At 47.9% G+C, this 123,877-nt stretch overlaps 2 protein-coding genes across 5 annotated transcripts; both read left to right on the top strand.

Annotated features, from left to right (window-relative positions):
- Nucleotides 1-9,509: 9,509 nt before the first annotated feature.
- On the top strand, nt 9,510-44,512 carry TFE3 (transcription factor binding to IGHM enhancer 3). Of its 3 annotated transcripts, none has more exons than XM_082205481.1 (10): nt 9,510-9,827; nt 24,221-24,334; nt 32,492-32,705; nt 33,529-33,804; nt 33,922-34,011; nt 34,515-34,632; nt 34,764-34,820; nt 39,713-39,788; nt 41,855-42,002; nt 42,116-44,512. In XM_082205481.1, exons 1-10 carry the CDS (start codon nt 9,718-9,720, stop codon nt 42,422-42,424), a joined length of 1,512 nt encoding a protein of 503 aa, XP_082061607.1. In that variant the 5' UTR covers nt 9,510-9,717; the 3' UTR covers nt 42,425-44,512. The 3 variants fall into 3 exon arrangements, with proteins under 3 accessions (XP_082061607.1, XP_082061606.1, XP_082061608.1); XM_082205480.1 differs by having other exon boundaries at nt 34,761-34,820; XM_082205482.1 differs by lacking the exon at nt 9,510-9,827 and adding an exon at nt 14,695-15,041 and having other exon boundaries at nt 34,761-34,820.
- A 6,449-nt stretch (nt 44,513-50,961) lies between these two features.
- GRIPAP1 (GRIP1 associated protein 1) lies at nt 50,962-120,491 on the top strand. 2 transcript variants are annotated; one of them, XM_082205411.1, is made up of 26 exons: nt 50,962-51,240; nt 55,909-55,975; nt 57,435-57,496; nt 57,665-57,691; nt 59,464-59,571; nt 60,498-60,651; nt 61,644-61,867; nt 63,583-63,630; nt 63,771-63,802; nt 64,322-64,369; nt 65,456-65,555; nt 67,416-67,493; nt 77,710-77,802; nt 78,272-78,406; nt 79,322-79,417; nt 81,046-81,258; nt 83,016-83,129; nt 83,281-83,358; nt 84,831-84,926; nt 86,264-86,320; nt 88,015-88,114; nt 97,903-98,030; nt 100,192-100,320; nt 101,861-101,954; nt 112,873-113,027; nt 119,405-120,491. In XM_082205411.1, exons 1-26 carry the CDS (start codon nt 51,199-51,201, stop codon nt 119,495-119,497), a joined length of 2,571 nt encoding a protein of 856 aa, XP_082061537.1. In that variant the 5' UTR covers nt 50,962-51,198; the 3' UTR covers nt 119,498-120,491. The 2 variants fall into 2 exon arrangements, with proteins under 2 accessions (XP_082061537.1, XP_082061538.1); XM_082205412.1 differs by lacking the exon at nt 77,710-77,802.
- Nucleotides 120,492-123,877: the final 3,386 nt, after the last annotated feature.

Below are 123,877 nucleotides of genomic sequence, written 5' to 3'. Positions count from 1 at the left end.
GATTACCAGGTGAGGAGGGGAAAGAAAGGGGTCTCTGCATATGCATATGTTTTGACTTCGCTGGCCACTGGCATTTAAAACAAAGGTCAAGATCCAGCCGATATCAAGTACTCCTTCATCCCGATCCTACACAATTTTTTTAGCTGCAAGTAAATCATTGATTTACTGATTGTTCCGTAGATCTGGGAGACCACCCGCTTTCCAAATCTCTCTCAGTGGATTGATGTCACTCAATCCCGCCTTTCTCCATTCGAAAAAATGGGAATGGAATAAGAAGTTATACTAAACAGTGTAGTTCAACTTGAACCCCAGAAGCTGCTTTGAATACTGGACGGGGGAGAAAAGAGGTTAAAATGACAATCGTGTATCTGAACACGTGCAGAATGCTTAGGGATCCGTTGATAAATCGGGGCTTCTGAATCGAAAGTTATTTGCTTGCAGGCAGGGTTGAAGAAGCTCGTCTTTTTAAAAAGAAAAGAAATGAAAATGAAACCACCACTGTTTGTTGTGAGAATGAAAGTGACCTTGCACTTTCAATGTGATAATGAGGAACAGTCAGGCAAGGGTGAATGACAAAGACACATTTGCACACAGCACAAAGATTAAGTCAAATATACAGCCACACGACTGTGAAAGCTGAGAACTACTGACTTATTGGTACAATTATGCACACACTACGGAAATGAATTTTGGCCTGGTTCACAAACATGCAGGGGGATCACTCGATGTACGAAATCCAAAGACTATCTGCATGTGTGAATGGTCCGTCACAAATATAACACCAGAGACTGTTTCATGTTATCTCACTACACATGCAATAGTGTTAGTTATGTCAGTTCATGCACTCAGTTGCCAGTCACCAAAGTCTGATTCCCACATGTGTGTGCACATCATTAAAGGTAAAGGGACCCTGGCCATTAGGTCCAGTCGTGACTGACTGGGGTTGCAGCGCTCATCTCGCTTTATTGGCCGAGGGAACCAGCGTACAGCTTCCGGGTCATGTGGCCAGCATGACTAAGCCGCTTCTGGCAAACCAGAGCAGCGCATGGAAACGCCGTTTACCTTCCCGCCAGAGCGGTACCTATTTATCTACTTGCACTTTGACGTGCTTTCGAACTGCTAGCTTGGCAGGAGCAGGGACCGTGCAACGGGAGCTCACCCCATCGCGGGGATTCGAACCGCCAACCTTCTGATCGGCAAGTCCTAGGCCCTGTGGTTTAACCCACAGCGCCACCCATGTCCCGTGCACATCATTAGATCTACTTTAATGCTGTAGAAACCTGCTAATGCTGTCCTGACTCCACAGAACTGTATGTGAAGCGCTCGAAGCGCACAGTATGCCTAGGCTTACTGCTCAGAAGTAAGTGTTATTTAGTTTACTGAAATTCGTGTGGGTATGAGACTGATGCTAAAGTAGTAGAATGACAGGCATTATAGGTTCAAATGAGAAAGATGCAGGTGTGCCTTCTACCTGATCCACCAAACGCTCACTCTGCACCATAATAAAGGCAGAATTGATCTCAGTGTGGGAAGAATAAGGCAGGGAAGGGTGCAAGGGCATGACTGAGAGCTGGAACATGATGCGCAGTGGGCATGGCAGACTGGAAGAGGTGTGGCAGGCCCTCTAGAAAGCCCTGGGAGGCAGGATTAGGCCCGGGCACCAGATGTTCCACCCTGCTACTATAGAAACCGAGAGGAATGGGTAGATAATAGGAAGACAGAAGGATAACTGACAGGTGGAATCCATAGTTGCAAAGCAGAAGTAGAGAAGAGAGTAATGAAGAGATAGTGAGTATATAGAATCATAGAATCATAGAGTTGGAAGAGACCACAAGGGCCATCGAGTCCAACCCCCTGCCAAGCAGGAAACACCATCAGAGCACTCCTGACATATGGTTGTCAAGCCTCTGCTTAAAGACCTCCAAAAGAGGAGACTCCACCACACTCCTTGGCAGCAAATTCCACTGTCAAACAGCTCTTACTGTCAGGAAGTTCTTCCTAATGTTTAGGTGGAATCTACTTTCTTGTAGTTTGGATCCATTGCTCCGTGTCCGCTTCTCGGGAGCAGCAGAAAACAACCTTTCTCCCTCCTCTATGTGACATCCTTTTATATATTTGAACATGGCTATCATATCACCCCTTAACCTCCTCTTCTCCAGGCTAAACATGCCCAGCTCCCTTAGCCGTTCCTCATAAGGCATCGTTTCCACGCCTTTGACCATTTTGGTTGCCCTCCTCTGGACACGTTCCAGTTTGTCAGTGTCCTTCTTGAACTGTGGTGCCCAGAACTGGACACAGTACTCCAGGTGAGGTCTGACCAGAGCAGAATACAGTGGCACTATTACTTCCCTTGATCTAGATGCTATACTCCTATTGATGCAGCCCAGAATTGCAATGGCTTTTTTAGCTGCCGCGTCACACTGTTGGCATATATGTATATATATGTATATCCTTAAGTGGATATGATCTCATTTTATTTTCACAGCAGCCTTGCAAGGTAGACTTGGGCTGCATTACACTATACCATGCATAGGCAAACTAAGGCCCAGAGGTTGGATCTGGCCCAATCGCCTTTTAAATCCAGCCAATGGATTGTCCAGGAATCAGTGTGTTTTTACATGAGTAGAATGTGCACTTTTATTTAAAATGCATCTCTGGGTTATTTGTGGGGCATAGGAATTCGTTCATTATTTTTTTCTTCAAAATATAGTCTGGCCCTGCACAAGGTCTGAGGGACAGTGGACCGCCCCCTGCTGAAAAAGTTGCTGACCTGCCTATACCTTTAAAGCACATTCTTTTTCCTCAAAGAATTCTGGGTGTTGTAGTTTGTTAAAGGTTTGCTGGGAATTGTAACTCTGTGAGGGGTAAACTGCTGGGTTGTGGGGTGGGGTGGGGAATATGCTTCTAACACCTGCTTTAAAGTGACATATCCTTGCCTATTCATTTTACATCGGGGATTCGAAGCCAGGTCTGTTCTTTGCACCACCCTGCAGGCAGAAACGTAGGCATGCAGGACTCCAGAGCAGTGCAGGCAGCGAGAGAGAGGAGGGAAGCACCGAGAGAGTGTGTTAATCCCTGCAAAGCCTGGCACTGAGCAGCCAGCAGTTCGCACAGCTTTGTATACCAGGCATATGCGCGCCCCAAACAGACACAGTCTGTTCCTCGCCAGCTCCGTCAGTTCCCGGGAAGACACCGCTCCTCTGCTGGAGGGAGGAAAGAGAGCTTTGCAGACCCAGTCCTGGAATGACACCGGCGGCTGCTGGGGATGGTGATGTTAGCAATGCAGGAAGGGGTACCATTTGCCCATCCGCGAGCATCGCCAAGGGGTCGCCGCGCAGCGCTGCTGGCTCCATCAGCTGAGCTGCAACAGAGGCCCGGGCAGCTGCAAATCGCCCCATCATTTCCTCGCCTGCATCTTAGGTGGCTGGAGAGAGCAGGAATCCGGCAGCTTGGAAACCGCAGGTCGCGGCGACAGCGCCCCCTTCTGACTCTGCTTGCAGCCGCAGGCGCGTTCCCTGCGCCCACTTTCAGCAGGGGAAAAAAAAAAGCTTTTGATGAAATTTGACTGATGAAACTTAGAGGCAACCAGCCGCAGAGCTTGCCTTGGGGACCGCGGTCATCGGGAGAGTGGGAAAATATTTTGCTAATTTTTCATTGTGCCGCCTTTACTTTTAAAAAGTTATTTTTTTTTCCATGTTGGCAGCTTTGAGCAGCTATAGAGGAAAGATGGGGATGGTGGCATATGAAGGGTTAAATAAATCAAATAAATCAACTAGAAAGAGGCTGGATGTGAACCTCAGTGGTCTTGATTTTGATGTTCACTCCATATATGCCTGGGGCATTTATTCAAACAGCACTTTTAAAATATTAAAAGTGACCCGTTTGTATTCCTCTCGCAAAAGGCCGCTACTCCCATGAGTCTGTTACATTAAAAGAAATGAGAGTGGAAATAAGTGAAGGGGGATCTTGTGGCACGACAAAGACCCACAAATTTGTTATGGTATAAACGTTCTTCAACCATTGCCTGCTTTTTCAGCTGTAAGGCTTCAGCATTAACCTTAATGCAATGTTAGATAGTTCAGTGCTATTATCATACCCATACTGCAGATGAGGGAGACTGAGGTTGAAGGAGAATGCAGTGTTTATAGATTAATTTTAGACTCTAGGCAATAGTCATATGGAAATCCTCTCTTTAGATAGTAATGTGCATTTGCTTCGACATATGGCAAGCCATTTGGGAGCCTTCCTGCTCATGGGGTTGTGTTTTGTTTTTTACCAGCTGCGCAAATTCGCCACCAGATACCCCACACTAAAAGAAAAAGCCTAATAAACACAAAGCATGCTTTGTTCCTTGCCTGCACCGCGTATCGCTGGCAGTTTCTCCAAAGGAGCCCGTGGCTCTTATGTACCATACAGTGACAATTCATTTGTGCATCTGCCTCAGCTCATTAACAGGCACAAAGAGAGAGAACTTTTCTTAAAGCTCATATTAATGATTTTGTGGGACACAGATCACAGAATTGTAACTTTTGCCCAACATGGGGCTCAAACCCACAACCCTTGGATTAAGAGTCCCATGCTCTCCCATCTGAGCTACCCAGGAGTGTCACATAGCTCAGACATCCTAGTGCTTTCCTTATATTTACAAGGGTGCAAGGAAGCATTACCTGCCTTGAGATGAAGGCGCAGAAGAGGAGGTTCCGGCCCAAAAGAAGGTGTTTTAAATTGCTTTGGGCGGTTTCAGTTTTCAGCACATTCTATCCTTTTGTAATTTGTGTACGTGCTGTTCCTGACATGCTGCTTAATAAAGACATATGCCTAACGTGTCTGATTGCCGTTCCTTTTTGAAAAAATTGTGCATTATCAGCTTTCCAACAACACTACTTCCTGCCCCCACTTTGTGGCTTCCCTAAAGCCATCAAGTGAGTTTGTGGTAGAGAGAGATGAGATCTGAACCAGGGATTCTCTGCTTCACAGCTCATACAGTGGTACCTCGGGTTAAGAACTTAATTCGTTCTGGAGGTCCGTTCTTAACTTGAAACTGTTCTTAACCTGAGGTACCACTTTAGCTAATGGGGCCTCCTGCTGCTGCCGCGCCGTCAGAGCACAATTTCTGTTCTCATCCTGAAGCAAAGTTCTTAACCTGAAGCACTATTTCTGGGTTAGCAGAGTCTGTAACCTGAAGCGTATGTAACCTGAAGCATATGTAACCTGAGGTACCACTGTACTTGTAACTGCTGTTCTCCCACCTCTCGATAATACTTCTATAGCCTACGGGAGTGACAGGAATCTTTCACATTAAAAGGTAAAGGTAAAGGACCCCTGACAATTAAGTCCAGTTGCAAACAACTCTCGGGTTGTGGCGTTTATCTCGCTTTACTGGCCGAGGGAGCCGGCGTTTGTCCGCAGACAGTTTTTCTGGGTCATGTGACCAGCACAACTAAGCCGCTTCTGGCGTAACCAGAGCAGCACACGGAAACGTCGTTTACCTTCCCGCCGGAGTGGTACCTATTTATCTACTTGCACTTTGACGTGCTTTTGAACTGCTAGGTTGGCAGGAGCAGGGACCGAGCAACGGGAGCTCACCCCTGTCGCGGGGATTCGAACCACCAACCTTCTGATGGCAAGCCCTAGGCTCTGTTGTTTAGACCACAGCGTACAGCGACATTAAAAAGAAAGAAAAGCATCCCCAGACTCCAGTTCTGAAGTGGTACACCCCACTAGGGCACCTCAGGATCCAGCCCTTTATTCTATTGCAGGTGTAGGCAATGCTTATGAGTGTGCGCGCTAGTCTAGCACTGGTTTGCCAGTTCTTTTGCAAATGCAATTCGAGGTCCTCACATTAGTGCTTAAAGCCCTACAGCAGAGCTTTCCAAACTTTCCTTGCTGGTGACACATTTGTAGACATGCATCATTTCACGACACAATACAGTGGTACCTCGGGTTACACACGCTTCAGGTTACATATGCTTCAGGTTACAGACTCCGCTAACCCAGAAATAGTACCTTGGGTTAAGTACTTTGCTTCAGGATGAGAACAGAAATCGTGCTTTGGCGGCGCGGCAGCAGCGGGAGGCCCCATTAGCTAAAGTGGCGCTTCAGGTTAAGAAGAGTTTCAGGTTAAGAACGGACTTCCGGAACGAATTAAGTTCTTAACCCGAGGTACCACTGTAATTCAGTTTTACTAGCAAACCGGAGGTTAAACTAAGCCCTTTCCATTCCCCTTCTCCGTCAATGCTCTTTATTGGTTTCATTCGATATTACATCTATTCCATTCATCATCAAAAATATCATAGAGTACAAAAAAGAAAAAGTCATGAAAAAACACCCAAAATTAATTTAAAGTCAATACCTCCATAACTTTCAATCGTAAATAAATAATCTTCTATTTTTCCAGTGACTTCCATATGCCTCACTGCGGATTCTTTCTTCCTTTTTTAACTGCGTCCTTTTTCACCTTATCAATTATCAGCATTATATACACTATATTATCCATCGGTCATGCAATTTGTGAAAATTAATCAAAGCACACTAAAGATTTTATTTGGGAGCAATGTTTTTTTAAGTACCCTCCATAGCATCCCCACTCTTTTATAAAATTTTTGGCTTGTTTGATTCCTGATTATTTCTGTCATTTTTGCAAGTTCCAGATATTCAGAAAGTTTTATCTGCCATTCTTCTCTTGTTGGAATTTTCTCTCCCTTCCAATTCTTCGCAATCAACATTCTCACTGCTGTTGTTGCGTATAGGAATCCCCTTCTTTTATCACTTGGGATATCTGTTGTCAAAATGCCTAGAATAAAGGCTTCCGGGTTTTGGGGGGGCAAATGTTTTTTTAAACTTTTTTTAAATTCCTCATAAATGATATTCCTTTTTCATTTTATTTTTGTACACCCCCACCACCAATCCCTTTCCAACCCTGGGAGCGTTCGCACAACACACCTACAGACTCCAGTCGACACACTAACGTGTCGTGACACACAGTTTGGAGAGCTCTGCCCTACAACAGCTTAGACCCCAAATATCCAAGGAATGTCTCCATCCCTACTGACCAAGCTTCTTGTGTGTAAGATCTTGGTAGGTGAGACTCCCTTGAGGTCAGGTGAAGCTTTCTTCCCCATCTTCCCTTGCAGGGAAGCGGCAGAATTTGGTGGTTTGCCTCAGTTGCCCAAATGTCTCGGACCAGCCCTTCGTGGCTGCCTCAGTCGCTAGCAGAGTCCGTCAGTGGGCGTTTCTTAAACCTTTTCCAACATAAAAGTTGTTTGACGCCCAGTCTCCTCCTACTCTCTCTGCGCAGAAGTCTTCTGCGCAGGGTGGGCGTGGGTAGCGGAGGACCCGTGCTCTCCCCGCTGGTGTCCGGTGAAGAGTCCTGGAGCCCTCTCGCTGATTCCCCCATCAGCCCCTCTATATCCCTGGTGTAGCGCTGATTTGCTTCCCCATCTGCTGAGCTGCCTCTCTCCCTGCTGGGCCCTTCTCCAGCATCATTTGAGAGCCTTCCCTCCGCCTCTAGCTCCGATGTCAGTTCCCTGACAATAGTGAAGGCATAGTTCCACTTGGAATGGCTTTACATGTTTTTACAATTGCAACCATTTTATCTGCTTTTATAATTCTATATTCTACTGTTGTAAACTGCCCTGCCCAGAGACCATATGGCAGGCATGTCCAAAGTCCGTTTCAGGGGCCTAATCCGGTTTAACCCTGTGGCAGTTTATTTTCTGGGGTAAAATCCTAAAAAAACCCTCAACAACTTCTTTTTAAAAAAATCATTTTTATTGATTTTCCAATAAAAAAACATCCAATTAATATATCCAATCATAATACTTTATTATTTCAATTGAAGCATTAAAACTTCAACAACTTCAATCCTAAAAAAAGAAAAAGGTCAACAATTTTGGTTGGCCCTTTTGTCTGCCCCCACGGCCCTTCACTACATCAAAACTGCCATATGGTGAAAGGCTGCTAAGAAATCTTACGAGGGAAAAGAAGTAAGTCTATAATATGCCCCACAATTCCTAATGGTAGAAAATGTGACATCCAGTAGCTCATGGTGATATGCCTAAAAGTGATAAAACAATCATTTAGTGCAATCATACTGGTGGAATTATAAGATGGTAGTAAGGTTGTGCCTGAATCCATTATGTATCATGTTCCATGTCTCTCATATACAAGAATACGAGTAGGCACAGCTGACGAAGCCCGGTTGGGCGAAACAAGGAATTATCCCGGAATCCTTGTCTTATTTTCTGCATGTGCCATTCTTCCAAGTTCTTCGTCTGAAACCTGCATACAAGGAACGTTAGAATTCTTGAAAGCATCTTCATGTGGAATACTACAAGACTGATATTAGAATTCCACACCGTGGATATTGCTAATATAAGAACTGAATAGATTGTATTTCCTGATCAATCTGCTGGACTTTAACTTCTCATAATATGTTTTGTTTATATGATAAGTTGGTCTATAGAACCATATATCTTGATATGATATGTTGAATCACATTTGATTTTTTTCTATACAGTTACATACAGCCTGTTATGTTTGTGTTGTTGGTAGTTAAGGTACTAGCAACTTGTTTGGAAATCAGGAGGTGGGAAGGAATCGGGTATGATTCACCACTAAACTCACATGTGATTATTGTGGGAAATGCCAATTAACATGTCTCGGACTGCAGTATAAGGAAGATTTGGAAGATAATGACAACAAATAATATCTATTTTGCTGGTATTTATGAGATTCCGTAGATTCTTTCCTTATACGTATGGCAGCTTTATATTGATTGCTGGCGAAGGGACAAGACAGAAGATAATGTGAAACAGCAACTGTTACCTGTGGTAATGAAACCCATTGATTTATAGAATCTTAGACTCTTAAGAGAAGGGAGCCAAAGGTCATCTAGTCCAACCCGCTGCAATGTGGGAATCGATGGCTCGATTCTCTGATGGCAATATTGTCATATTTGTCTGTATAACAAATCTCTTCAATAATTTAGGTGCTCTTGCGAAGGAATGAATAAAATATGATAACCGTGAGTAACACAAGCAAGGTTGGAACAGGGTCTTAGCTGATAGTCGAATTAATACAGGATGGGAAGAGTATTGCAAGTTCCTTTGGGAGAGCACCAGATCAGATCCGGACCCTGGGATCTATTTAGCTCGATGCTTCTCTCACAGATCCCAGCTACTGGTTGCCTTAGGGAGACCTAACCTTCCCCCCCAGTTGGCAACGTCATGCAGGTGGCCCATCCGTCTGAAAATGTGAGGTTCAAGGGCGCAAGTTGACATCCTAATTCGGACCTGCAATCTCAGTCATCCGCGGCGGCGATCATTCTGCACATGCTCAGAGGCACGCTTGCTAGCGATCCCAGCTGAGCGCCGACCAATTTTAAGACCCCGTCGCTTCGCCTCGGCGAAGAGATCGCATCCGATCCCAGCTCCACCCGGGGGGAGGATCCCAGTCTGATGTCATTTCCCGTGGAGATCTCCCCCCCGCTTGCTCCCTCTCCAGCCGGAAAATGAAGCAACACTCCGGCTGGATGTTTTTCTCCCGCGCTGGGAGGAGACGGGTCTCTTGAACCCGCCGCCCACCCGCAGCTCTTGCGCCTGAATCGCTTCTGCGCCATTCTCCCCAACTTGGATCCGGAGCGCCTCTCCCCGCATTAACCGCCGGGAGCCCCAGATTATCTACCGGGGGGGGGCTCCAGTCGGGGGGGGCGGGGGAATGATGTCCCATGACACGAGCGAGAGGCCCCCCAACCCGGAGCCGCCCCCCGCCACGGTCTACGTCCTCGTGGAAGACCCGCGATCCACGGACGCGCTCCAGCTGCTCAGGTGAGAAGGCGCCCGCTGCGCGCTTAGGATCGGGAAGAGGATCGGGCGGGGCATCTTCGGCAGGCGTCCCTGGGGAGTCCGAGTCGCCTCCCGGATCACTTATCCGTGCAACGGCACTTGTGAATCCCCGTGCAAGAAAGGCCGGCTGCGTTTCCCGCTAGGCTAGCGTTCCAAGGCGCGCGGACGGGACGACTCGTGGGGAGAGGCCCGACGCGTGTTCGCTGTCGCGGTCCAATTGGTCCCCGACGTGTGAACGGAGCGGCGGGAAAAAAAAGAGAACTCTGCTCTTGTGCACAGGGTCAGAAGTGACTCCTGGAGCACTGGCGTTATTGGGAATCGGGGTCCGTGATTTTTTTCTTCTCTCTCTCTCTCTCTCTCCCCCCCCCCCAATTATGGAAGGGGAAGTGTTGTTTATTGGTTAGGGCTTTTGCAAATATCTTGGAGGCAGTGTTAGAAACTGAGATATGAAAGCTAGGAGCTAAATGGCACGTTAAACTTTCTAGGTTGTGGGCGCAACAACAGAATGTCTAGGTGCGCTTTTTTATAACGAGAATACCAAGCTGAAAATGAATGAACTGCAGCTAAAATATTATGTTCATTTTTCATATGATCTAGTCCTTCCCCTGCCTGCCCACCCCTATATATTCTTAAGAGGGTCTCGTTTCCAGTCTTCAGAGAGTAGCTGGAAGTGGGGAGGCAGAAAAAGGTACAGTGGTACCTCGGGTTGCAGACGCTTCAGGTTACAGACTCCGCTAACCCAGAAATAGTACCTTGGGGTAAGAACTTTGCTTCAGGATGAGAACAGAAATCGGGCTCCGGCGGCGCGGCGGCAGCTGGAGGCCCCATTAGCTAAAGTGGTGCTTCAGGTTAAGAACAGTTTCAGGTTAAGAATGGACCTCCAGAACGAATTAAGTACTTAACCCGAGGTACCTCTGTACTCCTTTCCTTCCACTATGCAGTTTTAATCTGAAATCTTAGGCGCAGTACTGTGGCCAGAGCTCAGAAACTCCTTGCACTAATGAAATTCCCTGTCGCAAAATGCGCCTAGAAAAATGGGAGTTTCGAACCCTGCTTGGAGGCCTATATGCAGTCGATAATACTTTCCTGCTTTCAGTTTAAGACACTTTAGCTGTAGACCTGCTGGGTTTAGGAACTGTGCTACCCTTATTTTATTTCCCTCCTTGCGGTGCATGGCATGTAAAACTGCTTTTCATCCGAATGTGGGCTCACCTGGGTTAAGCACAGAGAGCTGGTTCTAATATCAGAAGCCTGGCCCTTAGGAAGAAGAGCGGAAAGGAAGTGTCTCTGAGCATGTGCCAAAAGCATGTCTCTTACCACCTCTCACCCAGTTGAGGCTGGACTTCCATGACCTAGGGTTAACTACATAACCCCAATTAAAATGAAAACAGAAGACCTAGAACAAACCCCTTAAGGGAATAGGAATTCCCCTGCAAAATCCAGGCCTCTCGGGTTTGGAACAGGGACACAAAAGCTCTGTGTCCTGCCGGCTCCTGGTGTTTTCCCAGCCCCGTGGTTTGAATTTGCAGAAAACCACAAAATTATCTGTGTGTTCGTGGTGTGTGTCTGGGGGGCGGGAGGAGAGAGAAGTAGCTCAGTCAGTGACTCATTTTCCTCCTGTTTTGCTGACAGCAGTGCCTCTCTGGGTGCAGTTAGCTCCCAATTCTTCCCTTTTCTGCAAAAACTTTCTGCTGATCTCAACTTTTACCTGCAAACCGATCAGTGCCAGCCTTGGGCTCTCTTGTTGACTGTCGTTCAAATTCCCATTTCTCCTCCGTTCTCCCTGCCCCCAACCCCCCAGGCCACCTGCCTCAGACTCAAGAGCTGGACTTTTGCTGAGATGTGCACTCTTGGCTCACTGGGCTTTGGAAAAACAACAAATGTAGATGATGGACCTTTGAGACGCAAGTCTGACAATGATGTGGGAACGGGATAGTGGTCTCTGTTGATCAGGGCAGGGATGGGGAAACCTGCGGTTGTCAAGAACATAAGAATGCCAAAGCCCTGCTGGATCAGGCGAAGGTCCAATCTAGGCCAGCAGCACTTACAATGGGGAAGAAGCTCAGAAACAGGATTTGAGTGCAACTGCATTTTCCCTCCCTCCAGTAGAGCTAGAATCATAGCTGTCAACCTCCCCTTTTTTTGCGGGAAATTCCCTTATTCCAGCGCCGTTTCCCGCTGCTATCTCGGATTGTTAGATATCCCATAGACTGTTCCCGGGACAGGTGAGGCTGCTGATTCCTTATTTTTGAGGCTGCTGGTCCCTTATTTTCAAATCTGAAAGTTGACAGCTATGGCTAGAATATAGCCATCAAGGTTAAAAGACACTTGTATTGCTCGACTACAGCTTCCATTGACTACATCCCAGACCATTGGCCAGGTGGGAAGACAAATTCTGGGGCTACCTTTGGATAAACCCAAGTAGTTTACCCACATTATGTCTGAAATATGTCTGGGGAGGTGATTGGGGAAACTGTGGACTTAAGAGTAGATACATTTGTGGCTTGTAAGGTATGGGCAGTTGGATGTTGACTTGTGAGACTTGGGTTCAGGTCTTACCTTTCTCATAGACTTTGGTTGCAATCCTAACTAACCCCATTCATTTGGAATAAAGCCCCATTTGATTCAGTAGGATTTGCTTCTGAGTAGACAAGGATGCGGGTGGTGCTGTGGATTAAACCACAGAGCCTAGGACTTGCCGATCAGAAGGTCAGCGGTTCAAATCCCTGCAACAGGGTGAGCTCCCGTTGTTCGGTCCCTGCTCCTGCCAACCTAGCAGTTCAAAAGCATGTCAAAGTGCAAGTAGATAAATTGGTACTGTTCTGGAGGGAAGGTAAACGGCATTTCCGTGCGCTGCTCTGGTTCGCCAGAAGCAGCTTAGTCATGCTGGCCACATGACCCAGAAGCTGTACACCGGCTCCCTTGGCCAGTAAAGCGAGATGAGCGCCACAACCCCAGAGTCAGTCACGACTGGACCTAATGGTCAGGAGTCCCTTTACCTTTACCTTTACCTAGACATGTTTATGGTTGGGCAGGGGTGAAACTAGGCTTTATTTCACCTGGGTCAAAGACCCAGATTGGCATCTGTGTATGCACACACATAGGCTGGGAGCCTCAACAGTGCCCCTCTGGACAAAGAAAGCTCCCCCCCCCATAGATACAGCTCTGGAATGGGCTTAGTGAGTCATTCTCTCTGATCCAGTTTGTCCCATCTGCAAAACAGGGATAATGCTATATTATTTTTATGTAATGTCATGCCTTCTAATAGGCACTCAGCCACTAAGTTCACTATCAACTGGAAGTGAAACAGAACAACACAAAAGAAGCTAGTAGCTTCTAAGTACTCCCTAGGTGAGATGTGGGGAACTTTTGCCCCTTCAGATGTTGCTGAACTACAACTCTCATCAGCCCCAAACAGTATGGCTGATGACCAGGGATGTTGGGAGTTGTAGTTCAGCAATATCTAGTGGCTCAGAGGTTCCCTACACCTGCCCTAGGTATACAAAAGTATATAAATTTGTAAATTTAAACCATAACATCCCTCAAAATGGCCTGACAAGGACTTGTGAGTTTCCAGGATGAAATGTTGAGGTACCGGTTGTGGAGATGAGGGAAAGATTGGATCTTGGGACGGGAGACAAAAAGGGGAATTAACTCACATCCCTTAAAGTAAGCTTCAGAAGTGGGAATCAGGGTTGTGGGGTGATGTGAAATTTAAACTCCTTGCCTGTATTATAGAGTGATATTACAGGAGGAAGGATTGGGTGGGAGAGAGGGAATTCTTTCCCACTCCCCAAAACACCTCCCCTATATAACTACAAAATGCTGAGGTTGGAACTATAGGAAGCTTCCTTAAGCTGAGTCAGACCATTGATCTATCTGTCCCAGTCTTGACAGGGGTCTTTTCCATCCATACCTGGAGATGCTGGCAAAAGCACCTGGGGTCTTCCGCTGAGGGTAGCTATGTAGTACAGCAGGAGAAGGCTTGTGGGGTGGTCAAGCAAAGGTATCTGCTTCCCCCCTCCCCATGGGGCTTCTGTACCTTCCAGGCTGGCTGGAGTCCTCCCCTTAGTAGAGGAAGACACACTGCAACATTTTGTTGCAGGCCCCCCTTGTCTTATTTCAGCCACATGATGCACTGGGTGATGATCTTTCTCAAATGCAAAATAAAATGTTTCAGCACACAAATCATTTGGAAGAATCCTGCGAATTGTGATGTTAAAAATTAAGTGTCTTAAAAGTTTCAATTTCAGGCGCATCAAAACCTCACTTTTTGTGCCTTCTGCTTTGCAAGTTCTGTCGCTGATTCCTTCTGGTCCAGCGCTGGTGCCTGGAAATGTTGAGCTGATATAGTTGCCAAGCCAACTAGCCTCTTTTGCAACATCGTTGAGCGAATGTGTTTTTTTTATTATCAGTTTGAGCTTTGAGAAACCGTGCTCAAAATACAAAAGTAAAATATTATGATAAATTTACAAGACATAACAGAGACTAATCTGTTTAAAATCTTGCCTCCGGTACCTTCCCTCCCATGCCTGCAACTCGTTTCTCTGCTCAGGGCGCGGCGACAACGCAGCAAACGAAGAAGACCTATAGTAACCATATTGAAGAATCCAGGCGCGGCCCCTTTAAGCAGTCCCCCCCCCCCCGCTGGAGGAAAGGGCGGGGGCCCCTTGGGGGATTGGAATGAAGCCTCCCTGCCGCCCCCTGGCGGCCAGCGGGGCGCACTGCCGAGCCGCTTGCGCTCCCGGGCTCGCTATTAATAGCTTCCAAACAAGGGCGCGTTTGCGGATGCGCAACACGGATTGCGTTTGCTCGTGTGGATTGGGGGGGGAGGAGGAGGAGAGATAAGGGGAGATCGCGGGTGGGAAAGTGGCCCCCTTCGCGGGAAAGCAGCTGGGGCTCCTGGTGGAGAAGGCGCTGCGCGTGGGCGTGCAAGACACACACACACATCCAGGGCGGGCTCTGCTTTGGCGCTCCCCTCCTCCCCACGCAGCCAGGGATGCCGGGTTAAAATGCTTCTCCAAAATGGCCCGCACCAGGAAATGCAGCCGCCGCCGCCAGCCCTGGGCAGAGGCCTAAAGTGGGGCAGGGAAGCGAAGGATCGCGGCGCCCGCGGGGAGCTGGTGGAGGAGCAGCCCGAGCAGCCCGCGGCCACCTGGGGAAAAGACGCCGGCAAGGGAGGAGGAGGAGGAGGAGGTGAGCGAGATCCGGGCCCGATCCTAGTTCTCACGGGCTTAGGAAACTCCCAGCAACGCCCCCCTCCCCAACATGGTCTGACCTGGTTGGGGGGTGTTTTTTGGGGGTGTGGGGTGTGGAAGAGAAGAGGTGGAGTTGTGGGCTGGGGTATCTTTTCCAGAAAAGCGCTTTTACGCAAAGCCAGCCAGCAGAACCATCTCCTTTCGCTGCTTCTTATAACACCGCCCTCTCGCGCATCAATGGACACAAATAACGACAGGTCGAAGCAAAGCAAAGCAAAATACATAACGTGGCATTTGAGATTCAGATAGTATTTTTTAAAAATGTGCGCCCCCAACAATCCCAAGTTCGAAATGAATCCCATCTCCTTCAGCGAGCTTGGCGTCCAGCCAAGGATTGCAGGAAGTTTTTGCCACTCCCCGTCCCTGCCCCGGTTGGTGTCAAGAGAGTGAGAGAGTTGGCTTTTTTGTCGGAAGTTACTAGTCCACTTGAGGGAGGTTGGTGGGGAGGTTTCGTAACTCCTCTGCAGAGAGCTGTGCAGCGCAGTTTCTCAGAAGAGGAGCTGCTGGGACGTCCACACTTCAAATCTCATCTTTGCTCCTGAGAAGTCATTCAGTGCAGAGATGAGGGACCTTGTGACCCGCCGTGGTAGCAGGAGTCCCATCAGCCATGGCCCAAAACTTCCGCAGGGCCACCGGTTCTCAATCCCTTCACTAAGTGGCCTTCTGGTGCAATCCTATGGCTTTTACTGAGAAGTAATGCCCGCTGTGGTCAGTGGGGCTTATTTACACGTTAGCTCTCAAACTTAATCTCAAACTAATCAAGTTACAGGGAAGCAGGCAGAGGGCCTTCTCGGTAGTGGCACCCTCCCACCAGATGTCAAAGAGAACAACTACTACCAGACATTTAGAAGACATCTGAAGGCAGACCTGTTTAGGGAAGCTTTTAATGTTTGATGCATTATTGTATTTTAATATTTTGTCGGAAGCCGCCCCGAGTGGCTGGGGAAGCCCAGGCAGATGGGCGGGGTATAAATAATAATACATTATTATCCGTTCCGGGAGTCCGTTTGACTCCCGAAACCGTTCGAAAACGAAGGCGAGGCTTCCGATTGGCTGCAGGAGCTTCCTGCACTCAAGCGGAAGCAGCATCGGACATTCAGCTTCCGAAAAACGTTCACAAACCGGAACACTTACTTCTGGGTTTGTGGCGTTCAGGGGCTGATCTGTTCGACAACTAAGCCGTTTGAGAACCAAGGCGCCACTGTATAGGATTGCAGCTTTGCAGCACCTAACACAATCTGAAAGTGCCATTAAACTCACTGGGACTTACCTCTGAGTAGATATTTATAGAATTGGTGTGTTTGTCTCCCGTCTGCCATATGGCGCTAATAATACTGACCTTTGCAGGAGTGCACAGAAATAATGTTGATCAGTGTTTCGCAAACTTAGGTCGCCAGCGGTTTTTGGACTGCAATTCCCATCATCCCTGACCACTGGTCTTGTAGGCAGGGGAAGATGGGAGTTGTCCAAAAACAGCTGGAGTTTGGAGTTTCCAAGTTTGGGAAACGCAGATTTAGATGAATTGTTTAGGCTGCTGAAACGTGCTATATAAATGCTGTCAGCTGATTAAAGAATTTTAGTTGATTAATTACTGGCTTTTTAACAAGTTGTTTGGTTGGTAAGTTTGATGTACATCAGACATAGGCAAACTCTAGCCCTCCAGAGGTTTGGGACTATAATTCCCATCATCCCTAGCTAACAGGACCACTGGTCAGGGATGATGGGAATTGTAGTCCCAAACATCTGGAGGGCCGGATTTTGCCTATGCCTGATGTACATATTACCAACCTCATTATAGATGGTGTTTTTTGTGGCAGTGGTGGGAATATATATTGGAGGAAGTCTGAAGTGGACATACAATAGCCTTTCTCAGCCCAATGATCGCCAGATGTAGGCTTACAACTCCCATATTCCTTGACTATTGGCTGTGCTGACTGGGGCTGATGGGAGTTGGAGTCCAACATCTGTAGGGCATCAGGTTCAGGAAGGCTGCTCTTGTTACAACTTTAGCTGAAAAAAACAACCACCACCATTCACTGTGAGCACAAGCTGCCTTCTATTCTATTTACCCCCCCATTCTTTGGTAACAGCAGTGTTTATTGCTGTGAAAATAAACACTGCAACAGCTGTAGTTGATGAATCTTCTACTGACAGCTTGCATCCCTAATTGCTGATATTGGCTAAAGCCAGTTGTGAATATCTTTGCCCAAAAGTTGCATGACTGATCCATCCACACACTTAATCAAAAGTAAAGTTCTAATTGAAATGGAGGGGGTAATCCCAGGTTGCAAGTTTTAAAATCAGGTTAAGTGTTTTGTTGCTGTTGGATTGTCTAGTGTGCTCATAAATTGATTACAGCCCAACATTTGCGGTGCGGATAACCCTGAGGATTTCCTTTATGTTGCTGTTCAAATGCTTTCGCACCTGCCCCAAAGATCTCGAATGTACGCCATAGATAGAAGAGCAGCAACTTGAGCTATGTCTTGTGTGAGTGGTGCGCAAGGGGAATTGTGGAAAGGTGGTTTTGGAAGGCCATGGTAGCGACTGTGGATAGATAATAATAATAATAATAATAATAATAATAATAATAATAATAATAATAATAATATTTATACCCCGCCCTCCTCAGCCAAGGCCGGGCTCAGGGCAGCTAACAAGCAATAATAAAAACAAGTTGAATGAATACAATTTAAAAACAAGATTAAAATACAACTTTAAAACATTGAAACATTAAAATGCAGCCTCATCACAGGAGGAGATAAGACTAGTGTTGTCTGGAGTAATGGCTTCTATGTTGGTTTGGAATGTGGTATCAATGCTTCAGGGGTGCAATCCTATAGGCACTTTCTGGGGAGTAAATCCCCCAGCCGCAGTGGGACATTCTTCCATGTAAACATTTATATGATTATGCCGCTAAGTCTAGAATTTTAAATAGAAAATCAATTCCCTTTAAAAAAAATTTAAAACCCTGCTCTTCTTTAGGGGCCATGTTTTTTAATCAGAGTACTTCTAACTGATTGATCAAGCTGATTAGCTAATTAAGCATTTCAGCTCTAATAATAGCTGATATTTATTTACACTGTACAGCAATTTCAGGTGCAGAGAGTGCCTCACATACTCAGTGCTCTGATGGTGCTGCATATATTGAAAAATCAAAGGCCTGGAAACGATGCCTTATGAGGAACGGCTAAGGGAGCTGGGCATGTTTAGCCTGGAGAAGAGGAGGTTAAGGGGTGATATGATAGCCATGTTCAAATATATAAAAGGATGTCACATAGAGGAGGGAGAAAAGTTGCTTTCTGCTGCTCCAGAAGCGGACACGGAGCAATGGCTCCAAACTACAAGAAAGAAGATTCCACCTAAACATTAGGAAGAACTTCCTGACAGTAAGAGCTGTTTGACAGTGGAATTTGCTGCCAAGGAGTGTGGTGGAGTCTCCTCCTTTGGAGGTCTTTAAGCAGAGGCTTGACAACCATATGTCAGGAGTGCTCTGATGGTGTTTCCTGCTTGGCAGGGGGTTGGACTCGATGGCCCTTGTGGTCTCTTCCAACTCTATGATTCTTTGATCTTTATTGCTGGAAGCAACAATCCTATGGGATGAGACAGTGTTATTCCTTCAGTGCTGCAGACAGGGACCTGTGGTTGAAAGTACTGATTAGCTGAAGGCCTGGTGCTTTCATGGCTGAGCTCAGATCTTGAACTGGAGAAGCCCATCTCCCAGTTCATGGGCTTCTCAACCACTACACTAGGAAGGCCCGGTCTGTGGTGTTGGACTACACCCCCCCACTGTCTCTGACCATTGGCCATGTTGGCTGGGTCTAAAGAGAGAACAGCATTGTTTTTGAAAACCCCCAGGCACATTTTGTGACTGGTGCAGGTCCAGTGGTGACTGACATCTCCATCTGGCTTCCCCCTCCAACTTTCTTAAGCAGGAGAGCTTATCTGTTGCATATATACCCCACCTTTTTCTCCATGGAGTACATGGTTCACTCCCCTCCTCAGTTAATCCCCCAAACAACACTGTGAGGGAGGTTGAGAGACTGACTGGCCCACGGTCATCTACTGAGCTTCATGTCTGAGTGGGGATTTGAACCCTGATCTCCCAGGTCCTACTCCGACACTCTAACCCAGCCTTTCTCAACCTGTGGGTTCCCAGATGTTGTTGGCCTACAACTCCCATCACCCCTAGCTAGCAAGGCCAGAGCTCAGGGATGATGGGAGTTGTAGGCCAACAACATCTGGGAGCCACCCTGGCTTCCTAGAGTACTACTGCTTTGGGACAGTGCTATAAAATAAAGTAGGTAAATAAATATGGGGAAAGCCAAACATCCCTTAGAGAAGGATCTGAAATGTTTTCCTTGAAGCTTGAATTTGTTTTATTCTGTATTGTTTTATTTGATATTTTAACGTCACTTTGATATTTTTTCTTAAATATACAACAAAATAGAAATTAAAAGAATAATAATAATAATAAATCTCACCCCCCTCCAAAAAAGCACCTAGATATTCTATTATGGTGACTGTAACCTAGGTTTAAAATGCCATTTGGTGATTAGTTTATATATCTGAGTTTCTAACACTGGTACAACAGCACCTGAAGGTTCCTCTTCCCCAGATTTTATGCTATACTGTACCAGTTCTCTCTCTCCGCCAATCCAAGTGGGATGAACTTTTGAGGTTACTTACACAGACCAGGTACAGATCGTTTTATTCCAGGAGTGCAGACACTTTTGACATTGTGCTAGAGGTGCATATATGTTGATGGGAGGTGTGAAAAGAAAAAGTGTTCTTGTCACAAGTGGGTAAGATGAAACGTGGGAAGGAGATAATGCTGTGGGTCATTTGCCTATTGGTCCAGAAGGTTGACAGGGTGTGTTCATAGGAACCGCTGCATGGCCTGTGGTTCTCTGTGTTGATGCAGGTTGCATGTGTTGAAATTATTTGTGTAGTTGAGGCAGTTCATTCCTTGTAATTGGTCTGTGACCAGCAATTTTACAAGTAGTACATGACTAATAAGAATACTTCAATGTTTATATAGTGCTTTCAGGAGTGACATTATAGACCAAACAATCCAGACTTTTAATCTACTGCTGCAGTTTGTTGTTTTATTGTATTTGGCAGTCTACATTGTGAGCAGCTCTGAGAGCCAAGGCTGAAGGCCAGCTAATGAATGATAAAAAGACTGATACATGCATTGCAATGTGGGCCCGCATCCTTATTAGAGCATCAGATGGATGGATTCATGGATCCATTCAGCTCAGTATTGTCTTTGCTGGCACCAGATCTTCAAGGTATCAGGCAGCGGGGATTGAATTAGGCACTTTGCAAACCGAGGCACTGCAAGGCACATCAACATCATACATTGAAAGCCCATTCAATGCACCTTCAAAGCCCTTGGCTTATCCCACAGAGTTCCGGGAACTGTAGTTTTCCACACAAGCTACAATTCCCAGCACCCTTAACAAACTACAGTGTTTGATGTGCTTTATGGGTCTGCTCACAGTCCCTGTGCTATCAGATGCATGTTGGACAACAATGGTAGTGTTGTAATAGGAATGTATACACTGAGGGGGAACCTAGGAAGCAAGCCAACTCCATATCTGTGCCAAGCTTGGTGTACATTGAATGGAGTTACCAAACTCCTCTAGATTACTCTTTTGAAGTACAGTGGTACCTTGAGTTACAAACACCTTGGGTTACAAACACTTTCGATTACAGACTCCGCTAACCCAGAAGTAGTACCTCAGGTTAAGAACTTGACCTCAGGATGAGAACAGAAATTGTGCAGCAACAGCAGGAGGCCCCATTAGCTAAAGTGGTATTTCAGGTTAAGAACTGTTTCAGGTTAAGAACAGACCTCCGGAATGGGTACCACTGTAAATATGAACAGGTTGAGATTTGGTTGGTAGGCTTATGGCCTCTGAGGCAATTTCAATATGTAGGTACCATCATGTGGGAACAGGTGGTCATTCAGGTACCCTTGTCCCAAACGCTTTAGGGCTTTTGTAGGTGGGAACCAGCACTTCTGATTGAACCGAGAAACTGACCGATAGCCCAGAGTAACTGTTTCAAAACTGGCATGATATATTATACTCCATACTGCTGGCCCCAGTCAAGCAACGGGCTGCTACATTTTGCGCTACCTGTGAATTTGTCAGTCTTAAAAGGTGACATAGGATTCCTGTTGTTACCACTATAGGTGTAACGGTCTGCCACACATCTTGGTTACTGCAGTGTTCAGCCGTGTACATTCATCCCACAAGGAGTAGGAACCTAGAGGCCGAGGGATGACAAGGCAGAACCAAGAAGTCCCTGGTTGAAATCTTGCCCTTTGCCAGAAACTCCAAAGCTTTAAGCTATAAGCTTTACAGTTCTGTAACTGTAAAGTTACTCTACTGAACAGAACTCTACAGTTCTGTGGTTCTATGAAGGAGAATGCTATCAATGGCTATTAGCCATGAATAATGGCTATGTTCCGTCTCTGAATACCAGCTGCCAGGAATAATAAATGTTGTTGAGCTCAGGTCCTGCTTACAGCCTTCTCAGGGGCGTCTGGGTGACATTTGTGAGAACAAGATGCTGGCTTGAGGCAGACAGCTCCACCTCCAGGTCACCACTCAAGTGTAGGGATGGTTGTTGTTGTTTAGTCATTTAGTCGTGTCCGCCTCTTTGTGACCCCATGGACCAGAGCACGCCAGGCACTCCTGTCTTCCACTGCCTCCCGCAGTTTCGTCAAACTCATGCTGGTAGCTTCGAGAACACTATCCAGCCATCTCATCCTCTGTCGTCCCCTTCTCCTTGTGCCCTCCATCTTTCCCAGCATCAGGGTCTTTTCCAGGGAGTCTTCTCTTCTCATGAGGTGGCCAAAGTATTGGAGCCTCAGCTTCAGGATCTGTCCTTCCAGTGAGCACTCAGGGCTCATTTCCTTCAGAATGGAGAGGTTTGATCTTCTTGCAGTCCATGGGACTCTCAAGAGTCTCCTCCAGCACCATAATTCAAAAGCATCAATTCTTTGGCGATCAGCCTTCTTTATGGTCTTTACTACTGACCAACACTGTAGGGTTGTTGCAAGGATTCAGGTACTGTACATGGATGTTCTTTTGAACACCTGAAATGTCCTTTATTAAAAGGCCAAAGGTTATTGCTGGAAACACTGTGGATGATTTTTAATGTTAAAATACACCATTGGTATTTTTTAGGGGAGCTGTTACCCTGCTAGAGTAGAAGAAAAGCAGACCTGTTAGGAAGATGGGACAAGGTGGTTGGGAGAGGCCAGGTCTAAGCCTATATCTGGGTTTGCAAACACAACAACCCCATGTGGGTGGGATTCTCACTCCTTTCCCCCAAGTTCAGCCACAATACTGCTACTTTCTTTTTATTATGACATTCTGTGCAGTCCGTAGTTGTGAAAGTCTCTTTCGCTTCCTGATATTTGGCACACCAAAGCCTTTCTGTTTTGGTGAGCTTCACAGCCGAGTGGGAATTTGAACCTGGGTCTGCCAAGTCCTCGTTCAGCATTCTAATCCCCACAGCACCCGGAGGGGCCTGGGTGGTGGGGCAAAGCTTGTGGAGATACCTTCCCAGCGCCAACGTGACTGGGCAGGGCAGGTAGCCGTGGGGCTGTGGCCGTATGAACACACTGACACAGCCATTCCACTCTTTCTGTTATGCCCACACAGCCCTGGCATCGCTGCTCCCCTGTCTGCTCCGGCCTCATCTTGATAAATTGCAACGAAGTCGGTTTTGGGAGGTGATCTCTGTGCCACTGTCCCATTGTGGCTGCTGTCGTATGCCACGCAGACTTAGGTGTGGGCATTCCACATTCCCATTGGTTCAGCCTTGCTGTGTGAAACAGGACTAAGCTGTACTCTACAGAGATTTAAGGAAGGAAAAGGAGGAACCTGAGCTTACGCTGCCGACTGTGGTGGGCGACATGCAGTAAAAGATGGCATCAAGGAAGTTGAGAGAAACTGCAAGTGTTGGTATACCTACAATAGCCTTTTCCCCAACCCCTAGTGCATTCCATTTGTTTTGGACTACAACTCCCATCAGCCCCAGCAGGCAAGGCCAAGGATCAGGGATGATGGGAGTGGTAGTCCAGAACATCTTTGGTGCACCAGTTTGGGAGAACACCCGTCTGCTACATGAACAGTTGTTGCTACAAGAATTCTGGCTTTCTTCCTCAGAAGATCTACATTTGCTCCCAAGACTGAAGATGAACAATTTGAACAACAGTTCTCAAAACAAACAGCGAGAGTGCAGCAAATCAAAAGGCACAATCCATCAAAATAATAAATGCAGCAGGCAGACATAGGTCCATTGCAGCAGCAGTAGAGAGGTCTCTAAAAAGCCATGTTTGCCAGGGCATCTAAAAACACTCTCCGTCTGAAGCCACAACTGAAAAGACCCTGCATTGCTGGGGGTTGGACTAGATGACCCCTGGTCCCTTCCAACTCTGTAATTCTATGATACTATGACTCTGCGCCCCTCCTCTTTCTGGGTATCTTCTGTACTTCCATCAGTGAGAAACACAGAGAACAAAGAAACACAGGGTGGTCTACAACAGAAATCTGAGTGCGTTGTTTACCTCCTGTCTGGCAGGTTACCTGTTAATGCTTACTTGATTGGATACTCTGGGGAGCCTGACACAAGGTGGGTGTGAGTGGGATGAGCATATTAAGAGAAGTCCATCCCTAATGTACTTTTAAGATGCAGCTTTCCAGGTACAAACAGTGTCCTAACTTAAACCTGGAAATGAATAGTCAATCAGTGCAAGATTGGACAAGACTGGAATAATATGCTCTGACCGACCTGGTCCAGTGGTGGCATTTCTGCACCTGTTGAATGTTAGGAATGTTTCTTCACATCAGTCCCGTGTAGAGCATGTTTCAGGAGTCCACTGTGAAGATTGTGAACGGCCCTGGACAAGTCAGATGTCTCCAGAAAAGGGCACAGCTTGCCTCCTCAGCAAAGCTGGTTAAATGCATGTTTTCTGCTCCTATGGAGAGAGGCTGAGTTGGGTCTGTGTCTCAGCCTGTTGTCTGAGATAACGGCCCTTGCAGCTCAAAGAGAACTCGCCTTTCTGACCCCGTGTCCTTTGTATTTTTCTTCCAACAGCTTCAACTCCCTCCTTCCAGAGTCTGGGATTGTGGCTGACATTGACCTGGAGAATATCCTCTCGCTGAGCAGCGACAACTTCTACGAACTGAAGAGCCAGCCCATTGGAGTCAGGTAAGGAGCCAGAGGGCCGCCATCGTTGAACCGCCTTGTAAGCTTGAGGGTAGGCCCTCTGGGCTGCGGTGGGGAGAGAAGGGGAAGGCTTTCCGAATACCCCAAGATCACCTTGAGGTCCGTCTGGATGATTTGCTTGATCTGCTGCTGTTGCGCAAGTGAATAAGGGAAACAAAGACGGACCGTCCTTTCCTAGGTTTCCTCACGTTTGGATCCTTGCGGTGCTTCTGCTACCCCTCCCTGGGGCAAAAGGATATGTAGGTGCCTCCATTATTTTTGCATTGATGATCCTTAGAGCAGCATGGTGGCTCCTTTAAGGATTTCAGCCTCCTAGGGGAGGAAAAGAGGCAAGATGACGTCAGGTCAGGCTAAGCTATGGTTTCTTGCCCACGTCTCCGGACAGAATTGCTGCCCTTGTTGAAGATTCTAATATGGTGGTGCCTTGGTTCTCAAACTTAATCCGTTCCAAAACCAAAGCGTTCCAGAACCAAGGCGCACTTTCCCATAGAAAGTAATGCAAAACAGATTAATCCGCTCCAGACTTTAAAAACAACAATCCCTAAAACAGCAATTTAACTTGAATTTTACTATTTAACCAGACCATTGATCCATAAAATGAAAGCAGTAATCAATGTACTGTACTATAAAATAAATAAGGTGGTATTGTAGATGATAAAAAATAATTCCCCCCCCCTTACCTGCACTGATGATAGTCATTGTTTCGATAGGGGGCTTTTATCCATTTCCACAGCCACAAAATCAATCCATCAGTAGTTGGACTGGGTTCCACACAGTCACAAAAACAAATTAACCAAAAAAGCCACAAAAGCTCAAATATCAAAAACAAAAGCTCCAAGCTTAATCCATTCTGGAAGTCTGTTTGACTTCCAAAATGTTCGAAAACCAAGGCACAGCTTCTGATTGGTGCAGGTGCCCTGGAAACAATAGCTGACAGCCGCATTTGGCTTCCAAAAAATGGTTGAAAACTGGAACACTTACTTCCAGGTTTTTGGTGTTTGAGAACCAAGGCGTTTGAGAACCAAGGTGCCACTGTATAGGGGCATGCACATGTTTAGGAAATGGCCGAGACTTCTGCCGACACAGCTATATTTTTTTTTGTCCTTGCTCAGGAGACCTAGAAGGAAGCTTCCTTATTTGAAACAGAAGTTAAATTCAGACTGCTTGGGCATTTTCTCCAGTGTAGCGTGGTAAACACTGGATTTTCATAAAGGACCCAAATGGTTCTTGGGAACAGTTGTGAGGGATTTGTAACCCGGATGTTTCCTTGCACACATGAGGGATCCCTTTTCCCTTGTGGCCTGGCATTATGGACTTATACTTTGTCCCTTAGGTTCCTATTCTGCCCCCATGTCCTCTGTTCCTTTATGAGTCTCTCTGTACAAACGTCTCACTGAGCATGGTGTACAGGCAGCGACCATTCTATTATTCTTATTCTTATTACTACTACTACTACTACTACAGTATTATTATTTATTTTCTTTTTTATACATTTCAATAATTTTACAGTCATTTTACCATTTCAAAACTCGACTTCCTTCCCCCTCTCCCTCCAGTTCTTTAAATTTATTTTTTATATTTTCTGCATATTCCAAATTAACTTAATTTACTCATTTAGTCATCTCCTTTAAATATATACTCTTATAAAATTGCAGGTTGTTGCAACAATCCTGCCAATGTTCTTATCTGTTTACAGTTTATTTGTAAATATAAATATTTCCATTCTTTTATAAAAAGTTTATCTTGATTTCTTATTTTTCCAGTAAGTTTTGCCATTTCTGCGTATTCCATAAGTTTTTGTATCCATTCTTCTTGCACTAGGACTTCCTTCTTTCCATTTTTTGGGCAAGTAGCATTCTTGCCGCTGTAGTCGCATACATGAATATATTTCTGTACAGTTTGGGTAGTTCTGTCCCTATAATTCCCAAAGGAAGGCTTCTGGGTTTTTTTAAAGGCGGTGACCATTTTGCAAGGAGTTTCCCATGTGTGCATCAGCAAAAGTCGGGGATTGCCTGTCAATTGGACTGGGTTTGGTAGGCACTGACTGTTGGAGCTGGCTGTTGTTCTCTGACCCATGTTCACCTTTGGACTTAGTGAGCCAGGCAGCCGTCTGATGCAATGCAAACAGTGGGGAGGGAAGCAAACAAGACGGGGGAAATTACCCTTCTCTGCCAACCCTTTGCTGTCTCCTGCAGCCAATTCCTCAGAGCACAAGATCTGCAACTGGCTCAGAGGTAGAGCATCAGTTTTGCATGCGGAATTTCCCACATCAGTCCCTGGCATCTCCAGGTGGAGCTAGGAGTAGGTAGAGTCATGTCTGAAACCCTCAAAAGCTGTTTGCAGTCAGTGCAGACAACAGTGAGCTAGGTGGACCAACAGTCTAGCTTCCTAGTGTAATAAACGAAAATCTGCCCTTATTCCCTTATGGGGGACACAAGAGCCCATATGGAGTCCTTAAGTGGGTTCCCTATCGGTCGGAGAAAAGGACAGAGGCCAACCAGAGAATATTGTGAAGCAAAGCAGCTAGTAAGCCTGATCTTTATTAAAGCTGTTGCAACAGGGGACTCCCCTCACACGCAGAAGGAGGAGGACCCTGAACCAAGGTGTGCCCGCCCTTATATAGACATTTTAATTTGCCAGCCCTGGAGTCCAAGACCACCCCCAGAAACATCATACGTACATCACAGAAGAGGTGTAGCTCAAGACCACCCCGCAGACACATCATACCTACATCCCAGAAAGGGCGGTCTACAACAGAAATCTGAGTGCGCTGTTTACCTCCTGTCTGGCAGGTTACCTGTTAATGCTTACTTGATTGGATACTCTGGGGAGCCTGGCCAGTCTTTTGTAATGACCTTGCAAGAGAAATCTTCAGGATGAGAACAGAAATTGTGCGGTGGCGGTGCAGCGGCCCCATTAGCTAAAGTGGTGCGTCATGTTAAGAACAGTTTCAGGTTAAGAACAGACCTCCGGAAAGAATTAAGTTCTTTACCCATATTAAATGTTCATAAATGTACCAAGCAAACACGTACATAAAATAAATATAAACCACATATCTGAAGCAGCACAGGAAGACAGTCCTGAAACCATTTTGACTCCCAAGCTGACCAAATGTTTCTCTGCAAGGAGGGAGGAGGTAAAAAAAAAACCTTCCTTGTTACAGGAATTTAGTAATCACCATTTCAAAGGGTGACAGACTACCAGGAAAATACTACCAGGAAAGGCAATCAGGTAAGGCATTATCAGATAACCAGGGAGACAAGAAAAACAGCAACATTCAAATTTCTGTTGTAGACCACCTTTTCTGTGTTGTAGGTATGATGTTTGTGGGGGGTGGTCTCGGGTTACAGCCCTTCTGTGATGTCTGTATGATGTATGGAGGGGTGGTCTTGAGCTCCAGGAAAAGGAATTTAAAATGTCTATATAAGGGCAGACTCACCTTTGTTCAGGGTCCTCCTCCTTTCCTGCGTGTGAGGGGAACACCCTGTTGCAACAGATCAATAAAGATCAGGCTTACTAGCTGCTTTGCTTCTCAATATTCTCTGGTTGGCCTCTGTTATTTTCTCCTACCGATAGGGAACCCATGTAAGGACTCTATACGGGCTCTTGGATTCCCCATAAGGGGAAAAGGGCATATTTTGTTTACAACAAGGGTGAGGGTATGCCGCAGTTTTTCAACTGGCATAGTGGTTTTTGTGTGTGTGTGTTTTTACCAGTAGACCATTTTTTTACAACCTCTTCCTTGCAGGATCTGGGCAGGGGCTGCCTAAAGAGAGAGAGAGATTCAGAGTTATTGGTTGCAGAGCAGGGAAGGAGAACAATGCAGGGAGATTAGGTGTGTTGGAGGAGAAGGGTTGGGGGCTGCAGTTAAAGGACTATGACCGGTGAGTGGAAATAGGCCCTTAATCACAGGGATCTGCCGTTCTTGTGGCTAATTATTAAGCAGAAATTGACCACATATCTTTGAGTTTCTTCCTCTCATCCAAGGGGGCCTGAAAATGTTCCTCCCTCTCTCCCCCAGCCCCTTTTCCTCTTTCTTGAAGCTCTGATTTTAAGGATCCCACGGCAGCAACCTTATCCTGCATTTCTGGGTGTTTCAGTCTGATGATCTGCAGATCAGCTGCAGTTATGTTGTACTCTGCTCATGTTACGGATTAGGACATACTCGCAGCACAATGATCAAAGTAGCCAAACTTCTTCATTTATTTTGTTACTGTATGGATAGTTAATGGAATTTCCCATCCTTTAATGGCACTCACAATTACTTGTTTAATTTACATATGCAAAGGTGGCCTGCTTATTCATAATAATATACAGTCATACCTCAGGTTACAGCTGCTTCAGGTTGTGTTTTTTCGGGTTGCGGACTGCCGAAACCTGGAAGTACCGAAATAGGTTACTTCCTGGTTTCAGCAGTCACACATGCGCAGAAGCGCTGAATCGCGCTTTGCGCAGATGCGGGTTGCAAATGCTGCAGGTTGCGAATGTGCATCCTGCACGGATCACGTTCATAACCCGAGCGTCCACTGTAATAATAATTCAGAATAATTTATTTATATCCTGCCCCCCTGGCTGGGGTCCCCCAGCCACTCTGGGTGGCTCCTAACCGAATATTAAAATACAACGTTAAACATTAAAAACTTCCCTAAGCAGGGCTGCCTTCGGATGTCTTCTAAAAGTCAGATAGTTGTTTATTCCCTTGACATCTGCTGGGAGGTTGTTCCACAGGGCAGGCGCCACCACCGAGAAGGCCCTCTGCCTGGTTCCCTATAACCTCACTTCTCGCAGTGAGGGAACTGCCAGAAGGCCCTCGGAGCTGGACCTCAGTGTCTGGGCTGAACGGACCTCATCAACCTCTGTGCTCAGGGCCGTCTCTGTTGCAGCACTCTGGATGTGGAACTCTTTCCCACTGGACGTACGGTGGCCCCCCATGTCAGTAGGTCACCATCAAGTCAAGATGTACTTTTTCGTTCAGGTCTGTGGAGGTGACTGATTTATAGTCCCTTCTGCTGGGTTGTGGGTTTATGACAAGTTTTACAAGTTTCTATGTTTTGTTTGATTTGTTGCTTTTGTAATGAAAATGTTGTCAGCTGCCTTGGGAACTTCTGGGTTCAAGGGCAGGTAATAAGTCCAATAAATAAATAAAATCAATAACACAAAGCCCATTCTTATAAATTGTCTGTGTAGTTTTTAAAGCTAGAATGAAACTCCTGGCATTTGTTCAGTCTCCACTCACATAACTTACTTAACACCTCCTCTTTTTAAAAAACAAAAATGAAGACAGGCCTTGGTATTTTGTAGGCTGGAAAGAAATTAGACTTTGTGATCTTTATTTTATTTTATTTTTTTGTAAAGTGTTTTATTATTTCATTTTATAATGTGCATGATAGAGAACATTTATAACAACAGGCAAATTAAAAGATGAAAAACAAAAATATAAAATAGGCATTTAGAATGAGTAGTTGTACACGAGTTAAAATAACGAAGTTCAAGTAAAGATTATCAACTTTATCAGATCATCAAGTCTTGTTCCAAATCTAGCACGCTTGTGACGAGGGTTGTCTTCAAATGATGGTTTTGATACACAGGTCATAAAGGAATGCCAGAGCATATAAAAAGTATCTGGAGGTTCTAGCCTTTGTTGAAATCTGAAATTATAATAATAAAAAATAATAATTTTATTGTTTATGTGCCACCCATCTGATTTGGGTTGCCCCAGCCATTCTGGGCGGCTCCCAACAAAATATTAAAAACACAATAAATGTCGAACAGTGAAACCTTCCCAATACAGGTCTCTGGAAAGTCAAATAGTTGTGTATTTCCTTGACGTTTACTGGAAGAGTAGCTCTACAGGAGCAAGCCATAAGGAACAGAGCTGAGTTGGAATCAGCCTTTTTTATTTTTTAAAAAATTGGTTTTACAAATTCATTCACACAAATAATATCCTTGCAAATATTACAATTTTACATAAGATTCTTTATCTAAAGAATTTTATGTAATTATTTAAAACCTGCCAAAGAGTGGAATCAGTGTTGATTGATAATGTGGAATTCAACACTGTCCTCCTCCAGTCCTTCCATCTGTGCAAGCAGAAGAAGGGGAGAGCCCCTTTAAACTGAGAGCTGAGTTCAGCCCATGACATCAGTGCTAGAGTACAGGTTTCAAGGCTACCTGCAAGCAATTAACAACAACACAGAGAGAGAGGATTTGCAAGGTGTGACAGATTGTTGGGAGAACGATTTCCATGGTGACGCTGTAGGGAACAATCTTTGGGAAACGGCACTGCCCAGGTCAGAGAAGCAATGCTTCACATGGTTTTTAAATGGCATTGCACACTGGAGAAATGGGACGTGGGTGGCGCTGTGGGTTAAACCACTGTGCCGCTTGGGCTTGCCGATTGGAAGGTCGGCGGTTCGAATCCCCGCGACATTGTTTGGTCCCAGCTCCTGCCAACCTAGCAGTTCGAAAGCACACAGTACAAGTAGATAAATAGGTACTGCTCTGGCGGGAAGGTAAACGGTGTTTCCGTGCGCTGCTCTGGTTTCGCCAGAAGCGGCTTAGTCATGCTGGCCACATGACCTGGAAAAACTGTCTGCGGAAGCAGACAAATGCCAGCTCCCTGGGCCTGTAAAGCGAGATGAGCGCTGCAACCCAGAGTCGTTCACGACTGGACTTAATTGTCAGGGGTCCCTTTACCCTTTACACACTGGAGAAACTCTCCTCCATATCCAAAACAGTCTCCCGCTCCTGCTGGAAGAGTAGGTCCAGCAAAGGAACATATTGCCAGCTATGGTGGGAATGTTCTGCAGTGGCATGCTTTGGGGATAATGTTTTTGAAGAACTTGATAGTTTATTACAGGCCTGAATCTCTTGCTTATACCCTCCGTGTTCCTCGTGAAAAAGATCATGAGCAGATGTGGGGAACTTGTGACCCTCCAAAAGTTGCTGGACTACAACTCCCATCAACCCTGGCCATTTGCCATGATTTATAGAGCTGATGGGAGTTTCAGTTCAGCCAAATCTGGTGGGCCACAGGTTCCCCATGCCTGAACTTGAAGGGAAAATGTATTTTTGTTCCATATTACAAAAAAGGAAAGCTTGCATAATTTAACGTTTATCCAAATGAAATTCAGTAACATCAGCTTCCCCCTACCTGTGGCCTCCATTTATGTTTTTCAACTTCTTAGAGACACAGGATGGCGATAGGGACAAATATTTAACCCTTAACCGAACCCAGTGCAGAACTCTGAATGTAGAAAACAAATTTTTCTTTTAAAAGAACTTTACCAACTCATGGAACAGTTGTCTGACAAAGATGTACGCTCAAATGGATTAGAATCTCAGCATTAAGTATTCTATTGACATTCAACATTAAATTCTCCTGTTCGGTAGGTTTTTATTTCTATTCTATCTCTGAGGCTGACCTCCCAGTTTTATATATTTTTTAAAAATAGTAGTAACATAGCTTTTGACTGCCTGTTGTGTTCTGTATCCAGGTTGTGTCTAGGGCAGGGAATCTTGTCACTACAGTGGTACCTCTGGTTGCGAACAGGATCCGTTCCGGAGGCCCATTTGCAACATGAAAAGAGTGCAACCCGCAGTGGAGCGTTTGCGCATGCATGGGTTGCGACTCGCTGCTTCTGCGCATGCGCATGATGTCATTTTGTGCTTCTGCACATGTGTGAGCGACGAAACCCGGAAGTAACCCTTTCCGGTACTTCCGGGTCGCTGCGGGATGTAACCTGAAAGAACGTAACATGAAGCAAACGTAGCGTGAGGTATGACTGTAGTTTCATTACAGGACTGTGCAGAACCCTGGTACAGTGGTACCTTGGGATGCGAACGGGATCTGTTCTGGAGCCCCATTCTCATCCAGAAGCAAACACAACTAGCGACGGCATGTCTGTGTACACACGCATCGCTTTTTGCCGCTTCTGCGCATGCCCGTGACGTCATTTTGAGTGTCTGTGCATGCTCAAGCGCGAAACCCGGAAGTAATGCGCTCCGTTACTTCCGGGTTGCCGCGGAGCACAATTCGAACGTGCTCAACACGAAGCATATTCACCCTGAGGTATGAGTGTGGTGAGATTTCCTTGATGGCTGCTGAATCTTCTCTCTCTCCTTCCTCTGTTCCGGCAGCCCTCCGAGTGCCCCAGCTCAGGGTCCCGCCATGTCGTCCCGCGTGCTTCTCCGGCAGCAGCTGATGCGGGCGCAGACGCAAGAACAGGAGCGCCGGGAGCAGCAGCAGGCGGCACAGTTCACTCCAGCGCCCCCGGCGCCTTCCACGCCTGCCATTTCCATGAGCCCCCTCGCCCGCCCTGCCCCTGCCCAGGTTCCTGTGGAGGTACTGAAGGTGAGTCGGAAGGAGAGAGGAAGTCCAGGAGGGGTGGCAGTTGGCTCTCATCTTGCCCGGAGGGACTGTGTGGCAGGAGGAGGGCTGGGTGGCCTAGTGGTGGGGGCATTTCCTTCTTTGGGGGGTGGGATGCTACAGCACTGTAACAGGGAAAAGTGCAAGATGGCCATGAAATGGTTGATGGCTCTAAACACAGCTTGAGCTGGCTGGCATAAGTCACCATTGAAGCATCTTTCTGCTGCGTGCTTGTGGTACCATTGAGGTTAGCGCTCCCTGCTCCTGCCAACCTAGCAGTTCGAAAGCACGTCAAAGTACAAGTAGATAAATAGGTACCACTCCAGCGGGAAGGTAAATGGCGTTTCCGTGCACTGCTCTGCTTTGCCAGAAGTGGCTTAGTCATGCTGGCCACATGACCCGGAAGCTGTACGCCGGCTCCCTCGGCCAATAAAGTGAGATGAGCGCCGCAACCCCAGAGTCGGTCACAACTGGACCTAAGGGTCCCTTTACCCTTGACCTTTACATTATCAACATGGTGCACCTCGCAATGCTTTGGGCTATAACTCTCCTCGTCGCTTTGAGCTCAGCCTGGCTCAAGGGATGGGCAGAAGGATCCCATGGAAGAGTCGGCAGCATGCTCTAAGGCAGGGATAGTCCAAAACATCTGGCAAGCACATAGGCTGCCCCTGCAGTTGCTCCTTATTCTTTGAAATGAACCCTTCTCCCTCGTAAGTGCAGAGGTTGGGCTTCAGTCGCTTGAGTTCTGGCTGGCTGGCGTTCTTTTTCCTGTGGCTAATGGCCCTTCTCTTCTCACCTCTGAGCTCAGGTCCAGACCCACCTGGAGAACCCCACCAAGTATCACATCCAACAGGCACAGAGGCAGCAGGTGAAGCAGTATCTCTCCACTGCCATGGGGAGCAAGATGGCGACGCAGGCTGTAGCTGGGACCAGTCCGGGGGCCTCCACCTGCTCCCCACAGGCTGCCTCTGCCCCTGAGCCCCAACATGGTTTGGCCAAGCAGCCGGGAGTGGCAGGGGGCCCTGGCAGTGCCCCCAATAGCCCCATGGCTATGCTGAACATTGGCTCCAGCTCTGAGAAAGAGGTGAGTTAAACTCTTATCTCAATTACCTTTTGTTTGTCCTTCCCTCCTTGCTTTTCTTAAAGACTTCTGATTAAGGTCTCTTATCTCAGGTTTAACTGCTTCCCTTTTAAAAATTAGATTGATGATGTAATTGACGAGATCATCAGCCTGGAATCCAGCTACAATGATGAAATCCTTAACTACGGAGGCCTACAGATGCCCAGCACTGTGAGTAGCCTTTTTTGTGGGTTCTCGGCAGAGGCGTGATTGTGGGGGGAAGTGGGATTTAAAATGGATCAGAACTTCCAGCCATAGCTAGCACAACTTACAGGGCTGTCAACTGATTATTATTATTATTTTAAAAAAACAGTTCATTGATTTAATCTCCTCTGTTGCATTAATGGGTGGAAGTTAATAAATCTTACTTATGCAGAGAAACTTTTCAGCTTCTGCTTTCGTCAGCAGCTCTGATAAAAACAAGGGGACGCTGTTGCTGAATAAATTTCTCTTTTGTTAATCGCAGTAGCATATATCTTGTTTTAACCAAATCCCCAAAGGGAACTGGAGCCAGCTTGTGTGCAGCGCTGCTGGGTGAATTGTAATACACTGAAGAGCAGAGAGCTGGCAAGGTGGTGCCAGAGCCCTGTGTCCTGGAGACCTTGACCACTTCTCACTTGGGCCAGTCTTATCCATGTGAAAGTAAGTTGAACTCTTCCTATGATTATGTGCAGCTGCCAGTCTCTGGAAACCTCCTGGACGTGTACAACAACCCAGGAATGATGGAGCCAGCTGTGACAGTTAGCAACTCCTGCCCGGCTGACCTGCCCAATATCAAGAGAGAGATGTCAGGTACTGGGGGTTCTTGCATTCCAAACCTTCAGGGCTCAGCAGAAGTAAGAGGCTGTACAGCTGGGAAGGGGTAGCGACTTCAGAGTCATCCCTGACCATCATTTTTGTGGCTTGTGTGTCTTCCTTAGCAGAAAATGAAGCCAAAGCATTCCTGAAGGAAAGGCAGAAGAAAGACAACCATAATCTGAGTGAGTACACTTTACTGGTGAAAACACCATCTAAAAAATGTTTAAAGTGATATTGCGTTGTGTCCCACTTAGGTGCTGCTGAAATTAATGGACCCAAAGTTGTTCATGTCTGCAAATTTCAGTGGGCCTGCTCTGAGGATAAGGAATGCTGGATATCTTGATGACGGCAGGAGAGTATTTAGTTATCTATTTGTTATTTCGAAACCTAAGCATTGCATAGGGATGCGGGTGGCGCTGTGGGTTAAACCACAGACCCTAGGACTTGCTGATCAGAAGGTCGGCAGTTCGAATTCCCGCGGCGGGGTGAGCTCCTGTTGCTCGGTCCCTGCTCCTGCCAACCTAGCAGTTCGAAAGCACATCAAAGTGCAAGTAGATAAATAGGTACCACTCCGGCGGGAGGGTAAACGGCGTTTCCATGCGCTGCTCTGGTTCGCCAGAAGCGGCTTAGGCATGCTGGCCACATGACCCAGAAGCTGTATGCCAGCTCCCTCGGCCAATAAAGCGAGATGAGCGCCGCAACCCCAGAGTCGGCCATGACTGGACTTAATGGTTGGGGTCCCTTTACATTTAAGCATTGCATACATGGGTGGAGAAGCTTGTAGGTACATAGAAAGGGGCCTTATACAGTGGTACCCCGCAAGACGAACGCCTCGCGAGACGAAAAACTCGCAAAACGAAAGGTTTTTTCGTTTTCGAGTTGCCTCGCAAGACGAATTTCCCTATGGGCTTGCTTCGCAAAACGAAGCTTGCCCCGGGGACAGCGGGTCTTCTCTTTTGAAGCAAGGGGCTGCGGGGAGATAGCGATCTCCCTGCAGCCCCTTGCTGCAAAAGACGTCCGGGGGAAGCGGGGAAGAAGCGCTTCGCTTCCCGCTTCCCCCGGACGTCTTTTGCAGGGTTGCCGGCATGCCGAAGCCTGCGCGCGCTGACATCAGAGCCGCGAAGCCTGGGAGCGCTGATGTCAGCGCGCGCAGGCTTCGGCATGCCGGCAACCCTCCGCCAGCAGCGGCAGCGCTGCCGCTGCTGGCGGAGAGGTCCGCGAAGCCTTGGCCGGACAGCTTTTGAAGGCAGGCGGGGGGAGCAAAGACTTTCGCCCCCGCCAGCCTTCAGAAGAGGAAGGCTGGCGGGGGGCAAAAGTCTTTGTCCCCCCTGCCTGCCTTCCCAGGGGCTTTTAAATCGCCCCGGACAGCGGAGAAGTCCTCCGCTGCCCCTGGGCGATTTTAAAATGCCGCCCGCCAGCATTTTAAGATCGCCCGGGACAGCGGAGAAGTCCCCCGCTGTCCCGGGGTTTTTTAAAATGCTGGGGGTGGGAAGAAAAGCCCTTGTCCCCCCCCCCCAGCCTTCAGAAGAGGTCCGGGGACAGACTATCCCCGGACCTGGTCTGAAGGCGGTTTCCCTAGGAACGCATTAATTGATTTTCAATGCATTCCTATGGGAAACCGTGCATCGCAAGACGAAAAAACCGCAAGACGAAGAGAATTGCGGAACGAATTAATTTCGTCTTGCGAGGCACCACTGTACTGACTCAAGACAGTTTCCATTGTCTGCTTTGATTGACAGCAGCTCCCCCAGGGTCCCTGTCTCATCACCAGCCAGCATGGCCAATGTTCAGGGATGAGGGGAGTTGCCATAGAATCATAGAACTGTAGAGTTGGAAGGGACCAAAAGGTACATTAGCTCAACCCCTGCAATGCAGGGATCTTTTTGGGGTTTTTTTTATAATGATATTTATTAATGTTTCACAAACAATGAAAACAAATTCCAACATTTAAACTACAAAAACAAAACAAATAAAAAATACACAGTAGAAAAACAGCTAATAAAAGAAAGAAGAAGAAAATAGAGAATAAAGAATAAGAACAAAGAGAAAAGCCAAAAATCAAAACTAAAAATAGATTAATATTTTCAAATCTTATATTTTCTTCACTAGTTTCTTGACCTCCTCACACCTCCCATTTTGTATTCCAGTTCAAATATTAAATTCAGCAAATCCTTACCCTCTAACGTTCATCCTTACCCCTATTATTATAGATATCCATTTCCAGTTATCAATCCCTATTTACATTTTCTTAAGCATCTCTTAACCAGTACCACTTATTTTCAATCAAACGTCATTTCAACATTCCTTATTTTTACAGTGCTTCTGCAGGTAATCTTTAAACTTCTTCCAATCTTCCTGAGATTAAGAGACTCCTGCTCTATCAACTGAGCTATCCTAGGAGCGTAGAATTTTGGGGCTAAGCTAGAGTTGATACAGTACACCATGGGTAGCCAAACTAAGGCCCGGGGGCCGAATCTGGCCCAATCGCCTTCTCAATCCGGCCCGCGGATGGTGTGGGAATCAGCGTGGTTTTCCACGAGTAGAATGTGCCCTTTTATTTAAAATGCATCTCTGGGTTATTTGTGGGGCACAGGAATTTGTTCATTATTTTTTTTCAAAATATAGTCCGGCCCCCTACAAGGCCCATGGACCGGCCCCCTGCTGAAAAAGTTTGCTGACCCCTGCAGTACACTCTACCGTTTGGGGGTGTTAGTTACATGAATGCCTTTGGTCCACTGATGCATTTTAACCTACCAAACTTGAATGCATATTTTAAATTTTGTGCTCCCTATTATTGTTTTAAAGCAAAGGGCAAGAGGAAATTTGTGGTGGTGTTAACCAAGGTTTATGTTTGGAGGTTTCGATGCTAAACTGGTTGGTCCTGTTGGATTGATCCAAAATAGGGGCGGGGAATGAGGGATGGTTGGTTGACACCACTCAAACCAGAGTTGGGAGTGGAAGTAGAAGTGCAAGGCTGCTAGGCTTGTGGACCTGATCAGGCAGGAGTGTGCAAACTGGCTGAGCCAGTTAACAGAGTATGCCCTGGGCTAATCTGATGGGTTAAGAACAAGATTGGCTGACGCAACTTGTTTGGTAGCGGCCAATGTAACTTCGCTATCTCACCCCCCCCCCCCCGCATTTCCCCAAACATTTTGTGTGATGTACCAACACAGCAGAGACGTGGGTGGCGCTGTGAGTTAAACCACAGAGCCTAGGACTTGCCGATCAGAAGGGATCAGAAGGTCGGCGGTTTGAATCCCTGCGACGGGGTGAGCTCCCGTTGCTCAGTCTGTGCTCCTGCCCACCTAGCAGTTCAAAAGCAAGAAGTGCAAGTAGATAAATAGGTACCGGTCCAATGAGAAGGTAAACGGTGTTTCCGTGCGCTGCTCTGGTTCGCCAGAAGCGGCTTAGTCATGCTGGCCACATGACCGGAAGCTGTACGCTGGCTCCCTCAGCCAATAAAGCGAGATGAGCGCCGCAACCCCAGAGTCAGTCACGACTGGACCTAATGGTTAGGGGTCCCTTTACCTTTACCAACACACCATTTGGGGCCTGTATCTGAGCTGCATTTGTGACCATGTATAAGCCTAGATTTTGCACAGGCACTGAGAAAAAAAGCACCCTGTGTGGTACTGGAACAGGCTGTGGCACAACAATAGGAGCAAATCCTGCACCAAGATGCCCCAGCTTCTGTGGCAAAAAGGCGCTGGATTCTTGCAGCCTTTATAAATTATGGAAGTTAAGCCTGTTCGGGCAGCTTCTCCTTCACATGTTGATGGTGGTGGGGAGGAACAAGGAGCTACTCAGGTCACTGAATTCCTGACTACAGTGGTGCCTCGCAAGACGAAAAGAATCCGTTCTGTGATTCTCTTCGTCTAGCGGTTTTTTCATCTTGCGAAGCAAGCCCATTGAAGGATTAGCGGATTAGCACTATTAGCGGCTTTTAGCAGCTTTTAGCGGCTTATCTGCTGATTGGATCAGCTGATAAGCGGATTAGCGGCTTAGGAAAAGGGGGGGGGAGGGGAAAAAACCAGCAGGAACTCGCAAGACATTGTTGTCTTGCGAAGCAAGCCCATAGGAAATTTGTTTTGCGAAGCACCTCCAAAACGGAAAACTCTTTCGTCTAGCGAGTTTTCCGTCTTGCAAGGCATCCGTCTTGCGGGGCACCACTGTACTGGAAATATTATTGAGCAGTCTGCCTGGCACCTGAGACTTCACCAGCGGTGCTGCCTACATGCCAGGGCTGGATTTAGGTTTGATGAGGCCCTAAGCTACTGAAGGTAATGGGGCCCTTTATATGTCCAGCTGTCCTTCGTCAACAACAAATTGTGGCTGTTTTTTGTGTTGAATATATACTATATGGTAATTTATGGACCTAACAGGTATCTGAAGCCATTTGCACATAACAGAACCAGTGATATTTTAGGGAGCAGGCGGGGCCCATTACCTACACCATAGGAGCCTACACAACACAAAACGCTGTTGCTGCATGTAGGTTTTATTTTATTTGTTTTTTATCATATATTTTGGAAATGTACATCCAGGTTTTTTTCCTTTAATTTTTTTGGGGGCCCCCAAGAGAGTGGGGCCCTAAGCTATAGCTTCTTTGGCTTATACGTAAATCCAGCACTGCTACATGTTTACAAGCCTATCTTTACAACCATAAGGGCTGGACGCCTGGGTTCTCTCTCTAAAGAAAGCTGAGATCCTTGGGAAGGTGAATCTGGTGCCCAGTTCCACTTGGTTCTCTGCTTGTGTGGCATTTCATCATACCCCCACCCCCAGCCCTCAATCCAGGGCTCATGCCAGGAAGGTATAGTTTGAGGTTTGGAGGTGTACCAGGCAGAGAGAAATACCTGGCTGACTTTGGGCAAGGCACTGCATTCTCTGCCTAGCCTACCATATAGGGCTGTTGTGGGGTTAAATGAGTTGATCGAATGGCAAAATGCTTTGCTTTCTGGAAAGTGCTGTGGAAACGAGGTTGTTTGTTATTTTCTTAAACTAATAAAGATAAGACGAGTAGCTGTCCTTTAATGATATCTAGTGCCACTTACGTTTCTCTCCCTCTTGGCAGTTGAGCGGCGGCGGCGGTTCAATATCAACGACCGTATCAAAGAGCTGGGGACTCTCATCCCCAAATCGAATGATCCGTAAGTGTAGTAGATGAATGACAATTGCTCAGCACCGTGACATAAAGGCCTGTTGGGTGGGTGGGGGGTGTGCGTGGAGGAAGGCTGTGAGTTCCCCTCCCTTGAGAAACCTGAAAGTGTATGCCACCCTCTGCCAACCTGGCACCCTCTGGAAGTATGGGGCTACAGCTCCCATGAGCTGTGTTCACTGGGGCAGATGGGAGTTGTAATCCAAAATATCAGGGCAGTGCATTCACGCATCTTCTAACTGCTGTTGCATTCTAAATGTGTCTTCAGTACTGATAGTTTGCCTGTTTGGGTGGCAGCATTTTTTTGTTCTTTGAGCTGTATCTTACCAGTGTACAGTGGTACCTCGGGTTAAGTAATTAATTCATTCTGGAGGTCCGTTCTTAACCTGAAACTGTTCTTAACCTGAAGACCACTTTAGCTAATGGGGCCTCCTGCTGCCGTCGCGCTGCCCAATTTCTGTTCTCATCCTGAAGCAAAGTTCTTAACCCAGGGTACTATTTCTGGGTTAGCGGAGTGTGTAACCTAAAGCGTATGTAACCCGAGGTATATAGTGCTGAGTAGAATATATTGTATATATGTCTGTATACTCATGAAGGATTCATTCTCTGAATGCCTCTCCATATGTAGCCAGAGTGATACCGTCTGTGTAGAAGTGGGGAGGTGTCAGCAGACTTGGTGCAACCCCAAAGTTGGAGGAGCTCCAAAATCTTTAGGATAAAATCTCTTGGGTGGCCGGGAAAGGAAAAACTCAGAAAACAACGCGATGAGGACTTGGCATGCCCAGTGGTCATGGAAACTGACTGACTGGCAGGGGGAGAGAAGGAAGGAAGGAATGGAGTATCCTGGCAGTGGGTAGGGAGCCTGCCAGCCAGCCATGTACACACAGCAACATTTTACATTACTTAGTCCACCAGCCATGATAACTAGGGCTGCAGATTCTAGGGCTGCCATCCTTTTGGTGCCCAGGGGCATCTGACTTTCGTGCTGTTGGAAACAGGATGCTGGACTCAACCGGACCTTGTTCCGGTAATTCTTCTTTGTGTGTGTGTGTGTGTGTGTGTATGTATGTATTGGAACGCACAGACCTTAATTTTTGATGAGTTAAAAAACATGTTTGGAAACATTTCTAAAAAGACCAGAAGCATTTCTGTTAAGTATTGTTGGCAGGGACACCCCAAATGCCTTTAGGGAGGTATTTTTATATGCAATGGCTGCAGCTCAGACTTTGGTGGCAAAGGGGTGGAAGAAGAAGCCCCAACAATAACAGATTGGCATAACAAGCTACAAGAATTTGTTGAAATGGCGCAGTTGACAAATAGCCTGAGAGACAATTCAAAACAAAAAATTATGAAAAAGTGGGATAGATATAAGATGTATGTTCAAAAATACAGTAAAGGTTCGCTATCTGTGCTAGCATTCGTTTGACGTTGGAGAGACTGAGTTGAGAAATAAGACCAAGGGTACATATTGATATAGGAATGTATTAGATAAAATGTAAAGAAATATACAATAATAAGAGTACATTCATTTGTAAAAAAGGGATATGTAACAGGATAGACAGGAAGTCCAAAGTGTTGGTGTATATATGATTCTGGAATAGTTTTTTGCCCTTGTTTTTTCTTTCTCCCCCCCCCCTTTCAATATATAAACTTTGTAGAGTCATACCTCGGGTTGAAGTAGCTTCAAGTTAAGTATTTTCGGGTTGTTCTCCACGGTGACCCGGAAGTAACGGAGCGCATTACTTCCGGGTTTCGCCGCTCGCGCATGCACACTCAAAAATGACATCATGTGCAGAAGCGGCAAAATGCGACCCACGCACACAGAGACGCGCAGTCGCGTCTTACGTTTATTTCAGGATGCGAACGGGGCTCCAGAACGGATCCCGTTCGTATTCAGAGGTACCACTGTATACATGTTGAAAATTATAGTATAATAAGCCTTGCGATGTAATATGATAATGTTTACCGATGTAACGTAAGAACTTTAATAAAAAAATAAAAGGAATGCACGGACCTTGCTTGCCCAGGTGACGAGCTCCTCTTCCCCCTCCTCCCTAGGGAGATGCGCTGGAACAAAGGAACCATCCTCAAAGCCTCGGTGGATTACATCCGGAAGCTGCAGAAAGAGCAGCAGCACTCGAAAGAGATGGAACTCCGGCAGCGCAAGTTGGAACAGGCCAACCGCAGCCTGCAGCTCCGAGTGCAGGTAGAAGAAGCGGGTGCCGTGCTCAGGAGGGGGTAGGGGTGGGGCGGGATGCAGAAGGTGTAGTTCAGGCACGCTGCTGGGTCTCACTCTCCCGTCTCTGGTCTCTTCCCCAGGAGCTGGAACTGCAGGTGCAGATGCACGGCCTGCCCTTGACTTCAGCACAGGGGCTTCTGACTCAGCCCTTGGGAGGAGACCCGGTTCCTTCCTTTGCAGAGTCCCTGGACCTGCCCTTCACAGCAGAGGAACTGGGGCTGGGCCTTGCTCTGGGCTCCGACGGGGGAGCCCTGCAGGATGTTCTCATGGACGATGGGACCGCTCTGTCCCCGCTGGGTGCCTCTGATCCGCTCCTCTCCTCCGTCTCGCCTGGCGCCTCTAAGGGCAGCAGCCGCCGCTCCAGTTTCAGCATGGAAGATGATTCGTGATGGCAGCGCTTGGGACTTTTCGGCAGTGGAAGAGGAGCCGGAGAAGGCTCCCACCCTTACTCACCGTGCCCTGCTCCTGCTCTTGACTGTTCCTCTCCCTCAAATCTTGGAGGCTTCTTCCCCTCTGCTGCTATAGGCTGTGCCCCTTCCTTTCCCCGACATTCCATATTTTGGGAGAGCTTGAGTTACTGCCTCTTTAGCAAGAGGGCCATGGGAAAGAGGGCTTGCAGAGCCATATAGTACCAGTCCTCCCCTGGAGCAAGAGAAATAGGGTGTCCCATCACAAAGTGAGGGGCCCTAAGCCTTCTGGACCCAAGCTTCAGAAACTCTGGGAATAGTGGATTTTTGCGTTTCCCTAAACCTGCCATTTTAAACGTTAGTAGGGCGTTTCTTTAACACTGTGTGAGGAGCGTATAGCCACAAACCTCAGTTCATCCACTCCAACCTTCAGTTTGCATTCTTGCGCCTTTGCTGTATATAATTTGGGGAAATTAAGGTGGGAGAGGAGGAGAAAGTGGCCTCCTTGCTTTTGCGTAATTTAGAGGCACTCTCCCCTTTAAAAGAAGTTAGGTTTATTTTATATAGTTATCGGACGTTTTTTATTCGTAACTCTCACCCTTTCTTGTTTAAGTCGGCAAATTCAATGTTTTATCAAAACTACCGCTTTTAATTTTTAATTTTTTTTTCTTCGTCTCTTTCCTTTAGTTCTGACCTGACCGCAGAAAAACTTGATTTTTGTCCCTTGTGACTTCTTTGTGGGCAAAGAAAGGGAGTGGGGTGCAGAGGCAGAAAAATCCGTGAAATAATGTTCTTGCTCATGTGGTTGCATTTAAGGGTACATTACTGCCACACAGCATTTAATTGTCACCCCTGTTTGTTTTAATATAAATGAAGCTATAATCAAGTTTTTTTTATATACTCAAAAACTTTTTGCATACCAAATGGACATTAGGAGAAACAGAGAGCAAATGAGACTGTACTGTTTATTGAATCCACTAGTTTTTTAAAATACTGGAAGCGGGCTTCTGTATGACCCAACTCTTTGCTGGGTGTAAAAGTGTGGCCGCAATTGCTGCAGAGACAATCATTTGGGCTCCAGTATTAGCCTCACCACTGTGTGAATGTGTGTGAACAACCTTCGAAACAGAAGTGGTCACCCAGGAGTAGCTGTCTCAAAATATTATCTAAAAGCACTAAGCTTTTATGGCTTTTTAGGGTAACTTGTGCCCCTCTAAGAAGTTATTAGATTCTACCTGCCGTCATCCCCTGATCATTGGCCATCCTGGCTGCGGCTGATGGCAGTTTAAATCCAACAGCTTCTAGAGGGCCTTGCGTCTCTCCCGCACTTTAGAATCACAGCATAGTCTGAAGTCTGTGCTGGAAAATGGAATACCAGACGTCTGTCCTTTAGGAAGTGTAATTTTGGGTGGGATTCAACTAATGAGGCCTGTCCACAGAAGCCCAGTGCCTGAACCTCCATTTCTAGTGTGGAGCTTCTCTTCATCTCATCCGCACGTCCCATGAAATTGGCTCTGGGGAGGTTGGGAGAACTTCTGGAACAGTGGGCGGGGGATTGCTCCATCTGGCAAGCCAAAAAGGAACAATCACCTTAGCATGATGTTGAATTTCACCCTTTGAAACTGAGAAGAGCTGCCTTACTGGAGGTTGTCACGGGGTAGGAGGAAATATGGGTAGTTTCTAGGCTGGGACCTTTTTGAGCTGGAAATGAGGGTAACAGGAGTGTTCAGTGTAAACCAGACGCTGTAGTGGTATTCCAGTGTGTGTTGTTTGTAACAAGCAAGAGGACCGAGCGCAGAGGAAGTTGCAAAAATGAGATTAGGGCAAGTGGTTGTAGATCTTAAAAGGAGTAGAACTGGGTTCCACTAACAAAAGTTGAGTCTGATTAAGGGGATGAAAGGGATAGAATTTCGGGCTGAGGGAAGGGGCTGGTTTTCCTGTTGTGGATTCTACACCCTCAGTGATGACCCAGATTGCACCTTCTGTCCTTTTACTTTGTACGTTTAAACATTCCCACTACCAGTACTAGAGGCTTCTAAACAAATAAACCAGCAATGACCATTTTCTATAGCTACTGTAGTACCTGTTTCCTCATTGTGTCGTGTGGAGAATTCAGTTATGAGTGTATGTAAAGAGTTTTTCTCTCTGTTTTTAAAGCCACACTAAGATGGTGGGACTTTGGTGGTGCGATTCACCTAACCAGACCCTGTCAGCGGAAGTGTTGTGCTAAGACTTCTGCTTGCTCTATAGGGCTTTCCTCCTTTCTCTTCCTCCACCCCCGCTGGCCTCCATGGAAGAGAAGCCCCCTTTGGCTCAGGGTGCTGGTCAAAATATCCTCCAGAGCAGAGCATGGGGGAAGGGTTCTTTTTGGTGTGTGTGTGTGGGGGGGTCATTCTGTCCTGCAAACTGAAATGCTTGCACAGATGGAATAAGAGGAAGAGAGTGATGCTGAATTCCACCCCTGGTGCTGAATAAGGAGACTGCTGCACAGTTCAAAATACGCTGTTAAGGCTGGCAGAAACCAGCAACCATGAAGTTTGTAAAGGTAAAGGTAAAGGTACCCCTGCCCGAACGGGCCAGTCTTGACAGACTCTGGGGTTTGTGCGCCCATCTCACATCTATTGGCCGGGGGCCAGCGCTGTCCGAAGACACTTCCGGGTCACGTGGCCAGCGTGGCAACGCTGCTCTGGCGAGCCAGAGCCGCACACGGAACGCCGTTTACCTTCCCGCTGGTAAGCGGTACCTATTTATCTACTTGCCCCCGGGGGTGCTTTCGAACTGCTAGGTTGGCAGGCGCTGGGACCGAGCAGCGGGAGCGCACCCCGCCGCGGGGATTCGAACCGCCGACCTTTCGATCGGCAAGCCCTAGGCGCTGAGGCTTTAACCCACAGCGCCACCCGCGTCCCTTGAAGTTTGTACATATACCTTATTTTAGGCCAGGGATGGCCAGCTTTTGAATTTGCAGGAGTCACTTGGTTACTCAAGGCAGCATTTCCCCACGCATTGATTAAAATTTTGGTATAGCTGAGGGTGGGGGCCTTCCAATTTAGTCACTAATCCACAGTATACTTTTGCACTTGAGAGTCCAATTCTGAGACCATACTGCTAAATACGCATATGGTCAGGAAAGGTGTGCATCAGTACGACTTGTCACTACTTCTTTCACTTGTCACTCTCAGACAGGGATGTGGTAATTTCTCTTGCCACTTGTGAATATTTTATGGGGGAATGCTGCCAATCATACAGGTGTCTACCCTTCGTAAGTAGCAGATAACTGTGGTACAAGAACCTGAGGGCAAGTACTTTAAATCTCTTGTTGAGGCTGAATGAAAGAACTACAGTCAGCATTGAAACAATGTCTGTACTCTAGGAGACTTCAAGAGGCTTAATGTTTTTTTGTATATGGCAGCCATACTGTGAAATACTGCAGCTAATGCCAAACCATAGATACATACACATATATGTTTGTACACGTGTATTTTCAGTGGCATAAATCTTTCCTGAGAGACAAAACAGATAGGTGAAGTCAAACTACTGCATTTGCAGCACCAAAGTGACCTCCCTGGGGCACAAGCTTGTATGGAAGTCCAGGGCTGCCCAGATGACAACACCCTCCTCTGCCTCGCTGATGTGGACCAAACGAAAGCAGAGTAATACATTAGGCATCAGCTTGGCTGCAAGGGTTTCTGGAAGGAGGTGTACAAAGCGCCATCCAACCACCTTTGTGTAGGGCTTACTCCTTAACCTTTTCTCCTCCCGAATATATCCTGCAAGGCAGCAGAGGTTTAGGATCAGTTTTCCAGGTCGGAAAGCCCCATTTGCTCCCCACTTCCCTCTACAGCATGTGCAGAACCCCCCCTCTTGACCGTCGGACCCATGATGGCTCTCGTCCATCTGCCAGAGCCTGTCTTCACATGTAGGGGAAGCCCCAAGGGTTTGAGACCCATTGGCTCCCTTCACCTGGTTTAGCCAGCCAGTCAAAGCTGCTTCCTGGGATGTAGCTGCTAGTGCATGCTGACAGCTTCTAGGAGCTACAGGTAAGAGCCGAGTGCAGGGTGGAGACCAAAGGTGGACAAAATGACCCAGAAGGAGCAGGAAGTGTCACCCACCAGAGGTACTACCCCTCCCCTAACACCCCTCCCAACCCGTTTATGTATGTGTATATAATATATATATATGCTTTCGTAGATTTTTATATTTGTTTTCGTAGATTTTCACGGGTACAGGAATGCAGGTTTTGGTGTCTTCGGGTGTCTTCCCGTGTAAGAGTCGGGGTGTCTGTGCGACGTTTCGACGAGGTCTCACTCGTCATCTTCAGGCTGGTGCTTTCGGCTTCTTGTTACTGGAACAGTAACAAGAAGCCGAATATATATATATATATATATATATATATATATATATATATATATATATATGCTTTCGTAGATTTTCACGGGTACAGGAATGCAGGTTTTGGTGTCTTCGGGTGTCTTCCCGTGTAAGAGTCGGGGTGTCTGTGCGACGTTTCGACGAGGTCTCACTCGTCATCTTCAGGCTGGTGCTTTCGGCTTCTTGTTACTGGAACAGAGCAGAGTCTGGTGTTTGAGTTCCTATAAATACTGTTGAGGGGTGTGGTGTATAGCCTCCAACGTTCTGGGCAGAGAGGAAGTTCCTAGATTAGTGTGCCTTTTCTTCTTTTGTTCCTTAATTACTTGAGGGATATCTTGGGTGATTTCATGAGTGATATTCTGAATACCACTGGGTGGGTCATTAAGTGTAGATTAGTTGCTAAAGCTTTCGTGTCTTGACCTCTTGAGCTTGTGAAGAGTTTTTCTGAGAAGATGGCTGTGCTGCATTTAGTTGTGCTCTGGCTTGGCTTCGTGTATAGGGGCGAGCTGTGGTTTTGTGCCTTGTGCCAGCCAGATCTGTGTAGGGATTGCAGGGGGGTGCAGCATCCGGAGGTGCCACTATAGTTTGGCTACTGGATGGAGTCTGTAATATGTCTGTGGAGAGGGTCTGGGTTTGGGTCTGGTGTGGTTGATTGGTGACGGCGTTCTGTGTGCCTCTGGTTCTGCCCAGCCACGTACATTGGACAAACAAACAGACGAATAAATGCACGTATCGCAGAACACAAGAATGCCGTCAAAAAAGAAGAAAAAACTTCCTCTCTTTTCCAACACATGAAAGAAACAGGACACGAAATTAATTTTGCAGATTCCAAATTGCTCTTTAACATGGAACATCACCACAAGAGAATAATCATGGAAGCCATCGAGATAGAGAAACACCCTCACAACATGAACAAGCGTGACGACACGTCCCGCCTGCCAGACATCTGGAAATTAGCCCTCCCCACAAAAACCGACACCAGAACCAGAGGCACACAGAACGCCGTCACCAATCAACCACACCAGACCCAAACCCAGACCCTCTCCACAGACATATTACAGACTCCATCCAGTAGCCAAACTATAGTGGCACCTCCGGATGCTGCACCCCCCTGCAATCCCTACACAGATCTGGCTGGCACAAGGCACAAAACCACAGCTCGCCCCTATACACGAAGCCAAGCCAGAGCACAACTAAATGCAGCACAGCCATCTTCTCAGAAAAACTCTTCACAAGCTCAAGAGGTCAAGACACGAAAGCTTTAGCAACTAATCTACACTTAATGACCCACCCAGTGGTATTCAGAATATCACTCATGAAATCACCCAAGATATCCCTCAAGTAATTAAGGAACAAAAGAAGAAAAGGCACACTAATCTAGGAACTTCCTCTCTGCCCAGAACGTTGGAGGCTATACACCACACCCCTCAACAGTATTTATAGGAACTCAAACACCAGACTCTGCTCTGTTCCAGTAACAAGAAGCCGAAAGCACCAGCCTGAAGATGACGAGTGAGACCTCGTCGAAACGTCGCACAGACACCCCGACTCTTACACGGGAAGACACCCGAAGACACCAAAACCTGCATATATATATATATATATATATATACACACACACACACACACACACCCATGGCCTCACTCTGCTGCACGGCAGCTTCTAGTGCTTCTGCAAGAATAACCCGGCAACGGCAGCTATAATCATATCTTAAACCAGGCTTCCTCAAACTCAGCCATCCAGATGTTTTTGACCTACAATTCCCATGATCCCTAGCCAGCAGGACTAGTGGTCAGGGATGATGGGACCTGTAGTCTCAAAACATCTGGAGGGCTGAGTTTGAGGAAGCCTGTCTTAAACTCTCCTGTCCAAGGGCAATCAACTTCCACTGACTGAAAGCCGCTCTAGGAGGGAAATGTGCCTGATCTCCATGGAGCCCACTTCCGCTTTGTGGGAACGTAACTTTCTCTCCCTGACTACACTGTAAATGGTTGCTGTTTTCCTTAATTATTTGGGGGGGGGGGAGGAAAGCGGAAACAAGGAGGACATCTAAATCTCCCCCTCCTGCGGTAAGAGTCTAGTAGTTTTCCTAATCTCCGAGAATTCTTCTTGCAATAGTTCTACGACGCTCGCTTCCTAAAAAATGTCCGCTAAGAGAAAGAAAAAGAAATTGGGAGAAAAGCAATGACAAACCTAGACAGCATCTTAAAAAGCAGAGACATCACCTTGCCGACCAAGGTCCGTATAGTTAAAGCTATGGTTTTCCCAGTAGTGATGTATGGAAGTGAGAGCTGGACCATAAAGAAGGCTGATCACCGAAGAATGGATGCTTTTGAATTATGGTGCTGGAGGAGACTCTTGAGAGTCCCATGGACTGCAAGAAGATCAAACCTCTCCATTCTTATGGAAATCAGCCCTGAGTGCTCACTGGAAGGACAGATCCTGAAGCTAAGACTCTAATACAGTGGTACCCCGCAAGACGAATGCCTCGCAAGATGGAAAACCCGCAAGACGAAAGGGTTTTCTGTTTTGGAGGCGCTTCGCAAGACGAATTTCCCTATGGGCTTGCATCGCAAGACGAAAGCCCATAGGGAAATGCTGGCGGTCGGGAGCAAAGACTTTCGCCCACAGCCGGCCTTCAGAAGAGGACCTCTTCTGAAGGCCGGCGGGGGGCAAAAGTCTTTGCTCCCCCCGCCTGCCTTCCCCCCCGCCTGCCCCGGGCGATCTTAAAATGCTGGCGGGCGGGAGCGAAGCGTTCGCTGCCGACCCCCAGCATTTTAAAATCTCCAAGGGACAGCAGAGAAGTCTCTGTCCCGGGGAGATTTTAAAATGCTGGGGGTCGGGAGCGAAGCGTTAGCTGCCGACCCCCAGCATTTTAAAACGCTGTTCCGAAGGGGGGGCGGGGACGCCTGCCCCAGCCGCCCCACATCGGAAAGCTGTTTCGAAGTGGGGAGGGGGGCGGGGACGCCTGCCCCCGCCGCCCCACTTCGGAAAGCTGCTCCGAAGTGGGGCGGGGGGCGGGAACACCTGCCCCAGCCGCCCCACTTCGGAAAGCTGTTCCGAAGTGGGGCGGGGGGCGGGAACACCTTCTGAAGGCGGGCAGGGGGCGAAAGTCTTTGTCCCCCCTGCCTGCCTTCCCAGGGGCTTTTAAATCGCCCCGGACAGCGGAGAAGTCCTCCGCTGTCCCGGGGTTTTTTAAAATGCTGGGGGTGGGAAGAAAAGCCCTTGTCCCCCCCCCCCAGTCTTCAGAAGAAGGTGGTCTGAAGGTGGTTTCCCTAGGAACGCATTAATTGATTTTTAATGCATTCCTATGGGAAACCGTGCATCGCAAGACGAAAAACCCGCAAGACGAAAAACCCGCAAGACGAAGAGACTTGCGGAACGAATTAATTTCGTCTTGCGAGGCACCACTGTACTTTGGTCACCTCATGAGAAGAGAAGACTCCCTGGAAAAGACCCTGATGTTGGGGAAGATGGAGGGCGCAAGGAGAAGGGGACGGCAGAGGACGAGATGGTGGGACAGCGTTCTCTCAGCTACCAGCATGAGTTTGACCAAACTGCGGGAGGCAGTGGAAGACAGGAGTGCCTGGCGTGCTCTGGTCCAGGGGGTCACGAAGAGGCGGACACGACTAAACAAGAGAGAGAGATATATTAAAAGGATGGAGCTTGACGACCCTCCCCTGCTTCCAGTCAGGCCAGGAGGGCTGCGGTGCCCCCTCCGCCGAAAGGGGGGCTGTGGAAAGCGCCAAAATCTATCCAAGAGCGCGGGCCTCTGCGGGCTCCGCTGCGGCCTCTTTCCACCTCCGCCCCGTCATCCGGCTCCGCGTCTTAAGGCGCAGGGAAAGGAGCGCGCAGCTTCCCCGCTGAGCCAACGGCCTCCGCACTTTCTCTTTCCCCCGTTCCATCCCATATTACTGGCGGGGAAGGGAAGAGGAGAAGCGCGAAGAGTTAAGCTGCCTCCTGGCCTCTTGGTCATCTTCGCTCGTCGCGCTTCTCCTCCTCCTCCTCCGCGCTTCCGGTCTTCGGCACCTCTATGCTCCCTTACTTCCGGTCTTCGGCACCTCTATGCTCCCTTACTTCCGGTCTCCGGCCCGTCTACCCTTCCCACTTCCGGCCTCCAGGCGCCTTTCCCTCTTCCCCCCGCCTTCGCTCATGCCGCTCTGCTTCCGGTGGGAGTGGGAAGGGAGGAGAGAGCGAGAGCGAGAGCGACTGAAACCCCCCATTCAGCTGGTTCCTCTTCCCGGCTTCCTCTCTATGATCTCCTCTTAAAGCCATCCCGGGCCGGGCGGGGGCGGGGCTTCTCCCCCTCCTTCTCCCCCGCCTTCCCTCCTCCTCTCGTGGGTCGAACCAAGCAGGATCCGAACCGGGGGCCGGAGGGGGAGGGAAGATGGCGCAGGCCTTGTCTGAGGAGGAGTTCGAGCGCATGCAGGTGCGTATGGCCGGGCGGCCCGGTGGGTGGGTGGGGAGAGGAGTGGGGCGGGGCGTTGGGAGGAACAGCACCCAGTGGGTGTCATGAGCGGGGGGTGGGGGTAGGTGTCGTTGAAAGTATTCAGGGCAGGTGGGGGTCCAGCTGCCATTATGATTTTTTTTTTTGGGGGGGCAGGGTAGAGATGCAGAGAGTGATGATTCCTGAAGATTTGAGGCTGGGGGCCAGAACTGGGTGGGTGCTGTTATTATTTGTTTATTAAATCTGTATAGCACCTTTCACCCCAAGATCATCCATAAAAAGAACCTAAATACATGATGATAAAACCCCAATAACAAACCAACAACATAACAACATATACATATTTAAAAGGCTGTAGACTGTTTAATCAAAGGGACGTGAGTGGCATTGTGGGTTAAACCACAGAGCCTAGGACTTGCTGATCAGAAGGTCAGCAGTTCGAATCCCCACGACAGTGTGAGCTCCCGTTGCTCAGTCCCTGCTCCTGCCAACCTAGCATTTCAAAAGCACGTCAAAGTGCAAGTAGATAAATAGGTACTGCTCCAGCAGGAAGGTAAATGTGCGCTGCTCTGGTTTGCCAGAAGCGGCTTAGTCATGCTGGCCACATGACCCAGAAGCTAATGGTCACCGACTCTGGGGTTGCGGCCCTCATCTCGCTTTATTGGCCGAGGGAGCCGGTGTGCAGCTTCCAGGTCATTCTGCTAATGGTCAGGGGTCCCTTTACCTAGATTGTTTAATCAGTTGTGTGATATATGTGTGTGTGTGTATGTGCGCGCGCGCGTTTGCTGCATTTGTTCTTTCGGCTTCATGGTTAAAAACTCATTAGGTCAGGGCTGAGGAGCCTGTGGCCCTCTAGATGAGCCTTTCCCAAGCTTAGGTCCCCAGGTGTTGTTCGACTACAACTCTCATCATCCCTAGCCAGCAGAAAGAGTGGTCAGGGATGATGGGAGTTGTGGTCCAACAACATCTGGGAACTGTCCTCATCTTGCCCGCCAGGTTGAGAACGGCTGCTCTAGATGTTTCTGGATTGTAGCTCCCATTTTCCCTGACCACTGAGTGTTCCAGCTGGGGCTGGAATTCAACAAGATCTGGAGGGCCACAGGTTCCCCACTTGTGCCTTAAGTGCATCCCTAAAATTTTAACGTGCGTAAGCCAGTCCTTGGCCTGTGGGAATTATCAAACACAGTACTTTTGAATTGGCAGCCTCTGCTGATGTTTGCTTTAAACCTTTCGGTCTGCTTTCTGTTGCCTCCCCCAAAATTATCATTGGCAAATTCTCATATGAACTGAAAATAAATTTATTTATTTTAATTTATATACTGCCTTTCAGCAAAAGATCTCAGGATGGTTCACAGATTTTTAAAAATAAAAAAAACCCATCCTTTTCGTGGCCTCCTGTCTGTGGAAGTGTCACCTCCTCTAAACTAAGCTGAGCACCAACACTGACGTCGTTAAAAACCCTTGTTCAAAACCCACTTATTTTCTCTGGCCTTCACTGGTCGTTACTGCCAGCATTGTGCATTCTTTTTTATGATCTTGTCATTTCAGATGAAAGGCGGTATCTAAATATATTAAAGAAATAAAGTAGAATAAACATGCTTCCCCCAACCCAACCTACCATGCTCTAACTCTACTTTTGCCTCCCCACTTCTTGCAGGACTTGCTGGCCCTCTGTATACTAAGAGACAAAGAGAACGAAGAATGGAGTTCCTTTGCCCTTTAAATCATATGGGCAATCTTTGTTCCTCCAGATGGTCCTGAATTACAACTCCATCAACCTCAGCAAGTATGGCCAATGGCCAGGGATAATGGAAGTTGTAGTCCAGCAACACCTGGAGGGCCAAAGCTTCTTCACATCTGTTTTAAATAGTTGTAGAAGAAGGGGTTCTAGCAGTATGCTTTTCTCTCCTGCCACCATTTCCTCTTCTATCTAACCATTCATGGAGCCCTGTTCTCATTTGCTATTTGGTCCTCCTAGCATACATAAATATATGCCAAGGCATCTTTGCTGATTTCCATCATCTTGCGCCTTGCTGTGCCCCAGAATCTTTGGGGGCTCAGTTCATCCCTGCAGGGGAAGCAGTGTCACGTCCTCCTTTGCTTTCTTCTCTTGCTGCTGCTTTCCTCAGTTGTTTCCCCTCTGGCTGCCCTGGAACCCAAGAGGATCAGGCCCAAGGCCCATGTAGTCCAGCGCTCAGAGTGGCCAAGCAGATGTCAGTGGGAAGTCTGCAAGCAGGACCTGAGACCTGCCCCCTTGTGATTCCTAGCAACTGCTATTCAGAGACGTAATACTTGCAACCTTGGAGGTAGAACATAGTCAGTAGCCCTTCCTGATTCACTGCTGAGAGTTTCAGCCACGCTGCTTTACTTTTGAAGCGTGAAAAAATGGTGAATGAAGTTCCCATTCTCCAGTTGCTTTTATAAAAGAAGAGATCAAACAATAAAACTGTTAGCACATTTGGAAACCTAAGCAGGGTCTGGCATGGCTTCAAATTGGATGAGATTCCTGCATCGTAGCGCGTTGGACTAGAAGATCCTTGGGGTCCTTTCCAACTCTACAATTCTGTGATGATATATCCCATTCCTTGATCTCTTATTCCCACTCCCCAGCCACCTTTAGTCCAATAACCAGATCACAGGTTGCTTTTCCAGAGTGCATAAGGGCCCATTGGTCCTTGATTAATCACATGCACAGTGGAGAATTTTACCTGTGAAGGGGCATGTTAATTTCACTCTAAGGGTGCTGCCTGTTTTTGCAAGTAGGTTTTTGATGTATACGAGGGAACCTGTAGCCCTACAGATGATCTTCTACTCCAACTCCAATCAGCCCCAGCCACCAGAGCCAGTGGTCAGGGATGATGGGAACTGTAGTCCAACATCAAGGTTCCCCGTTCCTGATGAATATAACACAGTAAGAAACTTGGTCCACTTCATTTCGTTTTAGGACCTTGAGGGAGTCAGTTCAGTGTCAGGAGAAACCAGCTAGCAATGAAAGGAGCCATGGAGGGGGTTTGTCATGTGATAAACACAAGGACTCTTTCTGCCCTTTTCCAGACTTGGTTATGTTTACTTTCTGATACCTGCAGCAACTCTTTCCAGCACTCAAACAATGTATGCTTTTTACTTTGCTACTGAAACACAACTATCTCTTGTGGGGAAGAAGGCAGCTGATACAATGATTTCTTTCACAGATCAAAAACATATGCAAGTTGTGGGGTGTGCTGTTGTGAGGGAACAGAGTTAAGACTATAAAGCAGGAGTGGGAAAACCTGTGACCATCCAGTGTTCCTGGGCTACAACTCCCATTAGCCCTGACCATTGGCTCTGCTGGCCAGACTTGGTGGGTGTTGTTTGAGTACAGCCTCTGGAGTTCCCCAGAAAGTCCCCAGCTCTGAACTCCTGAGTGAAATATGGCTGACCGCGTGGTGTTTGGCACCTCGTCCCACAATCCCAGAGTCACTTATTGGTGGCCAGAAAAACTAGTTGCTATCAAGGCTTTCGATGCCAAAACACCCTTCCCCAAGCTGGTGCCCTCCCCTCCGGGTGTTTTGGAGTGTCGGTTTTAATGTGGGGAAGGGGTTGTCTGTCTCTTTGGTAGTAAGTCACTTTGGGTTGCCCTGGGCAAGATAAAGCGACTTAACAAATTTAATAATAATAGCTCCCATCAGCCCTAGCCCAGGGGTTAAGGACGATGGGAGCTTTGGCCACAAGTTGGGAAAGGCTGCATTCAAAAATAACAAATGGGGGAAACTGATGCAGACATATGGAAGGCTGATGGCAGTCTTTCCATTTCTTCCAGATTGCTGCTTCCATATTCCCCATATCAAACACCAGGGTAGACATGTATATTACACTTATCCCGAAACAGGAAATGGACCTATTATCTGTTAAAAATTATAGGCCAATCTCTTAATGGATTATAAACTGTTTGCAATTATATTAGCACACCGCATGAAAGTGGTATTAAAGGATATAATTCACCAAGACAAGACCAAATTTCTTCCAGGCCATCAGTTGAAAGACAATATAAGGAATACAACTAAAATAATAGAATATCTGGAGGTGAGAAATGAAAAGTAAGGGGCATTGATGTTTATAGATGCATAGAAGGCCTTTGATAATATTTCATGGACCTTTATGAATAAGTCTATAGAGATGATGAACTTTGGAGAGTCATTTCTTAAATGGGTGGTTACTGAGATCGGGTCAAGTCCTATCTCTGATCACCTTGAACTGTTAATACTACTACTACTTTATTATGATGATGATGATGATGATGATGATGAGACTCTTCTTCTCAGGGTTGTGGGTTTGAGCCCCATGCTGTGCAAAATATTCCTACATTGCAAGGGGTTGGACCAGATGACCCTTTTGGTCCCTTCCAACGCTATGATTCTATGATTTCTGGGCCTCACATCTGCAAAATGAGAGTAATGCAGGCTTATTTCCTAAAGGTTGAGGACAGATGAAATAAGATTTGGATTACATTGTCCACAATTCAAAAAGTGTCCCACGCATTGTTTCCCAAGGAACTCATGTTCCCGGCTTGATCAGTGGAAAAAGCCCTGGGCTCTTGGCCACAAACCTGGCCAGAGTTCTGCATTGACTGGCCCTGCCAGCTTCTTCATTCTTTACTGTTTCTCTTGCTAGGCTCAGCTACTGGAACTTCGGACTCAGAATTACCAGCTTTCTGATGAACTCCGCAAAAATACTGCTGGTAAGAAGCAGACCTTTCTCTGCCAGCCCCTTGAGACTGCCAGTATCTCTGGTTACTGGGTACAGCATGTTACATTCTGTGTTCTGCAACTGAGATTAAAGCAGCGGTTCTCAACCTGTGGGTCCCCAGATGTTGTTGGACTACAACTCCCATCATCCGTGAGCTCTGGCCTTGCTAGCTAGGGGTGATGGGAGTTGTAGTTCAACAACATCTGGGGACCCACAGGTTGAGAAAGGCTGGATTAAAGTATCACAATCACCTTGACTCCTATTTATTTATGTTAATAGTTGCACGCATGTAACATGTGCTCTGTTCTGTGTTTCACAACGGAACTGTTGTAGAGTCTGGAATTTTAAGGAAAATAATGGTTGCAGGAGGAAAACATTAAGTAGGAGTGGTATTTTCTGTACACACCAGGCTACCTGTGTGCTGTGGTTTTGTTGGAGTGCAAAACAACAACAACAAGAAGAAGGGAGGGGGGGGATGGGATCTGGTGTTGACCAGAGAATTCAGCTTTCATTAAAAACCACCAGTAGTCCATATGATTGCAAAGGCATGCTTGAAAGTGTACAGGCAATGCCTGGTGAAATTGTAAAATTGAAGCAAATTGCCCCATCACCTTTCCTGTGGTTAGAGGGTTGAGTGTTGGTGGCCTAACCACAGCCTCTTACCTTCCTATAAGTAGCAGAAGCAGAATAAACTATGCTGAAGTTCCAGGGGCTTGCCAGTCCCCCCGCATCCTTGGACAAGGGATGAAGAGGTTGCCAAACAGACAACTTCCCTCTCCAGATTGAAGCTCTCTAGCCTTGCCATCAGATAGGAAGTGGGGTTCCACCTCAACCAATCGCTACTGGCATCCTCTTTCGTCCTTTGTCCTTCTTTTGGCTGCTTTTGCCTTCCTTAAGATGACTGGCTGACTGCTCTCTGTGCACTGTTGGAAGGCCTAACATCTTTCTATGCCTTCTTACCTCTTGTGAAACTTTCCCCTGACACTCCCGTTTGGCTGCCGTGCTCCCTGAGCCTGTGGTCTCTCTGTCGTTTCCAAAGACCAGGAAAAACATCTCACTGCAGCAGAAACATACACACACTCTGCTTCTGAAATGCAGTTACAAGAGAGGACACAAAATTTGCTCTTTTATACGCATGTATTTAAAATGTTGAGATTTGTGTTCTGTGTCAGATACCAGAGTTCATGTCGTGTTCTACAAGTACAGAATCATAGAAAACCAGCGGCCCTCTCTCTAAAGTACCGTATTTTTCGCTCTATAACACGCACCCGACCATAACACGCATGTAGTTTTTAGAGGAGGAAAATCCGTAGGCATGCCACCCGTAGGCATTTCCTCCATAACACGCACAGACATTTCCCCTTACTTTCTAGGCGGGGAAAAAGTGAGTGTTATGGTGCAAAAAATACGGTACTTCTTCAATTCTGATCTCTTTCCTTTGATATTTTTAGAATTAAACGGTCTTCGGCAACGGGTGACCTATTTGGATAAGGAATTTACCAAAGCTCAGAAGGTAAAGTTCTTCACTGCAGTGGCTGTGTGGGAGGGAGTGGGGGAACCCCATGGGAAGAAGTGGGTACACCCTGCCATAGAAATAATTGACTCTGACTCTGGGGTGTAATGATAACTGTTTTCCCACCTTCCTATTGATGTATTATTAACCAATTTCTCTCTTTCCCAGGCTCTGAATAAGAGCAAGAAGGCTCAGGTAAGGCTTCTTGCATGTGTTGCTTGCTGTGGGTGCTCCCAATTATCTTTTTTTAAATATATATATATATATATTTATTGAAGTTTCAGAAAAAAGAATTGCATAAAAACAAAAAATACAAGATTAAAATACAAGAATAAAAAAACAAAAATAAAAATACAAGAAAAATACAAAATAAGTACACAGATAAAAAAAAATAAAAATAAAAGATCAACCTTTCCATATTTTACATTCATATCCTTGTTTCCCTGACCTCCTCATGCCTCCCTTTTTTGTATTCCAATTCAATTAATTAATTCAGCAATTTCTTTCCCTCCTTATTATCCTAATCTTTGATCTTAATATATTATAACATTAAATTTTTACCTATTTAAAAACCCAATTTTCCATATTCTTTTATATCATTACAGCTAGAAACCGCTTAACTTCATTCAAACATCATTCTAACATTCATTAATTTTGCAATACTTCTGTAAATAGTCTTTAAATTTCTTCCAATCTTCTTCCACCAACTCTTCTCCCTGGTCTCGGATTCTACCAGTCATTTCCGGGTGCTCCCAATTATCATCCTGCCAAGGTCAACTCCATCTCTCCCACCAACATCTGTCATTTGATCATCAATGGTTTGGGGAGCACCTCCAGCTCGTGGGCCTTTCTGAGCCCACCAGGTCCCCCCATTTAGTCCACCTGTTTTCGCCAGACCACACACCTACCTGCCACACTAGCAGGCGTCTGGGTAGGGTGACCGACCCTTTCCACCTGTCAAACTTGGCCTAGAGGTGAGGTGGCGGGAGATCCAGTTCATGTGCCCCTGCTCTGCAAGGCCTCCTTTCCCCTGATGAAAGTCCGCCTCTCCATACGTAGGACGTATCAATAACCTAAACTGAGGTGGAAGTAGCCCTACCCCGCAGAAAAAAAACCAATTTCCCTACCCAGCCCGTCTACACCCCAGATCTTGAAAAAGTTCTAGCATTCTGGGAAGATGGGTCATTTGAAGATTCAGGATATAGTGACACAGCTACTTTTTGTGTGATTATATCTGGCTCCAAGTGTCAAGTAGGGACGCAGGTGGTGCTGTGGGTTGAACCACAGAGCCTAGGACTTGCCGATCAGAAGGTCGGCGGTTCGAATCCCCGCGATGGGGTGAGCTCCTGATGCTCGGTCCCTGCTCCTGCCAACCTAGCAGTTCGAAAGCACGGCAAAAACCTCGCCAGAAGCGGCTTAGTCATGCTGGCCACATGACCTGGAAGCTGTACGCCTGCTCCCTCGGCCAATAAAGCGAGATGAGCGCCGCAACCCCAGAGTCGGTCATGACCGAACCTAATGGTCAGGGGTCCCTTTACCTTTACCTTTAAGTGTCAAGTAGGGAGAAGATCTGGGAACTAGCAGTGGACACTTGAGTAGGAATAATGCCTTCCAAATATCTTCCACTAAAATGTAGAAGGGGGGTCGGGTTTTCCTCCCCCTTCCCTCCCTTCCAGTTTCACCCTTGTCCAATCAAGTACCTCTGCTGCCCATCCTATAGGTTGCGGCACTCTGCCTATGGGTAAGTACCACTTGCCTAGGCTGAGTGGCTCTGTATGTTACTGGGAGAAAGGCAGGAAGCTAACAGGAAGATAGTAAGTAGGGGCATTTCCTCTTGCGGTTGGGAAACAAGCAAACAAATCTTCTGCTTGTGGATTAGGGGCTGGCCCCTAGTGGAGGGACGATGAGCACCACAGGGCTTGCGTCTGTCTTTGAGTTATCATTGAATTCTCTCTTTCCCCCCACAGGAGGTGGATGCCTTGCTTAGTGAAAATGAAATGCTTCAGGGAAAACTGCACAGCCAGGAGGATGACTTCAGGCTGCAAAACAGCACTCTCATGCAGGAACTCTCCAAGGTACTGACTGCTGAAGTTGCTTCTGCAGTAGCGCTAGGGGCCTGCCAGAGGGCGCTGCTGTGAGGCACAACATGGCATTGAGAGTCGCTGATGAGCCACCCAGAATTCTGGCATGGACGTTCACAGGAGCACAAGAATCACATTGTTGTCAGAACACAGTAGGCTAACTGTGTATATGATGCGGTATTTTTAGTCTTCCATCCACAGCTGTGGTCACAAGGAGATACTTCCTCCTCCAAGATCTGGTGTCCCCCTACACTGGGGGGGGTGTATAAATAAAATTTATTATTATTATTACACCCTTTTTCATGGGGACCACAGCTTAACAAAATAGCGTACCAGACCGAGAGCATGGTAGATGTGCCAAAGGACCAGCTGTCAAGAGCTGTCTCCCTGATTGCTTGGCTTCCTTTGGGTTTATGAAATAATATATTTTACTCCTGTGCCTCAGCTGGGCAGTCAGACTGGTAGGTGGCACCAGTACAGGGTTTCACCTCCCCTCCTCCCTCCCCATAGCGTGTTGCTTGAGTCATAGAGACCGAGTTACTGAATGCTTTCCTGTGTGGGCGGCACCTTGTTACTGTAATTTGGATAGTGTGGGTTAATTAATGTGGGCAGGAGTTTTTGATACGATCATGGGTTTATTTCCAGACCTGTGAAGTTGGAGCTGTTGCAGCCCTTACCTGCACCCTTCCAAAGAACAGTCAGAGGAGCAAAAGAGCTGTGCAGTCGTCATGCTGGAACAGGGCTGGCTCCAACGACTGTTCTTCGGAAGGGGGCAGGTAGCCGCTGCTTCCTCTGGGAAAGAAGATCCTGGTGTAGCAGTGTGCCTGTTTCTGCCCAGATGGATCAGCTGCAAATGCCTCCCCGTTTCCCTGAAGACTGTGCTGTTGCCTGCAGTTAACCCTCTGGTCTCTCTAACCCAGCTGTGCGCCCAGATCGAGCAGTTGGAGAAGGAGAACAAGAGTCTCCGGGAAGGGGGGCCAGCAGCCCCTGAAGGGCCCCCCCCAGCAAGTCCTGCGGATGGGGAGCTGCTGAGGCTCCAGGCAGAGAATGCTGCACTGCAGAAGAACATGGCAGGTACCGCTCTGCATTGGGCTGAGCTTGCTCAGGATCAACACAAGAAAGTCCGGGATATGGGGTTGGTTGGATGCAGCGGAAGACCAACAAAGTGGTGCACCAAAGAGCTAGGAGTGAACATCTGGTGGCCTCTCGATATTGTTGGGTTGTAACTTCCATCAGCCTCAGCCAGTGAGTGGTCAAGGGTGATGGGAGTTGGAGTCCAGCAACATCTGGAGGGCTATAGCTTCTCCATCCCTGACCATGTATCTGTTATATAACCCTGTGCATGCTGAACTATCCTCCCAGTCCTGTATTTGTCAAGATCAGGGGTCAACAACCTAAGGCCCATGGGCCACAAGCGACCCATGGGGGTGGTTTAACCAGCCCAAGAGCCACTCACGAACTGAGCCACCCGCTTGGCGAGTCCCCGCACTAAACCGGCACGGTGTGGTGCGGCGACTCGCTTCCGCGGTGCCAGAAATCATGTCTGCACAGACACAGATGTTGGAAATCACAGGCGCGTGCGTGATCCAGCCCACAAAGGGATCTCTGCTGTAGTGAACCGGCCCAGGCGAGGTAAACCTTGCCGACCCCTGATCTAGAGAGAGTTCCTTGCCTGCAGCAGAACACACGAACCTGTGGTCCTCCAGATATTGTTGGACTATAACTCCCATCATCCCTGATCATCGGCCGTGCTTTCTGGGGCTGCTTGGAGCTGGAGCCCAGCAACGCTTGGAGGCCATAGGTTCCCTAGCTTCCTGCTGCTGGGATGTTGGAGCCTCCAGAGTTCAGATCCTGTCTCAGATCTGAAATTGGGTGGTCTTGACTCTTGCCAGTCTTTCTCAGGCCCACGACTGTAGCGATGGCAAAGCGCTTGGCACCATTTTCAAAAGGCTGGTTTCCAATAATAATTTTGCAGGGCAAAGGGGCACTGGTTGAGATGGGGATGGGGCTTTGGAGGCAATCTGGGTTGAATCTGGGGACCCACAGCGGTGGCTCTTGTTCCTCAGCTTTGCAGGAGCGCTATGAGAAGGAAGTGGCCCGGCAGGGAGAAGACCGAGGTGGCGGGGAGGGCGACGCCTCCGTGGAGTCTCCTCCTGCCGGCCAGGCGGGTCCGGAGCCGCAGGCGGCTGACAGCAGCACCTCCCAGCAGCTCCTGTCCGAGGTGGAACTGAAGTGGCAGACAGAGCGGGAGGAGAAACGGCTCCTGAAGGAGCAGCTGCTGAGCCTCGAGGTGCGTGGCCATGTGGAGGAGGCACCATTGGGTGCTGCTGCCATCCTCCTGCCAGCCTTTGGCTTCTAGCCAGGAGCGGCAGCTTGAGCTGGTCAACAGCAGCCTGCAAGGAATCATAGAATCCTAGAGTTGGAAGAGACCACAAGGGCCATCGAGTCCAACCCCCTGCCAAGCAGGAAACACCATCAGAGCACTCCTGACATCTGGTTGTCAAGCCTCTGCTTAAAGACCTCCAAAGTAGGAGACTCCACCACACTCCTTGGCAGCAAATTCCACTGTCAAACAGCTCTTACTGTCAGGAAGTTCTTCCTAATGTTTAGGTGGAATCTTCTTTCTTGTAGTTTGGATCCATTGCTCCGTGTCCGCTTCTCTGGAGCAGCAGAAAACAACCTTTCTCCCTCCTCTATGTGACATCCTTTTATATATTTGAACATGGCTATCATATCACCCCTTAACCTCCTCTTCTCCAGGCTAAACATGCCCAGCTCCCTTAGCCGTTCCTCATCCGCTGCTTCTTTTGCACCCCACTCGGGAATTCAGATGCTCAGCAAATTAAACCTAGTTCTGGTCTCCCCTCCAAAAACCCTTGCTGGAGAGCCCAGCAAGACATGGCAGGGAGCTTGGGTTTCTGGGCCGAGGGCTACTGTTCAAGCCTTGTGCTGACCAAGGGGAAAGATGAAGCATTCTCCAGTTTTCTGCCATCTACTCCCTGGCTAAGCATCCCTGTGCCAACTGGGCTCCAGGGGAACTGGCCCTGATCTGGGTGCTGCAAATCATTCAGTGTTTCTTCCTGGCTGTTGCGCACTTCCTCCTGCGCCCTGTTCTCGCAGGGGCCAACCAGAGGTCTATGGAAAGTGGGACCTTTCTCTCGGCTTGTGATTGCCAGCAGCTGGTGTTCAGAGACCAAGAAGCCGCTAACAGTGGAGGCAGAGCTTAGCCATCGTGGCGAGAAGCCGCTGATAGCCCACTCTTCTATGAATTTGTCTATATTGGGGGCTGAGTCACCCTAGTTTCTTTTTTTTCTTCAATTTTTTTATTTTATACCACAACTTAACAACACAAACAGAAAAACAGACAATACAAACTAATTCTTGTCTTATTCTTATTTTTTCTAAACATTGTTAGTTGAGCTTCCCCAAGTTCCCCATCTGATTTTCATTTTACCTCATCTTTAGCAGTTTACATATTCTATATTTTCAAATATTCTTTAAATTTCTTCCAATCTTCTTCCACCATCTCTTCTCTCTGGTCCCGGAGTCTCCCAGTCAGTTCTGCAAGTTCCATATTGTCCATCATCTTCCATTCTTCGATAGTCGGTAAATCCTGTTTCTTCCAGTTCTTCGCTAATAAAATTCTTGCAGCTGTTGTGGCATACAGAAAAAAAGTAACACCCTTTTTGGGGATTTCACCCCCGAGTCAGCCCTAGTTTTTTGGTGGTGGAAATGAAGAGCGAAAGTCTTGCCCCTCTCTTGCTGCTGCACTAAGCCCGCTGTTCCCTTATGGACCAGGCTTTGCCAACCAGGTGTGCTCCAAACATTGTGGATTACAGCTTCCCTTAGCCCCAACCAGCACAGCTTGATTGTGAAGGCTGTTGCAGACTTGGCAGGGGTGTTGGAATGGTTTTCTGAGAGAGAGAGAGAGAGAGAGAGAGAGAGAGAGGGAGGAGAAGCACTCTGAACCCTGGAGAAATGTGTGCTTTTCTTTGCCTCCTGTAGGCTTGCAAGACGACAGAGATGTCTCGGTTGCAGCAAGAACTCAGCAAGGTAAGGAGGAGATGTATACACCTGTTTGCTTTCCACTTCTTGAGGGCAGGGAAAGTGGAATGGGTGGGCAGCATGGATGTTTTTGAGGGGCCATCGTGGTTGCCATTGGGAACTCACAGCCCATTCTCTCCCCTGTACAGCTGGCTGAGAAGCTCAAGAAGAAACAGGAGAGGTAAGTTTCTTTCTTATTAGCAGTCAGGACTTTCTGCCACACCCAGCTAATAAGCGTATTTCCTGTCATTGGGCATTGACACGCAGGAGTGTTACAGGCAGGGCTGAGTCTGTTTTGCATCTTTGTAGAATCTGGAATCTGACATTCTGCAACTGGTTTGATTTGGGTTTATATATATGCATATTTTTATTGTATATTCTCATATAACACTTCAACAGCATAAAATACAGTGGTACCTCGGGTTACAGATGCTTCAGGTTACAGACTCCGCTAACCCAGAAATAGTACCTCAGGTTAAGAACTGCTTCAGGATGAAGCCCCATTAGCTAAAGTGGTGCTTCAGGGTAAGAACAGTTTCAGGTTAAGAACAGACCTCCAGAACGAATTAAGTTCTTAATCCGAGGTACCACTGTACTGTGGGGGGAGTTCTTGCTGTGTTTAGGACAGCGTGTCCTTTTGGGAAACCTACCCTGATGCATGTGTTTAACATTTCCCTCTGTTTTGCCTCCCCCTTCTTAGCTTTCTGCGGCTTCAGACCGAAAAGGAAGCTCTCTACAATGACAGCAGGTATGGAGCGAGTTTCCTAGAGCAGGGTTTTCCAAACGTAGGTCTCTGGCTGTTTTTGGACCCTAGCTAGTGGTTCCCACATACACACAGTGATTGGAAACCCAGTCAGATGGGCGGGGAATAAATAATAAATTATTATTATTGGTTCACAGTTTGGACAAGGCCATAGGAGAAAGTCCCCTGGGTGGAGGAAAGACTCCTGGAGGGGCAAAGTGAGCAGTAGGCAATGGTGGAAGTCACTGCTGGTGGCTGCAGCCTTGATCAGCAGAAGACCACAAAAGGCTGGTGGCATTACTTGTAGCCTGGCAGGCTGGGACCAGGAAGATGAGCTTGCAAGGGCCAGTGAATGGGTGGAATGAGCTGCGTCGCATGCCTGGTTGGGCTGGAGCAAAGGCACATGGGCACACACCCAGGAAGCCCAGGAACGTTCCTGTATTGCACTGTGCCAGGAAATGTTGCGTTCTTCCCAGCCTCCACCCATATTTTATTGTGCTTTATTTACCCATTTTAGACCTTGACTTTCCACTCTGAGAAGAGTGCTTATGGCAGCTTCACAACATGTTGCAAGCAATGCAAAGAGCACAGGACACTCGTAGTGATGCAGCACGATATCGAACCGCAACCGGGCAACATGCTGTAGTCAGAGAGGTTAAGGCTGCAACGCTAACCTCGCTGAATTTGGGAGTAAGCCCTAGCGAGTTCAGTGGGACAACTTCTGAATAGACATGGTTAGGATTGTGCAGGAACAGAACTGAGCAGAAAGTAAGCTGAAGGCTCACCTGAACAAGGAAGGTTTTCAAAGTGAGATGGGGCGCGAGGCAAGGGGTTTGTGCAGTCTGGGTGGCTGCTGCGGAGAACTCCTGTTCTCTTGTAGCTGAAGGTGGCTTGACCAGTTTGTGGTAGCGCCTGCTGGTTGCTGGCATAAGAGGTCTTGGATCCTGGTCCAGGAAAAAGAAGGCATAACTTCTTGTGTCCTCATGAAAATGAGATTGAAATGGCTGTGAGAATTACCAGTAAGAGGGGAAATGGGTGCATTTTGGTGAACCCCCTTCCCCCTGTTAGTAAGCCCTCTTGCCCGCCTTTCAGGACCAAAATTGAGGAGATCCAACAGAGGAAGGAGGATGAACTCAAATCCCTGCAGGTTCGCAACCAGAAGCTGCAGCAGGAGCTCCAGACAGCAAACCAGGTAAGAGTTGCCTTCCCCTTCCTTTGGAAAGGATGAGCTCCAGATTTAGCTCTGCTCAGGGCACAAGTTCATTGGTTGCCCCTCATGGTTCAGAAATAGAGTTCTGGGCCTTTATTTCTTCAGCTGGAAAACCTGTTGATAGAAGTGTTTCAAAGCTCTGGGTTCAAAGCTCAGCCTAGCTCCTCACCTCTGTATCTGTTTCTCTCCACCCACCCCATCCTCAGTTCTGAAATCTACATTTGGCATAATTGTGGCCTAGCATGGATAAAGGTGTATCTTTATTGCTATGATGAACTGCCGCAGGAATCCTAGAAATTGTGGTTCTATGAGGAAGCTGACTGGATGCTGGTGGCGCTGTGGGTTAAACCACAGAGCCTAGGACTTGCTGATCCGCGATGGGGTGAGCTCCCGTTGTTCGGTCCCAGCTCCTGCCAACCTAGCAGTTCGAAAGCAAAAAGTGCAAGTAGATAAATAGGTACCGCTCTGGCGGGAAGGTAAACGGCGTTTCCGTGTGCTGCTCTGGTTCGCCAGAAGTGGCTTAGTCATGCTGGCCACATGACCCGGAAGCTGTATGCCGGCTCCCTCGGCCAGTAAAGCGAGATGAGCGCCGCAACCCCAGAGTCGGTCATGACTGGACGTAATGGTCAGGGGTCTCTTTACCTTTATGAGGAAGCTGAGGATCTCCACCAGAACATTCCTAGCATCTCACTAAATTACAGTTCACAGAATTCCTTGGTTTGGGGAGAGCTATGACTGACGTAGGGGAGGCGGGTGGCGCTGTGGTCTAAACCACTGAGCCTAGGGTTTGCCAATTGGAAGGTCGGCGGTTCAAATCCCCACAACGGGGTGAGCTCCCATCGCTCGGTCCCTGCTCCTGCCAACCTAGCAGTTTGAAAGCACACCAAAAAGTGCAAGTAGATAAATAGGTAATGCTCTGGTGGGAAGGTAAATGGTGTTTCCGTGCGCTGCTCTGGTTTCACCAGAAGCGGCTTAGTCATGCTGGCCACATGACCCGGAAAAACTGTCTGCGGACAATCGTTGGCTCCCTCGGCCAGTAAAACAAGATGAGCATCGCAACCCCAGAGTCGTTCGCGACTGGACTTAACTGTCAGGGGTCCTTTACCCTTTTTTTATGACTGACGTGCCATAAATAAGCCCAGATAGAACAGTCTTAAAAACAACAACATTAAAATGGGAAAGGCTAGAATATATCATCTCTACCTCTTGTCTGTTTTGCTGTGAGCCAGATTCCTACTTATCTACATAGTCCTTATGGGTGAACCACCTGTATATTGGTGACTGGTATGTCGGTTAAATCTTCCATATAAGACCGGTCTTGAAAGACCTACATTGGCTCCCAGTACGTTTCCGAGCACAATTCAAAGTGTTGGTGCTGACCTTTAAAGCCCTAAACGGCCTCGGTCCAGTATACCTGAAGGAGCGTCTCCACCCCCATCATTCTGCCCGGACGCTGAGGTCCAGCGCCGAGGGCCTTCTGGCGGTTCCCTCATTGCGAGAAGCAAAGCTACAGGGAACCAGGCAGAGGGCCTTCTCGGTAGTGGCGCCCGCCCTGTGGAATGCCCTCCCAGCAGATATTAAAGAGATAAACGACTACCTGACATTAGAAGACATCTGAAGGCAGCCCTGTTCAGGGAAGTTTTTAACGTGTGATATTTTACTGTATTTTTGGTTTCTATGGAAGCCGCCCAGAGTGGCTGGGGAGGCCCAGCCAGATGGGCGGGGTATAAATAATAAATTATTATTATTATTATTATTATTATTATTATTATTATTATTATTATTATTTTATTATATTTCCCTGAATCTCACTGCCTGATCAGATTGTTCTTCCCTTCACAGGGCTGCTCAGATTTAAAGGACCAACTGCAGAGCCATCGGAAAGAGCATGAGGTGGCCCTGCAGGCTCTCCAGGAGCAAGTGAGTTCCCTCTGCCACACACTCCCTTTGTTGAGAAACTCTGGTCTGTATCAAACTTTATTGGCAAGGCATAAATCCCTTTTATTGTGGGTCTGTTCCAGGGGTCAGCAAACTTTTACAGCAGGGGGCTGGTCCACTGTCCCTCAGACCTTGTTGGGGGACTGGACTATATTTTTTGGGGGGAAATGAATGAATTCCTATGCCCCACAAATAATCCAGAGATGCCTTTTAAATAAAAGGACACATTCTACTCATGTAAAAAAACCACCTGATTCCCGAACCATCCGTGGGCCAGATTTAGAAGGCGATTGGGGCGCATATTTTGCCTACCCATGTTCTATACAGAGTAAATAATCTCTCCATTTGAACATGTATCTTTGTCTTATGGTAAGAAATGATTTTATTTTTTTGCTGGGATGGGTAGGGCAGAACTACTTGACATCAAGGTTTGCCATCAAGAAAATGGAATTCTGTGTCCTGTATTTTGCATAATTTTGCTTCTGGTCCCAAAATTTGTTGGGAGCCGCCCAGAGTGGCTGTGGCAACCCGGTCAGATGGGTGGCATATAAATAATAAAAATATTATGGCTACTATTATTTAAAAAGTCTCAAACCCCTGGTGAGTTAGGAACTTGCCCTGCATGTGAAGACAGGCTTTGGAAAGAAGGAGGGAGTCCCGGCCAAAGAAGAATGTATACAAAAACTTATGGAATATGCAGGAATGGTGAAACTTACATGGAAAATAAGAAATCAAGATAACGAACTTTTTATAAAAGAATGGAAATGGTTTATTGAATATTTACAAATAAATTGTAAACAGATAAGTACATTGGTGGGATTATTGTAGTAACCTGCAGTTTTATAAGAGTATATATTTAAAGTAGATGAATAAATGAGTAAATTAAGTTAATTTGGATATGGAGAAAATATAAAAAATAAATTTAAGGAACCGCAGAAAGAGGGGGAAGGAAGTCAAGTTCTGAAATGTTAAAATGAATATAAAATTATTGAAATGTAAAAAAAAAGAAAGACAGTCTCTGGCGGATGGAGCAGACAAGAACAATAGTGGTTCCAATAGTCATAGAATCATAGAATCATAGAATTGGAAGAGACCACAAGCTCTTACTGTCAGGAAGTTCTTCCTAATGTTTAGGTGGAATCTTCTTTCTTGTAGTTTGGATCCATTGCTCCGTGTCCGCTTCTCCGGAGCAGCAGAAAACAACCTTTCTCCCTCCTCTATGTGACATCCTTTTATATATTTGAACATGGCTATCATATCACCCCTTAACCTCCTCTTCTCCAGGCTAAACATGCCCAGCTCCCTTAGCCGTTCCTCATAAGGCATCGTTTCCAGGCCTTTGACCATTTTGGTTGCCCTCCTCTGGACACGTTCCAGTTTGTCAGTGTCCTTCTTGAATTGTGGTGCCCAGAACTGGACACAGTACTCCAGGTGTGGTCTGACCAGAGCAGAATACAGTGGCACTATTACTTCCCTTGATCTAGATGCTATACTCCTATTGATGCAGCCCAGAATTGCATTGGCTTTTTTAGCTGCCGCGTCACACTGTTGGCTCATGTCAAGTTTGTGGTCAACCAAGACTCCTAGATCCTTTTCACATGTACTGCTCTCAAGCCAGGTGTCACCCATCTTGTATTTGTGCCTCTCATTTTTTTTGCCCAAGTGCAATACTTTACATTTCTCCCTGTTAAAATTCATTTTGTTTATTTTTGCCCAGTTCTCTAATCTGTCAAGGTCGTTTTGAAGTGTGATCCTGTCCTCTGGGGTGTTAGCCACCCCTCCCAGTTTGGTGTCATCTGCAAATTTGATCAGGATGCCCTTGAGTCCATCATCCAAGTCGTTGATAAAGATGTTGAATAAGACCGGGCCCAAGACAGAACCCTGTGGCACCCCACTAGTCACTCTTCTCCAGGATGAAGAGGAACCATTGATGAGCACCCTTTGGGTTCGGTCAGTCAGCCAGTTACAAATCCACTGAGTGGTAGCATAGTCAAGACCGCATTTTACCAGCTTCTTTACAAGAATATCATGGGGCACCTTGTCAAATGCCTTGCTGAAATCAAGGTAGGCTACATCCACTGCGTTCCCTTCATCTACCAGGCTTGTAATTCTGTCAAAAAACGAGATCAGGTTAGTCTGACATGACTTATTTTTCAGAAATCCATGCTGACTATTGGTGATCACAGCATTCCTTTCTAGGTGCTCACAGACTGTTTGCTTAATGATCTGCTCCAGAATCTTCCCTGCTATTGATGTCAGACTGACTGGGCGGTAATTATTTGGGTCCTCTCTTTTCCCCTTTTTGAAAATAGGGACAACATTTGCCCTCCTCCAGTCTGCCGGGACTTCGCCTGTTCTCCAGGAATTCTCAAAGATGACTGCCAGTGGTTCTGAGATCACATCTGCCAGTTCTTTTAATACTCTTGGATGCAGTTCATCTGGCCCTGGAGACTTGAATACATCTAAACTAGCAAAATATTCTTGTACTATCTCCTTAGTTATTCTGGGCTGTGTTTCCTTTGCTGAATCATTTGCTCCAAATTCTTCAGGTCGGGCATTGTTTTCTTTATCGGAGAAGACTGAGGCAAAGAAGGCATTGAGTAGTTCAGCCCTTTCTGTGTCCCCTGTTTGCATTTCACCATCTTCTCCTCTGAGTGACCCCATTGTTTCTTTGTTCTTCCTTTTGCTATGAACATACCCATAAAAGCCTTTTTTGTTGCTTTTAACCTCTCTAGCAAGCCTGAGTTCATTCTGTGCTTTAGCTTTTCTGACTTTGTGTCTACACGTGCTGGCTATTTGTTTGAATTCCTCTTTGGTGGTTTCCCCCCTTTTCCATTTTTTGTACACATCCTTTTTTAATCTTAATTCAGTTAAAAGTTCTTTAGATAGCCACCCTGGCTTCTTTAGGCACCTTCCATGTTTCCGTCTCATTGGTATTGCCTGACGTTGTGCTTTTAGTATCTCCCTCTTAACAAACTCCCAGCCATCATGAACTCCCTTTCCTTTTAGTATTGTTGTCCATGGGATCTCACCCAGCACTTCCCTAAGTTTTATGAAGTCGGCTTTCTTAAAGTCAAGAAATTGAGTCCTAGTATGCTTGGCTGCTCCTTTCCGCTGTATAGTAAACTTCAGAAGAGCATGATCACTCGCGCCTAATGATCCTTCCACTTCTACCCCACTAACCAGGTCATCAACATTGGTTAGGACCAGATCTAAAATGGCTGTTCCTCTTGTTGCTTCTCCCACTTTCTGGACAATGAAGTTGTCTGCAAGGCCAGTGAGGAATCTGTTTGACCTTATGCTCTTGGCTGAGTTTGACGTCCAACAAATATCCGGGTAATTGAAGTCCCCCATTACTACTATCTCCCTTCCTTTTGCATGCTTGGCCATCTGTTCCAGGAAGGCATCATCTATGTCCTCCGTTTGGCTTGGGGATCTATAGTAAACTCCCACAATGAGGTCTCTGTTATTCTTCTCTCCCTTAATTTTGACCCAAATGCTCTCACTTTGGCTTTGAGGATCTAAATCTTGGATCTCTTCACAGGTATACACATCCCTGACATATAACGCCACTCCTCCTCCTTTCTTGTCTGGTCTGTTTCTCTGAAATAGATTGTATCCCCCCATTATTACATTCCAATCGTGGGACTTATCCCACCAGGTTTCAGTGATGCCTATTATGTCATATTTAGTTTGCTGTACCAAGAGCTCAAGCTCATCTTGTTTATTTCCCATGCTTTGCGCATTACTGTACAGACATTGAAGTCCATTAATCATTCCCCCGTGTCTCTTATTTAAGGATTTTTTCCTCCCACCACTAGGTCCGCGTGCTGTTTGCTCCATTTGGTCTATGACATTTGGATGATCATCTTCATTAATTGATAGACTCCTACCTTCAGGAGCACTGTCTCCCTCCCCCACATTAGTCAGTTTAAAGCCCTCCTGATGAGGTTTCTGAGATTTTTGGCAAAAACATTTCTCCCAACCGTTGTGAGGTGCAGCCCATCACTTGCCAGAAGTCCATCTTCAAGAAACTGCAGTCCGTGATCTAAGAATCCAAACCGTTCCTGTTTACACCATTTGCGAAGCCAGCTGTTCACTTCCACTATTTTCCCCTCTCTCCCTGGGCCACGTCGTTCAACTGGAAGGACAGATGAGATGACAATTTGTGCATTTAGTTGCTTCAATTTCCTGCCGAGAGCCTCGTAGTCTCTTTTGATCTTCTGGAGGCTATTGCTTGCAGTGTCATTGGTTCCCACATGAACCAAGAGGAAGGGGTATTTGTCGGTGGGTTTTATGATTCCTTGCAGTCGTTCAGTTACATCTTGGATCTTAGCCCCGGGGAGACAGCACACTTCCCGAGACATCTTGTCAGGCCCACAGATCTCTGCTTCTGTTCCCCTCAGTAGGGAATCCCCTATCACCACTACACGCCTCCTCTTGGGTTTGGTCGGGGTTCTTCCGTGAGCTGTCCGTTCCAAGGTCGCCTGCACATTCCCTGAGGACTGACTTTGCTGCTCGTCTTCATATACCTGATCGACTGTAATGAGGGAGATATCCTCAAATGGAGTCTGCTCTTCGTCTTCCATGCTAGGGGAGAGGACCTCAAAGCGATTGTGTATTTCTAAGCAATCAGAGTGAACCCTGGGCCTCCTACTTCTTTGAGTCACGTTTCTCCATATATCTGGCTCCTGTGTTGGTGAACTAGACTCCTTCTCAGGGGAGTCCCCTGTCTCCTCCTTGATGGAGACGGTGTGCTCTGTTGCTTCCAAGAAGAGCTCCAGCTCTCTAATTCTTTGGAGCGTAGCTACACGTTCCTCCAGTTGCTGGACTTTGTCTTTTAAGAGGGCAATCAACATGCAATTGCTGCAGGTAAAGCTGCCTGCAACCTTTGGCAAGATGGCAAACATTGCGCAGGAATCGCAGGCGACTGCAGCTGTTCCCTCCCCTTCCATCTTGAGATCGTGTCGTTGGGGTTGGCTACAGAGGTCCTCCATCATAAAAAGCTTAAAGACAGGACAAATAACTTCCCCCACACAAAAAAACACCTAGATCTCCCCCAACAAACGTTTGAGACTAGCTCCCCTAAATCTAAAAGATAGATCTAACTGCGCGCGCCACTAGGCGCGCGCCGCTGCCCTGCAAACTCTGATAAGCTCCTCCCACAGCTAATCCCCTGCCTCAACAGAAACCCTGCCCCCTCTGACCTTTACACAGGGAAAACAGCTAATGAGCCACAAAGAAACACACACACACAAGAAAACCCTTTTTGCTCCTTCTTCAACTGCTGCCCTGCAAACTCTGATAAGCTCCTCCCACAGCTAATCCCCTGCCTCAACAGAAACCCTGCCCCCTCTGACCTTTACACAGGGAAAACAGCTAATCAGCCACAAAGAAAGAAACACACACACACAAGAAAACCCTTTTTGCTCCTTCTTCAACTGCTGCCCTGCAAACTCTGATAAGCTCCTCCCACAGCTAATCCCCTGCCTCAACAGAAACCCTGCCCCCTCTGACCTTTACACAGGGAAAACAGCTAATCAGCCACAAAGAAAGAAACACACACACACAAGAAAACCCTTTTTGCTCCTTCTTCAACTGCTGCCCTGCAAACTCTGATAAGCTCCTCCCACAGCTAATCCCCTGCCTCAACAGAAACCCTGCCCCCTCTGACCTTTACACAGGGAAAACAGCTAATCAGCCACAAAGAAACACACACACACAAGAAAACCCTTTTTGCTCCTTCTTCAACTGCTGCCCTGCAAACTCTGATAAGCTCCTCCCACAGCTAATCCCCTGCCTCAACAGAAACCCTGCCCCCTCTGACCTTTACACAGGGAAAACAGCTAATCAGCCACAAAGAAAGAAACACACACACACAAGAAAACCCTTTTTGCTCCTTCTTCAACTGCTGCCCTGCAAACTCTGATAAGCTCCTCCCACAGCTAATCCCCTGCCTCAACAGAAACCCTGCCCCCTCTGACCTTTACACAGGGAAAACAGCTAATCAGCCACAAAGAAAGAAACACACACACACAAGAAAACCCTTTTTGCTCCTTCAACTGCTGCCCTGCAAACTCTGATAAGCTCCTCCCACAGCTAATCCCCTGCCTCAACAGAAACCCTGCCCCCTCTGACCTTTACACAGGGAAAACAGCTAATCAGCCACAAAGAAAGAAACACACACACACACACAAGAAAACCCTTTTTGCTCCTTCTTCAACTGCTGCCCTGCAAACTCTGATAAGCTCCTCCCACAGCTAATCCCCTGCCTCAACAGAAACCCTGCCCCCTCTGACCTTTACACAGGGAAAACAGCTAATCAGCCACAAAGAAACACACACACACACAAGAAAACCCTTTTTGCTCCTTCTTCAACTGATGCCCTGCAAACTCTCAAGAAGGCAGTTTCTGCACATGCTGTAGAGAGACGTGATGGGGCTCTTCAACCTGAGAAGAAAGCCCATCTAGGAGAAGGAAAACTCTGATCCTAAACCTCCGCTACCATCCGGGATATCTTTGAGAGGCAATCTGCTATCTGGGCTACCTGACTGATTGTGAATTGTGTTGGAGAGAGGATTCCCCCCTAAAGGATTGTGCTTTACTTTTAGTTACTGTTTTCTGAACTGTAATGCCCACAGGGGATTTCTTGTGTTAAATGTTGAATTTCACTTCCTCCCTCCTCCATCTTGAGCTCCTTCAAAGGATGTTTCACATCTACCTTAAATATCCCATTGCTTGTTTGTGTTCATGGTGCATTCTACATTTCTCATGTTCTAAAATCGGAGCAGGAAATGTAAAAATGTGTAAAAGCTATAGAGCAGGGCAAGTTCTGGAGCAAAGAACTATATTATGAGTTTATAACATTGAGAATATATGTAGGGTTAATCTAGTGCCCCCATGGTTCCTTCCCTGCTAAAAAATGTTGACGTGTGAACATTACAAATTGTGTGCTAGAAAGGTACAACTCAGATTCTGTACCGGGAAAACTGGATTTTTGTAGCTTGCATAGAATGTGCCAATTTGTATAGTGGCCCACCTCAAATCTGGTGTTAGCGTTTGGTTGCAGTGAATGATGGGGACGCTTTCCTGGTGTGTGGACTCAGTGTATGTCCCACCATGCAAGTTCCTTGCACTGGGCTTATCATACACTAACCACTGGAAATCCATCTCCAGCTTTTGAGATTTCACCAGTCATTGCTCATATACAGTGGTGCCTCGCAAGACGAAAAGAATCTGTTCTGTGATTCTCTTCGTCTAGCGGTTTTTTCGTCTTGCGAAGCAAGCCCATTGACGGATTAGCGGATTAGCGCTAATAGCGGCTTTTAGCTGCTTTTAGCGGCTTATCTGCTGATCAGATCAGCTGATAAGCGGCTTAGCGGCTTAGAAAAAGGGGGGAAAGGAGAAAAAAACAGCAGGAACTCACAAGACATTGTCGTCTTGCGAAGCAAGCCCATAGGAGATTCGTTTTGCGATGCACCTCCAAAACGGAAAACTCTTTGGTCTAGCGAGTTTTCCGTCTTGCGAGGCATTCGTCTTGCGGGGCACCACTGTACCTTTAAACCAAGTTTTACAGTCTAAAGACCCAGGTTTTTATTTTTAAGGAAAGCTGTGATTCTCAGGATGCTGAATTCTAGGCCAGTTTCAAAGTCTGTGTGGTATGAACACAGGATTGTGGAGCATGTAGCTTTGGATGTGGCCTGAAAAACTGCTGGGGCTTAGTTTGATCTGCCCCTAGGCTCCCCAGGCTTGAATTGGGGGCTCATATGAGAGAGAGAGAGACCAAAGAAAAGCTTTGCTTTAGGTAGGCTTTTCTTCTTCATAAGTGAGCTGAAATTGATTGTGTTAGAGAGGAGAAGGACCTGAAGGATTTCCGCTGCTGGTTAAAGTGGCATAGTAAATCCTGGAAGTTTTCTCCCTTCTCTAACGCAGTAGATACTAGCTCACTAATCTTGAGCCATCTGGATTGTTTTATGCAATCCACCTGGATCAGCTTAGAAGATGACTTGCCTATTAAAACTGTACAGGGTGCCTCTTCTGCAGAGTGCTGTTGGCAGGGGATCCTGGGCAGCAGGTGGTTTTGTCAGGAATCAACTGGAGGGTTTGTTTTCTAACCTCAGGTTACTGGGAGGTGTGGGGTTGGGGGTTGAGTCAGGATGTGGAACAGAGCTCAGCCTTATTAGGGAAAGGCAGCTAGCCAGTCCAGAAGCCAGCCTGCCTGGCAGTGACTGTAGCTATTCCTACTGTCCTGAAGAGGACTCTGGGGTGTGGGGACCTGTGTCCTGGGGACCTCTGTAGCAGGGATGAGGGCCCGTGCCCCTCTACTGATTGCTGGACTCTAGACTCCTATCATCCTGTATCATTGGCCATGCTGCCTGGGGACCGCAGGTTCCTTATACCTACTACAGTGGTGCCTCGCAAGACGAAAAGAATCCGTTCTGTGATTCTCTTCGTCTAGCGGTTTTTTCGTCTGGCAAGCAAGCCCATTGAAGGATTAGCGGATTAGCGCTATTAGTGCTATTAGCGGCTTTTAGCGGCTTATCTGCTGATCGGATCAGCTGATAAGCGGATTAGCGGCTTAGAAAAAAGGGGGAGGGAAAAAAACCAGCAGGAACTCGCAAGACATTGTCGTCTTGCGAAGCAAGCCCATAGGAGATTCGTTTTGCGAAGCACCTCCAAAACGGAAAACTCTTTCGTCTAGCGAGTTTTCCGTCTTGCGAGGCATTCGTCTTGCGGGGCACCACTGTACATAGTTTAGCCTGCGGGCTCAGTTGGAGCACAGAGTTCATGGTCAGGGTGGATTTGATTTAAATCAAATCAATTTCAATCACGATTTCAATCACTAGTCAGTAAGACTTGAGTTAAATCATTCTTTTACAGAAAGACTCATTCTTGCTGGTATAATCTTAATATTTACAAGCAGATGAAGGTTTCATTTTTGGAATAATAAATTTTCAGAGTAGTTTTTACAGTTATATCCAAAATTACTGATTTGGTTATACTATTAGAAACACATACACAGATAATTATGAAATTATTGTGAGGTTAACTGTTTATATTTGGACAACTTTTCTGCTGTACTTTATTGGAAGGAGAAAAATAATCATTTCCGTAATAACAATTTAAACAATATATTTAACCAGCAATAACGTTATAGCATATGTAGCCATGTTTGTTAACTGATGTGGTTAAACAATTTAAAAAACAACAAACTGAGACTTCAGTTTTAGCACACATGAAAAACTTAAAACAAATCCTTATTTCCTGATGAATAGCCTTTGGACTATAATGTAACTTAAATAGAAAACTATCCTTAGAAAGATGTTTCCTACAAAAGCATTTTATTTTGAAAATCCAATTTAAAATTTAAAAAAATCCGATTTAAATCAAAACAATTTAAATAAAAAAAATTGATTTTTATCCAGCCTGTTCATAGTTCAGTGTCCAGGCCCTCTGTCTTCTAACTCCACCTGAGTTTAATTGTGCCCAAGGCGTCACACCTTTGGTCCACATCACTCAGTCTTGTCTGCAGTGATTGGCAATGGCTCTCCAGGGCTTCAGACGGGATTTTCCAGCCCTAACTCGAGAGGTCAGAGATTGAAGCTGGAACCTTTGCAGGCAAGCAGATGCCCTGGCCCTGAGCCATAATGTGGAGGGGCCTGCCTCGCGCTTGCCAGCTCCCCTCCACAACCTCCTTCTCGACCCCTCCTATCTTACCATCCAGTGATATTTTCCCCTTCGTGTTTTGCTTTCACGTTTCTTTTCCTAGGCCTCTTCTCTTCCTAAGAGGTTTCCCCTCCCCCTCTTCATTTGCATTTATCAGCACTCCTCCTTTTTCTAAATATGTCTTGTGCTTATTTTGAGTCTTTAATAACAGTGCCTTGTCTCAATAACCATGTGTACGAAACATGTTTTGTTTTGTTGGTCTCTTTGAAATTTGCAGTTCGTGTTGATTTCCCCTCCTCATTTGGTTTTAAAGCAAAGGAAACCTGCTTTTTTCTATTAAAAGCAACAACAACCCCCTATTGCAATACTGCTGCCTCCGTGTTCTGCTTTGTATTTTTAATCCCTTCTCTCCTTTTTCTCCTGCTTTGGTCTTTCTTTCTTTCTTTCTTTCTTTCTTTCTTTCTTTCTTTCTCCCTCCCTGTCTCCCTCTGGCCCCTATCCTTTGCCCATCCTGTGCTTCGTTGGGCATCAGGTTGCTTGCCAAAGTGCGGAGAGCCAGGAACAGGTTGAGACCATTCTGTCTGAGAACGATGCTCTGAGAACCAATCTGGCAGCGTTAGAACAGGTACCAGGGCCTCTGTGGATGCAAGCGCTCAAGAGGGTGGTATAGGGTGGCAGTGGAAGCTGGGATGGGAAAGACCAAGGCTGGCAATTTTTAACAGGTGTGTGCATGCGCGCGCACACATACATGTGCCCGCACCCTGTTTTCAACTCCAGAGCTCTGAGGCCCCATCTGTGCTATACAGTTAAAGCAGCATCATGCCGCTTTAAACAGTCCCCGCTTCCCAAAGAATCCTGGGAATTGTAGTTTCTTAAGGGTGCTGAATGTTGTTAGGAGACCCCTGTTCCCCTCACAATTCCCAGATTGGTTTAACAGCCAGTCCTTCTTGGCAAGGAACTCTTGGAGAACCTGTGGCCCTCCAGATCCCAGAAGTCCAAGCGTGACTTGGGTGGGTGTACAGTCTACAAGGCATCCTGTGGTTTCCTCAAAAAGCCTTCCCTCTCCCCTGCTCCCCCTCTCTCTCACCATGTAGATACAGACCTCCAAGACCCAAGAGATGAATCTGATGCGAGACCAGGTGGCGGCACTGGGGGCCGAGCTGCAGCAGCGGCAGAGCGAGAAGGAGGTGCTGGCGGCCCAGCGGGATGATCTCAACACTCAGCTGCAGGTAGGCCCAAGGTGCTGTTCCTCCTCCCAGGCCTTTCCAGAGGCCCCCAGGGGCGTCTGCTGCATCATACAGGGGTCAGCTGGCCCACTTTGCATATTCAGGAGGGGAGGGAAGAAGCACTTCTCAGCACACTGCGTTTCCTTCCTCCCACCACCCTTGGGGCACACTATGCAAAACGGCCAGTTTTAGAACGTTTGCCGTTCAGATTGCAACGACAGCAAGAAGGTAGAAAGAAGGCTCAGGTCCTGCTTCGCTGCCCAGAAGTTTGTTTCCATGACTTATTAATTTTCTCCTCTACTTTCATTTTATCTCTTTATATTACCCCTTCCTGCTTCTAGCCCCCCCCCCGCCATGACTTTTCCTTTCTTTCAACTATTCCTTTGGGTGCTTAGTCAATTTTCTCTCCCCCTCCCCTTCACCACCCTTCCTTCTGTTCCCAGATGAAACATTTCACCGACGTTTCAGTGCTGGACTTTGTCTCTCATTTGTTTTTAAGTGGTGGGTGCAAAATGGTGGTTCAAGTATATTGAGGGATCACTTAAGAAAAATGACTTGGTTAAGTTGCATTTGCCCATGTTGGAAAAAGTTCTGCCCTTTTTTCACTCTTGGATGGTGAGCACAAAAGGGTATTTAAAGTTCTTAGCATGTACATGAAGTGCTGGTGGCAGCGGGGGGGGGGGGCAGATGTGTGTTCAGAGTGCACCATGTAGCTGATCTCAGTAATCCTTTGACCAGCCTTGTAAGATGGGCCAAAATGTGTTATGGGAAATCTGTTCTCAGTGATGTGCTCTTGGATGTTTGTAGTCCCTCTGTCAGAGGCCTAAGAGGGTCTGTGACAGAATTGGGGTGCTGAGCAAAGAACTTGGGGGATGGGGAAGGGCCTTGTTCTACAGCCATCTTAATTTTCTCCCTTAGGAGTCTCTCCGGGCCAACACTCGTCTCCTGGAGCAGCTACAAGAAATAGGACAGGAGAAGGAGAGATTGCTACAAGACCTTGATGAAACCAGAAAGGTGAGGAGTTTGGGGGCAGGAAGGAGGGAGGGGCAGGCAGTGGATTTAATTCTGTTTGGCACCCAGTTTAGCTGAAGAAACTCGCCACTTCACTTTGGACTCTGGCCACATTCAGATGTAGCTTCAAACCATGGTGCAGAACACAGAGTCTGAGGCTCGTGTGTGAGGTCTTCCTCCCCCCTTTGCACCAGGGTTTCTGAACTGACACCCACCCCAATCATCAGCAAAACCTGGCTTGTTGTTGTGTCTGAATATGGCATGCTATGGCTTCCTCAAACCATAAAGGTAAAGGGACCCCTGATCGTTAGGTCCAGTCGCAGATGACTCTGGGGTTGTGGCGCTCATCTTGCTTTATTGGCTGAGGGAGCCGGCGTACAGCTTCCGGGTCATGTGGCCAGCATGACTAAGCCGCTTCTGGCAAACCAGAGCAGTGCACGGAAACACCGTTTACCTTCCTGCCAGAGTGGTACCTATTTATCTACTTGCACTTTTGCGTGTTTTCGAACTGCTAGGTTGGCAGGAGCAGGGACCGAGCAATGGGAGCTCACCCCGTCACGGGGATTCAAACCACCGACCTTCTGATCGGCAAGTCATAGGCTCTGTGGTTTAACCCACAGCGCCACCCGCATCCCTTTCCTCAAACCATATTTTGCCCTGAATTCTGATTTTCAAAAGGCAAGTAAGAGATCAGTTCTAGAAATCCCCAGGTCTGTGATGGGAGGAGTGAGTCTGTGGGTTTGAGGCTCAGCTCTGCTTATGCATGGAACACCGAACAATAGTTTGCTCTGTCTCTTGATATGGCCAGCCTGTTACCTGCCTTAAACAAGACACAGATTGGATTCCATCCGATCCCAAGCATTTTGGAAACCCACAGCTGATGGGACTGGAGGAAAGTGAAAGACAAGGGAGAAGGGGAATTCGGGCAAGGAATGGTAGCTTTGAGAACTTGCGGTGACCTGAAGTGGTTCCTGCTGACTCATGAAAGCCTACTCACTTCTGCCTGGTTTCCAGGCTTTCTTGAGAAACTGGCTTATAAGTATAAAACCAAATTTACTAGAATAATAGCTAGAATAGAGATAGACTTGTAACCATTCAAGCAATAAACATACTAAGGTGCCACGTGCAAAACCAGGCCTGGAGTTACTGTAAACACGGAGTGGATAAATGTACAACTCTATCTTAACAAGTTACATGTGCAATAAACATTATACAGACTGGATAAATGAACCGTTCAACAAGTAGCGTAAGTCCAGTCACAGATCGCCAACCCCGTGGCATCCCCAATGCCAAGGGTAGCACACTGGAGAATATGAAGAAATTTTTCAAAGCTGTTTTTCAAAGATTGAACTGGATGAGATGTTCTTCAATGGGTCTTGAGTTGGAAACACAAGGCCGTATGCATGGATCAGTCACAGGAAGGCAAACCAAAGCCACCACCCTGGTGAGAATAACGCAAATGGGCAAAAGGAGACCTGTTCTCCGGATATATTACAGGTTGCGCTACACGCTTCATCAGTCTGAAAAGCTGCGTGATACAAAATAGTACTCCAATTACAATGTGTGTTAAACCATAAAAATTAGAAAATATCAGTCTCCTAAGACTGCTCTGACTTGTGCCTGCTTTCTAGACGGCAGAGAAGCGCAAGGCCATGCTAGACGAGATGGCCATTGAGACCCTGCAGGAGAAGGGGCGCCACAAGGAAGAGCTGGGCAACCTCCGCCTGCAGCACGAGAAAGAGGTGCTTGCTGTGCGGGCGCGATATGAGCGGGAGCTGCGGGAGCTGCATGAGCACAAGAAGCGGCAGGAGGATGAGCTGCGTGGCCAGCTGAAGGAGGAGAAGGTACTGGTCAAAGGAGCTTGGGGGCCTCGTCTTCCCATCAATATGGGCATGTTCAGGTCTTAACCTTAGTATATCTTCTTTCAACGAGAGCCTAGGTTTTAAGGAGGCTGAATTTCTGTGCCTTCCATCTGTAGGTACGAGGGTCCTATACGGCCTAGGACCCTCGTACCTACGGGACCGCCTCTCCTGGTATGTCCCATGGAGGACCTTACGGTCTTCAAATAAAAACATCTTAGAGGTCCCGGGCCACAGGGAGGTTAGGCTGGCCTCAACCAGAGCCAGGGCATTTTCGGCTGTGGCCCCAATCTGGTGGAACGCTCTGTCACAGGAGACTAGGGCCCTGCAGGACTTGACATCTTTCTGCATGGCCTGCAAGACAGAGCTGTTCCACCAGGCCTTTGGCCAAGGCATAGCCTGACTCCCTCCTTTGGTAATCCTCACAGAACTCTAGCCCAATGGTTGCCATTAATTTGATTTTGAATTGATTTTAGAATGAATTGATTTTAGAATGTATTTCAATTAATAGATTGTGATTTTATGTAAACTGTGTTACTTTTACTGTTGTTAGCCGCTCTGAGCCAGGCTTCGGCTGGGTAGGGCGGGATATAAATAATACTAGTAATAGTAATAGTAATAGTAATAGTAATAGTAGTAATAATAAATTTGAAAAGCATTGACTCGCCTCACAATGCCGTTGCGGTGAGAGAATACACACAGCAAAGGCCACAAAGTTCTTTGCAATGCTGTAAATTCTTGCTCTCAAAAGCCACCTCCTAGGTTCTACATCATCCCAGCATCAGTTTTTACAATAACCAGGAAATGGAACTTGGGGGCAGACCTTGGGGGGGGGCTAGGGGGGCTAGATTTAGCTCCTGCCCCATCAGTGTCCCTTGGTACAGCCTTCTCTTACCCCCTCAGTGCAAGGGAATGACTGCCATTTTGTCCCAAAGTTCAAAGTAAAGTTTCTTCCTGTTGCAACAGGAGCAAAACTTGCCACCTGCTCACCACAGGAAGCATAATCTTGTACATAAAATGTGCAGAGCCATCTTGCCTACCTCCTCCCCCTCCAGTATACCTGAAGGAGCGTCTCCACCCCCATCATTCTGCCTGGACACTGAGGTCCAGTGCCGAGGGCCTTCTGGCGGTTCCCTCATTGTGAGAAGTGAGGTTACAGGGAACCAGGTAGAGGGCCTTCTCGGTAGTGGCACCTGCCCTGTGGAAAGCCCTCCCAGCAGATGTCAAGGCAATAAGCAACTATTTTACTTTTAAAAGGCAACTGAAGGTGGCCCTGTTTAGGGAAGTTTTTAATGTCTGATGTTGTATTGTTTTTAATATTCAGTTGGAAGCCGCCCAGAGTGGCTGGGGAAACCCAGCCAGATGGGCGGGGTATAAATAAATAAATTATTATTATTATTATTATTATTAAGCATACAGCCTTTCTTTCGCCCCTTCCCTTGCTCACCTGTGATAGAGATGGCCATTTTGTTAGCAAATGGTAGTGTGTTCACTTCCTCTACACTGCCCTTAAAGGCCCAGTGCCTGTTTTCTGTGCTGATTTTTAGTTTGTGCTGATTCCCCTGGGATTACTACCTGCATCCGGGATAGCTCAGTTAGTAGAGCATGAGACTCTTAATCTCTGGGTCGTGGGTTCGATCCCCACGCTGGGCAAAAGATTCCTGCATTGCAGAGTTGATAACTCTCGGAGTCCCTTCCAAGTCTCCAGTTCTATGACTGTATCCCTTTCTCTTGCCCTTCAGGTGCGCAGCCAGGAACTGGAGTCCATGCAGCAAACCGTGGAAGAGCTGCGCCTCCAAATACAGTCCATGGATGGCACAAAGGGCTGGTTTGAACGGCGGCTGAAAGAGGCGGAGGTGACTGGACCCCCCCCTTCCCCTTAGTGGCATGTCACAGGGCAGAACTGGCATACCCTACCAGAGGGCCAATACGACCCAAACGCTTGGTCCCCCCCCAAGTCTTCCTGTCCTGCTCCAGGGATCTGATTGTTCCCATCCTCTTTCCCAGGAGCTGATAGAGAAGCATCAGCAAGAGCACGCAGAGGCCATGCGAGTCTGTAAGGAGCAGCATGTGGCTGACTTGCAGGTACAGGAAATATTTTGGGATTTCCCAATTCGGAGAAATGGAGTGATCCACTCTGGCCATTGAGCTGCTTCCACAGTCTTGTAAGAAGCTAGTGAACCCAGATGACGCCATTGGCGGATGCTCCTTTGTCTTCCACTCTCCAGCAGCTGCCTTGATGCAGACCGTGTGGGTTACCCAATTCTAATTAAACTTTTTACTGCACTAGCCATAGGCCATGGCATCATTCAGAAGGAGAACAACAAGAAAAACAACAATAACCATAAAAATCACAGGGCGCCACACATACAATAAAACCATGGTCATGGCTGCTAAAATTATTTGTTGCATTAAATAGAGTAGAGTAGCAGAAGATTCTCAGGTAAGATGTGCCAAATTAAATATCCGAATCCCCTTTGCAGTTTACCGCTATTTTATCTAGTTCCTTCTTCCTGATCTTCTTAGCTGCCAGAGCATAGAGTGCTACTTTATAAGTAACAAAGTCGTTGGTGTCGCTCAGCAGCCATTTCACCCTTTCCACCCTATATGCAATAAATAATGGCACAGGTATGTGTGGGTTACCCTGTGGCAGGAGGTTGATGGGAGAAGTGTCTCTGGTGTGGACCAGCCGTTCGATGCAATGGATTTCTCACCAATTAGCAGCGGTCAGCAAACTTTTTCAGCAGGGGGGTGGTCCACTGTCCCTCAGACTTTGTGGGGGGCCGGACTATATTTTGGAGGGGGGAATTCTTATGCCCCACAAATAAGCCAAAGATGCATTTTAAATAAAGGCACACATTCCACTCATGTAAAAACACCAGGCAGGCCCCACAGATAGCCCAGAGATGCATTCTGCTCACATTCTTCTCAATCCACGGGCCGGATTGAGAAGGTGATTGGGCCGCATCTGGCCCCTGGGCCTTAGTTTGCCTACCCATGAACTACAGCAACTGGACGATGAAGCTCAGTTATTCAGATGACCAGCAGTAGGCCTCTTTCATCCTCTTATTTATTTAGCTTTTGCTGCAGTCATTCAGAAATGTTTTTTATACTGCCCTTCATTAAAATGGATCTCAGGGCAATTTGCAATAATAGAAGCAGGGTGGGTACCCAAATTTAAAATGCAACCACCTGAAACAGAACAACACATAAAAGATAAGAAAACATACTTTAAAACACATGGATGAATCCCCGAAGCTAAAAGAGAACAACATTGGCATTCGGCAGAGGGGAGGAAAGTGGTGGTGGGTGGGTTCTCTTTTGATATCTTTTTGCTTCTTTGCTTTGGAGTTTTTGATGATTTGGAGATGTCTGCTGGTCAAATGGGCAGGGGGAAATGACTGGGGGTGCAGGTGGTAGGTTTAAGCGTGTTTTCTTCTCCCCTGCAAGTGCCTCCTTCTCAGCCACTGGCATTTTTTAAACCAGCAACAATTGCAGGGTTGGGGAAATCCCGTATCTGCTCCCCAATGCCTGCTCTTGGGTTTTCTCCTCTGCAGCTAAAGGACCGTGAGGTGGAAGCAACCAAGGAGAAGCTGCAAGAGATTGAAAGAGTGAAGGATGAACACTTGGACACAATCAGCCGACTGAAACAGGTGTGTGTGTGCTGCTGCCTGCCGGCTTCCCCCAGGAGCAGGTGCTTGGCAGCATGAGGTTCCTGGGTCCACCTGTTCCCTTCCCTCCTGATGGGTTTGCCCATCTGCTGGATTGTGCCTCTTTTCTTTCCAGCATGCTTGCAGTGTCAGGCACGGATAGGCAGGTGGTGCTGTCCCACCCCAAGTCACATATCCAGACTGGACTTCCGCAGATCCTTCTCAATGAGTCCTGGTTCCCCGTCTGGTTCACTAGGTGGAAAGTGCCCCGTGCTACGTTTGAGTGTAGCAGAGATCCTTGGGTCTAGGTCCCTTGGGTCTCTCTTCACATGCCTCCCCAGTCTTTTTATCCCATTTATCCTAGTTTAGACCAAAGGTTGGACGCGGGTGGCGCTGTGGGTTAAACCACAAAGCCTAGGACTTGCCGATCAGAAGGTTGGCGGTTCAAATCCCCGCGACGGGGTGAGCTCCTGTTGCTTGGTCCCAGTTCCTGCCAACCTAGCAGTTCGAAAGCACGTCAAAGTGCAAGTAGATAAATAGGTACTGCTCCGGCGGGAAGGTAAACGGTGTTTCCATGCGCTGCTCTGGTTCACCAGAAGCTGCTTAGTCATGCTGGCCACATGACCCAGAAGCTGTACGCCGGCTCCCTCAACCAATAAAGCGAGATGAGCGCCGCAACTCCAGAGTCCCTTTACTTAGACCAAAGGTTGGGAGGTAAAAATGAAAAATGGCAGAGTGACAGGAGGAATGTTTCCCTAGTGGTGGGTTGAAGGGGGCTAGAGGATTTGGAAGGGAGATCTGTGAGTAGAGACAGCAAAGTGTGAAGATTCTAAGTGTGAATAGTGCTCACTAACGGTTCCTTGTCATCCTGCAAGGAAGTGACAAGTGGGGTGACACAGGGCTCTGTCCTGGGCCTGTTGTTGTTCAATGTCTTTATAAACAACTTGGACGAAGGATTTGAGGGGATCCTAATCATATTTGTAGAGGACACCAAACTGGGAGGAGTAGCCAGTGCTGCTGAAGACAAAATCAGAATTCAAAATGACCTTAACAGATTAGAGATGTGGGCCAAAATTGAATGTCCAGTCCACCATGAGGACTAGAAATGTCTCCTTTTTTAAAAAAGAGGTGTTAGTATTTTTCGGGAAACGGAAGGTGGGACCCGGATTCCACAGCTTTCAGCACAGCTGTCCCCTGCATGATAACCGTTCTGCCTCTCAGAGGGTGAGACTGAGCAGAGAGGACAATTGCCAAGCATTTTCACCCCCCGAAAGTGTGATAGAAACATAATTTGGCACTTCTGGTCCCAGTGGTTTGTGACAGCCTTGTCTCCCTGGCAGGAAGTGAAGGACACGGTTGACGGGCAGCGGATCCTCGAGAAGAAAGGCAGCGCAGCGGTGAGATGGGATTTCCCCAAGGGAAGTGGGGGGGGGGGCAAGGCAAGAGACCCTGCTGATCTTTCTCTTTGAACCCAGGTTGCCATTCCTTGTTGACTCAGCCATTAACTGCCCTTCTCCCTCTGGGCTCATTTCATCTTGAGAGCAAGGCACTCTCTCTCCAAGAAAGCATGTAGCTGGAGGCTGCTGGAGGTCTTAAAGACCCCCCTCTCTGAGCTACATTCCCCACCCCTGCTAAAGAGAGAACATCAGGAGCAGCAGGCCGATAGTTGTCCACTGCAATGTATCACTTGCGGGGGGTGGGGTACTATGGTTGAAGTCCCAGAAAGAAGGAGCTGCTGTGAACTGTGAAGGCACAACAGCCACGGTGCTCCCCTGGTTGCCCCCCTGCTTGAGTCTTAAGTGCATCAGACTCTGAGCTGCTGCTGCTGCTGCTGCTGCTCCTGCTGCTGCTTTGGGTCTCCTCGCTCTTTGCTGAGCTGCATCTCACGCATGCCTTCTTGCCTGTCTGCCTCACTCCCAGCTGGTTATCCGAGCGACCAGACGCAAAGAAGCTGGGATGCAGAGGACAGAATTGCAGCTGCACTCTTCTTTTTATGGACAGCATCCCTATGCTCCCAGTACGTTTCCAAGCACAATTCAAAGTGTGGGTGTTGACCTTTAAAGCCCCAAATGGCCTCGGCCCAGTATACCTGAAGAAGCATCTCCACCCCCATCGTTCTGCCCGGACACTGAGGTCCAGCACCAAGGGCCTTCTGGTGGTTCCCTCATTGTGAGAAGCAAAGCTACAGGGAACCAGGCAGAGGGCCTTCTCGGTAGTGGCCCTCGCCCTGTGGAATGCCCTTCCATCAGATGTCAAAGAGATAAACAACTACCTGACATTTAGAAGACATCTGAAGGCAGCCCTGTTTAGGGAAGTTTTTAATGTGTAACATTTTAATGTATTTTTAATCTTTGTTGGAAGCCACCCAGAGTGGCTGGGGAAACCCAGCCAGATGAGCGGGGTACAAATAAACTACTACTACTACTACTACTACTATTACTATTATTATTATTATTATTATTATTATTATTATTATTATTATTATTATTATTATTCTGTGATGCCTCTTCCCCTCCCACCCTTCACCACGCTAAGAAATTGCCCCCTTCCCCTGCTAAGCTCTCCCAAGGCTCTACCCACCCCTGATGAGGAGGTCACTGTGGCCTCCAACTGATGCCCAATTTTGAAGGGTCCCAAGGTCCCTGGAAGTGTGTGTCTTCTGACCTTTAACTGCAGAAGTGCATAAGGGTTAGGGGTCTCCATGGAGTTAGTTAGACTGGTGTTTCCTGTTTCCATTGGATAGCAGCTATTTGGGTGGCAGCCTTCGAAGCTGGATGGGGAGAGAACCTCGTTCTTCCCACATTGTGGTCCCGGCACTCAGAGCAGCAGTTTTCGAACCGGAGCTTAGAGATTGTGATCTGTATGCAACTCTGATCTTTCCTTCTGGGTTGGATGGTTGTGGGCTCGCACTGGTGAGAGAGAGGGGGGAGTATTAACTCTGCCCATTCTCAGTGGCACCCTTTTTTATGCTGTTGCATTGGCCTGTTCGGGGCTGGGTTCTGGCACGGAAAATGGGTTGTGGGGCTAAGCCTTGCTGAAGCCTGCCTCCAGCCCTGATTTCCCTTGCGCCTCCCTCCCTCTCCCCCAACAGTTGAAGGACCTCAAGAGGCAGCTCCACCTGGAACGGAAGCGAGCGGACAAACTCCAGGAGCGGCTCCAGGAGATCTTGACCAATAGCAAGAGCCGGACAGGTGAGAGGGGGCTCCTAGGAAGAGGAAGGAACTTCCCCTCCCCTCTAGAGAACGTTGTGCTCAGAAATTGGAAGATTGTCCTGTGTTTCTGTACTTGGAACATATATGCACCTGGTGGATCAGCTGTGAAGGGTACAGGTGTTTTCAAAATAGTTGTGTTTTCCTTGAGAAGTGCTGGGTAGGAAAGGGGTCAGTTAACTGCTACCCCACCACTGCCTGTGTCTGTCTACAAGAAGGGTGGAGGTATTCCCTGCTGAGGGCCACATGTTGGTGGCAGGTGGTGCCAGAGGCAAAAGTAGGAGGGGCAACAAATGGAAATGTTGCCTTTGTACATTGGGCTGCTTTCTGCATGCGCTTAGCACACCCCTCTCTTTCCTTCCTCTAGGCAAGCAAAAGGCATTATCAGCATTCTTTTTTGGGGGGAAACAGGATACAAAGCAAGGGGGCAGTGAGGGGTGTGGCTTGGGGAGACTGCCAAGGGCCAGATAGTAAAGTCTGGAGGGCCACATTCGAGCCTCAGACTTCCCACCCTGATTTACAAGCTTGCGTTCTTTTCAGTTGGCAGGCTGCAAGCTGTTCTAAACAGCTTTTAATGCTGTATTTTATACTGCTGTAACCTGCTGTGGGACTTTCTGGTAAAATAATAATATGTAGTGATTGGTGGCTTGTACCCAAGTAGAAAACAGTGTGACAAGTTGCCCCATGGGCGAGCTGATAGGGATCTTGGAAGTAGCTTTTCCTATTCAACTGCCCTTCTCTAGGGGCTCCTTCACACAAAACTCTTCTAACTGGCCCATATTTCATACCCACTAAGATGATATTTGGAGCTGGGTGCACTTTCCCTTAAAAAGAATAATGAGAATTCTGCTCCAATGAAACCTAACTTCGTCTCTAAGAGAAAGCTGTTTTTTTTCAGGCTATATAAATCATGCACTTTAAGTTGATCTGCACAGTTGATTTCCCAGCGTTTGCTATTTTGCATAATTCTGGTTTCATTACATGTAGAGTGGAGCAGAGAGCTGTGCATAGGGCCACTCAGGGTTGCCTGCTGATCACTAGAAATTTTATTATTCTGCCACCCCTCTCTCGCTTTTCAGCTTGACCAGCTGTTGCTCACACCTCCTTTGAGTCTGCATGTGGAACTATAAGGACTAGAAACCTGTTTTAAAGCAAAAACAAAGCAAAAACTGATATTCTCACAGACAAGCTGAATTTTGCACCTTATACTGAATAGGATTTCCTTCCCCCACCCCACAGTTCCTCTAGAATCATAGCATATATATTTAGCCCCAACTATAATGTTAGCAGCACATAACATGTCTGTGTCCTCAACCTCATGTTAGATGCACCCCAGGGAGGAGAGGCAGTGATGACTCATTGTTGTGAGATAATGGAAGGTTTAAAAATGGTGAATGGTAGGCATTTAAAATATTACAGTTTTTAGCAGGTAAAGCGTTTGCGTCTTCAGCTTTTAGATACTGGAGAACTTTCCAGACTTGACTCTTGAGACTCAACTCAAGATATGGACTGGGGTGGCTTAGAGCCACCCCTGAATGGGAGAGCCATGATAGATGGAGGCACCGGATACTTACCAGGCCTGTTTGAGACGTCACCTCTCCCCCCGCAGTGCTGAACGAAGTCCGCTTGAATTCTGTGTTTGGAATAAATGAAGCATTCGGAGGAAATGCATTTCCAGAAAATTTATTAAGAACTTGCTCAGGCAGCAGCTTTCAAAGCTCCTGGCTCAGCGTTCCTGTGAACACAGGTAGCATTCCTAATGGGAAAAACAGCCCCTTCTTCCATCCCCGGACACTGCTGCAGTAGGAAGCCAGCTGCCCAGCTGGTGCTGTGGTCAGTCGGACACCTGGCTGTGTCAGCTGCGTGGCCCAGGGAGGGTAGAAGGAACTGTGCCACGGTAGAGTTGACCTGCAGGTGCGTAAGCATGAAAACAGATGATCTCTTAAATGAGCCATCTGGTTGAGGCTTCAGAGAGAGAGAGAGAGGATAATGGGGAAGAGAGAATGTGGGTGTCAGATTTGTGTCTGGCAGCCCTGCACCACGATTGCATATGTTTGTGTGTGTAGGAGTGTTGCTGCTGGGGCAGAGCTGGGTTGTGTGAGGTCACAGTCAGAGCAAGCTGCTCTCCGTGGAGGAAACAGGTGACATCTATGAGGACTGCAAGCGAAAAGGAAGGTAACGGAGGTGGGGAGAGGAAGTCGAAAGGCTGATTCTTTAGAGTATCAACAGGAAACTGGAAGACATTGTCAGGACACAGTAGGAAGGCGAGAACTGTTTGAAAAATGTTCCCTTTTCTATGGGAAGAACTTCCCCTTGCTGCAGATGAAACGCATCAGAGTTTTTATTCGGCAAAGTGAAAGTCCAGGGAACCTTGGGAGGAAGTGATCATGTCCTCTTGGGTTTTGTTATACACAGGCAAGGGGAAGCTGAGCATCGTCTTCTTCTTCTTTGACGATCTTTTGTAGCCGAATAAGATTGTCTTCCATGAACACGGTCTTAATGGTGTGTCCGTGACTGTGGAGGCCAATTCTGGATCCACACGTCCTTCCACAGTGGGGACATAGGTTTTCGGGTGGGAGTTGATCATGATGAGGGTTTGCCAAACATGCCTTCCTCTTAGCATGTTTCTCCCTTTTGTCCTAAGTTTGAGAGTCTTCAGAGTCCATGACACCCTTGGTAAAGGCTGTCCTCCAATAGAGCACTTGCAGACCAGTCTTTCCCAGTTGTCAGTGTTTGTGCTACATTTTTAAGGGCTTGGACTCAGGGGACCCTCCCACTCTACAATTCTATGATTCTATGCAAGTAAGACTTTCTCAGTGTCTTCTGTCTTGGTTTATGTTAAGGGCTTATTGAGAAGGCCTGTGGCTCAATCGTAGAGCATTGGCTTTGCATGCAAAAGGTCCCAGATTCAATCCCTCGCATCTCTAGGTAGGGCTAGGAGAAAACCCTGTCTGAAGACCTGGATTGCCCTTGCCTGTCAGCGTAGACCAGTGGGTCTGACCCAATATAAAGCAGCTTCCTCCGTTTCTGTATTCCAAGGACCAGATGAGTAGACCTGGTTGACCCAAGCTTTTAGGGCTGCTGAATTTCTACTGTCTTCCAGTGCACAAAAGAGTTCCATGTAGGAATTTAATCACGTGAAAGTGGCCCATGGCCTTAATTTAGAGACTAGAACTCCTAGCCTTGCCCTGCAGACAACATCTGTCAAGCGAAGGCTGTCTGTCTCTTTCACAAGTTCAGTCATTGCCCATCAGTACGGCAGGGGGTGATCCTGGCTTCACCTGGTCTGCAGTTATAAAATAAATAGCATAATCTGCACAAAGTGTTTTCAAGCACGCGGAAAGGTGTCCCATCAACTCCTGCAGTCAAGTTCTAGAAACCAGATCTCTTGACCTCCCTTTGCATGTTCTAAGCCACTAAACGCTGCTCACTTACTAAAGGACAAAAGCACAGGAAACTTCCAACCTGCCCAGTCTCCTCCTGGGACCACCCACTAGGATCCATTCCTCTCCCAGGAGACCACCTTGTCCCTTGATGCTGCACCATTTTGCGTTTCTTGGGCCACAGGCACAAGATTTCACCCTTGCACCCGGCAATCATTTGCATGCGCTTAGAAAATATTTCTTCCAACCATAGGCATGCGTTTGATGGGTCACAAGTGCAGCCCTTTCTCTGCTCCCTGGCTTTGAGGGCAGCAGAGCAGTCAAAAGGTATTTAAAGGAGCAGTTCCTCCATGTTTGAAAGCGATTTTCCTGATTGTGTCCTGCTTCTCTGCCTCCAAGTATGGTTGGGAAAAGGGATTGTCAGCTGTTGCTGCTAGTGCAACCTGCAGAGAACTCTCTCTCTCTCTCTCTCTCTCTCTTTCTCTCTCTCTCTGTTCCTCTCCCTCTCTCTCTTTAAAGGAGGCCTTGAAGTGAGCGCCATTCCTTCCTTGGTCCCCAAGAGGCACTGTCATTTGGCCCCTGGCAAATTGCTTGGGAGGGATGCCTTTTATCTCCCTGCTTTGATCTAATGCACCCTGGAGTGTGAAGGGACTTTCATTGCCTTCTGAATTCCTCCGTTTTGTGTGTGTTGTGTGTGTGTGCGCGCACACACGCTCGCGTCTGTTTTTTCCAGAGCAGCCTGCACAAAAGAGTCCTTCTCCCTCCACAGGGCTTTCTCCCAGCATGGAGTTCTGTTGAAAAGCCATCGTCTGCGTAATCCCCTCTTCTCTCTCCCTCTTAACAAAGAGCCAGTGACCTCCAACTCAGCTTGCTCCTTTAAAAGAAAGAAAGCTGAGCTAAAGAGGAAGAGAGTCACAGGCGGGAGATTGAAAGGCATCCGTTGGTCCCAGGGGAGGTTAGCGCTTGAGTTAACAGGTGGGCTTGAAAGGCGCTGGAGGCCACTTGCAGCAGGGAGTTCAGGAGGGGCGTATAGTCGGCAGTTCCCAGCATTGAATGGGTCTCTTGTTTTCACCACCGGATTAAAAATTAACCAGCCGGGCTGGGCAGCTGCAGCACTTGCTTGTAGGATTTCTCACTTCCTACACACCCAGCACTCTCCCTCTGCAAAGCTCTCCGGCAGGCAGGCAGGCAGCACAAATGGCTAGAAATGCCATTTCTGGGCTTGTGGAACAGTCTGGGAACACCAGGTGCTCGGAGTTGAGTGGAGCAAAGTGGAGAAAGGACCTGGTAGATCATTTGGATAGGAGTTCCTCATGAGGCCCCATGCAAGAGCATACCTATTACAAGCTTATGTGTGTGTGTTTCAAAGAATATATATGCCTCTTTTTGCTCTTTCTTTGATTGAGGCATGGCAGATAAACGGTGACTGTCTGCTTGCAATGTTGCTTCCAGGTTCTGACTCTGTTCCCGCCCTCTATTTCCCTACTCCCCCACTTTTTATAACTAACCACAGTTTTTGAGAATTTTTATTAGGGAGATGTGGCACTCTAGCCTGACCCAAGAAACGGAATCCAGGCTGGAACTGGGCAGGGGCTGGGATTGTGCATATGTAAACAGTTCTTGGTTCTCAGTGGCTGGGATCAAGAAGGGGTGAGGGAGCAGGGTCCACATTTAGCCTTTGGGTGTCCTGGAATACAACATTTTACTTCCGCCCATAAAAATGAACAGCGGCCATATTACCCCTGTTTGGGGAATGGCCTCTGCTCGATTGCCGAGTGTACACCTTGCAAGCAGCCAATAGCCCAGGTTCAGTCCCTATCACACAAACAGCCCATCCATCGTCACAATGGGCATTTTGCTAATAAAAGGCTTGGAAAGGCTTAAAGTGCTTCACTTAGGTTATCTCAGCGATGCTTACAGCTGCGCTATAGGGGGGCATTCTGATTTCCCTTGTGTTTCCCATGGCTAGTGGGGGGGCTGAAGCTGCAGCAGATGTGGCTCTCCTTTAACTACCAAACTCGTGGCAGAGGTGGGAGTTGTATTAGTGTCTTCACATCTCCACGCAATGGAGGGGAAATTGGGTCTGCTGCTCAGCTTCTCTCTACATTTCATCTGCTGTCTTTCTAGAGTAGGAATTTGTGCTCTTTTAGTTCTTTTTGGTTTGTTCCAAAGGATACCGTCCATTTTAGCTGTCCCATGGTGTGGGGATGTGGGAGTGCCTGATATCCTAACTTTTTAATCTATAGGGTTTATGGCAAAACAACCACAATAACATAAACCACAGTTGGTTAAGACACATTTGTTGTCGTTTAATCATGTCCAACCCTTTGTGACCCATGGACCAGAGCACGCCAGGCACTCCTGTCTTCCACTGCCTCCCGCAGTTTGGTCAAACTCATGTTAGTAGCTTCGAGAACACTCTCCAACCATCTCGTCCTCTGTCGTCCCCTTCTCCTTGTGCCCTCCATCTTTCCCAACATCAGGGTCTTTTCCAGGGAGTCTTCTCTTCTCATGAGGTGGCCAAAGTCTTGGAGCCTCAGCTTCAGGATCTGTCCTTCCAGTGAGCACTCAGGGCTGATTTTTTTAAGAATGGAGAGGTTTGATCTTCTTGCAGTCCATGGCACTCTCAAGAGTCTCCTCCAGCACCATAATTCAAAATCATCAATTCTTCGGCGATCAGCCTTCTTTATGGTCCAGCCACATAAAGACACATAAGACGTTGCAAACCTCAAAACAAAAACAAAATCCAGCAACATTATGCATCATAACAAGCCCAATTTTCCCCTATAAAAACTACATTTCTGCTTGTCGATTAAAGCCTTGTGAACGCCCTCTGGACAGGAGTTTCATAACCTCCGCACACTGTTCAGAAGGCTGTGCTTTGTGTAGTTACCCATCCCACTTCAGATGGCAAAGCCAAGCCTCTGAGGGTGACTCAAGGGCCCAGATAGTGTCTTATGCAAGACTCCTAGAGCTGGAAAATGCCTGGCAGGTCTAGTGCAACTCCCTGCTCAGTGTGGGATCTGCAACTGCAGCATCCCTGACAGATGTCTGTCCGGCCTCTGCTGAAGCACCTGCAAGGAAGGAGAGCTCTCGAGGCAGATTGTCCCACTGTCAAACAGCAACCTTCAAGGTACCAGTGATCTTCAGCCTTGTAGTCCAGCATCTTCTGCTATTTTTATTTAAATACAAAAATAAGGTAATACACCATGTATATTGTTTCAAGTAATATAATCTGGATGTTAGCAAGACATTAGTGACAGTGGCCAGATTCTTTTTAACTTTATAATTTGTTTTTTTTTAAATAAAAAAAATCACTATTCATTAATTCACCACAGTCTTTAATTCATAGCAGTCTTGCAGTTGTTTCATTGACAAGCTCCTGCTTTCGCTCCCCTCTTTGAAAATCGTATCAAATGATCCCACATTACGATAAATTCGTATTCACTGTCAAATGATGCCGTGCTGGTAGATGAGACCCTTGTGAGACCAGCCAAGCCCAGGTAGGAGGACTGAGACAGGAGAGCTAGGAAGAAAGGAAAGACGGCCCCTGGATCCCCATTGAGCAGATGGTTTGGGAACCCCTCTGGTCTTGGATACTGGTTCCCCTTCCAGAGGCTTCTCTGCAGTCAGCTTTGCTAAAACGCATTTAAAAAAAAAACAAAACAAAAGAAGCCAGCTCCGTTGTTTAGGGGGTCTGGTGAATGCACCAGATGGTCTGTACTGGAAGCTGCATTCTGCAATCTGCTGTGTAAAAAGTGTCCCTCGTCTTTTGTGTGTGTGTGTTGGGGGGGGGTGTACTCAAGCAGATTTATATCCTGCCCTTTCTCTAATGAATTCAGGGGGGAGTACACAGTTCCCCACCCCCATTTTTATATAATCACAATAGCCATGTGAGGCAGGTGAGACTGAGAAATAATAACCTACGGTAATCCAGCGAGTTTTGTGCCCAAGCAAGAATGGTAATAGCAAAGTTTTGTTTATTAGACCAAGGGTGGGCTAAATCTTGACCCACTAATGGATTAGTGGGCATTTTTTGCTGGGATTCTGAGAGAATGCTTGACTAGCTAGAGCTTGATCTGATCCATTAAGGTACTACTTTATGCTCTTCAGCAGCAAGAATACAGACTCAGGATCACTTCATACGTGCAATTTACATTTTAGCTGTGTTAGAGTATGTACTCTTGCTGTGTACATTATAAAATACACTGGTAGACTGTGGGCAGTGTGTTTCAGCACTTTGGACAGCTCCTTGGTCCTATCCCTTAGAATAGAGATGGGGAACTTGGAGCGCTCCAGGTGGTGTTGGATCCCAGCTCCCATCACCCCCAACCAGCATGACCAATGCTCAACATCTGGAGGGCCAAAGGTTTCTCTTCCTGGTCTTAAGAGAAGAAAATGCAACAATAATACCAATGCTAGCAAGGTAGAGGGACCCCTGACCATTAGGTCCAGTCGCGGATGACTCTGGGGTTGTGCGCTCATCTCGCTCTATAGGCTGAGGGAGCCGGCGTACAGCTTCCAGGTCACGTGGCCAGCATGACTAAGCCGCTTCTGGTGAACCAGAGCAGCGCACGGAAACGCCGTTTACCTTCCCGTCGGAGTGGTACCTATTTATCTACCTGTACTTTGATGTGCTTTTGGACTGTTAGGTTGGCAGGAGCAGGGACTGAGCAATGGGAGCTCACCCCGTCGCGGGGATTCGAACCACCGACCTTCTGATCGGCAAGTCCTAGGCTCTGTTGTTTAGACCACAGCACCACCCGCATCCCAGCTAGTAGTAGTAGTAACTGTTGTGATGTACAAGAGCCCTACAGGAAGCGTTCAGGAATCTAGCTGGATTTTCAGTATGGGTTTATTCAGTTGCAGTCTTTCTGCATCGTAAAACAAGCAGTGTGGGTACATTCAACATACACAGCACACAGGTGGAATTATATTCAGGGAGAAGCCTTCACCTCTTCATACTCCTACCAACTAACTGAAGTGGGAAGTCAACCATGCCTCTTTATACTAGCTGGATCAGTTAGGCAACGCCCCGTGTCTCGTGATGCTTAGTCATCACATGCTGCTGAGTCAGCATTCCCAGTTAGCACAGAGTGTTTAACTCCACTTCAACAGTAACAATATCTTGGACTTTTGCTATCTGTATCCTGAGCAGAAATGAAATATAGGGTACCTTTGGCAGGAAGGATTCCAAATGAGGTTGGCTGGTACATTGAGCATAATCTTTCATGAACGCGAGCAGACATAGCACAGAAGCTTAAAGCTGGGAATTCAACATGAGCAAACCACTTCAGACTGCCAGGAAACTCCCATGTGACAAACACCTTGGGCTTGTGTGCAAACACCATGCCCCCAATACATTAACCATGGTTGGGGAAGTGGGCTTTTGGGGCGGGTCAAATCCCCCTGCTGGCCTTTTGCATGATTCAGAGTTACATTGACACCAACCTTTACAACGGCCAGTGTTTCGTTTTAACCAGCTTATGGGTCCTGGTTAAGATGCATAGCATTAACCATTCTATAAGAAGTATTAGCTGAGAGTAAAAGCCAGTAGAGGGAAGTCAAATTTGTACGGGGGTGGAGGCATTGGTCTATGCGACTCTGGGATCCAGCAGCCTGCTCCTGATCCCTAATCTGTGGTTAATGGATTCTGAATGCTTGCCTCCACTGGGAACCTTGTGTGTTCCTGATTATGTAAACAAGATTGGTTCTGTCTAGCTCCTAGGGGCCACTTGGGAGTTCTGCAAAAGCAGAGAGGTGGTTTCTCCTAAGGAAAGAAGTTGGTGTTGTTTTGGGGGGAGATGTGAGAACAGTGAGATCAGTTTAGGACAAGATTCAGCCGCAGAGCAGTGCGGGGGTTGGAACTTACATCCAAACGCTCAGGTAAATCCTGCTTTGGGTGGACAGTCTCTGACACCATCTTTTTTCAAAATACTCCTTGGGATATGCTAGGAAATAGCACCTTCCGGGAAATCAGATCCCCCAGGGAGCTAAGCTAACCACTCAGCTGGTTATTTGCAGCCAGGTACTTTCAGAGATTTGAGGGTGGGGAGGGAGAGAGAGAAGAGCCTGAATCTGTGTTTAATATGAACTGCAGCTTGTTCATGCCAGCCCTGTTTGAGGAGCAGATACCAGCCCGTGATGTGCAACGGACATTACCTAGGCTATGGTGTATGCGTGTGTGTACTTTCTGACTGTTGAAAGTATTGTCTCTGAGCATGCAGAGAGTGTTCTTCCTGTGCCAAGGAGCTGCCCCCAGCTAGCAACTACAAACCTGCGGGTTACAGGGCAGAGCAATGGGGAGCGGCTGTGGCTTTCTAGCTGCTTTGGACCCCAGAACTGCCACCCTTATTTGCGTTTCTAACATTGTGCTCTGCCCTCCAGGAATCGAGGATCTTGTCTTGGCAGATATCAGCTCGCCCAGCAGGGCACAGACGGGAGACAGCAGCAGCATCTCCTCCTTCAGCTACCGTGAAATCATGAAAGAGGGATCTGGAGCCGGCAGCAACAAGGTGAGGCATGAATAGGTGTCAGGAGGTTTGGCTGTAGGTTCCAAGGACGCCAGAGCCCTTGAAGGCGTGAGGTCTGTAATTTCTCTTCCTGCACCTGTGGATGGGAGCAGACACCTGGAGCTTGCCTTTCCTCAGATTTGAGGAAGGGCCATAGCTCAGTGGTAGATCATTTGCTTTATAAGCGGAAGGTCCCAGGTTCAGTCCCTGGCATTTCTAGGTAGGGTTTGGAAAGATCCCTGCCTGAAATCCTGGAGAGCTGCTGCCAGTCAGTGTAGACAGTACTGAGCTAGATGGACCCAAAGCAGCTTCCTGTGTTCCAAACTTTCACTCCTGGGTTGTTGGTAGTTTTCCTATGGTGCCATTTTAGGGATGGTGCTGCGGGAGTCCCTGTCCCCATGCAACTGGTCTTGCAGACAGCACAAGAACTCATTAGGATCGCCTCTATTTCTGGCCAGCTCATTGATTCTACCCAGGGGGTGATTATTTATAACTGGTGATGTTGGGGGATGAGTGTTCAGGCCCCTGGGCTCTCACTTGTGGGGTGCCTCAGGGTTCTGTCCTCTCCCCCATGCTTTTTAACATCTACATGAAGCTGCTGGGAGAGATCATCAGGAGGTTTGGGCTGGGTGTTCATCAGTATGCAAATGATACCCAGCTCTACCTCTCTTTTAAATCAGAACCAGTGAAGGCAGTGAAGGTCCTGTGTGAGTGTCTGGAGGCGGTTGGAGGATGGGTGGTGGCTAACGGATTGAGGTTGAATCCTGACAAGACAGAAGTACGGTTCTTGGGGGACAGGGGCGAGCTGGTGTGGGGGACTCCCTGGTCCTGAATGGGGTAACTGTGCCCCTGAAGGACCAGGTGCAAAGCCTGGGAGTCATTTTGGACTCACAGCTGTCCATGGAGGTGCAGGTCAATTCTGTGTCCAGGGCAGTTGTTTACCAGCTCCATCTGGTACACAGGCTGAGACCCTACCTGCCCGCAGACTGCCTTGCCAGAGTGGTGCATGCTCTAGTTATCTCCCGCTTGGACTGCAATGCACTATATGTGGGGCTACCTTTGAAGGTGACTTGGAAACTGCAGTTAATCCAGAATGTGGCAGCTAGACTGGTGACTGGGAGTGGCTGCCGAGACCATATAACACCAGTCCTGAAAGATCTTCATTGGCTCTCAGTACGTTTCCGAGCACAATTAAAAGTGTTGGTGCTGACCTTTAAAGCCCTAAATGGCCTCGGTCCAGTATACCTGAAGGAGCGTCTCCACCCCCCATCGTTCAGCCCGGACACTGAGATCCAGCACCGAGGGCCTTATGGCAGTTCCCTCGCTTTGAGAAGTGAGGTTGCAGGGAACCAGGCAGAGGGCCTTCTTGGCGCCTGCCCTGTAGAACACCCTCCCACCAGATGTCAAGGCAATAAGAAACTATTTTACTTTTAAAAGACAACTGAAGGCGGCCCTGTTTAGGGAAGTTTTTAATGTTCGATGCTGCATTGTTTTTAATATTCGGTTGGAAGCCGCCCAGAGTGGCTGGGGAATAAATAATAATATATTATTATTAGTATTATTAGTAGATCAACTTGATCTATGTATTAGCTGCACAAGCCAAAGGAATCCTTTTGCTGTTGTTTTTAAAGGTTGCCTCTGTGTGTGTGGTTGTTTGACCTGCCTTTGAAGTTGCCACAACAAAGACTCTTAAAATAAACTGGGTGTGTTATTCCCCACCCCTGCAATATAATCTTGAACATATCCAAGGGAAACTCTCACCCACCCACTGGCTTCTTTTCTCCCAAAGTCTTGTCTGAAGATTGGAGAAAATGGGGTTCTTTAAGAAGAAGAAGAAGAAGAAGAAACAGCCAATCAGTTCTTTACTGGAAAATTGGCCAGGGTGTCAGGCATGAGGTTACTCGTCTTATGCTATAGGACGATGGATATTCTGTGGGTGGCTAGCAGCTAGATTGGTAGCTTGGGGCCTGCATCCCTATAATTGTTACTTAATTTTTTACATGCAGTTTTGATGTTAAAGTTAATTAGTGAGACACCTTTGAGCACTTTGCAAAATGAGAGAGAAATGTTAAAAAAATTACTTTGGGGGTGGAGGATGATGGATGCAGTGAAAGACTCTGCTTGGGCTGCCAGCCTGCCTGCCAACCCCCTTCTCTGCTTGCAGTCCACCACAGGCAGCCCGCAGTCGCAGTCGCAACCCCCTCGGCCAGCTGACCTCTCGGATGAGGAGATCTCCGAGCTCTTCCAGCGCCTGGCAGAAGTTCAGCAGGAGAAATGGCTGCTGGAGGAGAAGGTATGGAGACCTCTGCAGGCCTGGCTTTGGAATGGCAGAATAGGCTCTTGTGTGGCACCTTACGGCAGGTCCATACTGGCTCTCCCGCAGTATGGCTGGCGAAGCCGGATGTCTGTACACAGTGATACACTCCCAGCTCCTGCCAGTGACTGAGAACGTTACCTCTCGGGAGTTTTGTCTGTGCTTGACTCTGTGGTAGGGGTGCAGAACTTTTATCAGCCTGAGGGCGGTATTTCCCCCGGAGCCAGTGTGGTGTAGTGGTTAAGAGCGGTAGTCACGTAATCTGGGTAACCGGGTTCGCGTCTCCGCTCCTCCACATGCAGCTGCTGGGTGACCCCCACTCACCTCACAGAGTGTTTGTTGTGGGGGAGGAAGGGAAAGGAGATTGTTAGCCGCTTTGAGACTCCTGAAGGGGAGTGAAAGGCGGGATATCAAATCCAAACTCTTCTTCTTATTCTATAACTTTTTGGGGGGGGGCATGTGAGGGATGGTGGTAAGATCAGGGGCAAAAAGTAGGTGGGTTAATGGATGTGACTATTAACCTTTGTATAAAGGTAAAAGTACCCCTGACCATTAGGTCCAGTCATGGATGACTCTGGGGTTGCGGCGCTCATCTTGCTCTATAGGCCGAGGGGACTGGCCGGCATTTGTCCGCAGACAGCATGTTGTCAGCATGACTAAGCCGCTTCTGGCAAACCAGAGCAGTGCACGGAAATGTCGTGTACCTTCCCGCTGGAGTGGTACCTATTTATCTACTTGCATTTTGATTTGCTTTCGAACTGCTAGGTTGGCAGAAGGAGGGACCGAGCAACGGGAGCTCACCCCGTCGCTGGGATTCGAACTGCCGACCTTCTGATCGGCAAGCCCTAGGCTCTGTGGTTTAGACCACAGCGCCACCCACATCCCCTATGAACCTTTGTACAATAGACTATTTCGAGCCACACAAAGCCAGAGGTTCCTACATAGACCCCTGTCTCTATCAACCATTCAGAAAAGCAAGAGGCGCTGCAGTTTGGGGTTACATTCCAGCCATACAAAACACACTTCCAAGAGGGTGTGGAGCAGTACCAGCACGTAGAATGTGGCAGGCCCCAGGCCCTGGCCTAGTGAGAGTCCTGAGGGCCGCGTCTGGCCCCCAAGGCCTCTAAAGTCCCCAGAGGAACCACCATGTGGCAGCACATTCTGATCTTCTGGAGATTATTTCCAGAGCCCAGACTGGTGAGATGACTTCCAAGAGGAAAGTCAGCGATGTTAGCGTTAGATGAAGGAATATGTTTAGCCAGGAGCTCCGTCTGTAAAAGCATGAGACTCTTGATCTCATGGTCATGGGTTCAAGCCCCCCCCCTGGGGGGGGGAACACCTGCGTTGCAGAGGGCTGGATTAGATGACCCTCGTGGTCCCTTTCAACTCTGCAATTCTATGATCCTATGATCTAAGAGGCACAGGCTGGCCTGTCATTGGTGGAGGTTCTGGATTCCAGGGTTTTGGGGGCAGGTAAGCAGCACTGACTGTGAGGAATGATGCCATCTCCCTTTGCTAGGTGAAACACCTGGAGGTCAGCAGTGCTTCCATGGCTGAGGACCTGTGTCGGAAGAGTGCCATCATCGAGACGTACGTCATGGACAGCCGCATTGGTGAGGACTCCTGGCAGTCAGGAGGGAATAAGCTTGAGCAAACCAGGGGCTAGTGGCCTTGACCTCAGCTTGGTGGAAGGGGATGGATCAAAGCAAAGATTGTGTGTCCAGGAATTTCAGATCTACTATGGACACCTGAGGATTCTCTCCGCTTCCATTAGGTAGTGTCCTAGGGAACCCTGAGGCTGCTGAATAGGCTTGCAGCTGAGGTGAGCTCTGAATTGGGGCCTCACACTTGACACAGTTCTCTGGTGTAATTCCCAATGGGTAGTGCCTGGTCAGGCCAGGAGGCAAAGTGAGGCGGCTGCCTCAGGCAGCAGGAACCACCAGGGCAGCAGATCTCAGTGTTGATCTTTCTCCTCACCTCCACTTTATTCTTGGTGTAGATCTTCTCTCATCCCTTCTTCTGTGGTGAGGGAGGGGCACCATTTTGGGGTCTGCAGGGAATAAGAGGTGATGTTAAGTCAGGAAGGAAGTTCGAATGGAATGTCCGCATCCCTCAGGAGTACTGGCAACAAATGAGGGGCAGAACTGGGCAGGCATAGTTGCTCTCTCTCTCTTGGTCACACTGGAGCATAGCCATGAGTCTTCGTATATATTCATGGATCTTAGGAGAAACTGAAGGGAGAGCCAGTGTGGTGTAGTGGTTAAGAGCGGTAGACTCGTAATCTGGGGAACCGGGTTTGATTCCCCGCTCCTCCACATGCAGCTGCTGGGTGACCTTGGGCTAGTCATACTTCTCTGAAGTCTCTCAGCCCCACTCACCTCACAGAGGTGTGGGGGAGGAAGGGAAAGGAGAATGTTAGCCGCTTTGAGACTCCTTAAAGGGAGTGAAAGGCGGGATATCAAATCCAAACTCTTCTTCTTCTTCTTCTTCTTTGGAAATACTTTATAATTAGGGATATGCATCCATAAAAGAAATAACATGAATCATAAACAAAAACAGTGTTATAGTTAGAGTCTCCTCCCCACGCTAGCTTGCAAGTCCAGAATCTGACAACTTCATTTTAAAGAAAGACCAACATCATGGCTGCTAGGGGAAAGAATGTCAAGGGTGTGTGGATAACATTGGCTAAAACTGGGGAGGAAGATGGATCTCAGAGGGGTCTCCTGAGACTTTGACGCCTCACCTCCTTTTTTGGCTAACCTCTCTCTTCCACCATCGGGCCACCCCTCTTGTACACGAGGGAAGAGAGAGGATGGTAAAAATTCCACACTTCACACTCTAGAATGGAAAGGAGGTGCCCTTTAAATGTTACACTGGTGCCCTGGGAAATGTCTTTCTGTAGGTTCATCCCATGGCACACCTGTGACATTTCATTAAAGGCCTGAAGCCATGGGGGGGGGGGCGGTCCAGCCACGCAGAACTTTCCCACTGAATCAGACCTGCCTGCCCATTCCATGGGAGCGATGCTTTGCCTTCAGCCTCTTAAGAAAGCCTTGTCCCTGCCTGAAGTGTGGAGCGCAGAGTAAATTGGAAGAAGCTAAATCATTTCAAACCGGCCATATTTGCAGAACTCAAGCTTGTGGGGAACGGGCAGGTGTACACATATATAGTGGTACCTCGGGTTAAGTACTTAATTCGTTCCGGAGGTCCGTTCTTAACCTGAAACTGTTCTTAACCTGAAGCACCACTTTAGCTAATGGGGCCTCCTGCTGCTGCCTCACCACTGCTGCGCAATTTCTGTTCTCATCCTGAAGCAAAGTTCTTAACCCGAGGTACTATTTCTGGGTTAGTGGAGTCTGTAACTTGAAGTGTCTGTAACCCGAGGTACCACTGTATTAGCAGCTCCCCCTTTTTGCATATTTGACTGCTGACGGGCATAGAGTGAATTTGGGCAGCAGGCATGAACCGTGGCCTCTACTTTAGCAGCCGTGCACACATTTGGGGGTAGAGCGCAGGTATCCTCTTTTAAGCTCTGGGAAGGTTTTTCGGCCTGTGAAGCTAGGCCACGAAGAGGTGTGGAGCTGGAAAGAGCCCTTTGAAGCGTCCCCTGCTTGCATGTGGCTGTTCCTCCTTCCCCGTGTCCCTGTCCCTCCCACCTCTGCGTTCCTTCCGTGACAGGCCGGGCCTGCGGAAGGGACCTTTTTGTGCCATCGGTGAAGCCGAGGGGGCAGGCCCTTCCCCCTGCAGCAGCCGGAATGACAGCCTCCGCGGGGACCTGCTGTCAAACCCTGTTAGCGCCACTTCCCATCACCAGGCACAGACAAAAGGCAGGAGGAAAGGGCTGTTCCCACTCGGCTTCACTGCGGTACAAAGGGAAGCATGTGCAGCACAGCTATCCCAGGTCCCTCTATCTGGCTGCGCCATCTCCTCCTTTGCTCTGCCCTTTTGGCTCTCTGCGGCTCCTCTTGCAGGCCTTGCAAAGCCTGCAGGATCTGCTGGAGGGCTTGCTTTTAACACCTCTCCTCAACGTTCTGTAGATTAAAGTCCTGGCTTTTCAGGGTTGGTGCTGACCTTTAAAGCCCTGAACGGCCTCGGCCCTATATACCTGAAGGAGCGTCTCCACCCCCATCATTCAGCCTGGACACTGAGATCCAGTGCCGAGGGCCTTCTGGCGGTTCCCTCATTGCGAGAAGTGAGGTTACAGGGAACCAGATAGAGGGCCTTCTCGGTAGTGGCGCCTGCCCTGTGGAACGCCCTTCCTTCAGATATGAAGGAAATAAGTAGCTATCTTATCTTTAAAAGACATCTGAAGGCAGCCCTGTTTAGGGAAGTTTTTAATATTTAATGCTGTAGTGTTTTTAACACTTGATTAGGAGCCGCCCAAAATTAATTTTGTTTTCCTTACAAGTTTCTAGCCCATGTGGTTGCAGAAATAAGCTTGAAAGAGTTGTGGTTCTGGCTAGAGGCCCTCTGGGAGGTGACTCCACTCGACAGCTCAGTCCCAGGCCAGCCATCATCAGTCCCACAAGGTGGTCGATGGTACAGGGTGAAGCAGGTCCAGACAGTGGCCTGTGTGCGGAGGCTGCCTGGGAACTCCCATCTTTGCAGCCGTGCCTTGGTCTGTTGTGGAGGGAAGGCAGGGTAAAAATGAAATAAGTGCAAATAAAAATAGATCTGCCCGTTTTCCCCCTGCTGCCCACCCATGTCTCACTCCTTCTCCTCTACTGTATAATTTTGCCGCGAGGATGAGAGGACTGAACCCTGTGTGGGTGTGAACATGAGTTCAGTATTAAGCTTCAGATAGGATCCCGAGCTCCACGAACTGTGGGGTCTTCGTTTGCTACATCCACACATGCAAATTGTGGGGAGAAGTAAGGTCTGGGCATCCCTGCTGCCTTGAATAAGCTGCTTCTGTGCTCAGTGCTGGATGGAACTGGTGTCTTAGCATGTTAACTCCGGCATTTCCGAGATCAAATAATCCTTGTGACAGAATTCCTGCTTAATGTTGCTTTTCAGAGAGCAGATCATTGGTAATGCGGCTTTCACAGCTTCTGGGTTGCTGCCATTTGCCCTCTGGACGGTGGTGGTGGGATCTCTCGATGGCCGCATGTTACCTGCATAGCTAATATGTAAGAGAGAGAGTACAGGAGAGGCTCTGGTTATGCAATGTGCATCGTGGCCAACGTAGTTTTTGAATTCACATCAGAAACCTGACTGAGGCATCAAGCCCTGTGTGGTGTGAAATTACCCTTGATGTGAAAGGGGCTGACGTGAGGGCTGCTGCCACGGCCCTCAGCCAGGATTCTTTGATATAAGAGAGCCTTCAGATCCTTTGCAAGTTTGATTTCACTGATCTTTTAAAAATTCCTCTCTCATACTTCCGGCACCCTTGCCAGCATTCCACCTGGAACGTTCCCAAAGCTTGTTGAAGCTTTCGGAGCTCCCATTTTGGTTTTTGGGGATCATGACCCCTTGGCTTATTCAATTAGTCTTAACCAAGATGCTTTGTTGGGGATGGAGCTGAAAATTGTGCCTCGACGGAAGAACATTTCCACAACCTGCATAAATTATACCAAAAAAGGATTTGCATCTGTTTGCATGATGCGTTCTGCTACTCCAAGTGAGATAATAATAATAATAATAATAATAATAATAATAATAATAATAATAATAATATTTATAGAGTCAATATGCTTTGCATTGCAATGAAGCCCCATTTCCTGACCAATGGAGATCCTCCTTCCTGACCAATTTCCTGACCAATGGAGATCCTCCTTCCCTCTATCTTGTGCCTTCCAAAATTCCACTCTAGCAGCCTTAAGGACTAGAAGCTTCTTTCCCTTAAAAATAAAATAAAATCAAAGCTGCAAATCTCATGCTACTGAAATTTGTATCTGCCACCAGATTCCATGGCTCTGCTGTGTGATTGCAGAACCATAGCCTATACAGAACTTTAGTCCCAACCAACTTGGGGGAAAGGGGGCTGGGCCCCAGATAAGGATCTGACCACAGCCTACAGTTGCTCTGGTTTTATTCCGGCTACCAGTGAAGTGGAAATTCCACAAGTTTGGGGGGAGTTTGAAGTAGGGAGACAACTGCTCAGGTCTTCAGCTTCACTTTAGGGCGGGTGGAGAGACCCGAAGCCCCCCCCCCCCCGTATCTCTTAAGGAAGTGTCTTCTCTGTGCTTTGTGGGCTTCCTCCTTGGCAAGAGGGAGAGAGATGGAGGAGGAGCAGGGCTCTTAAGGCTTGCATGACTTGGAGATTGGAGGTTCCAGTATAGGTGGAAGGAGAGTCCAGGGAGAGCTCTCTTGGTTTTTTGTCCCGCTTTCTGCGCACCAAGGTGGAAAGCACAGGTGGCCCTCGAGTCTCTGCTCTTGGCACGAGAATGTGCGGGCTCAGCAGATTCATTTGGCAAGTCAGTTGGAGCGAGAAGCCAGGTCTCCAGGCCATGAGATTCTCATTCCCGATTCTCATTCCCAGAGCCCCTCTCTGACAGACTCTGCAATCCGTCCCCCAGCCCCACAAACCCACATAGCATTCACACAGGGATTGTCTCCTCCGTTCTGCTTTGTTTTCCCTGGCTTTGGGCCCCCCTCTCTCCCCCCCTTCTATAAGAATCCCCACCCTACTCTCACCCCGTTGGTGATCCCGCTGCCATTCCTTTGGCCCACCTGAACTTGCCAAAGAGCAGTGGTGTTGGGCTCAGCCACAGTCCCGAGGGCGAGAGAGAGAGGGTCCTGATATGTTGAGGGGCCTCTCCTGTGCTTGGAGGTAAAAATCCGGCAGCCGGGGTGGTGGGTCCTCTTGAGCGGCTGTGGATAAGTTTTCCATACTTCCACGCAGAACTGCGCCGCGGGCAGGGAACAGGAGCCGGTTATAAATAGCTTGCGCAGGGTCGCCTTTGCCTCAGCTTGGCAACACACAGCCCAGCCAGTGAATATTTCATGAACGCTAAAAATACAAACCTCCTCCTCCTCCTCTTGCATCTTGTGCCACTTCCTTCTGCCTTTGCCTGTCATTCTCAGGCAGATTTGTCCTCCAAATCTTTGTAACTGAACCCAGAAGTCACTGCTAGCCCTTCTGCTCCAACCACTTGACCCCGCTGCCCCAGGAGTCCTCAGGGTGTGTGTGTGTGTTTCTCTCTCCAATTAACTCCTCTTTTATTTCTACCTCTCCTACAATATAAACTAGATGGATTTAGCCTCAGGCAATTACCTTAGGTTTTGATAATTGAACTGAGGTTCCCTCTCCCTCTATCTCTGGGAGGGGAGCGGGCTCAATGGATTTGGGCTTTGCAGATAGGAGGCTGAGAGGAGAGCGAGACATTTCAGGTGGGAGGCTTGGTCCAGGGAAAGGATGGTAAGCCTGGTGAATTGTGCGGGGGCAGACAGTGGCTCATACTCTAGGCCAATGTTTCTCAACCGTGGGTCTCCAGCTATTGTTGGACTACAACTCCCATCATCCCTAGCTAGCCGGACCAGTGGTCAGGGATGCTGGGAGTTGAAGTCCAATGACAGCTGGAGACCCAAGGACACTAAACACTGCTCTAGGCATTATTCCTAAAGCTTGTGAGAGCAGGCCAGGCTTGTGAACTCTGGGACCAGCCAGAGAAAAGTGGGCCTGATGTCAATGTACTCATCAGCTAGGAAGATGGAGAGGAGAGAGAAGCAGGAACACTAAGGGTGCCACAAACAAAATATCGGTGGTTTTCCATTCCCATTGTAAAAAAAAAGAGGGGGGGGGGAAGCATTGACAATTAAATGTTTCCAACTTAGGTTTAAAAATGCTATTGAGAGATCCATGGAACAAACCAAACCAAAAGAAAAACGATTTAAGATTGAACAAGTGATGCAGTTTGGCAATGAGGCATACGATATATTGGGAATAGATAGATATATCGGACCTGAATTTTTCTGTTTCTGTGACACCTCTGCTTTAGTACAGCATGATGTCAGCTAAAATGCACATGCAGGCCCTTTAAAGATTTCATATTTCCATTGCAAAAAATCAAAAACAAAACAAATTGGGGTGGGGTGGGGTAGGGGGGAAATGCTAACATCAGTGGGAAGAAAGGGGTTTTGCACTCAGAAGCCCCACACTGACCGACTTGAGCAGGAGGACTCAGAGGTTGCGACCTCTACTGGATGGTAGGGGTGATTTTGAATGTGGAGGAGCTGGCATGGGCTGTTGGAGGCGATGCAGGGATTTCACTCAGTGCTTTTAAGACACGCCTAGTCATTTGGATGTTGCTGCTGGTCTGTTCTCTTTATCAACAGCAGTTAAGCACAGCACAGAGGGACGTTTTGGCAGGCAAGCAGCCCAAATGCTAATGCACCTGTTATCCTGCCCTAAAGAGCAGCTTCCTAGCTGTGGCAGACTTCATGCTCAGGTTGGCAGAACCTTCTCTTAGTTTAGACTGTTTTCAGGGTGGGCAAAAGGCTGAGTTTCCTCCCACCTTTCAGTGAATGCTAGCAGGCAGAGGTGAGCCCGTGTGGGGTTGCGGTACATGACTTTTGCAGGCCGCAGAATTGGGCTTTTTATTGTTGTTGAAAAGTGGAGAATTTTAATTTTTAAACTTGTGTATACTCAGTCCTGGGGAAGGGCGCCACAGATATCATAACTCATGTTGACAATTGTGCGCAAGGGACACCGGAGTGGTTGTGGTAGTCACCCAGGGTGAACCGAAGGGTGTCAGAGGCGATCCTGCGCATGAGCTGGGTTTGGTGGCGGGAGGAGCGGAGGCCGGGAGTCAGGATTCCTGGCTCCTTCCTGTCCTGTGTAAGGTAGGGGCATTGCGGGGGTGAGCGACGCATGACGGCGCAGCCAAGGGATGGAAGGATTTCTGTCTTGAGAGACAGGCCGGCTGATGAGTGCTGAAGCTGCAGAGCAGGGAGAGCAGGTGGGATCGATCTAGTTGTCAGGGTTACTTTAGCTCGGCATCAGTCTGGGGAATCAAGGGAGCAAACTGCAACGGACAGCTACTGGGGCAGTGGGGGGAGATGCCTGCAGAAAGAGCACAGGAATCCTGGTGCTCAGCCATAGCCTTTTCTCTGCGACTCTTTCAAGTACTTATTACAAAGCACAGAGGGTGCTACCATCTAAGCTTCGTCCTCGCAGCTGCTTGGAATTGAGCTGTGTGCATAGAACCAGGGCTAGCATGGGAGTTGGTTGGAACTTTTGCATTCTAAAATTACCGGCCCCATAGGAAGGAGTAGAAGTGGGGTCAAACCCAGCGGTGATGGGTCAAGACGTGGAACCTAGAGGAATCTGGTGGACCAAGACAGAACCAGAATGGAACCCGGCAGGTTGTTGGGTGGAGATGGGCAGTAAATTCCAGGTTCTGGTTTCTTGAAATTCAATACAGTGGTACCTCAGGTTAAGTACTTAATTCGTTCCGGAGGTCTGTTCTTAACCTGAAACTGTTCTTAACCTGAAGCACCACTTTAGCTAATGGGGCCTCCTGCTGCTGCCGCGCCGCCAGAGCACGATTTCTGTTCTCATCCTGAAACAAAGTTCTTAACCCGAGGTAATATTTCTGGGTTAGCAGAGTCTGTAACCTGAAGAGTATGTAACCCAAGGTACCACTGTACTGGTTAACTCACAGATCACGGTTTTACCACGCAGCCTGGTTGACCACTTGGCATCCCTGGGCTCGACTCGATGATGTTGCATCTAGCCTGTGGACATTCATTCCCTGAAATTCCCAGACATGTGCTCCCCAAGTGTGGTTACTCATTGGTGAAGAGGGAGCACTCTGCACAAGCTCAGAGGAAGCTCTTGCTAGTTCACCCAGAGCTCATCTCTGTTTTTTGAAAACAGGCTCCAAAGTGACGTGTGTGTGTTTTATGATGCCCTTGTACCTGGTCATAGCCTGTGCCCTGCTTGCAACTTGCTTGTTTGCCTAACCCCACCAGTCGAGGCAGTGGCTGTGATGTTAATGGGGGCCATGTCATCGTCATCCGTCTGGTGAGCCTGCCTTCCCACTCACAGAAGTTGCAAAACAGCAGGAAGGCCTCTTGGCTGTTCCTTCTAGCATACGAGTTAGGAATCTCATTCAGTTCCTCTTCCACAGTTTTTTCCCTGTTTGAAGCCAGTTTCTCGGGGTGGGGGCAGAGAGGATGGGTGGCTGCTGTTATCTGTTCCCCTGCTGTTTTGCTAATTTCGTGGCTGAGCAGGTTTCAGGGAAAGACCCCAAATTTATGTCAGCTCCCTAAGGAGATCAGAGCAGGCCCAGGCTCTGGAGAAGAGAGCAGTGAGCAATGGTTAGAGAGCAAGGGAGGAGATGGTTGTGGAGAGAGACGTCTCAGCTGCAGGCTGCCAGTTCTGAAAGGAGGAGCGGGTGATGGGAGGAAAGAGGTGGGTGTCACTGTTGTTGTTTTTAGTATACAGTGGTACCTCTGGTTGCGAATGGGATCCATTCTGGAGCCCTGTTCACAACCTGAACGGAATGCAACCCGCGCCTGCACACGCGCGGGTTGCGATTCGCGGCTTCTCTGCATGCATGTGATGTCATTTTACGTGTCTGCACATATGCGAGTGGCGAAACCTGGAAGTAACCCTTTCCGGTACTTCCGGGTCACCGCAGGATGCAAGCTGAAAAGACGTAACCTGAACCGAACATAACAAGAGGTATGACTGTACAGTGGTGCCTCGCAAGACGAAAAGAATCCGTTCTGTGATTCTCTTCGTCCAGCGGTTTTTTCGTCTTGCGAAGCAAGCCCATTGATGGATTAGCGGATTAGCGGCTTTTAGCGGCTTATCTGCTGATCGGATCAGCTGATAAGCGGCTTAGCAGCTTAGAAAAAGGGGGGAAGGGAAAAAAACCAGCAAGAACTCGCAAGACATTGTCGTCTTGCGAAGCAAGCCCATAGGAAATTCGTTTTGCGAAGCACCTCCAAAACGGAAAACTCTTTCGTCTAGCGAGTTTTCCATCTTGCGAGGCATTCGTCTTGCAGGGCACCACTGTACTTAATGTAACTCCCACTAGCGGGAGAGGAGTGTGTGTTTGTGTTGCCCCTGGGGGGAAACGCTCATTGTTTTAGTGGTTTTTCTAGGCATGGGGGCCTTCAAACAAAGGTGAGATTGTTTCAGCACAGCTCCCTCCCAAATGCTCATTCAGAGCGAGGGATAGCATGGCCTGCTTTCACTCTGAATTGGCTTTTTAACATTGTCACATAAGCAAATCTGATGCTGCAATTGCTTCGTGTCTCCCGCATGATCCCTGGGATTGCTCAGAGAAGGAAGGGCCTAAGAAGAGAAAGGGGGAATTATTTTCCTCAAGGGTATCTCATGGTATTTGTTACTCCCCTTGGAGAAATGGCCAAGAAGCCCTCAAGGTAACTTGCAGTAAGCAGACAGTCATATGGAAAGCATGACAATAAAATAACTTTAAAACCAGCTCAGCAGCTTGGGGGAGAAGGCCAGCCAGTATCGACCCGAAACCGTGTTTGTTAATGCACTTCCTAGGAGTCTCCAGGGGAAAGAGCCCTGCAGAACGGCCTGGGAGACGTGGCTCCAGCGGGAGGTGAAATAGCTTGTCTTCTGTTTAGGAAGGGACCTGGAGCAAGACTGCTGTCTGAAAGTCCTGGACATGAAGTTTGTTGCGTTTTACAAGTTATAGTGCTGGTGCTTCTGTCCCATTTTCCAGCATTTCCCTTTTTGCACTGCGCTACCGTTTGTGTTACGGAAACTTTGGCTTTTCAGCAGTCCAGATTTCAAATGGTGGGAAAGAACTGTAGGCTGGGACACCGCGCCACCTTTCATCACATGACATTACATGGCGAAATTCTCTTGAGTTGCAAGTGGAAATGGGGTTGCAAATGGATTTTTTTCCCTGGGAACAATTAAAAATTAGCACTGAACTTCTGCTGGATTCCACCAGATTTCCTGACGTGGCTTTTTGCAGTCTCTTTCTCCCTCTCTGAGGTGCTAGACCTGTGTCCGATGCTGCTACTTCAGACTGATGTCGGAGAGAAGTACGTCTTCTACACAAGTCCCCTCCGTATCATACGTTTAATATCCAATCACTTTCAACAGTCATGGTTTCTGCCATAGAATCCTGGGAACTGTAGTTTCTCAAATGAGCTGAAAGTCGTTAGGAGAGACCCCTCTTTCCCTCACAGAGCTACAATTCCCAGTGTTGTGTAACAATCAATCTCCCTTCCGAAGGGGAATAAGTGTCTCCTAACAACTCAGCACCCTTAAGGAACTACAGTTCCCAGGATGCTTTGTGGGGAAGCCATGACTGTTTACAGTTTTATGATACTGCTTTAAATGTATGGTGCAGATGGGGCTATAGAGAGCTAGTTGTCAAGGAGCAGGATTCTAGCAGAGTCCTGACATGCTAGCTTTCTGTGTACAGAGAATTGTTTTCAGGTTAAGGGAGTGTGAGGCCCCCTTTTGCTCTCCCAAATGGTGCAGCCCTGACAGAGGCTTGTCCTCCTAAGTTTGAGATGCTCATCAAACCACAACACACCCACTTTCTCTTCCTCTCTCTCTTGACTCTCTTCCCCTCTGCCCAATTCTGACAGATGTGTCAGGGGCCCACGGGCAAGTCGACCGCAGCAGCCTGAGCAGCGTCTTGCGGGACCTGGTGAAGCCGGGAGATGAGAATGTGCGGGAGATGAACAAGAAGCTTCAGAACATGCTGGAGGAGCAGCTGACCAAAAACATGCACTTGCAGAAGGTTTGTGGGTGCAGCCTTGGGGATCACGGGTGAGGTGTGTGACTGGGGAGGGCATTATCCAAGGATGCTAGAGATGGGAGTCGGTTCCAGGAGAACGGCAGAGCCAAGAGCCAGTGTGGTGTAGTGGTTAAGACTGGTGGACTCGTAATCTGGTGAACCGGGTTCGATTCCCCGCTCCTCCACATGCAGCTGCTGGGTGACCTTGGGCTAGTCACGCATCTCTGAAGTCTCTCAGCCCCACTCACCTCACAGAGTGTTTGTTGTGGGGGAGGAAGGGAAAGGAGAATGCTAGCCGCTTTGAGACTCCTTCGGGATAAAGTGGGATATCAAATCCAAACTCTTCTTCTTCTTCTTCTTCTTCAAGAAAAGACAGCAGAGCAACAGCAGGCCCTGAACGCCGCTCCCCAGTCCAAATTGAAAGTCGCCATTAACATAGTGCAGATAGATCTCATCTTTCATGGGGGTTACGTTCCAGGCTATCGTGCAAAGCCAGAAAAACAAAACAAAAACCCCGACAACCGAGCAAATCCCTCAAACCCTCCTCTGATGACTCTCCAACCTCCTCTCCAACTTTCTCCTTGCAGCTCCAAAATTCTCTGCAGCTTCCTCTGCTCCCTTTCCAAACTCCACCGACTCTCCAGCCACACCCAAATGTTCTCCCAGTGGCTGATGGGTTTGCCAGTCATCTCCCCTTCCTCTTCCCCTTCACGTTTATGTATTTATTTTTCACCAATCCACGTAAAGTTGCAGTCACATCAAGGAAACCAGCGATCTGCCTGTATAGGATTATGGGCACGTTTCTGAACACACATCAGCCTGGATGGATAAAGAGTGTGGTGCTGATAACGCCAAGGTTGCAGGTTCAATCCCTGTATGGGACAGCTGCCTGTTCCTGCGTTGCAGGGGGTTGTGTGCATGATAATCCTCAGGGTCCCAGCTCTACAATTCTATGATTCTATGTGGTTAAAGTGTTCCAAGTTCATGCATGTAACACATGCACACAGCAACGCAAGGGAGAAAGTTAGAAGTCCTAGCAGAAAGGGGCAGAAAGCATGCCGTTATGCAGCTGCTACCTGCAGTCTGGAATGACACAGCCCAGGAGCAGTTTTACTATAGGACGAGGGCCCTTCCTAGGAGGACCAGGGGGTTCCTAGAGGAGGTACCAGCTCATCTGACTCAGTTACAGCATCAGCTGGGTTCTGTGCTCTCACCCGGCTGGGTGAATCGACAGCACTGCTCAACACTGGGGCCACACTTGCTCCTGCAGGCCCTTCGTGTGTTCTTAGAGAGACTTTGCCCCTAGATCTGTTGTTATTGTTTTGTTGAGAGCCAATGTGGTGTAGTGGTTAAGAGCGGTAGTCTCGTAATCTGGGGAACCGGGTTCGATTCCCTGCTCCTCCACCTGCAGCTGCTGGGTGACCTTGGGCCAGTCACACTTCTTTGAAGTCTCTCAGCCCCACTCACCTCACAGAGTGTTTGTTGTGGGGGAGGAAGGGAAAGGAGAATGTTAGCCGCTTTGAGACTCCTTTGGGTATTGATAAAGCGGGATATCAAATCCAAACTCTTCTTCTTGTTGTTGTTTTTGTTTTAACTATTTACTCGTGTTTTTATCTTGTATTTTATCCTCTGAACCACCCTGGGGTCTTGTGATGAAGGGCAGTATATTATTAGCAATTTTTATCATCATTTTTAATTTGTATACCGTCTTTCTATCTTACAATGCTCAAGGCGGTTTAGAAGCTGAAGAAACAAAAAACGTACATCTTATAACAATCTAATGCAATAGAAAAATGTGATAATAAAACATAACTTTAAAATAGGTAACCTATATCAAAAAAGTAATGTTCAGCAATCATTAGAAAAGTATTAAATAATAATAATAACAACATATAAAAGTTAAACAGAAATCCACTCAGCAGTTGCAATAAATAATTTCTAAACTATAATCAATAAAACAATGGTAAACCACAGTACATAAAATAATACAATACAAATTGAGAGGCAGAGACTAGAGGGTGGGGCAAGGCAGGTGGAAGGAGGCCTTGCCTGATGAAATCTCTCCCCTCACAGTTCTACTTCTTATTCTTAGACTCTTCCTTGTGTGGAAAAGGAACTCTGCACATGCTCAGAAGCACACAACCTGAGGGAGTAGGGTTTTTCGGGTATTTCCCCCCAAAAACAGTTGGCACATGTGAATTGCATGGGGTCAAGAGAGGAAGCTTTATTGGAGCACCTAGCCCCCCAGGGACTAACAGTGGCAGAAATGGATTGGGTGGGGCAAATTCTTGAGGGAGAGACCCCAGCAAATAGCAGCAGAAGGTGGGGTCAGCGGGAGGAGAGTCCTGCTGCATCTTAACAGGGACATGCAACTGCAAAATGGAGGCCAGTAAGGACCTGGGGTGGTTCCAGACCAGGCGTCGGCAAGGTTTACCTCTCCTGGGCTGCTTCACTCCTGCGGAGATCGCTCTGTGGGCCGGCAGCGCGGAAGCGAGTCCCTGCTCCACGCTGTGCTGGTTTAGTGCAGCGCGCAGGGACTCGCTGAGTGGGCAGCTCAGTTCAGGGGCCGTTTAGACGACCCCCGTGGACTGCTTTTGGGCCGCAGGTTGCCGACCCCTGCTCCAGAGAGATTGCAAGCAGGGTGGCAAAGGGACCAGCTTGGAGGTTGCCATCACAGTGAAACAGCAGCAGGGGCCCGGGGCCCTTCCCCACAAGCCCGCTTTCGTCTCACCCCTGATTCCACATGCATGGGGCTGGTACATGTACCCAGCCGCTAAGGAACAACTGAGAGCTGAAAGTAAGCAGCGGAAGGGGGGAGCAGCTCCACAGCTGCGGGAGATGGGGAGATATTTCCCCCTGGCGAATAAGGGCAGTTGGCAGCTCCTGGGACGTTAGCATCTTTTCTGGGTGCTCCTGCCTTGAGCCCACGGGGGCCGGCTCTCGCAGCTGCCCTCCCGCTGCCTCTCTCCATCCTCCTGGTCTCGGGAAGCAGGTCAAGGTGACTGCGAGGGGAACCGAGGAGGCCAGCGGGAGCCTGGCTCCTGGCACCGAGCGGCAGCTGAGGGAGTAGCAGGTTTCCCTGCCCATTACGAGCCGTGGTGACCTTGAGCTGCAGAGGAGCAGCCGCCGCCGCTTCCTTGTGCCAGAGATCTGCTGGGGCTGGAGCCGCCTCTCTCCCCTTGTCACAAATGGGTGACCACCCAAAGCCAGAGAGGAAGGCTGCTCCCTGGGCTGCGGCGAGGCTGCCTCTGGGGCTGAGCAGTCAAACAGAACAGGACAGGGTGCGCAAGGCAGAAATTGTCCCTGCAGCCTTGAATGGGGGCGGGGGGGTCCATCAGAGGGGCATGGCAGCAGGGGTGCTGTGTCCTCGGCCTTGCCCCTCTTGGCCCCTCCTCATCCCGGGAAGATGCAGAGGTGTGGGGGACAGAAGAAGAGGATGCTAGTGCCCTCCCCAGCCCTTGTGCTCGGAGAGCCATAAATGCTCAGATCCTGCACAAGTGTTCCTTGAGAAGGGGCCGTGAGAGACTGGGTACAAGACCTGGCCACTCAGAACCCCACTTAAGGATGAGGAGCATCAGATACAGTGGTACCTCGGGTTACATACGCTTCAGGTTACAGACTCCCCTAACCCAGAAATAGTACCTTGGGTTAAGAACTTTGCTTCAGGATGAGAACAGAAATCGTGCTCTGGCGGCGGTGTGGCGGCAGCAGGAGGCCCCATTAGCTAAAGTAGCGCTTCAGGTTAAGAACAGTTTCAGGTTAAGAACAGACCTCAAGAACGAATTAAGTACTTAACCCGAGGTACCACTGTATTTAACATGCATCTCTAGGTTATTTGTGGGGCAAAGGAATTCATTCATCCCCCACCACCAAAGTATATAGTCCGGCCCCGCACAAGGTCTGAGGGACAGTGGACCGGCCCCCGGCTGGAAAAGTTTGCTGACCCCCTGGCTAGCCTTTCTCCCTAGCATGTTATTTTTCGATGAGCAGGGAGGGGATTTTGGGGTGTTGATAAGGAATATGGAATTAAGTACTTAACCTGAGTTACCACTGTATAGGATATTCTGAGCATATGCAAAGGGGTTTCTCCCCACCCCACTGTATTCTTGCCTTTGGAAAACTTGCAGCAGCTTATGGGGGGGGGGAATTCATGGGAAATATCTCTTCCAGTGCACCCCTATCAGCCACGAGACAATGTTCAGAGGCAATGTACCTCCAAATACCAGCTGATGGGGACATAGCAGCGGGCGGACGTCAGTCTCCCTGCCCTGCTCTTACAAGTATGTCACAAGCATCTGGCTGGCGGCTGCTTAGCAATCAGGGCTGGGTAGACCTTAAGTCTGATCCCACAAGGCTGTTCATGTCCTCACCTGTTTTAATCACCAGCGCTCACCAACACAGGCTATAGGGAGAGGCGAGAGGGAGCCCGCCCCAGCAAAAGACTTTGCAGCATATTGGCCTTTTTTCTCCCCCTTTCCTTTTTCAATATTAACTTGATGTAGAATCTGATCCTTCCAACGTCCTAATGGAGCAAGGGGACGAAAGAGTGATGTCAGCGGAAAGAGGCGGCTATTTATAGCTGCATCTGAGTGGGGAGGGATGGGGGGGAGCGGAGCTGCTTCAGAGGACGGACTGTCAAGGTTGGGGCTGCAAAGGAGCGGTCAGTGCAGCGGGGGGGGGCAGAGGGAGGATGCTGTCTTGGAGACAGGGTGGGCGTGTTGCAGGGGGTGCAAATCCACAGATAATGTGGTGCTGGAGAGGAGGGGTTTGGGGTTTGGGGCAGGTTAAGGTGTGTGGGCGACCTGAGTGGTGGCCTCTAGGGGGCGCTGTGCAGCTGGGAAAGAGGCTGCCAGCCAGAAATACTTCAGGTGGTGTGGCTGGAAGGAGGCACTGGTCAGAAGGAGCCTTGGGGGGGGCATGCTGTAGCCGAGGGAGCGTGGTCTGAGAGACAGCACGTGGCTTGCATCCAAGAGGACCCTTTCGCTCTCGAAATCCACACTTGGTTTGTTCTCTCTCTGCCTCTTTTATTGATTGCGATTGGTTCCTTATCTCATGATTTTAAGAAACAGTTTCCCTCTGAACTCAAGCCCAGTGGTGATCAATAAGCAATTTTTAACTGCATAATCCCATAATGAATTTATATATTTATAAGGTTTTAATCCTGGCTCTGGTCACAAGTCATCTCATTGATGTGTGTCAATCGGCGCAGCCTGAGAACGGTGTCCTGTTCAGATCTGGTGTTCCTTCTTGGCTGCATCTTTTCCCAAGATGAGGCAGGGGACTGAAGCATTGCATTCCCTTCCTTTCCCAAACTCAGATTTGTGCCTGTGGCTTCTGCCTATGCCTCTGTTGTCGGGGTTGACAACTTGCTGTTTTGAAAAAAGACTCTCCCCCCCCTGCCCCCCGGGCCATCCCTGAAGAGGACAGAAAGAGCTAAGGCAGTAGTGTCTCAGAGGCAAGCCAGAACTTGATAGACCAGAAGCAGGACTTGAAGAAAACTGGCCAACCAGAACCGTAGAATTGGAAGGGGCTGTGGGGGGGTCATCTGGTCTGGCCCCTGCAGTGCAGGAACCTTTTACCCAACACAGGGCTTGAATCCATGATCTCGAGCAGAGGCAGGCAGAGGCCCGGGCCAGGTAGATAATGTGCCCCCCCTTTTTTACCCTGGGGATAGTTGAAGTCTTATAAATAAGTATATAAATAATTTTCACAAAAGTTATGCTGACAAATAATTTTATTTCAAGGCTTGAACCATATCTGCCTATAAAGACAAAATGGAAAATATAGATATACAATAGTGCTTTTTTAAAATACATAGGGAAAAGGATTGTTTTAAGTATTTACATTTTAAAATGCTTTCCTAGCTTTCTTTTCTGCGAATTCTTGAATTATGCAGGAAAAATCAAGCAACTTCGCCTTATCGTGCTTTATGTTTATCATTGCTAAACCATTTGGGCGTTCTTGAGCCATTGTTGAGTGAAAGAAAGACTTAATTTGTTTTAATATATCAAAACGTCTCTCATTGGAGGCCACTGTAGCTGGTAATGATAAGAAAATGTGCCATGCAGTTAGAAGATTTGGAAAAACGTTTTCCAAATTCAAGTTTAGTATTTGACCAGCAATTTCTTCAATTTCTTTCAGTGACCGAGGCCCCCTTTGGAATCAGAGGCCCGGGCCAAGTGGCCCATATGGCCCCCCCTCTGTCTGGGCCTGATCCCGAGATTAAGAGTTTTACCAGGTAGCTGCAAATGTCAACCATTAACCTGAGTAGGGGCAGAGTGTGAATATGGTCAGGGTTTGTCCTGTGGGAGATGATGGCACCGTCTTCCCGTGGGCTCAGCTGACCTGCTTCTCCCCCTTCCTTTCTTTCCCCTCACCAGGATTTGGAAGTGCTCTCCCAGGAGATTGTCCGCCTCAGCAAGGAGTGTGTTCCGTCCCCTGACGCTGAGCCTGCCCTGGATGACGCCGTCTGAGCTCAGTCCCGTCCTGTGATGCCCATCCTTCACTTTGCCCTCGACTGCACTGCTGGCATGGGAGAGGGGGGTGGTATTGGCGCCTTCTGCCTCCCTCCCGATGGGTCAATTCTCTTAACCTTGTTTTGTTTTAGGGAGGTGTTCATTCCTCTCCAGCTAGCTGTCCTTCCCTTTCTTGGCACCAACAAACAAGTTTGCCCTTTAACCGCCTCCCAACTCAGGCCTCCCCACTCCCTGCCCTGAAACGGATTTGTTTCTCCTAAGTAACACACACACTGACTATCCTCCATCTGCTTCTCTTTAAGGCTGTAGATGCTGGCCCTTTAAGAAGCGCTGGTTGAGGTGGCCTTCCTGCAGCAGCACTCCTTGTGGGCTGGAGGGCAAACTGCAGCTTAGTTTTCAAAATTGACCCAGGGTGGGATGCTGTGAACAGAGGGGAGTAACAGAGGAGCTGCAAAGCAGAATGGGAGGCATTCCTGCCATGGTAAAGAGCCATTTAAAGCACCACTCTTGAAATATTATTGCTCTGGGGATGTTTAACTTTCTCCCAAGCCTCTCTGTCTGCTTCCGACTCTTCAAGCTATGTCTCTGAATCCTACAGCTTCACCTTCCTGACTCATTCACAACACCCCCTTCCCCTATTCTCCCATCACCTTGCATGCTCAGTCAGTCGTGAATCTTATTCTGCCCCAGCTCTGTCCAGCTGTTGCTGCTGTTAATAAAAAAGGTAAAATATTATAGATAAATAAATATATATATAGATATATATATATTTGTGCTGATTCCCTCCCTCTGGGTGGGACTTGACCCAAGCGGAGCAAAACCCTTATGTCTCCAGGAGGGGGGACTTGGGGCTCATTCAAGGTTCCAGCTGCACTCCCCCCCCCGTTGGGTGAGGGTAGCGTGTGTGTTTTATTTAACGTATCAATGACTTGTACAAGGCTGTAATTGTTGAGCAACTGATAATGCAAACAATGATTTTTGACTGGCTTCAGCTCTGTGTGTTGTTCTTGTTTTGAGGAGGTAGGGGGTGAAATAGGGGCTGAGTCTCCCTCTTTCTATGCCTGAGTAAGTTGCTTTCAGCACCCTGGATTCATGGTAAGGGGTGGGGGCTGCTGTTTCAATGGCGCTTGACATTCTGTGTTTGCTGGTGTGGCATCAACACCTGAGCTAAGTTCACCCTGCTCTTTCTTTTAAGAGGTTAGACCAGAGTCAGATCCCCTCTCCACTCGTCCCCTGCAAATCTTCACTTGCTGGCCCTGCAGCGGATCCTTACTACTGAAAAGAGGCAGGTGGGTGGCATTCGTAGACTTGAGAGGGGTGTCATGGGGACTTAAGGCACATCACCAAAGTAAAGTGACCCTGGTTCTTCCCCATCCCGGTGTTACAAGAAAAAACTGCTCCTTTATCCCTTATGGGGTATCCAAGAGCCCGTATAGAGTCCTTATGTAGGTTTTCTGTCGGTAGGAGAAAATAACAGAGGCCAACCAGAGAATATTGAGAAGCAAAGCAGCTAGTAAGCCTGATCTTTATTAAACTGTTGCAACAGGGTACCCCGCTCACCCCACACAGGGAGGGAAGAGAGGAACCCTGAGCATTGGTGTGCAAGCTCTTCTATAGACTTTTGAAATTGCCTACCCTGTAGCTCAAAACCACCCCCCAAAACATCATACAGCACATACATCGCAGGAAGAGGTAGTGCCCAGCAGAAATTTGAGTGTGTTGCTTCTCTCGTGTACTGCCAGGATACCTGATCATGCCTTATCTGATTGCCTTTTCTGGGCAGCCTGGCCATTCCTTTGAGATGGTAAATACTTAGTTCCTGAATCTCTTACGCCAGGCATGGTCGGCCCTCACACATGTTCACTTCATCAAATCTGGCCCTCTTTGAAAAAGGTTTGGGCACCCCTGTCTTACGCATCTTGATAGTGTGCTCAGCCTAACTGATACTTGCCAGGCTGTATTTACAGAGAGGTGTAAGCCCCTACAGTCCAAAGACAATTGGAAAGCATTTCCCATTTCCTTCCTCCTTGCAGAGAAATATTTGAGGTCAATTTGGGAGAGTCAAAATGGCTTCAGGATTGTTCTCCTGTACTATTTCAGACACGTGGTTTATATACTTATGTATGTGTTTGCCTTGTACATTCACGAACGTTTATTTTATCTATATAAGACCTTAGAATTCCTATAACACCGTGTTCTTTTGACACCCACCAACATTTTGGGTGCTCTCTCAATTCCTCTTGGTCTGGAAGAGGCAATGCAAGCCAAGGATTTACTCATGCCTCTCCCCAGAGCTCTCTGCAAAGGGAGAATGGTGGGGCAGTAGGCTCTTGTCTGTGTCTGTGGCCCTAGTGAACACCTGATCTCGCAAGCCCAGCCCCAGAGCTTGGCAACTGCTTGCCCCCCTCCCCAGTGCTTCCATTGAGGAAAGGACTTTTGCATCACAGAGCAGGAATGATCCGCAAGCTCAGCCTTTCCTAGACAAAACCAAAATAATGTTTTTATGTGGGTCTTCCACTGAGATGTCAGGGATTGCAACAGACTTTTATTGCCTCCAAAATTTGTGTGTGTAGTCTGCTGGTCGTCTGTCAGAGCAGTTCCATAAAAACGCAGACTCTTGCTTGACCCTGGCGAAAGAAAAGGGGAGCTTTGAACCTTCCACCCCAGCAAGACAACCTGATGGAAGCTTCTGCAGCCCAACTGTTCTGTCCCCTAAAAATAGTTAATTTTGCTTCTAAGAGTCAGGTGTACAAAAAACCTGCCTCCCCTCCCTCTTTGAAAAATGCTGTGAGGAAAATGGAGGGAGGCTCTGGTAACTGAAATAAGGCGAACAGGTGTCTCTCAGCTTCTTTCAGAGAAGGTGTCAAATATTGCTTCCAGAGCCCAGATCGCCTCCCATCAGGTGCAAAATTATTTCCATAACCTCATCTCAAGACTTCTGGGTTTGTGATGTTTCTGTGCAGCCTTGAGCACTGCCCTCCCTTGTCAAATGAGAAACGAATGTCTGGCTCTAGAAAATACAGTGGTACCTCGAGTTAAGTACTTAATTCGTTCTGGAGGTTCGTTCTTAACCTGAAACTGTTCTTAACCTGAAGCACCACTTTAGCTAATGGGGCCTCCTGCTGCTGCTGCGCCGCCGGAGCACGATTTTGTGTTCTCATCCTAGAATCATAGAATCATAGAATCATAGAGTTGGAAGAGACCACAAGGGCCATCGAGTCCAACCCCCTGCCAAGCAAAGTTCTTAACCTGAGGTACTATTTCTGGGTTAGTGGAGTATGTATCCTGGAGTGTATGTAACCTGAAGCATATGTAACCCGAGGTACCACTGTAACCATCTTGGGAAGAAGGCATGGAGCAATGCTGGACCCCTGCTTTTGAGCTCACTCACAAAACTTTCTCTGCAACCACGAGGGCCAGGATCCTGCTTTCTTTGCGAGGGGAAGAGAGTGGACGAGAAGAGAGACCTCTCGCACTGTGCAGGTGTCAGCAATAGGATTTCCCAGCTGCGCAGCAACTTGCTTGGTGCCCGGATTCAAGCGATGCCTTTGAGGGTAGCTCTGTTTCAGGCTCTCTTCACCCGCATAGTCTTGCTTTGAGATGCTGAAACCAAAGTGCCTGGATTTTCTCTTGTTCCTCCCCCTCCCCTCCCTTTCTTCTACTGCTTAAGACGCCTCCGAGAATCTAAATAAAACTGGGCCTTTGATCTGGGGAAACAATAACAATGAAATATTTATCCGTGCATCAGGGACTTAGCAACATTCCAACATGCAGGTGTTGCCAGTCAAGGAGGAGATGCAAATTGTATCCATCAGACTAGTTTCCTACCCCTCCATCAATCCCCCCCCCATACTGATTCCCTATATTTGTGGTAGGATACACCTAGGGACGCGGGTGGCGCAGTGGGTTAAACCACAGAGCCTAGGACTTGCCGATCAGAAGGTCAGTGGTTCAAATCCCCGCGACGGGGTGAGTTCCTGTTGCTTGGTCCCTGCAGTTTGAAAGCACGTCAAAGTGCAAGTAGATAAATAGGTACCACTCCGGCGGGAAGGTAAACGGTGTTTTTGTGCACTGCTCTGGTTGGTTCGCCAGAAGCGGCTTAGTCATGCTGGCCACATGACCCGGAAGCTGTACGCTGGCTCCCTCGGCCAATGAAGCGAGATGAGCTCCGCAACCCCAGAGTCAGTCACGACTGGACCTAATGGTCAGGAGTCCCTTTACCTTTACTTTACATGCACCTACCTATAATAAAAACCCAGTATTCCCATTATACCAAGTAACAAACCATTCCAAATGACTCCCTCTTTCCTCCTATTAGGAAAAGGAAATCGGCTGCAAACCAGGATACAGTTGAGAGGGATAAAACCTTCCTTTTAG

The sequence above is a fragment of the Podarcis vaucheri genome, assembly GCF_965113315.1.
Source record: "Podarcis vaucheri genome assembly, chromosome: 17".
Lineage (NCBI taxonomy): Eukaryota > Metazoa > Chordata > Lepidosauria > Squamata > Lacertidae > Podarcis > Podarcis vaucheri.
This window is presented reverse-complemented; position numbering and strand designations above follow the sequence as displayed.

What these genes read in the sequence shown, in the direction of transcription:
- TFE3 (XM_082205480.1), top strand. Translation starts at nt 9,718, where the DNA reads ATGATGTCCCATGACACGAGCGAGAGGCCCCCCAACCCGGAGCCGCCC. An exon ending in GAAAGACAACCATAATCTGA is followed by an intron (nt 34,821 to 39,712) that starts GTGAGTACACTT and finishes CCCTCTTGGCAG; the next exon opens with TTGAGCGGCGGCGGCGGTTC. An exon ending in ATCCCCAAATCGAATGATCC is followed by an intron (nt 39,789 to 41,854) that starts GTAAGTGTAGTA and finishes CCTCCTCCCTAG; the next exon opens with GGAGATGCGCTGGAACAAAG.
- GRIPAP1 (XM_082205411.1), top strand. Translation starts at nt 51,199, where the DNA reads ATGGCGCAGGCCTTGTCTGAGGAGGAGTTCGAGCGCATGCAG. An exon ending in TCATGCAGGAACTCTCCAAG is followed by an intron (nt 59,572 to 60,497) that starts GTACTGACTGCT and finishes TCTCTAACCCAG; the next exon opens with CTGTGCGCCCAGATCGAGCA. An exon ending in ACCTTGATGAAACCAGAAAG is followed by an intron (nt 79,418 to 81,045) that starts GTGAGGAGTTTG and finishes CCTGCTTTCTAG; the next exon opens with ACGGCAGAGAAGCGCAAGGC.